This window comes from Triticum aestivum, chromosome 1B, assembly GCF_018294505.1.
Source record: "Triticum aestivum cultivar Chinese Spring chromosome 1B, IWGSC CS RefSeq v2.1, whole genome shotgun sequence".
Taxonomy (NCBI): Eukaryota; Viridiplantae; Streptophyta; class Magnoliopsida; order Poales; family Poaceae; genus Triticum; species Triticum aestivum.
The window spans coordinates 425,956,164-426,100,342 of NC_057795.1; positions in this window are offsets into that span (position 1 = coordinate 425,956,164).

The window sequence follows — 144,179 nt, forward strand, 5'->3', positions numbered from 1 at the left end:
TGCGATGGAAAGCGCTTGGAAAACCCAAGCAAAATCTTGGGATCCTCCGGCACTCACTAAACCCCTCGTCCGAACTAAAAGGGTGCACTCTTGCAAGTCACCCGATCCAATTACAAAGAAACCAAAGCCCACTATAGGGCATGGAGTCGTATTGGAGGAATGGCTCAATGGGCCATGCAAAATTCACACCACACCGGATACCTTACCAACACACATCCTTAGAGCATGTTGGATACTTCGGCAGGTGGCCAAGAGCGGCGAGGATCTCCTCATTAACGATACCGCAGAGCATCATCCCGCAGAAAACAACAATACAGTATTGACAGTCTTCGAGACTTTTGCCTCAAATAACAGGCGCAAGAGAGCACTCCGCAGCCTCACCGAAGTCTGCCACATTGCAACAATAAATCCATGGAATGACACGGCCATAACCTTCAATGCCAGTGACGAACCTCAATTCCAAACAGTCCGAGCACTAGCCGCTTTGGTCCTTAGTCCAATTGTGGACGGCTTCCGGCTTACTAAAGTGCTCATGGACGGTGGCAGCGGATTAAACCTCATCTACGAGGAAACTCTCAACAAAATGGAAATAGACAAGAGCCGCATTGAGCAAAGCAGCACGACCTTCAGAGGAATTATCCCTAGTCGGGAGGCATGATGTGCAGGAAAAATCACACTCGATGTGGTATTCGGCACGCCGGAGAATTACAGGTCCGAAGAAATAACATTCCAAGTGGCCCCATTCAGTAATGGATACCACGCCCTTTTAGGGCGGGATGCATTCGCGAGCTTCCAAGCAATACCCCATTACGGGTACATGAAGCTCAAGATGCCCGGGCCTAATGGAATCATCACTCTAGCCAGTGATTCGGATGTAGCACTCCGCGCTGAAAATAAAACCGCCGCCCTGGCCCTTGAGGCATTATCCGAAGCCCTCGCAGCCGAAGAACTAACTGCGCTGTGCTCCAAAGTGGACAGGGACGACGTGATACTCGACAAATGATCCAAATCCACCTCTTTTAAACTAGCGGACGAAATAGTCAAATTCCAAGTCCACCCAACGGACTCTACAAAAACAACATCCATCGGGGCACAGCTGAACCCTACAATAGATGCTGCACTGCGGGCGTTCTTGCACGAGAATTGGGACATCTTCGCTTGGCACCCTTCAGACATGCCAGGTATCCCACGCAGGCTGGCCGAGCATAGCCTAAACATACTAAAGGGATACAAGCCGGTCAAGCAGACTCTTCGGTGCTTTTTAGAACCTAAACGACAAGCCATAGGAGAGGAGCTAGCCAAGTTACTCAAAGCCAGATTCATCAGAGAAATAAAACACCCGGACTGGCTAGCAAACCTAGTGATGGTACCAAATAAGGACAAATCCTGGCGCCTATGCATCGATTTCAAGGACCTCAATAAGGCTTGCCCCAAGGATCCCTTCCCTCTCCCCCCGCATCGATCAAATCATTGACGCTACCGCAGGACACGACTCATTGTGCTTCCTCAACGCATACTCCGGATACCATCAAATCAAGATGGCGGAGTCTGATCAAGCTGCAACGGCATTCATCACTCCATACGGCCCCTTCTATTCTGACACCATGCCTTTCGGGCTCAAAAATGACGGTGCAACCTATCAACGCATGATTCAGACATGCCTGGAAAAACAAATCAGCAAAAAAGTTGAGGCATACGTAGATGACGTGGTCATCAAGACCAGACACGTCGAATCTTTAATAGACGACCCGAGGCTTATGCTTGATAATCTCCGAACATATGACATCGAGCTCAATCCGAAAAAAAATCATTTTTCGGCGTTCCTGCCGGAAAGCTCCTGGGTTTCATCGTTTCCAATAGAGGAATTGAAGCAAATCCGGCTAAAATCTGAGCTTTGTCACAGTTGGCTACCCCAACAGACCTCAAGCAAATTCAGAAATTAACTAGATGCATGGCTGCCTTAAGCCGCTTTATCTCCCGATTGGGAGAAAAGGCACTACTTCTCTATCGCCTTCTTCGACGCACCAGACACCTTTGAGTGGACGGATGCGGCTACGACCGGACTGGAAGAAATAAAGGCCCTCTTGGCCAGCAACCCAATCCTGGCCGCACCAAACATCGGTGAACCCATGCTGTTATATATAGCTGCAACACACCAAGTTGTAAGCGCAGTGCTCGTCGTCGAATGAGAGGAGGACGGACATAAGTTCCCACTTCAAAAGCCGGTATAGTACATATCCAGTGTCCTCACACCATGCAAGTCACGGTACCCACATTATCAAAAGATAGCATACACGGTCTTCATGGCATCCCGGAAACTACAACACTACTTTCAAGAGTGTTCAGTCACGGTGGCCTCCGAAGTACCACTCAACAATATAATAATTAACCGCGATGCCACGGGCCGGATTGCTAAGTGGTCCATCGAGCTCCTCCTGTTCGACATCATATATAAACCACGGCGAGCCATTAAGTCGCAAGTACTGGCTGACTTCATCGCCGAATGGACAGAACTCCCTAAAGAGTACGGCGCATACTCCAATTGGATCATGCACTTTGACGGCTCTAAGATGCTGGCTGGTCTGGGAGCAGGCGTTGTCCTGACATCCCCCACCGGAGATACAGTCCAATACGTACTCCAAATACAATATGCAGACTCCAACATGCAGCCGAATACGAGGCTCTGTTGCATGGTCTTCGAATGGCAGTCTCCATGGGCATCCAACGCCTAGAAGTGTGTGGGGATTCGAACCTCGCAATATCTCAAATAAATGGAGACTTTGACGCCAAGGACCCAAAAATGGTGGCTTACCGCAATGCCGTCCTCAAGATGTCAGCTCGGCTCGAGGGGCTCGAATTCCAGCATGTGGTCCAAGAAAACAATCAAGCGGCGGATATACTCGCCCGCATCAGCGCTAAGCGCGACCCCGTCCCACCTAATATCTTCTTGGAAAGGCTGTTCAAGCCATCCGTGGTGTGGCAAGGAGGCCAGCAATACTAGTCCGGATCTGACCACAACCCTAGATCCCGAACACACTGACATAATCGGAGGCGCCGCCACCGAAATAACACCTTCAGCCCACGTAATCATGGCTGTCATCGCCCCATGGTCAGAACCCTTCTTAGCCTACCTAAATAGGCAAGAACTCCCCGAGGACCAAAATGAGGCATGTTGCATCGTGCGGCGCTCTAAAGCCTACAAGGTCCACGAGGGAGAGCTTTATAAGAATAGGGCTACCGGAGTACTCCAAAGATGCATCTCTGAAGAGGAAGGGTGGCAGCTCTTGGTCAAAATTCATGCTGGACTCAGCGACCACCATGCCGCAGCTCAGGCCCTTGTAAGCAAGGCCTTCCGTACAGGTTTCTACTGGCCGATAGCCCGAGCAGAAGCACATGACCTCGTCCAACATTGCGTCGGTTGCCAGCATCTTTTAAACCAAAGCCATATGCCACCTACCGCTCTCCAAACAATCCCCATTACTTAGCCCTTTGCGGTCTGGGGGCTCGATATGGTCGGACCCCTTAAAGGAGGAAGCCATAAGAAAAAATACCTATTGGTCATGGTGGATAAATTCACCAAATGTATAGAGGCCAAACCAGTTAAAACGGCTGAATCCGGACTAGTGATAGACTTCATATCAGGGGTTGTACACCGTTACGGTGTCCCCCACAGCATCATCACCAATAATGGCTCCAACTTCACAGCCGACAAGGTGAAAACTTGGTGCGGCAACATGGGCATTAAGCTTGATTACGCCTCCGTCTATCACCCCCAAACAAACGGTCAAGTCGAACGAGCAAATGGTCTTATTATGAGCGGCATCAAACCCAGACTAGTGCGATCCTTGAAGGAATCAGATACGCACTGGGTCGAGGAGCTCGACTCCGTACTATGGGGACTGCGGACCACGCCGAATCACACTACCGGATACACACCATTCTTCATGGTGTACGGCGCAGAGGCGATATTGCCCTGCGATATCATTCATGACTCACCTCGAGTGCGCATGTATGAAGAGAGAGAAGCCAAGCTTGATCCGCAAGACAGTCTATATGCCCTGGAGGAGGAGCACGATATCGCAAAAGCTCGTTCCACATTCTATCATCAACATGCTCGAAGGTATCAAAGCAGAGAAGTACAGGCCAAAACTTATAAAGTTGGCGAACTCGTTCTACGCCTACCGGAGAAGAAAAAGGACAAGCTCAAGCCCAAGTGGGAGGGTCCCTTCATCATTGATAAAGTTCTCACCGGAGGAGCGTACCGCCTGCGTGATGCATCAGATAATCGACTCGAGCCGAACCCATGGAACGCGGCTAGACTCCAAAGATTCTACGCCTAGCGCCGAATTCTGTGCTGTCTGCTTACCTCCGCCTTTTTAAAATTATATCCTCTTTCTTTCTTTCTTTTTTATGGCCCTAAAAAGCTTCAAGTGTGACTCGACTACACAATCTTGACACGCTATGCGCGCTCACTATACTTGGGGGCTTCTTATACATAAGCTTAATATAATTATCTTCCGGGCTTCATGCCCACTACATATGTGTCACTTTTCCATATGTACCTTTTCTTCGCCATTATATGCATCGATATGAATTAAGTTTTGGCCTGTAAGTGCATCTAGTGCCCCTTAGTGATTTTGGTGTATTGAAGACTTATAGGTTAAGGGACTAATATGTTTGTGAGTGTACACATGCTCTATAAGTCAATGAGGAGTTTGATATTTACAGTTAAAGTCGACCCCTAAAACTGAATGTCTTTGGCTGAAGACTTTGGTTCTCCTGAAGACTTTGAAAGTGAATAAATTGGTGTGACCGTGAAGACTTCGATAATCATGCGAGGAATCTAAAGCGTGAAGACTTGTTTTCGTAGTTTCATTTTCTTCTTCTTGAGTCATAGGAAACACCGTACTGTTAAAGGGGGTCAAGGTAATACTAAGGAAACAGATTTCCAAGTGATGCTCATCTCAAAATCCTACACCTACCCAATCCTTCGAGTGAAGCCATTGGAAATCTCATATCAGTTCAGTCAATTTCTTTAGTGATAGAGACGAAGATCTTCTGGTCTCTGAGGAATTTGTTCTGACTGAGGAGTTGGGAATTCGCCAGTGCGGATTGCCTACATAGTGAGGAACATGATAGCCCTGAGGAATTCGAACCTCATATCCAACGGTTGCTGAGCCGCGCGCTAACCGTTGCTGGTCATATCATTGAAGGGCATTTATGTCTTATCATGTTGGGCTGCTCCCTAGGCTACAAATAGCCGCCCCCTACAACCACTAGCTGGTTGGCTGCTCCTAGAGAAACTAACACTTGCCATTTGAGAGCATCCCATCCTCCGAGGACTTTGAACGAAAATCATCAAGTGAGGAAAACCCCAAATCCCAAACCCAAACCTACAAACCACAAAGTGATTGAGCATCACGGAAGTGATTGTTCCTGTGTGGAACCGATGCTTGTTACCTTTGAGGACTGTGTATCCTCCAGATGGTTAGGCGTCATGGTCTGAGCATCCAAGAGGAATTGTGGATTGCCGAGTGACCTAGTCTGTGAAGGTTTGGAACTCACCTGTGAAGACTTACCACTATTGTTGGGCGAGATTTGCGTGATCTTAGCTCAAGGAGAATACGGTGAGGACTGTGCGTCCGAGACTGTGTGTCCTCGAGTTTAAATACCCAGCCGCTCCAACCAGATGTACAACTGTCACAGCAGTTGGAACTGGTCGAACAAATCATTGTCCACCGAGCCAACTGGTTCTATTTCCTCAACCCTTTCATTTCCTCAGTTATGTGTTGATGTACTTGATCATTACTGCTTGAAGACATTGACTGAAGACTTTCTTTATTTCCTCAATCCTAACTCTTGAGTCTGTTTGTCTTCATCCTGCTTATCCTGTGTTTACGCTTTCTGTACTCAGTGCTTGTTTTTCATTTCATCAAGATGACTATGTTGTTACTCTGTTTTGCTTATACCTGAGTACTTATTCCGTTGCAAGTAGTTCTTTGCTTAGGAATTTCCTCACCTTGAAATTTCTCAGTGAAGATTTCTTAAAAATCGCCTATTCACCCCCCTCTAGTCGACGTAACACACTTTCAATTGGTATCAGAGCAAGGTACTCCCTTGTTTTGTGTGATTTTGGTTTAACCGCCTGGAGTTTTAGTTATGTCGACTGCAGGTATGATCAAGGTATCGGCTGGGTGTCCTACCTTTGACGGGACGGACTACCCCTACTGGAAGAACAAGATGCGTATGCATCTTGAGGCAATTGATAACAACCTCTGGTACGTTGTGGAAAATGGCGTTCCCTCAGTCTATCCGTCTCTGAATGCTACCGCTGTGAAGAGATTCAAGCAACTCGATTCTCAAGCAAAGAATATCATTTGTGGCCATCTGAGCAAAGGTTAGTACGACAGAGTGGGTGCATTAGAAACTGCTAAGCTGATTTGGGACAGGCTGTCCAAGGTCAACGAAGGAGTTTCAACTCAACGTGACTCCAGAGTTGATGTTCTTCGCAATCTGTTCAACTGCTTCAAAAGACTCGACAACGAAAATGTTCAGCAAACCTTCGATCGCCTCACTGACATCTAAAATGAGCTTCAAGCACTTGGTGCCACTAATATCACCGATCATGAGGTGGTGAAGAAATTGCTGAGATCACTTGACACCTCATTTGATACCCTCGCACTGATGATTCAAGAATGAGCTGATTACAAGTCACTTGATCCCACTGATATCCTCGAGAGGCTAAATACTCATGAGTTCCAGCTTGCTGAAAAGAGAGATCTTTATGGATCGAGCTATGAAAGATCACGTGTACTGAAGGCCAAGGCAGTATCTGAGTCCGAAGCTGAGGATTCTGGTAGTAGCCTTGGTGATCCTGAAGAACTGAGCCAGGAGCTAGCAATTCTCGTAAGAAAATTCCAGAAGTTCTCTCGCCGTGGCCGTTTTGGAAAGTCTTCAAGAAATGACGATTCCTCATCCCGTGGCTACAAGAAGAGAACTTGCCACAAATGCAAGAAACCTGGTCACTACATGTCTGATTGTCCTCTCTGGGAAAAGGAATCAAAGAAGAAGAACTACAAAGATGATGACTCTGATGATTCAAAGAAGAAGAAGAAATCCTCAAAGTCTTCATCATCAAAATCCTCAAAGTCTTCATCTCACAAGAAGAGCAGGTCCCAGAAGGCCCGGACATTCATTGGCAAGGAAATGGACTCTGAAGCGGAATCTGAGGATAATGTGGAAGAGGAGGAATCTGAGGAATCTTACTCTGGTGTGGCTAGCCTAGTACTCACTACTGCATACGTTAGCAAGTCCATCTTTAACACTGAAGAAAATGACTTCTCCGGCTCTGCTGACAAGGGCAACGATGACTATGCTCCCACCTATTACTTCATGGCAAAAGGTGCCAAGGTACTCAAGCATTTCCCCTCTGACTCTAGTGAGGATGAATCTGATGACAATCTTAAGCCTAGCTATTCGAAACTTGCTAAAATTGCTGTTAAACAACAGAAGGCTTTAGAAAAGATTCAAAATCAACTAGACAGAAGCGATGACCTGTTGGGTGAGGAATTGAATCGAACTAAGACACTGACAAATAATCTTCAGAGACTTCAAACTCGGTTTGACAACCTTCAAATTCATCATAACACTCTCTTAACTGATCATGAGACACTTTCCTATGAATTTCTTTAGACAAAGCAAGATCTTGAGACGTTAAAAGTGAGTTATGAAGATCTTCAGAAGGAAAATGATGTATTGCTTGCTCAACAGATCAGTTCCACTCAGGAAGAAGTTGTTCCACCATTTCCTAAATGCATTGAGCGTGAATCTGCTAATTCATCACCTGAATGTTCAAATGCTTCTATTGCTGAAAATTCTTCAACTATCTCTGTGGTCACAAATTCCTCATCTGAGGATACCACATGTATCACTGACGATAATGCAGGGCTGAAGGAATTGTATGTGACAGGCATTCACAAAAGCCTCAAAGGGCATAAGACTCTTTGTGATGTGCTCAAAAAGCATATCTTGAACAGGAACCCTAGGAAAGGGGGTATTGCCTTTGAGAGGAAACTCAATGCTGATGGAACCTACTAGAAACCTGAGTAGTACCCCAAAACCTCATTGGTTGCTGCAAAAGGACCTCATGTAGATCCATGCAATTTATCTGGCTTTACCTCTGATTCTTCATATTCCTCTGATGAGTCATTTGACTCTAACTATAAACTGTTCAAGAATCAAAACAGTGAAGTATTTGCTTGATATGTTGGAATTAACTGCAGGAACGGTCCCCCTATGAAGAAAATCTGGGTTCCTAAAAGTTTCCTTGAAAATCTTCAGGTGAATGTCATCGTGACATCACCCATGAAGAATAGGAACCCCAGATCAAATTATTCATATGGACCAAACCCTTCATATGGATCCAAGTCCTCATATGGACCAAATTCTTCACGTGGATCAAATTCCTCACATGGATCAAAATCCTCATATGAACATCATCGTGCTAACACTTCTGTTTCGTAGGGAAAGTCTAAGGGCCATGAATATGTGCATTATTCTTCAAACCATTATGTTCATAAGTCCTCAAAGAATTTCTCTGCTTATTCATATGCTTACCCTAACCACTCTTCTATGAAACAAAGTGCACTGGCTTCTATGCCATCATTTTATTATGGAGCTCGCAGAATGATGAACCGTTTGCCACCCCTCCAGATGTGGGTGGTGAAGAAAAAGAACTAATCTCTTATGCAGGGTCAGGTCTCCAGAGGAACTTGATCGTCTGAAGAATTTGCTGGAGACCTGAATGTGCTTGATAGGATGCAAGCCAAACATGAAGAAATGAATCATTCATTTCTCACGTCCTCATATTGCTATATTTGTTACTATTGATGAAATTGATATCATATTCTTCACTGATGAAGTATATGGGTCTGTAAGTTGCACTAATTCATCTGCAGGATGAACAACCCAAAGCTACTGAGTGGGTCCTCGACAGTGGATGTACAAATCACATGACTGGTGACAGAAGCTTGTTGATGGACACTGATTTGTCACCATCTCATCTGAAGCATATCACCTACATTGACAAAGGCAAAAGCAAGGTATTTGGTCTAGGTAAGGTTGCAATCTCAAAGGATAAACACATGGACAAAGTCATGCTTGTTGAGTCCTTAGGATTCAATCTTATGCCAGTCTTAATGCTTTGTGATCTTGATATGGTTGTTGTCTTCAGCAAATTTCGCTACCTTGTGCTAATGGAATCTGACAACTCCAAAGTCTTCGAAGGCTTTAGGAAAGGAGACTTGTATATTGTTGATTTCTCTGCAGGACCACAACCTGCCACATGTCTACTCGCAAAAGCTTCAGAATGCTGGTTATGGCATCGACGACTTGGTCATGCTAGGATGAGGAACTTGCATACACTCGCAAAGAAGAAGCACGTCATTGGCATCGAGGGTGTCAAATTCCTCAAAGATCATCTTTGTGGGGCTTGTGAGGCTGGAAAGATCACCAGAGCCAAGCATCCCGCGAAGACTATCATGACTACTTCTCGGTCCTTTGAATTACTTCATATGGATCTATTTGGCCCTACTCATTATGCCACGTTCACTAGTTCTGCATCATTATATGGCTTCGTCATAGTTGAGGACTATTCTCGTTACACATGGGTGCATATCATCACTTACAAAAATGAAGTGCAGGAAGTCTTCAGAAGATTTTCCTCAAGGGATTCCACAAACTTTGTTGTGAAGATCAAGCATATCAGGAGTGATAACAGAACCGAGTTCAAGAACACTGGCCTCGATGAATATCTCAATATGCTTGGTGTTACTCACAAATTATCTGCTCCTTATACTCCTTAGTAGAATGACGTCATGGAGCGCAAGAACATGACTCTTGTCGAGATGGCTCGCACTATGCTTGATGAATACAAGACAGCTGAGCGCTTCTGGCCTGAAGCAACTGATAATGCGTGCCACATCATCAACAGGGTATATCTTCACAAATTCTTCAAAAAGACCTCATATGAACTCCTCACTGACAGGAAACCGAATGTAAGTTATTTCAAAGTCTTCGGTGCTAAATGCTGGATTAGAGATCCTCACCATCACTCTAAATTTGCACCGAAAGCACATGAGGGTTTTATGCTTAGTTACGGAAAGGACTCGCACACCTACAGAGTCTTCAGCACCGTTCACCACAAGGTTGTTGAAACTGTAGTTGTGCAGTTCGATGAAACTAATGGCTCACAAAGAGAGCACCTACCTCCTATGCTAGATGAAATGTCACCTAAGGAATCCATGAAGTTCAAAGCTACCGAGGATGTCATCCCTACCAAAGAAATTGCTGAAGAAATCATTCTTGGTCGTGAAGAAAATAATGCTGGTGTTGCTAAAGAAACTGGTCCTAAAGACTGTTGGGCCTAAGCAAAGTCATCAACCCGCGCATCCTTGCATTGCAAATGAAGTGCAAGTCGAGAAGATCATCGATGACATTCGTGCACCAGGTCCCCTCACGCGCTGAAATGCTTCACATTTATCTAACTTTTGTGGGCAGTTTGCTTTTGTCTCTATCAAAGAGCCCACTAAAGTAGATGAAGCATTCATGGAATCTGAGTGGATTCAAGCCATGCAAGATGAATTGCATAAATTCGAGCTCAACAATGTGTGGGAGCTTGTCAAGCGACCAGACCCATGCAAGCACAACATCATCGGTACCAAATGGATCTACAGCAACAAACAAGACAAAAATGGCCTCGTTGTGAGGAATAAGGCTCGTCTTGTAGCTCAAGGCTACACACAAGTTGAAGGAATTTATTTCGATGAAACTTTTGTACCTTTTGCTAGACTTGAGGCTATTCGCATATTGCTTGCTTATGCTAACCATCATAATATCATCTTATAACAAATGGATGTGAAAAGTGCATTCCTCAATGGTAAGCTTGAGGAAGAAGTATACGTTGCTCAACCACCAGGTTTTGAGGATCCAAAATTTCCAGATCATGTCTACAGACTCAACAAGGCCCTCTATGGCCTCAAGCAAGCACCTCGGGCGTGGTATGACACACTCAAGGAATTCCTCATGAAGAAAGGCTTCAAACCCGGTTCACCTGACCCAACTCTTTTCACCAAATCATATGATGATGAATTATTCGTGTGCCAAATATATGTTGATGATATTATCTTTGGCTGTACTAACCAACGTCACAGTGATGAATTTGCCTATATGATGAATGAAGAATATCAACTGTCTATGATGGGAGAATTGAAATTCTTATTAGGTCTTCAGATTCATCAACAATACAATGGCATATTCATATCTCAAGAGAAATACCTCAAGGATGTGTTGAGGAAGTTCGGCATGCAAGACTGCAAAGGCGTCAAAATTCCTATGCCCACAAATGGCCATCTCTGCACTGATGAAAATGGTAAAGACTTTGATCAAAAGGTATATCGCTCCATGATTGGTTCTTTATTGTACTTATGTGCATCTAGGCCGGATATTATGCTTAGTGTTTGCATGTGTGCCTGATTTCAAGCTAGACCGAAGGAATCACACCATAAGGCTGTGAAGCATATTCTTCGATATCTAGCTCACACACCAACACTTGGATTATGGTATCCCAAGGGCTCTTCCTTTGATCTCATTGGATATTCAAACTCTGACTATGCTAGCGATCGGGTGGACCGCAAGTCAATGTCAGGCACATGTCATTTCCTTGGACGATCCTTGGTATGTTGGTCCTCGAAGAAGCAGAACTACGTATCACTCTCCACTGCAGAAGCCGAGTACATTGCTGCTGGATCTTGATGTGCTCAATTACTATGGATGAAGCAAACACTCGAGGACTATGGCATCATCGTGAAGAATGTGCCTCTCTATTGCGACAATGAGAGCGCTATCAAGATTGCTCATAACCCAGTTCAACACTCGAAGACAAAGCACATCCAAATTCAACATCATTTTCTTCGTGATCATGTGTTGAAGGGCGACATCTCCATCGACCACGCAAGCACTGAAGACCAGCTGGCCGATATCTTCACTAATCCCTTGGATGAGAAGAGATTTAGCAAGTTGCGGTGTGAGCTAAATATCCTAGAATCTTCAAATGTTCTTTGAAAAGGACACACATCCTAACACTTATGCTGACTTGATGACTTAGATGTGCAACACATGAAGTAACGTTTTTATTCAGTCAATGAAGACTAACCCTCTAAGTGTGAAGAAATTAATGAAGAAATTGATTCTCAGAACCCTACGAGAATTGTACGCGGTGTCTGAAATCAGCTTTCTTATACGGTGGGTTACGCCACCAACCAAAGTTGAAAAATCTTCAATTTGAGTTTTTTTTGTTTTTGAAATTCCTCAGTTTTTCAAATTCTTCAACTTTGCATTGTCTTCACTCTTTCCGACGTTGTTCTTCATTTGACTATATATATATATGAGTTTATGTCCTCTGCAACATTCACTTATTGCTAATTCTTAAAGTTGACTTTTCTGCTAAGTGAATGTGATCAGACCCTTCCCCCTCTATGCTAAACTCAACCCAATCCGTTCACAAATTCTTCATGTGCGTTCTATTTGAAACTCGTTCAAATTCTTCATTGTGTCCTTGTCAGCTGAAGAAATTGTGAACGACACTTTAAATATTCTTATCTGAAATATTCGGCTTTTGTCGCTCAAGCCGCTACACATTCCACGGCACACTTATCTATTCACCCACGATCTCACACGATATCCACTTTACAGTACATGGGTGACACATGTCACACGAATGAGAAGGGTCAGGGGCACATTCATCCAAATTCTTCGGGCGAACAGTTATTCATCTCCGCTATAAATACCCCTTCCCTTCTGCATTTCACTTTTACTCCGCTCGATCTCACTCCCTCGCTCGAGCTTCTCAAACCCTAGCACCGCCGCAAACTCCATCGTCGCCGGTGAGGAAGAGCTTCACTGCCTCGACCTCGTCGCCGTTGTACTCGCGCCGACTGCGGAAATCTTCCCTCCGCCGCCGCCGTAGACGTCTTCCTCCGCCAAGTTAGGGCGTGGAAGATCCGAGCCGACGAACTTCCAAATCTACACTTCTAGTTTGTCGTGTTCTTCATCAAGGGTAATTAAAAGTTACTTTTATCGCATTTATTCTACTGATGATTTTCATCAAATCCTCAAAAGGTGTTTATTCTTCAATCTCAACACTCTAAACACCTAGCACAAATCTTCAGTTCTTGATTTGTTTCTCTAAGTGACGTTTTTCTTCATGATTCCTCAGTTGTGTGAAGCTAATGATCCTCACAACTCTGGAACCAAAGACAAAGAATGCTTAGTGAAATTCTTCAAGACACATCGGGTCAATTTCCTCAAACTTCATCAAAAAAAATTGATTGTGAACTGTGGGGCAAACCCCCACAGCATATCAAAACTTTATTAAGAATAGGCAACAATTACAACAACATTATTACAAGAGGTAACCAAGAAGAAAGGAAAAACTAAACAAAAACTAAACTTACGGGGGTAGAAAGGAGATCCATTTCAGCAAGTCATCCTTGTAAGCATATTTGATTCTGTGCTGCATAAGAGTCATATCATGCCTGAAAGCACATCTCTATTTATTGAAACTTGCCCTCTCACCTCTGAAAACCTTGGCATTTCTGATGATCCAGATATTACAGCAGGCAATGAACACCATTTCAGTGAAAAAAGGCTTATCAAAACTTCTCCTTGCGTGAATAACCAAGTCAGACATGGAGTTGCCAGCAGACCAATCAATCTGCAGATAATTCCAAACCCTAACACTGAAGTTGAAGTTAAAGAACAGATGGTCTCTGGATTCCCTAGTCTGCAAGGGGCAGAGCTTACAATGAACTCCATGTGCCAATGTCTCCTTTCAACCATATCCTTGGTGTTCAGTATATCCATGATAAGCATCCAAGCAAACACCTTGATCTTTAGAGTACAAGAGTATTTCCAAATCTAGCAAAGTAAAGGGTTGAAAGTTTCAGACACAAACGAATGGCAGTAAAATAGCTTGGGCTTGAAGATCTTTGAAGAACCCTACCATAACCACAAATCCTTGGAACTAGCTTCTCTACTGTGAGAGCCCATCATATCTTTGATCAAGCTTAACTCATCAAACGCTTGAGCAGACAGAGGAAGGTGGAAATGTTGGTACAAGTCCAGGGCATTGAAAAATTCCTTAACTGAAATCCAGGGATCCTTGGCAAAAGAGAATAATCTTGGAAATCTAGTCTGCATGCTAGAAACTTCATTGCCAAGATTCCAATTGTCAGACCAAAAAAGTGCAGTGTCTCCGGCATTAATCTGCACCCAGGAGCAATCCCTAAAATTCTGCATTACCTTGCAAATATCCCTCCACCAAAAGGAGCCACAATCATTTGTTCCCTGGGGCACTCTAGCATAATAATATGAATCCCAGATTAAGGACACCAAAGGAATATCTCTTCTGTTAAGGAAATTAATAGCATGCTTGAGAAGCAAGGCCACATTCTGAACTCCCAGGTTTAGAATACCAAGACCACCCTTATTTTTTGGTCTACAAATTAGTTCCCAAGTAGCAAGAGATGGGGCAGGCTCATCTCTATGTTTCCTCCACATGCATTGTATTTGGATTCTTTCTAACTGCTTAAGGATACCAGCAGGAACAGGCAGGCTACCCAGAAAGAAAATTGGCATGGAGGACAAAGCAGAGTTTAGGAACTGCAATCTTTCACCTTGATTAAGGAAGGAGGAGCTGGCAGTCATTCTCCTCTCCATACAGTCCACTAGGGGCATAAAGTCCACCATTTTTGGCCTTGTAGTTCCCACAGGCAAGCCAAGATATGTAAAAGGCATCTTACCAATTTGGCAGCCAAAAGCAGCAGCAAGGTCCACCATCACAAGATGGTCAACATTTATAGGAATAATGAAATATTTGTGGTAATTGACATCAAGACCTGTGGATTGAGAGAACACCTTCAGCATATCCTTCAGGGCCAGAAGCTGGGACCTGTCAGCAGGAAGGATGATCAATGTATCATCAGCATATTGTATCACAGGGTAGTCCTTATCATGGCAAGGAATAGGTAGATGAAGGATACCCTTCCTGAACATATCATTAATCACAGTTTGCAAGAGATCAGCAGCTATGACAAAAAGCAGAGGAGATACATGGCCACCCTGCTTAACTCCTTTTTTGCAAATAAACTTCCTCACAGGAACACCACTAAGAAGAACAGAAGAAGTACCAGTGGCAAGTAGCTATTTCATCCATAGGATCCACTTCTCATTAAAGCCTTTGTGCCTGAGAATTTGGAAGATAGCTTCATGATCCACAGAATCAAAAGCCTTCTCAAAATCCAACTTCAGGATCACAATTGGCCTCTTGGACTGACGGCATTGGTGTAAATATTCAAAGGTCCAACCAATACAATCCTGGATTGTTCTGTTGTCACATCCCTAGCTGCTGGTAGTGCTCTAGGCTAGCTCATGTGTGCATCATGTTTAAATTCTGAAAATTTGAACCGAGGAATTCAGAAGCCTCAAAACCCTAAATAAAAGAAGGGCAAAAACCCTAAAAATTTCCTCCATTGTTCCAAAATGCTCTTCTTAGATGTTTAATATTTTGGCAAGGGTTTTGATCCAAACCAAAAATAATGAACATTTTAAAAGGATTTATTTTGGGACTTTGAATTTAAATCAATACTACTTTGAATTTGAACTTATATCCAAATATTGCTGAATATATGTTCAAATAACTGAAACATTTTTATGTGCTTTGGTTTAATTCCATTGTGCTAAATAAAATGTTCAGGGGAATTTTGTCACTGTCTTTGAATTTGTTTTATTTCAAAACAGTGGCAAAAGAATTAAATAAAAGAAAACAGAACAAAAGTAAAAGAGAGAAGGCCACCTGGGCCACTTACCTGGCGCCACTTACCTGGCCCAGCTCCATCTGGCCGGCCCAGCCCACCTCCTCACCCCCCCCCCCTTGTCCTCTTCTTCCTCTGCCAGTAGGCAGAGGCGAGGCGTGGCGCGCGCCCGAAGAGCTCCGACCACCTCCTGCTTACCTGCTCGCCGCTGGAGGCACCCGAGGGAGCCACGCACTCCCCCCTCGTTCCCCACGACCTCTCTCACTCTCCCGTAGCTCTCCCTCGCTCCTCCCTCTCCTCTGCTCTCTCTCCCTCACGCGCCCGAGCGGAGCCCATCGCCGCCGACGCCGTTTACCGGGGCCACAGCCACCCCCTCGCTCCCACTATGCATCCCTGAGCTCCGCCCTGACCCCGTGGAGCTACACACGCGACGCACGCGACCAGAGGAGGCCGCAGTCGACCGGAGCGTCGTCGTCTTCATCTCCGGTGCCCGGAGATCGCCGTCGTCAATTCGCCGTTGCAGAGGCTTCCCCGAGCCCACCGAGCTTCTCTCCCGACCCCTCGTGAGCCCCTGTCCATTTCCCCTCTCTCCCCGTGCCCGTCCGTGCCTTCTAACCGCCCCGACTGTCGGAGCCGACAGTTCCTCGCCGCCGGCGATGTCGCAGACGGTGCTAGAGCCACCGTAGCTAACTTCCGAGCACGGCAACGTGCTCAGTACCCTTCCAGGAGCCGAGCGCGCCCACCCGTGCGACCTGCCGTGCCCCTAGCGCCAACCCGCACCAACCCCGAGCTCCGGCCGCCGCCGCGAGCTCGATTCCGGCGAGCCCGTTCGACCTCAGCCCCTCCCGCTTGCCTAGATGGATGCGGCTGAGCGCCAGCTACGCGTAGATGATCGCTGCCGCTGTTTTGGTCGCCGGAGGAGGATTTCCGACCCCCTCCGCCGTCTCTGGCTCCGCCGGCGACGAGCCGCGGGTCAACTCCGGCGAGTTGACCCGGGGTTTGACCCCCTGACGTGTGGGCCCAGGCGCCTGCTTGATTAGGGTCAGATTAGTTAGCGTTAATTAAATTAGCTAATTAGATAGGCCACTAACATGCGGGCCCGCCCGGCTAACTAAGTTAGTTAGGGCTAAACTAACTTGGTTAGTTGACTGGGTCACTGACCAGTGGACCCCACTGGTCAGGTTTGACCTGGTCGACGCCTTTGACCTGCTGACGTCACTGTGACGTGGTGCTGACGTCATATTCATTTCTGGATTTAATATTATTCAGGAAATTCCAGAAAACTGTATAAACTTCAAAAAATCATAGAAATTCAACCGTAACTCCAAATTAAATAAATTATATATGAAAAATTATCAGAAAAATTCAAGGAATCCATCTGTACCATTTTCATGCATGTTAGAACAACTTATAGCTGCTGTTTAGCACAAATCAATTAAAGGGCATTTAAATAATCACATATGGAGTTTGAATTTGAATCTTGTATTCAAACCAACTCCATTTAATCTGTTGCTAGTTGCATTAGCTCAAAACACATTCATTTTGCCATGTCATGATCATGCATCATATTGTGCATTGCATTGATTGTGTTCCCTTCTGTGTTGCCGGTATTTGTCCCCTCTCGATAGACGTGATACCGATGATGTGATCGTTGACACTGATGAAGACTCAATGTTATCTTCAGAAGTGCCAGGCAAGCAAAACCCCCTTGTTCATTCCGATACAATCCTACTCTCTCGCTCCTGCTCTCTTTTACTGCATTAGGACAACACCGATTCATCTGTTACTTGCTGCGGTAGCTGAACCCCTTTATCCTTTGCATGACCTGTCATTGCCACAGTAAATAGATGAAACCCACTAGCATGAGTAGGAGTTGTTTGAGCCCTGTTGTGCCTACTCATTCATGTTTGTTTGTCATGCCTGCTACTGCTTAGAGTTGAGTCAGGTCTGATTCATCGGGGATGAATCAGAGGCGTGTGAACATGTCCTACTGTGTGTGAGCTAAGTGTGTGAACACGATTTGGTAAAGGTAGCGGTGAGAGGCCATGTAGGAGTACATGGTGGGTTGTCTCATTGAAGCCGTCCTCAGGAACTGAGTTCTGTGTTTGTGATCCATGATTCAGCTACTACCATACATTGGGCCCTGAAATATGACCCCGCTCGACTTCTTATTCACCCTAGTCCTCTGTCCAGGAGTTGCAAGTAGTTTCTGGTGTTTGTAGCTTACTGGAGGCCGTGGACAGCGCTGACCGTAGGGGTGGGCTGTGATGCGGTAGGTACGTGGCACGGTGTACCGGATGCCCGTTTGGTATCTCGGGAACCCTGTTCACATCGTTTGGGGCTGTGAGCGAAACTCCGGCCGGATCTCCTCATGGATGGAACCCGAATAGGCGATAAACCTGGACTAGAGACTTGAGTGTTTAGGTAGGTCGTGGTCTACACCCACGTCGGCTTTCGCTTGAAGTCTGCCGAGCACATGTCGTGTGCAGACGCTAAGTGGTGGAAACATGTATGAAGAAGTACACCCCTGCAGGGTTAACATCATCTATTCGAATAGCCGTGTCCGCGGAAAAGGACTTCTGGGTTGCTTATATCAGTTCATAGACAAGTGAAAGTGGATACTCTAAAATACGCAAGATAAGCGTGAGTGCTATGGATGGCGTTCTCGTAGGGAGACGGGAGCGGATCCATAGTGGTGTATTGATATGGTGAATATGTGGACTCGTGTGCGCCACCTCAAAAGAGTTACTTGCAGTCGTAGTTTAGGATAGCCACCGAGTCAAAGCTGGCTTGCTGCAGTTAAACCCCACCATCCCCTTTGTTGATAATGATGCATATGTAGATAGTTCTGATGTAAGTCTTGCTGGGTACATTTGTACTCACGTTTGCCTATTTTATGTTTTGCAGAGAGACTTCAGTCTCACTAGTAGTTCCGCGTGGACTTCGACGTTTAGCTTGATACCTCAGCTACGATCTTGTGCCTCGGCAGGATCTGATAGATAGTCAGGCTTCTCAGCCTTTTTCATTTATAGATGTCTGTACTCAGACATGATAGCTTCCGCTTGTGCTTTGACTTGTATGCTCTGATTGTTGGGTCATGAGACCCATGTTTGTAATATCTCGCTCCTCGGAGCCTATTGAATAAATTACTTGAGTCGTAGAGTCATGTTGTGATGCCATGTTGTATTTGCACATATCGAGCATATTGTGCGTATGTTATTGAAATGCTTGGTATGTGTGGGATCTGACCATCTAGTTGTTTATCTTTAGTAGCCTCTCTTACCGGGAAATGTCTCCTAGTGTTTCCACCGAGCCATGGTAGCTTGCTACTGCTCCGGAACACTTAGGCTGGCCGGCATGTGTCCTTCTTCGTTCCTGTGTCTGTCCCTTCGGGGAAATGTCACGCGATGAATACCGGAGTCCTGTTAGCCCGCTACAGCCCGGTTCACCGGAGTCCTGCTAGCCCAGTGCTACAGCCTGGATTCACTCGCTGATGACCGACACGTTCGATGCTGGGTCATGGATGCCTGTCCCTGTAAGTCTGTGCCACTTTGGGTTTACGACTAGCCATGTCAGCCCGGGCTCCTTATCATATGGATGCTAGCGACACTGTCATATACGTGTGCCAAAAGGCGCAAACGGTCCCGGGCAAAGGTAAGGCGACACCCGTGGGAATACCGTGCGTGAGGCCGCAAAGTGATATGAGGTGTTACATGCTAGATCGATGTGGCATTGAGTCGGGGTCCTGACAGCGTTGGTATCAGAGCTTGACTGCCTGTAGGATTACCAAGCCAAACTGGTCGAAGTTGAGTCTAGAAATTCTTTAGTTATATAAGGGAATTGATTGTGGGATGGAACGTAAGGCTCTTTTTACTCCTTATACCTTATGCCTTCTGATCTGAGTCATCATCTTCTCTTCTACGGGGATTAAGAACTAGGCTATCTCTTCTTTCTATCAGGATCACATGTTACTAATCCGTAGACTTATAGATTGTTGGAATTAAGCCTCGCTTCAGTTCCTACTACTTCTGTATGTTAATTGTTGATCTCGAAACCTTGATATTGTGCTTCTGAGTGGTTATGCCACCATTTTTGTGAATGTCTCAAATCTTTTCTGAGCATTTACAGCCGTTATGCTGTCCGAGTCATTCCAGGTTTCTAAGTAGTCTGATGCATTTGCAAATCCTTTCTTCCCGCTTCAATGTTCCCATGGGCCAGATTAACCACACTAATCAGTGAGTTGAGGTACTCCGTTACCTTGACATATATGTTGGAGATACTATTATGACCCTAGGTATTTAGGGAGTCACCTAGTAATCTAGCAACGTTTTGTGTTCCCAGTGTGAGATTCTGGCCTTTATTCTCGAAAGCATTCATGATGGTACTTAGTAGTAGGTATTCTGTTCCTGGGTTCTTGAACCCGAGATTCACTCTACCCACTTCATGTTGATAGTAATTGCTAGTGCCTTTAGGATATTAGTAACCTTTGCGATAGTCCTTGAAGTCCGTGGTATCTTCTTCTTCCAAATACCATGAACTACTTATGGCAGAAGTTCCTCGTTGAACTGAAATATCACAACAGGATTATTCTTGAGGAGTTCTCCATTCATAAATCGTGACTCTGCCAGTTCTACCTTTCTGCATGGGTTATCCGGAAGAAATATGTTGAACTTGGTTCGACATACTAATCTATGCATCCACAACTCAGAAAATTATATGTTCCTTTGAGTTGTCCCTCTTTAGTTGCATTCTGAACTTCGTCTATCAATTGATAGTCAAGAGTATGCATGCATTCGTTTACCGATGCCTATTACCCTTATGGTCCGTCAAGCCATTCTGTCCTGAATGACTTGGAGAAACAAACTCCAGTACCTCATCCATATCTAGGATTGGGTCAAAGTAGTTGTATTCCGCAGATCAAATGCCAACCCAGCTTTTGGTTCTGTTCTACCTTGGAGTATTACCCCCTTTATGTTAGAATTGTCATGAGAACTGCACCAACTCTCATGAATTTTGACGTAGTGATACTTCTCACCATCATTACTCATTCCTCGGTTCTGTGTGGTTATAACCGGACTGTCGACAAGTGAATCGTGATGTGTGAAATCAATACTCCTAGCAACCTTGTTGCTTGGTAGTTAAATGGACAATAACCTCATTCTTAACGTGTTGGTTCTTGAATCATCATTCTAAGATTGATCGTGCTATCTTGTTCATCTTCCTGGTGCACATTTCGATTGATGAGTTAGGATCTTGTCAAGTCCTCACTCATTTGATCATATCGTCTTGCCCTCAAAAGCAAGATTGTTCTCGAGCCTTGTAACATATCGGTGGTTCGTGATTTTTCCGAAGATCTTCTCGGAAGTATTACCAGGTTGTCACCTGACCGCTGTGTTAAGCTCGTGATCAAGTTGGTTTCTTGTGAACCACCTTCTCTCCAAGAATCGGTGTTAGATATCCCTGAGCTAGTTGGTTAAGCTAGACAACAACTTGGAGAGTTGGAAGATAAAAGCTTGCCTGACTTAGTTCGTCCCAAAGGGATATTCTTGTGTAGTGTGTGTTGAAGAAAGATGATATCTTCATCGATTGGTCCCTGTGATCAGTTGTTGGACCTATTGTCTTATCAATCCTTTGATTTGAGTGTGGGCTATCGTCAAATCAAGTCAGAACCAACGATGTTCGTAATGTTGTCTTCCTCGTGGTTGATCCCTCGAGCATACACCATTATATCTTTTGGGTCTGACCAATGCTATCACCGTGTTCACATGATGGTGGAAGTCCAGTGATATGGAAATTCCGATGAGTTGTTGTTGAGCCCATTGACAACATCCTTATCTCCTCCATGATGTTGTTGAACATTAAGTTAGTGTTGGAAACTTTTGAAAGCATTTTCTTCATGCTAGCTCATGAAGTACTTGTTTGATGAAAGGAGTGACTTCCTTTGATTCACGTGCATTTTGATGTAAGTTGCCGTCGTGAATTCGAGAAAGTTTGTTTTTGCTCCTTTGGAATCATTCCCAAGTCGGTCATGCACGTGCGAAGAATTCTGTGGTCTGTTAGACTGATCATCTTCATTCCATATGTATATCCTAGCACACCAAGCCACTGATTGATTTGTTCAAGGAGAAGAAGTTCCTTCTTAAGAGTATACCTTATGCAAGGATTTTGATATCCTCGTTGATGGTTCCCCACCTGAACTCGGTAGTGTTTTATTATAAGACTACCACGTGGTCATGCTTGTCTGGGACAACGTGTTCACATGTTTGTAGCAGAACCAGCTCATGTTTTGGAGCTTACTATCGTAGTTCATTTCCCGAGAATCTCGCAACGTCATCTCGTCGATTTGTGTTGCAAACTTTCATTTTTCTTTCTAGACTTGATGAGTCTGGGATATCCTGACACCAACCAGATCTGAATCTCAGGCAGATGTGATGGTTGGAACATTTCCCAAGAATTATAATATTGGTCGCTCAATAACCGGCAAGGTGGATGTCGTGGCCAACACATCCATCCGGTAGACCTATTATTATAGTATCTTGATTGGAGAAGTTGGCCACCTCCCCATAGGAATTTCGTAGGATTTACTCCCTAGTTACCCCTATGGATTTCTGTGTTCCGAAGTCCGACCTTTTACTTGATGTTCTAGATATCAAACCATATCTATGAATGGGTTACACTAGCACATCAAGGAGAACATTAGAAGCGGAGTGCTAAATGTCTCTCGGTCGATCATCCAGATTTTATTTCCTTGGCCCCGCCAAGGGTGAAATCTGAGAAGGTGTTATCTTCCTTTGCATCTGCATCCTCCATCACCATTCATCATGGTAGTGAGTTGTGTTACCGGACCCTTGACACGGATGTTGGTAAAACCTTGATGATTGTGGAAATGCTCAAGTTCTTGAGAGCACGCACAAGCGCTACGTGTTATCGTCGGCACTAACCGGGTTTGCTCTCAGTTTCCTCGGCAATGCTATGATCTATTCAAACAGCGAATTCACTCCCTATTGTTGGGTTCTTCCCCAGTTACTAGAATCATTCCCAGCATTTGCATTTTGTTCCCAGCTTTCACCGCCAATGTGCCACTCTACCATGGGTCCCTTCCATTTCCGGTGATAAGCAAAAATCATCCATTGCGTTGTCTTCAACAAGGTAATCCACATCATCCAAGTCCGAGTATGCCATTCTACCGACCCCCGCCAATCGATTGCTGTGATTTGCCTTCGGCTGATATAGGGAGTCTCAACGATCTCTATATCAAAGGTAATTCCTTTTGCCACTTAAGATAATAATCTACGAATCACCCTCCTCCAGGATGTTCCGTCGTGGTATCATGGCAATTCAACTCCTCGCTACGTTGACAACCATTCACCACCCTCTTAGGTGTGGAATTGTGGTCTACCTAGTGAACCTTCGTCATCTGCTTCACTCCATTCCTATGGATGTGTGCTTCGCCCCTCAGCTCGAGAGTCATTGCTATGTCTCATTCTGTGAGTTAATCCTGAGTTGTTCGACCTTCGAGAAGACCGATCCTTCTAGAGTTTTCCTTTCCTCTTCTTGTCATGATTAGATGGAGTTCTCAGAGCAAGACGACAAGACAAAGATGGTGTTCAAATCAACGTTCATTTGAAGTGCAACCTGGATCGTGAAGATTGTGCTAGGTCGCGTTCCCCCTTCACCTTACCCTACGCTTGAATCTCGAGACGAGATTCTTGTTTAGTGGGGGTGAGTTGTCACATCCCTAGCTGCTGGTAGTGCTCTAGGCTAGCTCATGTGTGCATCATGTTTAAATTCTGAAAATTTGAACTGAGGAATTTCAGAAGCCTCAAAACCTAAATAAAAGAAGGGCAAAAACCCTAAAAATTTCATCCATTGTTCCAAAATGCTCTTCTTAGATGTTTAATATTTTTGGCAAGGGTTTTGATCCAAACCAAAAATAATGAACATTTTAAAAGGATTTATTTTGGGACTTTGAATTTAAATCAATACTACTTTGAATTTGAACTTATATCCAAATATTACTGAATATATGTTCAAATAACTGAAACATTTTTATGTGCTTTGGTATAATTCCATTGTGCTAAATAAAATGTTCAGGGGAATTTTGTCACTGTCTTTGAATTTGTTTTATTTCAAAACAGTGGCAAAAGAATTAAATAAAAGAAAACAGAACAAAAATAAAAGAGAGAAGGCCACCTGGGCCACTTACCTGGCGCCACTTACCTGGCCCAGCTCCATCTGGCCGGCCCAGCCCACCTCCTCCCCCCCCCTTGTCCTCTTCTTCCTCTGCCAGTAGGCAGAGGCGAGGCGTGGCGCGCGCCCGAAGAGCTCCGGCCACCTCCTGCTTACCTGCTCGCCGCTGGAGGCACCCGAGGGAGCCACGCACTCCCCCCCCTCGTTCCCCACGACCTCTCTCACTCTCCCATAGCTCTCCCTCGCTCCTCCCTCTCCTCTGCTCTCTCTCCCTCACGCGCCCGAGCGGAGCCCATCGCCGCCGACGCCGTTTACCGGGGCCACAGCCACCCCCTCGCTCCCACTATGCATCCCTGAGCTCCGCCCTGACCCCGTGGAGCTACACACGCGACGCACGCGACCAGAGGAGGCCGCAGTCGACCGGAGCGTCGTCGTCTTCATCTCCGGTGCCCGGAGATCGCCGTCGTCAATTCGCCGTTGCAGAGGCTTCCCCGAGCCCACCGAGCTTCTCTCCCGACCCCTCGTGAGCCCCTGTCCATTTCCCCTCTCTCCCCGTGCCCGTCCGTGCCTTCTAACCGCCCCGACTGTCGGAGCCGACAGTTCCTCGCCGCCGGCGATGTCGCAGACGGTGCTAGAGCCACCGTAGCTAACTCCCGAGCACGGCAACGTGCTCAGTACCCTTCCAGGAGCCGAGCGCGCCCACCCGTGCGACCTGCCGTGCCCCCTAGCGCCAACCCGCACCAACCCCGAGCTCCGGCCGCCGCCGCGAGCTCGATTCCGGCGAGCCCGTTCGACCTCAGCCCCTCCCGCTTGCCTAGATGGATGCGGCTGAGCGCCAGCTACGCGTAGATGATCGCTGCCGCTGTTTTGGTCGCCGGAGGAGGATTTCCGACCCCCTCCGCCGTCTCTGGCTCCGCCGGCGACGAGCCGCGGGTCAACTCCGGCGAGTTGACCCGGGGTTTGACCCCCTGACGTGTGGGCCCAGGCGCCTGCTTGATTAGGGTCAGATTAGTTAGCGTTAATTAAGTTAGCTAATTAGATAGGCCACTGACATGCGGGCCCCGCCCGGCTAACTAAGTTAGTTAGGGCTAAACTAACCTGGTTAGTTGACTGGGTCACTGACCAGTGGACCCCACTGGTCAGGTTTGACCTGGTCGACGCCTTTGACCTGCTGACGTCACTGTGACGTGGTGCTGACGCAATAAGTATTTCTGGATTTAAAATAATTCAGGAAATTCCAGAAAATGTATAAACTTCTAAAAATCATAGAAATTCAACCGTAACTCCAAATTAAATAATTTATATATGAAAAATTATCAGAAAAATTCAAGGAATCCATCTGTACCATTTTCATGCATGTTAGAACAACTTATAGCTGCTGTTTAGCACAAATCAATTAAAGGCATTTAAATAATCACATATGGAGTTTGAATTTGAATCTTGTATTCAAACCAACTTCATTTAATCTGTTGCTAGTTGCATTAGCTCAAAACACATTCATTTTGCCATGTCATGATCATGCATCATATTGTGCATTGCATTGATTGTGTTCCCTTCTGTGTTGCCGGTATTTGTCCCCTCTCGATAGACGTGATACCGATGATGTGATCGTTGACACTGATGAAGACTCAATGTTATCTTCAGAAGTGCCAGGCAAGCAAAACCCCCTTGTTCATTCCGATACAATCCCACTCTCTCGCTCCTGCTCTCTTTTACTGCATTAGGACAACACCGATTCATCTGTTACTTGCTGCGGTAGCTGAACCCCTTTATCCTTTGCATGACCTGTCATTGCCACAGTAAATAGATGAAACCCACTAGCATGAGTAGGAGTTGTTTGAGCCCTGTTGTGCCTACTCATTCATGTTTGTTTGTCATGCCTGCTACTGCTTAGAGTTGAGTCAGGTCTGATTCATCGGGGATGAATCAGAGGCGTGTGAACATGTCCTACTGTGTGTGAGCTAAGTGTGTGAACACGATTTGGTAAAGGTAGCGGTGAGAGGCCATGTAGGAGTACATGGTGGGTTGTCTCATTGAAGCCGTCCTCAGGAACTGAGTTCTGTGTTTGTGATCCATGATTCAGCTACTACCATACATTGGGCCCTGAAATATGACCCCGCTCGACTTCTTATTCACCCTAGTCCTCTGTCCAGGAGTTGCAAGTAGTTTCTGGTGTTTGTAGCTTACTGGAGGCCGTGGACAGCGCTGACCGTAGGGGTGGGCTGTGATGCGGTAGGTACGTGGCACGGTGTACCGGATGCCCGTTTGGTATCTCGGGAACCCTGTTCACATCGTTTGGGGCTGTGAGCGAAACTCCGGCCGGATCTCCTCATGGATGGAACCCGAATAGGCGATAAACCTGGACTAGAGACTTGAGTGTTTAGGTAGGTCGTGGTCTACACCCACGTCGGCTTTCGCTTGAAGTCTGCCGAGCACATGTCGTGTGCAGACGCTAAGTGGTGGAAACATGTATGAAGAAGTACACCCCTGCAGGGTTAACATCATCTATTCGAATAGCCGTGTCCGCGGAAAAGGACTTCTGGGTTGCTTATATCAGTTCATAGACAAGTGAAAGTGGATACTCTAAAATACGCAAGATAAGCGTGAGTGCTATGGATGGCGTTCTCGTAGGGAGACGGGAGCGGATCCATAGTGGTGTATTGATATGGTGAATATGTGGACTCGTGTGCGCCACCTCAAAAGAGTTACTTGCAGTCGTAGTTTAGGATAGCCACCGAGTCAAAGCTGGCTTGCTGCAGTTAAACCCCACCATCCCCTTTGTTGATAATGATGCATATGTAGATAGTTCTGATGTAAGTCTTGCTGGGTACATTTGTACTCACGTTTGCCTATTTTATGTTTTGCAGAGAGACTTCAGTCTCACTAGTAGTTCCGCGTGGACTTCGACGTTTAGCTTGATACCTCAGCTACGATCTTGTGCCCTCGGCAGGATCTGATAGATAGTCAGGCTTCTCAGCCTTTTTCATTTATAGATGTCTGTACTCAGACATGATAGCTTCCGCTTGTGCTTTGACTTGTATGCTCTGATTGTTGGGTCATGAGACCCATGTTTGTAATATCTCGCTCCTCGGAGCCTATTGAATAAATTACTTGAGTCGTAGAGTCATGTTGTGATGCCATGTTGTATTTGCACATATCGAGCATATTGTGTGTATGTTATTGAAATGCTTGGTATGTGTGGGATCTGACCATCTAGTTGTTTATCTTTAGTAGCCTCTCTTACCGGGAAATGTCTCCTAGTGTTTCCACCGAGCCATGGTAGCTTGCTACTGCTCCGGAACACTTAGGCTGGCCGGCATGTGTCCTTCTTCGTTCCTGTGTCTGTCCCTTCGGGGAAATGTCACGCGATGAATACCGGAGTCCTGTTAGCCTGCTACAGCCCGGTTCACCGGAGTCCTACTAGCCCAGTGCTACAGCCTGGATTCACTCGCTGATGACCGACACGTTCGATGCTGGGTCATGGATGCCTGTCCCTGTAAGTCTGTGCCACTTTGGGTTTACAACTAGCCATGTCAGCCCGGGCTCCTTATCATATGGATGCTAGCGACACTGTCATATACGTGTGCCAAAAGGCGCAAACGGTCCCGGGCAAAGGTAAGGCGACACCCGTGGGAATACCGTGCGTGAGGCCGCAAAGTGATATGAGGTGTTACATGCTAGATCGATGTGGCATTGAGTCGGGGTCCTGACATCTGCTCTTCATGAAACCATACTAGTTTTTGTGAATGCACTGCATGATCAGTTCCTGGAACCTATTGGCAGCCATTTTGGAAAGAAACTTCAACCCCATGCTAGTGAGAGAGATAGGCCTATAGTCCCCTACTTCCTCAGGTGAGAGTTTCTTGGGCACCAGGGTAATGAAAGAACTATTAATATTCTCCAGGACTGCAGTTCCCTCATGGAAAGCCTGTGCTAAATCATAGAAATCCTTTGAGATTATGTGCAAGCACTTCTTAAAGAACAGATAATTAAAACCATCAGGTCCAGGTGCTTTATCCACAGGCATATGCTTGACCACATTATCCATTTCTTCCTTTTCAAAAGGCTTAGTGAGCACCTCCAGGCCAGCCACTGGGGTGATTAGAGAAGCTAAGTAAAAGCCCATGACAATTCCTCTAGAAGTGCCCATTCTGTTCTTGAAGCAGCTCCAAATGACTCCAGCCATTTGAGAATGATCAGAGACCACAGAACCATCAGGTAGTTTAAGACTAGCTATGGAATTTCTCCCGTGTCTCTCAGTGTCCATGGCATGAAAAAATTTGGTGTTCTCTCCCCCAACCTTAATATACCTGATAGTGGACCTCCTTTTCCAATATCGGCACTCCAAGTGCAGGAGCTTTTCCAGGTGAGCCTTAACAATTCTTATGAAGTTGATTTCCTGCCTAAACCGGGGCCTCCACTCCTCCAACTCATCAAGAAGGAAGATAACATGATTGCATTTGCTGATCAATAATTTTAACTTGGAGACATTCATTTGCCATCTCTTAAGGCACATTCTCAAATGTTTTAACTTCATAAAATTTTACAAAACCTTCTGAGAACGCATATGACCTCTCCAAATTCTTCGCACCTATACTCTGTTCACAGGTACTCATGTTAGCTGCTGAATCACTAGGTTCTCATCAACTTAACTCATTTGCAGCATTCCTCGAAGAAAAGCTGCATACTTCTTCAGAGGACTCAATTGTGCAAATTCCTCAGCTGAAGAAAATGGCTGACGGTAAACGTCCTCAGAAAGGAGGAAAGAGGCTTGAAGTAAACACTGCCTTTGATATCCCTAAGGATATCTATGTAGGGTACTGCATGCCTGATGAGGCAAAACATGGCAAGGAAACGAAGATTGAGCGCAAAGTGCGCATTCAGAGGATTGAAAGGAGATGGGCTAGAGAGTGGAGGGAGTACAGATATGTTACTCCCAAGTACATGAAGAAATTCGCTCTCAATCCTCCATGATCAAGACCTCCTCCGGCACCTGGCCAGCTAGCTGATCCAACAAGCCTTAAACATGGTGAGGATTATGCTGATGAATGGGTTAGGCGGCAAGCAAAGTTGGCCAAGCAGGCCAAAGAAGCAGTGAAGAAATTCAATGAAGATTCTGCTGTTGCCGCTGCCACTGCTGAAGCTTCTTCAAGTAAGAAGGCCATGCCTAAGAAGCCAGCAAAGAAACCACCAAGTTCCTATGCAATGCCCTCATGTCCAAGTTCTTCTTCAATGCCCTCAAGGCCAATTTCCTCAGTGCCACCGAGGCAAATCCCTCAAGCTGCCCCTGTTCCTCAAGCTGCACCAAATTCCTCGGGCTTCAAAACCCTAAGCTCCTCCAGCAAAGTCCTCAGCACCCGTGCATCTCACCACGTGCCAACGGACCACAGGCATATATATTGCCTCAGGAGCTTCAGCGAGTTCTTCAGCTCACCCTTCTTCAACCGGTCCCACTCTGCTGAAGACCAAGGCCACTGCTGGTCGAGGCACTAGACCAAGTCCTCACAAGAAGCACGTGGTCTTTCAAACTCAACCTGATGATGATGAGGCTGATGATGATGAACTTGCCAATATCATCAAGGACAGACAGCAGTGGGCCGCTAGAGCCAAAGGGAATGATGTGCCCCTTCTAATCGATCCGAAGAAAATGCTCGATTTCATCGACCTATGGCACAAGGATCCAAATGTTCCAATGCCAGAGTTGGGCCTCACTCCTGGACAAAGTCACGTTTTGACTGTGTTCATCACTGAAGAAAAATGGAAGTTTGACCAAGCCAGGTCAATCAGGAAAGCGCAGTACAAGAAGTAGCACTACTTAAAGGACAATGTCCTCAATCTTTCGCCTGAGCAGCTCCTTGCACTGCAAGCTGAAATGAAGAAGCTCAGCGAAGATTTTGAAGCCTACAAGGCTGACTGGAAGGGCGCCAAGGTCAGATTCGTCAACCTGACGAAGACATTCACTTCAAGTATTGCTGCTCCTATGCGCATTGAAGTCACTTCGACTGAAGCATCTGCCCAAGCCACTGAAGGAATTGCCAGCACCACTGATGAATTTTAGGCTGTTGATGAAACTGCAAGCACCAGGGCTTCTGAAGAAATTCCAGCCTGCGAAGAAACTGCCAGGGCAACTACTAGTGTTGCGCCTGAAGAAATTGCCAGGCTAGCTGAAGACTCTGTCGTTGCGCCTGAAGAAACTGCTCAAGACAGGCTAACTGCATTAGTTGTGCCTGAAGAAATTAATCCCACTGCCACTTCTCCGCCTGCACCAACACCAAGTCTGATTCTTCCTTTTGCTCTAGAAGTAAAGAAAACCAAAGCTGCGGAGCGTGCTGCTTTGAAGAAGAGGAAGGCATCAGTTGTTTCAGAATCTTCGGCCCCCAAGAAGGCAAATATTTTGACAAGTTCACTGGAGAATCCCATTGATGTTGTTCCTCTCGCAAGCATGCCATCCAAGGAACTTGTTCCCCATGGAGAAGAATATCATATTCCTGAAGAATCTGCAGAAGAAGATCCCTCTGCTGCTTCCACAGAGCAAATGGATGAAGAAATTGAGGTTTAAGCTTTCACCTCAACCCCTCAGGTATCATCGCCAATGCCTTAGTTCACTACTGAAGAGGCCGGCGTTGAAGAAATGGAAGTGCATGAGGATGTGGACCTTGGCCGCACCACTCCCGTGATGACTGATGATTTCTAGGAGAGTCAGCACCCCAACTCGCCTCTGTTCACACCAATCCAACAAATTCCTCAGTCCCGGCTCCAACTGAAGTTCAAATGGGTTCTGAAGAAATTCATGCCACCCCTTCCATTCCTGAAGAGATTCCAGCCACTAGTGCTAATGAACATGTTGCTTAAGAAATGGAGGCTTAGGCTGCAACTAAAGCAGAAGCAGAAATTCCTCAGCCTGCGGCTCCTGAAATTGAAGTTCCAGAAGTTATTCTTCAGATCACCGATACTCCTCAGCCACAGCCAAAGAATCCATTCTCCAAGACTCCCAAGTTCAAGGCTGATGCATTCTTCAACGAGCATGTATTCTTCAGGGGTGTTAGTCCTCATCTTTCGTCCCTTTTGGTTATTTGATGACAAAGGGGGAGAAATTTGAGTTAGTCTTCAAGCGGGTCTATATTTATGGGCATTTGTTTTGTTAAGTTGCAACTCTCGCTCTTCTGAAGCTTTTGTTGATCGAGTTGTAAACTTATGTCCGATGGTGACCTGATACTTTTGCTTTGTTTTGTGCATGCTATTTCCTCATTAATCCTATGCACGCATCCTGAATTACATCAGTCACCATATTTCATCATGCATTTCAAATTCTTCATTCTATATGTTAATTACGTGTATGAATTACAAGATATAGGGGGAGATCTCCATGTTTCTACTCTTCAAGTGTGCATTGCTTCAAAAGCAAATACCTCACTATGCACATCTTCAGGGGGAGTTCTATATCTTGCAATCAAATTCCTCAATATTGAGTACTTTCAATTCATATGTTTATCCCCGTTGAAAACTTAACCTATATTCTCATCAATCACCAAAAAGTGGGAGATTGTAAGTACATCTAGTGCCCCTTAGTGATTTTGGTGTATTGAAGACTTATAGGTAAAGGGACTAATATTTTTGTGAGTGTACACAGGCTCTATAAGTCAATGAGGAGTTTGATATTTACAGTGAAAGTCGAACCCTAAAACTGAATGTCTTCGGCTGAAGACTTTGGTTCTCCTGAAAACTTTGAAAGTGAAGAAATTGGTGTGACCGTGAAGACTTCGATAATCATGCGAGGAATCTGAAGCATGAAGACTTGTTTTCGTAGTTTCATTTTCTTCTTCTTGAGTCATAGGAAATACCATACTGTTAAAGGGGGTCGAGGTAATACTAACGAAACAAATTTCCAAGTGATGCTCATCTCAAAATCCTACACCTACCCAATCCTTCGAGTGAAGCCATTGGAAATCTCATATCAGTTCAGTCAATTTCTTCAGTGACAGAGACGAAGATCTTCTGGTCTCTGAGGAATTTGTTCTAACTGAGGAGTTAGGAATTCGCCAGTGCGGATTGCCTACACAGTGAGGAACATGATAGCCCTGAGGAATTCGAACCTCATATCAAACCATTGCTGAGCCACGCGCTAGCCGTTACAAAATATCTACCACCTAACGGTCATATCATTAAAGGGCATTTATGTCTTATCATGTCGAGCTGCTCCCTAGGCTATAAATAGCCACCCCCTACAACAACTAGCTGGTTGGCTGCTCCGAGAGAAACTGAAACTTGTCATTTGAGAGCATCCCATCCTCCAAGGACTTTGAGTGAAAATCATCAAGTGAGGAAAACCCCAAACCCCAAACCCAAACCTACAAACCCCAAAGGGATTGAGCATCACTGAAGAGGTTGTTCCTGTGTGGAATCAACGCTTGTTACCTTTGAGGACTATGTATCCTCCAGACGGTTAGGCGTCATGGTCTGAGCATCCAAGAGGAATTGTGGATTGCCGAGTGACCTAGTCTGTGAAGGTTTGGAAGTCACCAGTGAAGACTTACCACTACTGTTGGGCGAGATTTGCATGATCTTAGCTCAAGGAGAATACAGTGAGGACTGTGTGTCCGGGACTGTGTGTCCTCGAGTTTAAATACTCAGCCGCTCCAACCAGACGTACAACTGTCACAGCAGTTGGAACTGGTCAAACAAATCATTGTCTTCACCGAGCCAACATGTTCTATTTCCTCAACCCTTTCATTTCCTCAGTTATGTGTTGATGTACCTGATCATTACTGCTTGAAGACATTATTTGAAGACTTTCTCTATTTCCATAATCCTAATTCTTCAGTCAGTTTGTCTTCATCTTGCTTATCCTGTGCTTACGCTTTCTGTACTCAGTGCTTGTATTTCATTTCATCATGATGACTATGTTGTTACTCTGTTTTGCTTATACCTAAGTACTTATTCCGCTGCAAGTAGTTCTTTGCTTAGGAATTTCCTCACCTTGAAATTCCTCGGTGAAGATTTCTTAAAAATCGCCTATTCACCCCCTCTAGTCGATGTAACGCACTTTCATGGCCAACCTGGGTTTCCTGGCTCCTGTGTTTATGCCCTACGTTCCTGTTAGTTCGGCTAGGGCATAAGGGGAGCACCTCTACGATTGTTACTGCCGGGTCCGCCGGACGTGTACCTCAGACTGGGTGAAGCCGAAAGCTAGCGTTCTTAAGGGAATATTCGGTCGGTGAACAAAAGATGTTTCTTACCTATTGCAATATAAACCCCCAGATGTTTCATATCCTGCATCTCTGTTTGCAGTTCAGACATGCACATTAATGCATGCGTACCCAGGGAAAGGAACCCTTAACGGAACTATTCTCCCTGGAAGATGTTTCTTACTATCCATGTAATATAACATAGCTAGTTGGGTACTTGCCTGTTCAAGCACTTATGACCCCTACGCCTGGTTTCCACGCGTACCCCGATTTACATAACTGAGCGGGTATTCGGATACACTCCAGACTGTCAGGTCCAGAGGTTGAAGCGAAAAGGTCTGCCATGACAAATGATTTACAATCCGGCTAGGGAAAAAATATGTCAATTGAAGTTAGAGCTGGAATTCGAGCTGAGTCGAGCCAGCTCGGCTCGACTCGCTAAAGCTCGTTTCGTTAACGAGCTAGCTCGACTCGACTCGTTACTATAACGAGCTCAAATCCAAGATTGGCTCGACTTGTATAACTCGCGAGCTGGCTCGTTTAGCTTGTTAAGCTCATTAAGGATATGATCATAAAACCTTACGAATAAGGTAAAAATGAACATTGTTTGTGAACATTGTACATGTTTAATATGTACCCTTTGCATTCGCAAGTAATAATTTTTTTCATATTCATAAGGTGCCTTGCATGGTTCGGCCTTGTGTTGTGTGCCTAGGATGCAGGGTGCTTGGCTGATCTCTTGTAACGAGCCTAATGAGTTACATGAGTACTCGTGAGATTGACTCGTTTAACTTGGTCTATAAACAATCTTAAACTAAAGCTCGACTCGACTCCTTATTCTTCGAGTTCGAGTTGATTCGAGCCGAGTCACGAGTTACTCGTTTAGCTCACGAGCTTCAAGCTTTTTTTCCAGCCCTAATTGAAGTACACAGTCACTTAGACTGGCTAAATTCTTCTTCTATACCATCCAACAAGCTGTCTAGCCTACAATCCTGTTAGGAATACTTTGCGGCTAACCCTACCTGGTCATATACCAGACTAACGGGAATCTCTTTCCCATCTGAGCCTAAAGGTCCGACCAGGGCCATATGATTCGGATCAACCTTGGTGTACCGCATTTTTACCATGGCACAGGCTTCCCTTGCACCTTGTCGGCAGGTCGATATCTTTCATAATTGGAAGCGCCGCCACACTCCCTTGAGCAGCTTTACAAGCTCCCCCATGCTTCCTGGCAGGGAGGCGGATGGCCACAAGGCCTAGGAAATACCCTGCATCACCTGCCGAACTTGTTTGTGCAGTTGTGAAAGCTCTTGCAGAAGATCGCCTGCGGATCCGGGCATCTCCTCTTCGGGACGACCTGTCAGTATACCTACAGAAATAACTCTGTTAGCCCGTTTCTTCGCCGAACTGTATAAAGGTTCGATTGAGTACATACTAAAAATGCCGCGTCGAAGCGTCTTATTCTCCTTCATGAAGTCAGCAAGCTGGGCCCGAACATCTCCCAATTCAACACCTAGCTGGGTATTGGTATCCTGGAGATTGTTTTTCTATCGCCTAACCCGTGTAAGAACGCGCTCGCCAGCCTATAGCTGTCGTTGAGCTCATTGCTCATCCTCTTGTACGATCTCCGAATTCACTCCGGGATTGTCTGCAAAATCTATTGTTAGATTTGCAAGCATGTCGAATACTAACTGGTACACGACAAGTATTACCAGATGAGGCCTTCTTGGATTCCTCCATTCCAGCAACTGCGGCCCTTAGTTGGGCTTTGCACTCCTCCAGCTCTTGAGACAAATGGGTGTTCTTTTCTGTAAGAACCTATTCATACAATGATCCTTAAATCAGTTGTGCCAACTATTTTAAGTCTCAGGGGCTACTGATATACATAATTATCAGATTTTTCTTACCCGTATATCCTTTAATTACTGGTCTGTGGCTCTAGCAAGCCCATCTTGAGCAGCTCGGATGTACGCGTCTCCCGAGTTAAAGGCATTGAACGCCTCTTCGGAGAAGTTAGGGTCGCGGAGTACGGCCTGTCGACGCCGGTGATTCATAGCGCTCTCCACTTCGGAATTCGTAGTGGATATTCTATCCGCATCCTCTATAGGAGGATCGTCTGACGTTGTCCCCATGTTAGCCTCCACCCTTGAGGCCGGTTCTAGAGTCCAGCTGGTGGAGGCATGGCCGACAGGATCTCCGAACACAGTCCGGCGAGTACTCTTTCTACCAGGGCACAATGGACATTGTTATATTTCAAATACGATAATCACGGAGCATGTTTTAAATCATACCTCTGCAATGATGTCTCGGTGCTGACCGCCTTCCTTTTAAGCCTACCCGGCTTGGGCGCCCCTTGTTGGTGAGCTGCCGTGGGTTCGGCACATCACCCTGATGGCCTTCCCTATAAAGCGCAATACGTGTGCAGTGGGTTAGGCGTAAAGAAGGGATCCTTCTCGGAAGTTAGGACTCCAGTTTTACTTACATATGATGCAGGGAGTAGGCTAGGATAGTCGGCAATGATGGCCACCAAGGCGCCATCACAACTTGCCTGGTAAAACATCTTGTCGATGAGCTCCACAAATATGTCCGGATCTTCTTCAAGTACGGGGTCGAGGGCCCGGTTGTGGTCCTCTCGCTGTGGAGGCGGGCTGTGGACCTCCCTCACAGCCTTTTGCAGTTCCTGCTATGAACTAGCAAGGTAAATATTTGTGATGAAAGACTGCAGGAATGAATAGAGTTGAGTAAAAGGTAGCAGCTCACCCAGCTAGGGGGGTTGTACATGGAAAATCCATCCCGTGGCTTAATGCGGACGAACTCCTCTTCTTCTCCTTTATACAAATTGGATAATATTTTCGCCAGGGCGGTGGCGGAGTCCGGACCTTTCCGACCGCAGCGGGTGGCATCGTCCTCTCCATTGAAGTGCCACATCGGACGCCCCCAATACTGGAGTGGCTGCACCCCCCACATTATGCATATTGACATAACCTCGATTATTGTCAATCCAGCTTTGGCCAGCATTTTTATCCTGCCCATCAGATAAAGGACCTCTCTGATATCTTCCTCCTGGGGGCTCCGGGGGCGCTAGCTGCGGCGTTTCTTCAATGGGGCATTGGTAAACTCAGGAAGACCCATCCGGATAGGGTCCGGAAGGGGGACGTCCTCTATATAAAACCACTCCGAAGGCCAGTCTTCGGATGTCTTCTTCGGAGTGCTGGACAGGCATCCGGTCCCGGCGATGCGCCATATTTTGGCTCCGCCCACTTGATATATTGATCCCTCCTGATTGCGAGGGACGAGGCAGAACAACCTCTTCCATAGCTCGAAATGAGCTTCGCAGCCCAGAAATAGCTCACAAAGGGCGACATAACCTGCGATGTGCAGTATGGAGGTAGGAGTGAAGTTATGCAGCTGGAGGCCGTAATACTCCAGGAGCCCGCGGAGGAACAGATGGATTGGAAATCCGAGGCCCCTCAGCAAGTAAGGGACAAGGCATACTCGCTCCCCCTGGATGGGTTGGTGAAGCTCTCTGCTTGCTCCCCGTCATCATAAGTGGCTAATCCGGCTCGAACGGGGACAAGATATGCAGGCGGGAGGAACCCCTGGGTCTGCAACTCCACCAACTGGTCGTAGGATACGGTGCACTTCACCCAATCCCCTGGCTTAGCGCTATGGGAGCAAGAGGAGGAGCTGCGGTGGCCGGCCATGATGGGATGGTTTTTTTGGGCGCGCTCTGATGAATCCTCGTTTGGGGGAAGATGGTGTGATTTGGATCTGAGGATCCCCATCTCTTTAATAGACGATTTACTTACATGGTCAGGGTGGCAAATGTAGAAATGCCCTGACTTCTCGCATTCGCTCGACACGTGGAGACTGCCATTATTAAAGTACAGAAGCTGAGGAGTGCAACATTAATGGGAAGCCGGACACTACTCGTTACAACTGGCATTCAGGGATTTGGAGAAGAACCCACCTTGCAATGCCGAAGACAATTTGCGCGCCGTACTCATCATCATTGAAGCCTAGTTCAGGGGCTACTGAGGGAGTCCGGGATTAGGGGGTCCTCGGACAGCCGGACTATGTACTTGTGTCGGACTGTTGGACTATGAAGATACAAGACTGAAGACTTCGTCCCGTGTCTGGGTGGGACTCTCCTTTGCGTGGAAGGCAAGCTTGGCAATTCAGATATGTAGATTTCCTTCTCTGTAACTGACTCTGTGTAACCCTAGCCCCCTCCGATGTCTATATAAACCAGAGGGTTTAGTCTGTAGGAAAACAACAATCAAAATCATAGGCTAGCTCCTAGGGTTTAGCCTCTACAATCTCGTGGTAGATTTGTCAGCGTTCTGGGAACGGGGGTCCCTAGACTTGCCTGCCTGCGGCCTGCGGCATGGCTCAAGTGGTGGCCTAGTATGGCCCATCTTCATCAACTCAAGCTCAAGACCCTCGCGAGGGGCGAAGCCTCGCGGGGCGGACGACGTAAGGCTTCCTCAGGAGCGGCCTCACCAGACAAGCTTGCGGGGAGGCGGAGAGATCAAGGCAGGGGTACCTCATGAGGTGCTCGTGACGCAAACCATGATGACCAAGACCAGGCGGGCGCCAGGCGGGCGTCGACCTGCGCAGTGTCCTTGTTTCCTCTTTGGTGCAAAGGGGGCAAGCACAGGCGCAGAGTACCAAGGCATTAGGCAAAGGTTACCATTTTGGTGCAACGAGACCAAGACCAGCAGAGCGGTAGGATGGAGGTCACCATGGAGCCCAAGACGGCGTAATCACCAGTGCCTTTGGCAGTTGAAGACCAACTTTAGTCAGAATAACTTGTACTAGATGTTCCCCTTCAAAATGGCCGTTGTTGGCGCCCTTCCCGCTTAATATTTGGGAAGAGGACCAGGGCCTCTATAAATAGAGATAGCCACCACAGTAGAAAGGGGGTCGATCCACATTCCACCATAAGAGCACCTCTTCTCGTGAGGCTGTTCTTCCCTTGAACTGTTCATCATCAGCCCCTGAGGCAATCCACCACACCACACACTGGAGTAGGGTATTACACCACAGCGGTGTCCGACCAGTATAAATCTTGTGTCCCTCGTGTTGTTCATCGCGCGGCCCCTGGACGAGACCCACCACGTCCAGTGCCCACGTGGCAAGACAGGAGCTACCAAGAAATCCCTCGTCCCCAAGAAGGTGCTCGCGTGCTCCCTGCACCGGCGCGCCATGACCGCATCCTTGCGCCACCTCGTCAAGACCCCGCGCTGCCCCTGGCACAGCGCACGGGAATCCTCAGGAGCAAGCCCGGCATCAGCAAAGAGCTCCAGTGGCCACCGCAGGCTGTTGCGCCTTCACCGCCGAGCTACACAGTGTCGCCTGGCCGGACAAGTTCAAGCCGGATCTGCCTCCTTGCTACGACAGCACTGCCGACCCCACAGAGTTCCTGCAGCTCTACGAGCTGGGCATCGAAGCGGCCAACGGAGACAAAAAGGTCATGGCGAATTGGTTTGCCATGGCACTTAAGGACGGTTCCCGCACGTGGCTCCTAAATCTGCCTCCCGGCATGATCTCCTCTTGGGGTGAGATGCGCACCCGCTTCATCGCCAACTTCGAGGGCACTCGCGACCGTCCTCCAGTCATGGGTGACTTGCACCGCATCAAGCAGCAACCCGGAGAGACCCTGCAGAAGTACATCCAGCGCTTCAACAGCGCTCGCCTCAAGATTCCCAAGGTGACCGAGGAGGCCATCATCTCAGCGTTCTCTGACGGCGTCCGCGACGTCAAGATGAAGGAGGAGCTGGCTATCCATGAGGACGTGTGCACATCTTTGGAGCTGTTCAACCCGGCGACCAAGTGCGCAAGGGCTGAGGAGGGGCGTCTCTCCCTTCTCGAGCTCCCAACCGCTGATCCTGAAGAGAAGAAAGCCAAGGCCAAGGACGTGAAGCGCAAAGGAGTAGCTGTGCTCGCAGCAGAGCCAGATACGAAGCGCGACAGGGACCAGCCGGAGTCGTCCAAGGGCAGACGGTACTGCGTGTACCACGACCTCCACACCCACAACAACAACGAATACCAAAGCTCAGGCCCGTGCAAGAAGGCGTGTCGGTCGACGCCCCGAGCGTAACGATCGGGGCTATGGCCGAGGAGTATGAAGAGGTGGAGGATGATGGGACGACCGTGGCCCTCGGCAAGGGTGGCGTGACCAACCTCACAAGGGGGCTTGGAGGGATCAGCCTCGTGAGGACCGCCCGCAAGGCAACACAGGCCTTCCTCCTATGCCACCACCACCAAGAAGGAATGATGACCATCATCAGGACGAGGGGGCTGGGGGCTTCCAGGAGCCACGTGCTATCGCTTGTATCTTGGGCGGTGCCCAAGCCCCAGCCTCTCAGCGCATCTTCAAGCAATTTGCTCGCGAGGTGAATGCATTCCTCCCCAAGCTCGAGGCCACGCGCCCTCTCAGGTGGTCCACGTGTGCCATCACGTTCAGCTCAGTGGATCAGCTCAAGTGTGCGGCAACAGCCGGTGTCCTCCCAATGCTTTGTTCCCCAGTCATCAGCAATGTGCAAGTCACTGATACGTCTCCAACGTATCTATAATTTTTTATTGTTCCATGCTATTATATTACCCCTTTTTGGATGTTTATGGGCTTTATTTTACATATTTATATCATTTTTGGGACTAACCTACTAACCGGAGGCCCAGCCCGTATTGTTGTTTTTTTGCCTATTTCAGTATTTCGAAGAAAAGGAATATCAAACGGAGTCCAAACGGAATGAAACCTTCGGGAGCGTGATTTTTGGAACGAACAAGATCCATAGGACTTGGAGTGCAAGTCAAGAAGCAATCGAGGCGGCCAGGAGATAGGAGGGCGCGCCCACCCCTCCTGGGCGCGCCCCCTGTCTCCTGGGCCCCACGAGCGGCCACCGACATACTTCTTCCTCCTATATATACCTACGTACCCCGAAAACATCCAGGGAGCCAACAAAAACAATTTCCACCACCGTAACCTTCTGTATCCGCGAGATCCCATCTTGGAGCCTTCGTCGATGCTCCGCCGAAGGGGGAATCGACCATGGAGGGCTTCTACATGAACACTATAGCCCCTCCGATGAGTTGTGAGTAGTTTACCACAGACCTTCGGGTCCATAGTTATTAGCTAGATGGCTTCTTCTCTCTTTTTGGATCTCAATACAATGTTCTCCCCCTCTCTTGTGGAGATCTATTCGATGTAAACTCTTTTTGCGGTGTGTTTGTCGAGATCCGATGAATTGTGGGTTTATGATCAAGTTTATCTATGAGAAATATTTGAATCTTCTCTGAATTCTTTTATGTATGACCGAGTTATCTTTGCAAGTCTCTTCGAATTATCAGTTTGGTTTGGCCTACTAGATTGATCTTTCTTGCCATGGGAGAAGTGCTTAGCTTTGGGTTCAATCTTGCGGTGTCCTTACCCAGTGACAGAAAGGGTTGCAAGGCACGTATTGTATTGTTGCCATCGAGGGTAAAAAGATGGGGTTTATATCATATTGCTCGAGTTTATCCCTCTACATCATGTCATCTTTCTTAATGTGTTACTCTATTCTTATGAACTTAATACTCTAGATGCATGCTGGATAGCGGTCGATGTGTGGAGTAATAGTAGTAGATGCAGGCAGGAGTCGGTCTACTTGTCACAGACGTGATGCCTATATACATGATCATGCCTAGATAATCTCATAATTATTCGCTTTTCTATCAATTGCTCGACAGTAATTTGTTCACCCACCGTAATACTTATGCTATCTTGAGAGAAGCCACTAGTGAAACCTATGGCCCCCGGATCTATATTTTATCATATAAGCTTTCAATCTACTTTTATTTGCATCTTTACTTTTTGCATCTATATTATGAAATACCAAAAATATATTTATCTTATCATACTATCTCTATCAGATCTCACTTTCGCAAGTGGCCGTGAAGGGATTGACAACCCCTTTATTGCGTTGGTTGCGAGTTCTTTGTTTGTTTGTGTAGGTGTGTGGGACTTTTGAGGAGCCTCCTACTAGATTGATACCTTGGATCTCAAAAACTAAGGGAAATACTTACACTACTATGGCTACATCACCCTTTCCTCTTCAAGGAAAACCAACGCAAGCTCAAGACGTAGCAAGAAGGATTTCTGGCGCCGTTGCCGGGGAGGTCTTCGCTCAAGTCAAGACATACCAAGTACCCATCACAAACTCATCTCCCTCGCATTTACATTATTTTCCATTTTCCTCTCGTTCCCCCCCCCCCCCCACTTCACCCTTGCCGTTTTATTTGCCCTCTCTTTCCCAATATTCTCCTCTATTTTTCGCTTGCCTTTTTTTGGTTGCTTGTGTGTTGGATTACTTGTTGCCATGGCACAAGATAATACCAAATTGTGTGATTTCGCCAATACCAATAATAATGATTTCCTTAGTACTCTGATTGCTCCTCTTAATGATGTTGAGTCTTGTGAAATCAATACTACTTTGCTGAATCTTGGTATGAAAGATCAATTCGTCGGCCTTCCTAGTGAAGATTCCGCTACTCATCTAAACAACATTGTTGATTTGTGTGATATGCAAAAGAAGAAAGATACCGATAATGATATTGTTAAATTGAAGTTATTTCCGTTTTCGCTTAGAGATCGTGCTAAAGTTTGGTTTTTGTCTTTGCCTAAAAATAGTGTTGATTCTTGGAACAAGTGCAAAGATGCTTTTATCTCTAAGTATTTTCCTCCCGCTAAGATTATCACTCTTAGGAATGATATTATGAATTTTAAACAACTTGATCATGAGCATGTTGCCCAATCTTGGGAAAGAATGAAATTGATGATTCGCAATTGCCCTACTCATGGTTTGAATTTATGGATGATCATACAAAAATTTTATGCCGGTTTGAACTTTGCTTCTAGAAATATTTTAGATTCAGCCGCAGGAGGCACGTTTATGGAAATCACTTTAGGAGATGCTACAAAACTTCTTGATAATATTATGGCTAATTATCCTCAATGGCACACCGAAAGATCTTCTAGTAAAAAAGTGCATGTTATAGAAGAAATCAATGTTTTGAGTGGAAAGATGGATGAACTTATGAAATTATTTGCTACTAAAAATACTCCTCTTGATCCCAATGATATGCCTTTGTCTACTTTGATTGAGAATAATAATGAATCTATGAATGTGAATTTTGTTGGTAGGAATAGTTTTGGAAACAATGCTTATAGAGGAAACTTTAATTCTAGACCATTCCGTAGTAATTCCTCTAATAATTATGGAAATTCCTAAAATAATTCTTATGGTAATTTTAATAAGATGCCCTCTGATTTTGAGAATAGTGTGAAATAATTTATGATCTCTCAAAAGAATTTTAATGCTTTGCTTGAAGAAAAATTGCGCAAAGTTGATGATTTGGCTAGGAACATTGATAGACTTTCGCTTGATGTTGATTCTCTTAAACTTAGATCTACTCCTCCTAAGCATGATATCAATGAGTCTCTCAAAGCAATGAGAATTTCCATTGATGAGTGCAAGGAAAGAACCGCTAGATTGCATGCTAAGAAAGATTACTTTGTAAAGGCGTGTTCTTCTAGTTTCAATGAAAATAATGATGAAGATCTTAAAGTTATTGATGTGACTCCTATTAGATCTTTGTTTTGCAATATGAATTTTGATAATAATGGGACTGGAGATGAGTCAACTTTATTTAGAAGGCGTCCCAATAATTTGAGTTTTTAGATCTTGATGCTAAATTTGGTAAAAGTGGGATTGGAGAGGTCATGACTTTAAATAGTATTGAATCCACTATCTTGGATTTCAAGGAATTTGATTATGATAATTGTTCTTTAGAAGGTTGTATTTCCTTGTTGCAATCCATTGTTAATTCTCCTCATGCTTATAGTCAAAATAAAGCTTTTACCAAACATATCATTGATGCCTTTATGCAATCTTATGATGAAAAACTTAATTTGGAAGTTTCTATACCTAGAAAACTTAATGATGAGTGGGAACCTACTATAAAGATTAGAGTTAAAGATCATGAGTGTTTTGCTTTGTGTGATTTGGGTGCTAGTGTTTCCACGATTCCGAAAACTTTATGTGATATTCTAGGTTTCCATGATCTTGACGATTGCTCTTTAAATTTGCACCTTGCGGATTCCACCATTAAAAAGCCAATGGGAAGGATCAATGATGTTCTCATTGTTGCAAATAGAAATTTGGTGTCCGTAGATTTTATCGTTTTTGATATAGATTGCAATCTTTCTTGCCCTATTATTCTTGGTAGACCTTTCCTTAGAACGATTGGCGCGATTATTGATATGAAGGAAGGGAATATTCACTACAAAAAAAGACACATCCGTGACATTTTGGGCCGAACGAATTTTTTTCTGTCATACATATGACACTTCTATGATGATAATTGTGACAAAACCCGGTATCATCATAGATGTGGTGGGCTCCTACTTCTATGGCAAAAAATCATGACAGAAAATGGGCTTTTCGTCCTGGGCAGGCCAGAGACACAGTTGCATGACATTCTTTGGGCCGTCCATGACGGAAAAAACCGTGGTAGAAGCGAGGGGGAGGAAAATTTTGGGGAGTTGCCGGTTACGGTGGGAGGTCGGGGGCCAAGCGATGCGCGTTTCTCTCGTACACGTACGCACGTGTGTGCGAGGCGTTGGCTCTAACTGAACCCGAGCGAGGCGTTGAGCTCTAACTGAACCCGAGTGATTGCACTACAGGCTACGCGTTACTGAACCCGATCGATCGATCGATGGCTGATAACTAAACCCGATGGAGCGATTCCTTCACTACTGCTGCTAACTAAAGCCGATCGATTGGATGAACAGTGAGCGTTGCAGGGGGGGGGGGGGGGTTGGATGAACAATGAGCAGTGGCGTTGCCTCTGGATGAACATGACCCCGTGGTGTGGAGGGGTGGATGAACAGTAGACAATGGAGGGGTGGCCGTGGAGGGGTGGTTGAACAGGACCCCGTGGTGTGGAGGGCTGGATGAACAGTAGATGGTGGAGGGCTGGATGAACAGTAGACGGTGGAGGGGTGGTTGAACAGTAGCCAGTGGAGTAGTGCGTGGTGGAGGATGGATGAATAGGAGCCCATGGAGGCCAGAGGAGGTCGACGGTAGCCCGTGGAGGCTGGAGGAGGTCGACGGTGGAGATGAACAGTATCCCGTGGAGTCCCGTTTTGCGGTACGCCACACCCCTCCCGATGAACAGGACCCCCGTTTCGACCGTAGCGCTCCAACACAAGTCCGTTTCATCCGTTTTGCGGTACGCCACACCCCTCCCGATCAACAGGACCCCCGTTTCGACCGTAGGAGGTCCGTTTCATCCGTTTTGCGATATGCCACACCCCTCCCGATCAACAGGACCCCCATTTTGACTGTAGGAGGTCTGTTTCCTCTGTTTTGCGGTACGCCACACCCCTCCCGATCAACAGGACCCCCATTTCGACCGTAGGAGGTCTGTTTTCCTCCATTTTGTGGTACGCCACACCCCTCCCAATCAATAGGACCCCGTTCCGAACGTGGCCGGTCGAACACAAGGCCATTTCCTCCGTTCTGCGGTATGCCAGGCCTCGTTTCCATTGCCTGTTCCATCCAAGCCGGTTGGCTCCCATGCGTTCCGTTGCCTCCCGATGAACATGACGCATTCCGTTGCCTCCCCATGAACACGACGCATTCCGTTGCCTCCCCATGAACACGACGACGACTCTGTTTCTCTGTTCCGACCCAGCCATGTACGTATGCACGAGTAGGCGTTCGAGACCCTGCCCATATGTACGTACGTGGCCGTATTTTCTTTCTTGCACCCTCGCCATTGTACGTACATGTACATGCTACGTGCGCGCCTCTACTACGACACGTGCGCGCCTCTACTACGACACGTGCGTGCCTCTACATCGACTAGTATGTACGTACACGTTCACGACCAGAATGACAATGCTACGTACGCTTCAACCAGGTGGGTCCCGACTGTCATGCACTTCCTTGCCTGCGAAGATGTAGCTGGTGGGTCCCAGCAGTCAGGGGGGCGAATCATTTTTTTCGGACGCACTTCCTTGTGTGCGAAGATGTAGCTGGTGGGTCCCAGTAGTCAGGGGGGCGAATCATTTTTTTTTCGGACGCACTTCCTTGCGTGCGAAGATGTAGCTGGTGGGTCCCAGCTGAAAGATCGTGGATGTCGCCTAGAGGGGGGGGTAGGCGCTTTAAAATAATTACGGTTTAGGCTTGAACAAATGCGGAATAAACCTAGCAGTTAATTTGACAAGCACAAAACCTACAACAACTAGGCTCACCTATGTGCACCAACAACTTATGCTAAGCAAGATAAGCAACTATGTGATAGCAAGATATATGACAAAGAACAATATGGCTATCACAAAGTAAAGTGCATAAGTAAAGGGGCTCAGGTAAGAGATAACCGAGGCACGTGGAGACGACGATGTATCCCGAAGTTCACACCCTTGCGGATGCTAATCTCCATTTGGAGCGGTGTGGGGGCACAATGCTCCCCAAGAAGCCACTAGGGCCACCGTAATCTCCTCATGCCCTCGCACAATGCAAGATGCCGTGAATCCACTAAGGGACCCTTGAGGGCGGTCATCGAACCCGTACAAATGGCAACCCTTGGGGGCGGTCACCGAACCCGACAAATTGCTCGGGGCGATCTCCACAACCTAATTGGAGACCCCGACACTTGCCCGGAGCTTTACACCACAATGATTGAGCTCCAAGCACCACCAACCGACTAGGGCACCAAAGCACCCAAGAGGAAGAAGCTCAAGGGCACCAAGCACCCAAGAGTAATAAGCTTCTCAACTTGAAACTTCCACATATCACCGTGGAGAACTCAAACCGATGCACCAAATGCAATGGCAAGGGCACACAGAGTGCCCAAGTCCTTCTCTCCCAAATCCCACCGAAGCAACTAATGCTAGGGAGGAAAATGAGAGGAAGAACAAGAAGGAGAACACCAAGAACTCCAAGATCTAGATCCAAGGGATTCCCCTCACCTAGAGGAGAAAGTGATTGGTGGAAATGTGGATCTAGATCTCCTCTCTCTTTTCCCCCCAAAACTAGCAAGAATCCATGGAGGGATTGAGAGATAGCAAGCTCGGAGAAGGTCAACAATGGGGGAAGAACACGAGCTCAAAGGATTAGGTTCATTTGGGAAGAAGACCCCTTTATATAGTGGGGGAACCAATCTAACCGTTACCCCACTGAACAGCCACGCACAGAGCGGTACTACCGCTTGGGCAGGGCGGTACTACCGCCGAGGGCGGTACTACCGCTCTCACCCAGCGGTACTGCCGCGCTGACGAGGAGGTCAGGGCCCTGGCCCTAGAGCGGTACTACCGTGGGAGTAGGCGCAGTACTACCGCTTGGAGCGGTACTACTGCCACTACTACCGCACTTAGTACCATAAAACCCGACACGAAAAACGACGGTCTCAAATCAAGGCGGTAGTAGCTCGGAACCACTGCGGTACTACGGCCGAAGACCACAAGCGGTACTACCGCTCGGAGAGCGGTACTACCGCTTGGGGAGTGGTACTACCGCTCTGAGAGCGGTACTACCGCTTGAGTGCTTCGGTGGTACTAACACTATGGACCGCGGTACTACCGCTGGCGCCATCCTTAAGCCACAACCGCGAAAACAAAGAATACTCCAAGGAAACCAGAACTGCCATAACTTCTGCAAATGAGCTCCGAATTGAGCAACTCAAGCTTGTTTGAAACAAGACAACGAAGGAGTGACACCTCCAACAGAGAAGAACCGGCATACCCTCCAACATCGAAAACATCATAGAAAGATGCATGTGAACTCCGTTTTCGATGAACTCGAGCTTGTCATGAAAATGACCAAAAGCTCCAAATCTCACAAGGAGAAGAACCAAACAAGAACCAATAAAGATGATGCAAGGATGCAATGGTTTGAGCTCTCTACGAACAATACGATCAAGCAACTCATCGAGAGCCCCCCTTGATAGTACGGCAAACGATCCTATAACCCGGTCTCCCACAACTACCATGAGACTGGTAAAATAGAAAACCTATCAAGGGCAAACCTTTGCCTTGCACATGGTCCACTTGAGCTAGATGATGACGATCTTGACTCCCTCACGTTGGATCACCTTTCTTGATTGCGTTGGCTCGATGAAGACTAGTTGATTGCTCCCCCATACTCCACTGTGGGTGAGCCTCTCTTCCGCACATCTTCACAAGTCCATTGTCACCACAATGGACGGCAAGCTTGAAGCATTTGATCTCTTCATGATGCTTCACTTGAACTTGCACACCACAACCTAACCCCACAAAGAACTCTCACGAAGATCATGGGTTAGTACACAAAGTGTAATTGACAGTGCTTACCATACCATGGGGTCGCTTGATCCCTCTTGGTACATATTCTATGCTTTGTGTGTTGATCAACTTGATTTACTCTTTGAGTTAGTCTTGATCAACCTTGAATCTTTCCAACTCTCTTCATTTGGATGATGTCTTGAAGGTAAACATGAATGATCACACAACCTTCTTCTTCAAGACATGCTTGCAATAAGCTCAGCACTCACATGACCATTCTTTGGATAATTCCTTAATAGCACCTTGGTCAACTGATAAACTCCTTGAAACCACACATGGACTTCAAGAAAAGCCTATGGACAGATCCTTCAAATATAACTCAAGACAACCATTAGTCCATAGAGATTGTCATCAATTACCAAAACCAAACATGGGGGCACCGCATGTTCTTTCACCAGCAGTCAGGAGGAAACTTTTTTTTCGCAAAATACGGTGGCCCGTCCGGTGGGTCCCCGCTGTCAGGTGGAGGAATCATTATTTTCCGCGTAATAAGGAGGCACTTCCTTGCTGCGGCCGTGGACCCAACTGCTAGTCTCTCCACGTACAGTCCACGTCCGATGGAAGTCGTTCCTTGACCACGTTGACCATGCTGCACCGAGAGCACCACGGCGGTGGACGACAGCGAGGCCTAGGAAGGGGATGACTCGGAGCCGGAGAAGACGTAGCAGTGGATACCCACGCGAAGAGGAGTACGAGGGTTCACTGGTTCGGCTGCGGTGTGAGTCTGCTGTCGCCACAAAATAACAGGGGGTGTGGGTGAGTAGAGGGATGGCCTGGCCAGCGGTGGGAGTAGTAGGGGGCGGTGAGGCCTCCGCGGCATCACAGCCAGCCACGGGAGGCAGGAGCACGCGACACGACCGGCGCTGGTCTGGGCAGCTGGAGCAAGAAGACCAGAGGTTGAAAAAGAACTACAACCGTTGGATGAACATTGTATGGTAACAGGAGCTAGAATTGTTCATATTGACTAAGTTGACTGAGCCCTCCGTCCCTGTCAACTTGGTAGGCCCACAAGTCAGCCTCCCAGTATGCTGGGTTCCAGCTGGCAGGGGGAGTATTCATTTTTTTGTGCGTAATAAGGGGGCACTTCCTTGCATGCGAAGATAGCTGGTGGGTCCGACAAGTCAGCAGGGGGCACGTTTTTTTCGCGAAATACAGAGGCCCTTCCGGTGGGTCCCAGATGTCAGGTGGAGGAATCATTATTTTGCGCGTAATAAGGAGGCATTTCCTTGTGTGCGGCCGTGGACCCAGCTGTCAGCCTCTCCACACACAGTCTACTTCCGATGGTGTCGTTCGTTGACCACGTTGACCACGCCACGCCGAGCGCATCCAAGGTGGTGGACGACGGCGAGGCCCCGGACAGCAACGAGCCGGAGATGGGAAGACACGGGAGTAGAGTCACAGACGGAGAGGTGTACGAGGGTTAACTGGTTCTAGTGCGGTGTGGTTCAATAGTTGGTGGAGAAGAACAGGAGGTGTGGAGGGGTGGAGGGATGGCCTGGCCAACGGTGGAGTAGCGCTTCATAGCGAAGCGTGCTAAGCAGAGCTGCTAGCAGCACGAGGCGGGAGGTGGTCCCGGCGGCGTTTGAGGAAGAAGACGAGAGATTGAAGATGGATGCCGGTCGTTGGATGTAAATCCAACGGCTAACATGTCAGAATCATTTGTTGACTAAATTGACAACGACTTGCGTTGGCTTCGACCTATTGGCCCACATTTCAGCCTCCAAAAATGTGGCACGTATTCAACCCATCTTTTCAGAATTTATAGTCTTTTTTTTGCGCGTTAGAATTTACAGTCAATTTGATCTTTTTTTTGAATTACAGCCATTAGCTAGGCTAAGTGAACAATTAATGTAGCGTCCATGCGGCCCATTTATTTTATTTCCTAAAAAATTATAGGCCATTTGCACTTTATCTAGATACACGATTTTGCTGGGCTGATTCTAACTATAATGTTGGGTTGGGCCAACAATTTTATCAAAAAATAAAAAAGGGCTGAGCATTTTGTTATAAATATATTTAAATAATAAGTGATATTATTACATTCGTCCTTAAATCTAACCAAGCTTTTGTACATAATCACTAGGATTTTCGTGCCAAAACAATCCAGGATTTTATTTGTTAAGAAATTATTTTTATAAGTTAATAAGATGTGGGATATTGTTTTCTTACATATGTAAGTATCTGTTAAATATATGATGACAATAAAAATAATATATAATAACATATAAAGTAATTTAAATATATATAATATAGTTAGAAGGGAAACATAAGTTGTACCTGGCGTTCCTATTCTTATATAGAAAAATAGAACAGACCTCTGCGTTTTCTTCAAAAAAATACATAAATTGGGATGCCAAAAATAAAACCTCGGATGGGAGGTCCATAGGCCAGTTGATACATGACGGCCCTAAGAAAATACAAACAGGCCCTCCCATCCGAGGTCGTGGGTTGCACATGTTAAAAATGAAAGCCTAGACGGGGAAGCCCAAAACCACATCCAACACTTGCCAAAACTTTGTCCCTCGTTTTCTCTGTGTTTCGCACACTCGACATTGTGTGGGCATTTTGACTGTGCATCATATGAAGATGTGCTATGCATGAATGTTGATCAGCATGATGTTAATGTTGGAAATATGCCCTAGAGGCAATAATAAAATGGTTATTATTATATTTCCTTGTTTATGATAATTGTTTATTATCCATGCTAGAATTGTATTGATAGGAAACTCAGATACATGTGTGGATACATAGACAACACCATGTCCCTAGTAAGCCTCTAGTTGACTAGCTCATTGATCAATAGATGGTTACGGTTTCCTGACCATGGACATTGGATGTTGTTGATAATGGGATCACATCATTAGGAGAATGATGTGATGGACAAGACCCAATCCTAAGCATAGCACAAGATCGTGTAGTTCGTATGCTAAAGCTTTTCTAAATGTCAAGTATATTTTCCATAGACCATGAGATTTTGCAACTCCCAGACATTGTAGGAATGCTTTGGGTGGGCCAAAAGTCACAACGTAACTGGGTGGCTATAAAGGTGCACTACGGGTATCTCTGAAAGTGTCTGTTGGGTTGGCACGAATCGAGATTGGGATTTGTCACTCCGTGTGATGGAGAGGTATCTCTGGGCCCACTCGGTAGGACATCATCATAATGTGCACAATGTGATCAAGGAGTTGATCGAGGGATGATGTGTTACGGAACGAGTAAAGAGACTTGCCAGTAACGAGATTGAACAAGGTATCGGGATACTGACGATCGAATCTCGGGCAAGTACTATACCGCTAGACAAAGGGAATTGTATACGGGATTGATTGAATCCTTGACATCGTGGTTCATCTAATGAGATCATCGTGGAACATGTGGGAGCCAACATGGGTATCCAGATCCCGCTGTTGGTTATTGATCGGAGAACGTCTTAGTCATGTCTGCATGGTTCCCGAACCCGTAGGGTCTACACACTTAAGGTTCGATGACGCTAGGGTTATAGGGAATAGATATACATGGTTACCGAATGTTGTTTGGAGTCCCGGATGAGATCCCGGACGTCACGAGGAGTTCCGTAATGATCCGGAGGTAAAGATTTATATATGGGAAGTCCTGTTTTGGTCACTGGAAAAGTTTCGGGTGCTATCGGTAACGTATCGGGACCACCGGGAGGGTCCCGGGGGTCCACCAGGTGGGGCCACCAGCGACAGAGGGCTGCATGGGCCAAGTGTTGGAGGGGACCAGCCCCAGGTGGGCTGGTGCTCCCCCCATCAGCGCCCAAGGCACCTAGGGTTTGGGGAGGGGGCGCCTCCACCTTGCTTGGGGGGCAAGTTTCCCCATCTCCCCCCCCTTGGCCGCACCCTAGATGGGTTTTGGGGCTGCCGCCACCCCTAGGGAGGGAACCCTAGATGTGGGTGCAGCCCCTCCCCTTCCCCTATATATACTTGAGGTATTGGGGGCTGCAAACACACGAGTTAATCCTCTCCCTGGCGCAGCCCTACCTCTCTCCCTCCTCATCTCTCGTGGTGCTTTGTGAAGCCCTGCTGGAATGCCACGCTCCTCCATCACCACCACGCCGTTGTGCTGCTGCTGGAGGGAGTCTTCCCCAACCTCTTCCTCTCTCCTTGCTGGATCAAGGCGTGGGAAACATCACCGGGCTGCACGTGTGTTGAACGCGGAGGTGCCGTCCGTTCGGCATTAGGATCTCCGGTGATTTCGATCACGACGAGTACGACTCCCTCAACCCCGTTCTCTTGAACGCTTCCGCTTAGCGATCTACAAGGGTATGTAGATGCACTCCCCTCTCTCTCGTTGCTAGTCTCTCCATAGATAGATCTTGATGACTCGTAGGAAAATTTTGAATTTCTGCTATGTTCCCCAACAGTGGCATCATGAGCTAGGTCTATTGCGTTGATTCTATGCACGAGTAGAACACAAGTTGTTGTGGGCGTTGATTTTGTTCAATATGCTTATCGTTACTAGTCCTATCTTGTTTCGATGATATTGTGGGATGAAGCGGCCCGGACCGACCTTACACATACACTTACGTGAGACAGGTTCCACCGACTGACATGCACTTGTTGCATAAGGTGGCTAGCAGGTGCCAGTCTCTCCCACTTTAGTCGGATCAGATTCAATGAAAAGGGTCCTTATGAAGGGTAAATAGCAATTGGCATATCACATTGTGGCTTTTGCGTAGGTAAGAAACATTCTTGCTAGAAACCCATAGCAGCCACGTAAAACATGCAAACAACAATTATAGGACGTCTAACTTGTTTTTGCAGGGTATGCTATGTGATGTGATATGGACAAAAGAATGTGATGAATGATATGTGATGTATGAGATTGATCATGTTCTTGTAATAGGAATCACGACTTGCATGTCGATGAGTATGAAAACCGGCAGGAGCCATAGGAGTTGTCTTTATTTATTGTATGACCTGCGTCTCACTGAATAACGCCATGTAATTACTTTACTTCATTGCTAAACCATTAGCCATAGTAGTAGAAGTAATAGTTGGCAAGACAACTTCATGGAGACACGATGATGGAGATCATGATGATGGAGATCATGGTGGCATGCCGGTGACGATGATGATCATGGAGCCCCGAAGATGGAGATAAAAAGGAGCAAAGTGATATTGGCCATATCATGTCACTATTTGATTGCATGTGATATTTATCATGTTTATGCATCTTATTTGCTTAGAACGACGGTAGTAAATAAGATGATCACTCATAATAATTTCAAGAAAGTGTTCCCCCTAACTGTGCACCGTTGCGAAAGTTCATTGTTTCGAAGCACCACGTGATGATCAGGTGTGATAGATTCTAACGTTCACATACAACGGGTGTAAGCCAGATTTACACACGTGAAACACTTAGGTTGACTTGACGAGCCTAGCATGTACAGACATGGCCTTGGAACACAAGAGACCGAAATGTCGAACATGAGTCGTATAGTGGATACAATCAACATGACGATGTTCATCGATGATGACTAGTTCGTCTCACATGATGATTGGACACGACCTAGTTGACTCGGATCATGTATCACTTAGATGACTAGAGGGATGTCTATCTGAGTGGGAGTTCATAAGATGAACTTAATTATCCTGGACATAGTCAAAAGGTCTTTGCAAATATGTCATAGCTCGCGTTTTAGTTCTACTATTTTAGATATGTTCCTAGAGAAAATTTAGTTGAAAGTTAATAGTAGCAATTATGCGGACTAGGTCCGTAAACTGAGGATTGTCCTCATTGTTGCGCAGAAGGCTTATGTCCTTAATGCACCGCTCGATGTGCTGAACCTCGAACGTCGTCTGTGGATGTTGCGAACATCTGACATACACGTTTTGATAACTACGTGATAGTTCAGAAATGTTAAACAGTTTAGAATTGAGGCACCGAAGACGACTTCGTAACGTCGCGGAACATATGAGATGTTTCGAGGGCTGAAATTTGGATTTCAGGCTCGTGCCCACATCAAGAGATATAAGACCTCTGACGAGTTTCTTAGCCTAGAAACTAAGGGAGAAAAGGTCAATCGTTGAGCTTGTGCTCAGATTGTCTGAGTACAACAATCACTTGAATCGAGTGGGAGTTAATCTTCTAGATGAGATAGTGATGCTTCTCCAAAGTCATTGCCACCAAGATGCTAGAGCTTCGGGATGAACTATAACATATCAGGGATAGATATGATGATCCTTGAAATATTCGCGATGTTTGACACCGCGAAAGTAAAAATCAAGAAGGAGCATCAATTGTTGATGGTTAGTGAAACCACTAGTTTCAAGAAGGGCAAGGGTAAGAAGGGATACTTCATGAAATGGCAAATCAGTAGCTGCCCTAGTGAAGAAACCCAAGGTTGAACCCAAACCTGAGACTACGTGCTTCTGTAATAAGGGGAACGGTCACTGGAGCAGAATTACCCTAGATACTTGGTAGATAAGAAGGCAGGCAAGGTCGACAAAAGTATATTGGATATACATTCTATTAATGTATACTCTACTAGTACTCCTAGTAGCACCATGGTAATAGATACCGGTTCGGTTGCTAAGTGTTAGTAACTCGAAATAAAAGAGCTACGGAATAAATGGAGACTAGCTAAAGGTGAGATGACGATGTGTGTTGGAAGTGTTTCAAAGGTTGATGTGATCAAGCATCGCTTGCTCCGTCTACCATCGAGATTGGTGTTAAACCTAAATAATTGTTATTTGGTGTTTGCGTTGAGCATAGACATGATTGGATTATTTCTATCGCAATACGGTTATTCATTTAAGGAGAATAATGGTTACTCTGTTTATTTGAATAATACCTTCAATGGTCTTGCACCTAAAATGAAAGGTTTATTGAATCTCGATCGTAGTGATACACATGTTCATGCCAAAAGATATAAGATAGTAATGATAGTACCACCTACTTGTGGCACTGCCATGTAAGTCATATTGGTATAAAATGCATGAAGAAGCTCCATGTTGATGGATCTTTGGACTCACTCGTTTTTGAAAAGTTTGAGACATGCAAACCATGTCTATTAGTATGTATGCATGAAGAAACTCCATGCAGATGGATCATTTGGACTCACTTGATTTTGAATCACTTGAGACATGCAAATCATACCACATGGGCAAGATGACTGAAAAGCCTCGTTTTCAGTAAGATGGAACAAGAAAGCAACTTGTTGGAAGTAACACATTTTGATGTGTGAAGTCCAATGAGTGCTGAGGCCCGCTGTGGATATCATTATGTTCTTACTTCACAGATGATTTGAGTAGATGCTGAGTATATTTACTTGATGAAACACAAGTCTGAATTATTGAAAGGTTTAAGTAATTTCAGAGTGAAGTTGAAGATCTTCGTGACAAGAGGATAAAATTTCTATGATATGATCATAGAGATGAATATCTGAGTTGCGAGTTTGGTACACAATTAAGAAATTGTGGAAATTGTTTCATAGCTAACACCGCCTGGAACACCATAGTGTGATGGTGTGTCCGAACATCATAACTGCACCCTATTGGATATGGTGCATGCCATGATGTCTCTTATCAAATTACCACTATCGTTTATGGGTCAAGCATTAGAGACAACCACATTCACTTTAAATAGGGCACCACGTAATTCCGTTGAGATGGCAGCGTATGAACTATGGTTTAGAGAAACCTAAGCTGTCGTTTCTTAAAAGTTTGGGGATGCGACGCTTATGTGAAAAGGTTTCAGCCAGATAAGCTCGAACCCAAAGCGGATAAATACATCTTCATAGGACACCCAAAAATAGTTGGGTATACCTCCTATTTCAGATCCGGAAGCAAAAGTGATTGTTTCTAGAAACGGGTCCTTTCTCGAGGAAAAGTTTCTCTCAAAAGAATTGAGTGGGAGGATGGTAGAGACTTGATAAGGTTATTGAACCATCACTTCAATGAGTGTGTAGCAGGGCACAGGAAGTTGTTCCTGTGGCGCCTACACCAGTTGAAGTGGAAGCTGATGATAGAGATCATGAAACTTCGGATCAAGTCACTACCAAACCTCGTAGGTCGACAAGAATGCGTACTACTTCAGAGTGGTACGGCAATCCTGTCTTGGAGGTCATGTTGCTAGACAACAATGAACCTACGAGCTATGGAGAAGCGATGGTGGGCCCGGATTCCGACGAATGGCTCGAGGCCATAAAATCCGAGAGAGGATCCATGTATGAAAACAAAGTGTAGACTTTGGAAGAACTACTTGATGGTCCTAAGGCTGTTGGGTATAGGTGGATTTTAAAAGAAAGACGGACAATGATGGTAAGTATCACCATTAAGAAAGCTCGACTTGTCGTTTAGATGTTTTCCGACAAGTTCAAGGAGTTGACTGCGATGAGCCTTTCTCATTCGCAGCTCTGCTAAGAGTCTGTTGGAATTATATTAGCAGTTACTGCATTATTTATGAAATCTTGCAGATAGGATGTCAAAACATTGTTTCCTCGACGATTTTCTTGAGGAAAGGTTGTATGTGATACAACCAGAAGGTTTTGTCAATCCTATAAGATGCTAACAAGTGTGCAAAGCTCCAGCAATCCTTCTAGGGACTGGAGTTAGCATCTTGGAGTTGGAATATATGCTTTGATGAGATGATCAAAGATTTTGGGTTTATACAAAGTTTATGAGAAACTTGTATTTCCAAAGAAGTGAGTGGGAGCACTATAGCATTTTTGATGAGTATATGTTGTTGACATATTGTTGATCAAAAATGATGTAGAATTTCTGGAGGGCATATAGGGTTGTTTGAAAAGTGTTTTTCAATGGAAAACCTGGATTAAGCTACTTGAACATTGAGCATCAAGATCTATAAGGATAGATCAAAACACTTAATAGTACTTTCAAATGAATACATACCGTGACAATATTTTGAAGGAGTTCAAAATAGATCAGCAAAGAAGGAGTTCTTGGCTGTGTTATATGGTGTGAGTATTGAGTAAGACTCAAGACATGACCACGGCAGAAGAGATAGAAAGGTTGAAGGTCGGCCCCTATGCTTCAGACGTAGGCTCTATAGTATGCTATGCTGTGTACCGCACCAGAAGTGTGCCTTGCCATGAGTCAGTCAAGGGGTACAAGAGTGATCTAGGAATGGATCATAGGACAGCGGTCAAACTTATCCTTAGTAACTAGTGGACTAAGGAATTTTCTCGATTATGGACGTGGTAAAAGAGTTCATCGTAAAGGGTTACGCCGATGCAAACTTTGACACTAATCCGGATTATTCTGAGTAGTAAACCGGATTCGTATAGTAGAACAATTATTTGGAATAGCTCCAAATAGCGCGTGGTAGCTGCATCTACAAGATGACATAGAGATTTGTAAAGCACACACGGATCTGAAAGCTTCAGACCCATTGACTAATAACCTCTCTCAAAAGCGAGATATGATCAAACCCCATGGGTGTCGATTCATTACAATCACATAGTGATGTGAACTAGATTATTGACTCTAGTGCAAGTGGGAGACTGTTGGAAATATGCCCTAGAGGCAATAATAAAATGGTTATTATTATATTTCCTTGTTTATGATAATTGTTTATTATCCATGCTAGAATTGTATTGATAGGAAACTCAGATACATGTGTGGATACATAAACAACACCATGTCCCTAGTAAGCCTCTAGTTGACTAGCTCGTTGATCAATAGATGGTTACGGTTTCCTGACCATGGACATTGGATGTTGTTGATAATGGGATCACATCATTAGGAGAATGATGTGATGGACAAGACCCAATCCTAAGCATAGCACAAGATCGTGTAGTTCGTATGCTAAAGCTTTTCTAAATGTCAAGTATATTTTCCTTAGACCATGAGATTGTGCAACTCCCAGACATTGTAGGAATGCTTTGGGTGTGCCAAACATCACAACGTAACTGGGTGGCTATAAAGGTGCACTACAGGTATCTCCGAAAGTGTCTATTGGGTTGGCACAAATCGAGATTGGGATTTGTCACTCCGTGTGACGGAGAGGTATCTCTGGGCCCACTCGGTAGGACATCATCATAATGTGCACAATGTTATCAAGGAGTTGATCGCGGGATGATGTGTTATGGAACGAGTAAATAGACTTGTCGGTAACGAGATTGAACAAGGTATCGGGATACCGACGATCGAATCTCGGGCAAGTACTATACCGCTAGACAAAGGGAATTGTATACGGGATTGATTGAATCCTTGACATCGTGGTTCATCTGATGAGATCATCGTGGAACATGTGGGAGCCAACATGGGCATCCAGATCCCGTTGTTGGTTATTGACCGGAGAACGTCTCGGTCAGGTGTGCATGGTTCCTGAACCCGTAGGGTCTACACACTTAAGGTTCGATGACGCTAGGGTTATAGGGAATAGATATACGTGGTTACCGAATGTTTTTCGGAGTCCCGGATGAGATCCCGAACGTCACGAGGAGTTCCAAAATGATCCGGAGGTAAAGATTTATATATGGTAAGTCCTGTTTTGGTCACCGGAAAAGTTTCGGGTGCTATCGGTAACGTACCGGGACCACCGGGAGGGTCCCGGGGGTCCACCAGGTGGGGCCACCGGCCCCAGAGGGCTGCATGGGCCAAGTGTGGGAGGGGACCAGCCCCAGGTGGGCTGGTGCGCCCCCCCCCCCCACCAGGGCCCAAGGCGCCTAGGGTTTTTGGAGGGGGCGCCTCCACCTTGCTTGGGGGGCAAGTTTCCCCTTCTCCCCCCTTGGCCGCACCCTAGATGGGTTTTGGGCTGCCGCCACCCCTAGGGAGGGAACCCTAGATGGGGGTGCAGCCCCTACCCTTCCCCTATATATACTTGAGGTATTGGGGGCTGCAAACACACGAGTTAATCCTCTCCCTGGCGCAGCCCTACCTCTCTCCCTCCTCATCTCTCGCGGTGCTTTGTGAAGCCCTGCTGGAATGCCACGCTCCTCCATCACCACCACACCGTTGTGCTGCTGCTGGACGGAGTCTTCCCCAACCTCTCCCTCTCTCCTTGCTGGATCAAGGCGTGGGAGACATCACCAGGTTGCACGTGTGTTGAACGCGGAGGTGCCGTCCGTTCGGTACTAGGATCTCCGGTGATTTGGATCATGACGAGTACGACTCCCTCAACCCCGTTCTCTTGAATGCTTCCGCTTAGAGATCTACAAGGGTATGTAGATGCACTCCCCTCTCTCTCGTTGCTAGTCTCTCCATAGATAGATCTTGGTGACTCGTAGGAAAATTTTGATTTTCTGCTACGTTCCCCAACAGTTAACTGGCTGGCAGTTCCATTTTCGACCATGAATAAAACTTCCAAAATGATGCTAACCCTGTTTGAAAAGGCCGTGTTAATATAATTGCTCTGCCTCTGAAAGTTGCAGTTTCTTATCTGAAACTGAACATGCAGTTTCTTATCTGAAACTAAAACTTGCAGTTTCTTCTTGTCTGCACTTTTATACTCCTATGAAACTACATTTTTTAAGTGCTAAAAATAGATCTCTAGAATTCATAAAATTCTTCATATTCTCAATACTGCAAATCTGGAATTCAAAAGACATTCATATCTGAAAGTACTCTCAAAATACACAACACAAAACACAATTCACAACCTGCAAATACTGACAACCCTAAGCTCCTCCTGACAATTCACAACCTGCCCGACTATTGGGCTGGGGGGTGTGGGGCAGCCCCCTCCTATTCCTCGGCGGCAGACAGACGCCCCGTGAGACGATGTGAACGGCGAGGGAGATGATGGTGGGGAAGCATCGTCGGGCCAACTGCTTTTCTCCTCTTGCAGTTGGGTTCGGTTGACGAAGACTCCACCAGCTCGCTCTGACAGGACACCCTCACAAACGTCACCCTGTAGATGCTTGATCCTTCAATCTCTGGTGGATTCTCCATCTGGGATCGATACTCCCACCACTGCTCCCTCACGATCGGATTCGATGAATCTGTTTGCTCCATGGCCCAGAGGAGCAGCTCTATGTACTCCGGCACGATTCCCTCTGGGAGTATCGCCGCCTTTTCGCTCTGTTGCAGATATTTGGCCATGGATGTCGCCGTCGCCACTAGTTGGTCCTTGTTGTCAAACCAAGACTGTATCTCAAACATCCTAGCTAGCTTCACAGGGTCGCCGTCTGCGATCCTCACGTATCGGTTGTACTCCTCCATCGATCTACTTCTCCACAACACCTTCACTCGCCGGCGGTGGTTTTTGAATGGAAGAGGAGAGGAGCAGCGCTGGTGTTGGATTAGAACGGGAGAGGTGCGACGCTGGTTTTGGACTGGAATAGGAGAGAAGGGGCGGTGGTTTTGAAATGGAAGAGGAGAGGAGCGATGCTGGATTTAGATTGGAACAGGAGAGGAGCGGCGGTGGTTTAAGAGGAGAAGAGCGGAAGATCGGCGCTGGTCTTGGAAGTATTTTTTGTTGTTTTGCGTATTTTGGGTCAAAGTTTGACCACGTACTATATGTGACAAGCAAAATGTGAATGCATGTCACCAAAAATTGTATCGTTTGGTTCATATCTGAATGTACTTTCAAATTATATTATTTTTGCAACGTATAACATATATTTTATGTGTGACAATCATGGTCAATTATGACCCAGAATAAAAGGGAGACTAGTTAATGTGGGGTCGCTTTCTTAATTGAAGGGTAAATTGATTTTGATTTTGATCCAGCCACAGCGCGTCGGCCCTCTCGCCCAATCCTAAATCGCTGCCGCACGCTCCTCTCCCTCTTCTCCATTGCAAAACCACCTCCTCTCCTCTCCATCATCTCCATTCCAAAACCACCGTCTCGCCTCTCCCTCTTCTGATCTTCTCCATTCCAAAACCACCTCCTCTCCTCTCCATCATCTCCATTCCAAAACCACCTCCTCTCCTCTCCATCATCTCCATTCCAAAACCACCATCTCGCCTCTCCCTCTTCTGGTCTTCTCTCCATTGCAAAACCACCTCCTCTCCTCTCCATCATCTCCATTCCAAAACCACCTCCTCTCCTCTCCCTCTTCTCTATTGCAAGACCACCGTCTCTCCTCCCATCTTCCAAAGCTAGCACCGGACCACTCAGAATGACATCTATGGAGAGGATGCAGCAGCGAATCAGGCTGATCGCCGGCGGCGACCAGGCAAAGTTAGCCAGGTTGAAGGAGATCCTTAGTTGGTTTGACAATGAGTGGGAGATTTCAAGGACGATGCAGGCCATGTGGCAATGTATGCGAAAGAGCGAGACGACGGCGATGAGGGTGGCAATGTACATGTACTCCTCGGCGGCAGTCACGCTGCAGTCCTCCGAGTTCATCGAGTATCTCCTATGGGCGATGGAGCTGACAGATTTGCCCGAGGCGACAGTCAGGCGGAGGTGCTGGGCGTACAGGTCGAAGGTCGAGCACCCAGAGGATAACGAATCGATCGAGTATGGTGTGCCGTTCGTGAGGGTGCAGAGCCAGCCGGAACCACAGGAGTATTCGTTCTCCCACCGCAAGATGAGGCCGAATGGCGCGATGTCGCTTCCCCGCCATTCTCCATGGTTCCCTCGATGCTCGCCTCGTTTCAATGGCGACTGTAGGGTTTAAGGTAAGCTTCGCACTAACCTAATCTTCCACCTGCTCATGCTTACAATCAGTGTGACAACTAATGAAAATCATGCTTACAATCAGTCTCCGAGTACTATGCCAATCACCCTAAAATAGCTCTAGACCTTTGGGTCAAAGTTGTGACAGTGTACAAATAAAGAAAAATAGATTGGTGCTTCTTTCAGAAAAGAGTACTCCCTAGAAAACTGCCAATATAAGCTAGAGAGCGCCACACATCCCACTGGTGGTGGTGGATGCCAATGCGTGCATGCAGCATGGTTGGTGTCGGTAATTTTTACTTGGCACACCTCGCACTCTGCATATATGCTGGTTCCATATGTACATTTGTGCAGTTCCACCAAAATGCAGCTGAATAACCCTGTTTGCACAGATAATGAAAAAGCGTGATTACATTAATAGTGGCACTAGTTGATGAAACACACAAAATAAATAGAAGAAAATATTGTGATAGTATCATAGTATGCGATGCTGCGAGGGCGAGATGGGCCCTGCGACGCCTCATACGGTACGCCTCATACTGGACATCTTCCAAGTCTCCCAGATACACCTTCTACCAGTGATGAACATTAGTGTACAGCAGTAGTACAAGGAGGCGCCTTGAGACATTCAAATCTCTATTTTGTACATATCAACTAAAATTAAGCACCCCAGTTTGCAGAAACGCTAAAACATTAACAATGGGACTAGTTGATGAAACATACTTTAACAAAGAGAAGCACTTTCTTTATCTACATTGGAAATGAAATGATAGAGATGACACTCGCTCTATTTTAACTGTATTATTACTTCATTTTATCAGTGACACTAGGGTCGAGCAGGTGGCAAACGAGGTGTACCGTGCGTCGCAAGGATGGAGGCCGGGGGTGCTTAGACTGGGATGCTGAAGCTGTCTCTTTCAGTCACCAACATGGATGATTCAATTCATGGGACCTTTTGGTGTAGTTCACCTAAAATGAACCAATGTCCCGTGAGCTAGCAGCTTCTTCTTCAAATTTTTTTAAGAAAAGGGCTCCAGCCCCGGTTCCATTTCCATCAGAAAATGAAACCCACAGAGCTTCTTCTTCATTAGTTGCAATAAAATTGAGCAACACCAAGGTTGGTTGTGAAGCTCCTGGAATGCTCAACTATAATTTGGATATCATTTGTGCAGTTCAACTAAGATCGAGCGTGAAATGTATATCTCTGTTTGCACAAAAAAGGTGGAAAGGAGGGTGAGTAACAAGTGATGAAACATGCATCAAATGAAAAGAAGCATGTTCCTTATCTGAATGGCAATCCTACAAGAACAGTAGCAATTTCTAAAGCAGTGGCATTGCTAGATATTAGTGTGGGCATTAGGATTAACTATGACAACCGTTAAATACGACATTACTTTGGGCACGGGAGAGTAGGCGGACCAGGACAGTTGCATTTCTAACGAAAAGAACCAACTTATCTTAATGGGAAATTTTAGCAGGACATGTAAAGAAGTGCCATTGATTCATATTACTGGAGGCATTACATTGAAAACAACATTGGTTTAACGTGTCCTTACTTTTAACAGTGCGACTGCTACATTTTACCAGTGGCATTACATAAGAGTGGCTTGGGGCAACAAACATTAGAACAGGATATCTGGGTTGGTCCCATTTTTGTTCGGTATAGCCACCTTATACTGTGTGAGGCTAGCAAATCTAGTGCTGGACTTACTCTGTTGACTTGTCCCCCAGTCCCCACTTTCTTTCCTTTTTCAACCAATATATCGGGTTTATATTGAGTTTGTACTGCGTTTCCCTTTATTTTCCTATTAGACCTAGAGACCAGTTGAATAGCCAGTCTCTGCTACTTTTTGCCCTCATTATTTCCTCTTTCGACCAAGTCCTAGATTCAGGTAACAAATCCTCCCCCACCCCCACCCCCTTTCTTCCTTGTTTGAACCAAGTAGTACTAGATTCGAGTGCATGAACTAGTTTTACCTCTTAGACGTAAAAAAAATTAGGTGGTTTTCGAACAGCCGATTGATCCTATCTACGAGGGGCCCTGAGAAATAGTAAAAGTTACAAATGCAGCGACGTCAGGAGCTCGGGAAGTAGAGCAAGGCCGGTTTCGAAGGAAGTTATACCTGATGGTCGCCGGGATGTCGCTAGGTGGGCGGCGGGAGGCCGGATCTGCCCACACTACGGCAGCAAGGAAGAAGGGGTCGGAGGCCCTCCCTCGCCAGCGGTGCATGGGAGAGAATGGCAAGGCAGGCTGATCGGGACGCGCCCACCAGTGGGTAAGAGCTGTCGCTGAGGACGACCGCGTGAACATTGCACCTTCTCACCTTCCCCGGCGGAGAGGATCCGGCTGGATCTGTGACCAGCGGTGAGCAGAGAGAGAGAGAGAGTGTGTGTGTGTGGCCACCGATGTCGTGTTTAGATCTGGAGAGGCCGAGACAGTGTGAAGAGAGCAACACTAGCAAGCAAGCTCGGGGGCTCCTGCCTATATAGTGGAGTAGTACTTAGTTTTCTTTTGTCTACCGGAGCCGTCTTGACCTCGTCAATGACTGTTGAGAAGTCTTCATGCACATGGCCCGGAGGCGCAGTTGTCGTCATTTTGATCTGAAGCGCCGGATTATAACATATAACACGAAAAAATGCCACATGACAAGAAATCATAACCTCACTGTGAAGGAAATATGCCCTAGAGGCAATAATCAAGTTATTATTTATTTCCTTATATCATGATAAATGTTTATTATTCATGCTAGAATTGTATTAACCAGAAAAACGATACATGTGTGAATACATAGACAAACATAGTGTCACTAGTATGCCTCTACTTGACTAGCTCGTTTATCAAAGATGGTTATGTTTCCTAGCCATGGACAAAAGAGTTGTCATTTGATTAACGGGATCACATCATTAGGAGAATGATGTGATTGACTTGACCCATTCCGTTAGCTTAGCACTTGATCGTATAGTATGTTGCTATTGCTTTCTTCACGACTTATACATGTTCCTATGACTATGAGATTATGCAACTCCTGTTTATCGGAGGAACACTTTGAGTGCTACCAAACATCACAACGTAACTGGGTGATTATAAAGGAGCTCTACAGGTGTCTCCAAAGGTACATGTTGGGTTGGCGTATTTCGAGATTAGGATTTGTCACTCCGATTGTCGGAGAGGTATCTCTGGGCCCTCTCGGTAATGCACATCACTATAAGCCTTGAAAGCAATGTAGCTAATGGGTTAGTTACAGAATGATGCATTACGTAACGAGTAAAGAGACTTGCCGGTAACGAGATTGAACTAGGTATTGGATATCGACGATCGAATCTCGGGCAAGTAACATACCGATGACAAAGGGAACAACGTATGTTGTTATGCGGTCTGACTGATAAAGATCTTCGTAGAATACGTGGGAGCCAATATGAGCATCCAGGTTCCTCTATTGGTTATTGACTGAGAATAGTTCTAGGTCATGTCTACATAGTTCTCGAACCCGTAGGGTCCGCACGCTTAACGTTACGATGACAGTTTTATTATGAGTTTATAAGTTTTGATGTACCGAAGTTTGTTCGGAGTCCCGGATGTGATCACGGACATGATGAGGAGTCTCGAAATGGTCAAGACATAAAGATTGATATATTGGAAGCCTATGTTTGGACATCGGAAGTGTTCCAGGTGAAATCGACATTTTACCAGAGTACCAGGAGGTTACCGGAACCCCCTGGTGACCTAATGGGCCTTATTGGGCCTAGTGGAGGAAGAGGAGAGGAGGCCTAGGGGCAGCCGCGCGCCCCTCCCCCCCAAGTCCGAATAGGACAAGGAGGGGGGCGCCCCCCCTTTCCTTTCCCCCCTCTCCTCCTCCCCCCAAGTCCTAGTCCAACTAGGGAAAGGGGGGAGTCCTACTCCCGGTGGGAGTAGGACTCCTCCGGCGCGCCTCCTCCTAGGGCCGGCCGCACCCCCCCTTGCTCCTTTGTATATGGGGGCAAGGGGCACCCTAGAACACACAAGTTGATCTTCGTGATCGTTCCTTAGCCGTGTGCGGTGCCCCCCTCCACCATATTACACCTCGGTCATATCGTTGTGGTGCTTAGGCGAAGCCCTATGTCGGTAGAACATCATCATCGTCACCACGCCGTCGTGCTGACGGAACTCATCCCCGACACCCTGCTGGATCGGAGTCCGGGGATCGTCATCGAGCTGAACGTGTGCTGAACTCGGAGGTGCCGTACGTTCGGTGTTTGGATCAGTCGGATCGTGAAGACGTACGACTACATCAACCGCGTTGTCATAACGCTTCCGCTTACGGTCTATGAGGGTATGTGGACAACACTCTCCCCTCTCGTTGCTATGCATCACCATGGTCTTGCGTGTGCGTAGGAAATTTTTTGAAATTACTACGTTCCCCAACAGTGACATCCGAGCCGGGTTTTATGCGTTGATGTTATATGCACGAGTAGAACACAAGTGAGTTGTGGGCGATACAAGTCATACTGCTTACCAGCATGCCATACTTTGGTTCAGCGGTATTGTTGGATGAAGCGGCCCGGACCGACATTACGCGTACGCTTACGTGAGACTGGTTTTACCACCGTGCTTCGCACACAGGTGACTAGCGGGTGTCTGTTTCTCCAACTTTAGTTGAACCGAGTGTGGCTACACCCGGTCCTTGTGAAGATTAAAACAACACCAACTTGACAAACTATCGTTGTGGTTTTGATGCGTAGGTAAGAACGGTTCTTGCTCAGCCCGTAGCAGCCACGTAAAATTTGCAACAACAAAGTAGAGGACGTCTAACTTGTTTTTGCAGGGCATGTTGTGATGTGATATGGTCAAGACGTGATGCTATATTTTATTGTATGAGATGATCATGTTTTGTAACCGAAGTTATCGGCAACTGGCAGGAGCCATATGGTTGTCGCTTTATTGTATGAAAGGCAAATGCCCTGTAATTGCTTTACTTTATCACTAAGCGGTAGCGATAGTCGTAGAAGCAATAGATGACGTAACGACAACGATGCTACGATGGAGATCAAGGTGTCGCGCCAGTGACGATGGTGATCTCGATGGTGCTTCGGAGATGGAGATCACAAGCACAAGATGATGATGGCCATATCATATCACTTATATTGATTGCATGTGATGTTTATCCTTTATGCATCTTATCTTGCTTTGATTGACGGTAGCATTTTAAGATGATCTCTCACTAAAAATTATCAAGAAGTGTTCTCCCTGAGTATGCACCGTTGCAAAATTTCTTCGTGCTGAGACACCACGTGATGATCGGGTGTGATAGGCTCTACGTTCAAATACAACGGGTGCAAAACAGTTGCACACGCAGAATACTCAGGTTAAACTTGACGAGCCTAGCATATAACATATATGGCCTCGAAACACGGAGACCGAAAGGTCGAACGTGAATCATATAGTAGATATGATCAACATAGTGATGTTCACCATTGAAACTACTACATCTCACGTGATGATCGGACATGGTTTAGTTGATTTGGATCATGTGATCACTTAGATGACTAGAGAGATGTCTGTCTAAGTGGGAGTTCTTAAGTAATATGATTAATTGAACTTTAATTTATCATGAACTTAGTCCTGGTAGTATTTTGCAAATTATGTTGTAGATCAATAGCTTGCGTTGTTGCTTCCCTATGTTTTTGCTTCCCTATGTTTTTATATGTGTTCCTAGAGAAAACTAAGTTTAAAAATGTTAGTAGCAATGATGCAGACTTGGTCCATGATCTGAGGATTATCCTCATTGCTGCATAGAAGAATTATGTCCTTGATGCACCGCTAGGTGATGGACCTATTGCAGGAGCAGATGCAGACGTTATGAACGTTTGGCTAGCTCAATATGATGACTACTTGATAGTTTTGTGCACCATGCTTTATGGCTTAGAACCGGGGCTACAAAAATGTTTTTGAAACGTCATGGAACATATAAGATGTTTCAAGAGATGAAATTGATATTTCAGACTCATGCCCGTGTCAAGAGGTATGAGACCTCTGACAAATACTTCGCCTAAAAGATGGAGGAGAATTGCTCAACTAGTGAGCAAGTACTTAGATTGTCTGAGTACTACAATCACTTGAATCAAATGGGAGTTAATCTTCCAGATAAGATAGTGATTGGTAGAGTTCTCTAGTCACCATCACCAAGTTACTGGAACTTCGTGATGAACTATAATGCAAGGGATGACGAAAATGATTCCCGAGCTCTTCATGATGCTGAAATCAACGAAGGTAGAAATCAACAAAAGAGCATCAAGTGTTGATGATTAACAAGATCACTAGTTTCAAGAAAAGGACAAAGGAAAAGAAAGGGAACTTCAAGTAGAATGGCAAGCAAGTTGTCACTCCCGCGAAGAAGCCCAAAGCTGGACCAAAGCCTGAAACTGAGTGATTATACTGCAAAGGAGATGGTCACTAGAAGCGGAAATACCCTGAATATTTGGTGGATAAGAAGGATGGCAAAGTGAACAAGGGTATATTGGATATACAGGTTATGGATGTGTACCTTACTAGTGTTTATAGTAGCCCCTGAGTATTTGATACTTGTTCGGTTGCTAAGATTAGTAACTCGAAACAGGAGTTACAGAATAAACAGAGACTAGTTGAGGGTGAAGTAACGATGTGCATTGGAAGTGGTTCCAAAATTGATATGATCATCATCGTACACTCCCTATATTTTTGAGATTAGTGTTGAACCTAAATAATTGTTATTTTGTGTTTGCGTTGAGCATAAATATGATTAGATCATGTTTATTGCGATACGATTATTCATCTAAAACAGAGAATAAATTGTTATTCTGTTTACATGAATAAAACCTTCGATGGTCATACACCCAATAAAAATAGTTTGTTGGCTCTCGATCATAATAATACACATATTAACAATATTGATGCCAAAAGATGCAAAGTTAATAATGATAGTGCAATTTATTTGTGACACTGCCGTTTGGGTCATATCGGTGTAAAGCGCATGAAGAAACTCCATAAAGATGGATATTCGGAATCACTTGGTTATGAATCATTTGATGCTTGCGAACCGTGCCTTTTGGGCAAGATGACTAAAACTCCGTTTTCCGGAACAATGGAACGAGCTACTGACTTGTTGGAAATAATACATACCGATGTATGCGATCCAATGAGTGTTGATGCTTGTGGCAAGTATCGTTATTTTTCTGACCTTCACAAGATGATTTGAGCAGATATGAGTATATCTACTTAATGAAACACAAGTCTGAAACATTTGAAAAGTTCAAAGAATTTCAGAGTGAAGTGGAGAATCATCGTAACAAGAAAATAAAGTTTCTACAATCTGATCGTGGAGAAGAATATTTGAGTTACGAGTTTGGCCTTCATATAAAACAATGTGGAATAGTTTCACAGCTCACGCCACATGGAACACCACAGCGTTATGGTGTGTCCGAACGTCATAACCGTACTTTATTGGATATAGTGCAGCCTATGATGTCTCTTACCGATTTACCACTATCGTTTTGGGGTTATGCATTAGAGACAGCTGCATTCACTTTAAATAGGGCACCATCAAAATCCGTTGAGACGACGCCTTATGAACTGTGGTTTGGCGAGAAACCAAAGTTGTCGTTTCTTAAAGTTTGGGGCTGCGATGCTTATGTGAAAAAGTTTTCACCTGATAAGCTCGAACCCAAATCGGAGAAGTGTGTCTTCATAGAATACCCAAAGGTAACTATTGGGTACACCTTCTATCACAGATCCGAAGGCAAGTTATTCATTGCTAAGATGGATCCTTTCTAGAGAAGGAGTTTCTCTCGAAAGAAGTGAGTGGGAGGAAAGTAGAACTTGATGAGGTAACTGTACCTGCTCCCTTATTGGAAAGTAGTTCATCACAAGAACTGGTTCCTGTGACAACTACACCAATCAGTGAGGAAGCTAATGATATTGATCATGAAACTTCAGATCAAGTTGCTACCAAACCTCGTAGGTCTTCCAGAGTAAGATCCGCACCAAAGTGGTACGGTAATCCTGTTCTAGAAGTCATGTTACTAGACCATGATGAACCTACGAACTATGAGGAAGCGATGATGAGCCCAGATTCCACGAAAAGGCTTGAGGCCATAAAATCTGAGATATGATCCATGTATGAGAACAGAGTATGGACTTTGGTTGACTTGCTCGATGATCAGCAAGTCAAGTTAAATAAATGGATCTTCAAGAGGAAGACGGACACTGATAGTAGTGTTACTATCTACAAAGCTCGACTTGTTGCAAAAGTTTTTTCGACAAGTTCAAGGTGTTGAATACGATGAGATTTTCTCACTCATAACGATGTTTAAGTCTGTCCGAATCATGTTAGCAATTGCCACATTTTATGAAATCTGGCAAATGGATGTCAAAACTGCATTCCTCAATGGATTCTTTAAAGAAGAGTTGTATATGATGCAACCAGAAGGTTTTGTCAATCCTAAAGGTGCTAACAAAATGTGCAAGCTCCAGCGATCCATCAATGGACTGGTGCAAGCATCTCGGAGTTGGAATATACGCCTTGATGAGTTGATCAAAGCATATGGTTTTATACAGACGTTTGGAAAGGCCTGTATATACAAGAAAGTGAGTGGGAGCTCTGTAGCATTTCTGATAAATATATGTGAGTAACATATTGTTGATCAGAAATGATGTAGAATTTTTCTGGAAAGCATAAAGGAGTAATTGAAAGGAGTTCTTTGAAAGAAAGACCTCAGTAAAACTACTTACATATTGAGCATCAAGATCTATTGAGATAGATCAAGACGCTTGATAAGTTTTTTCAATAAGTACATACCTTGTCAAGATTTTGAAGTAGTTCAAAATAGAACAATCAAAGAAAAAAAATCTTGCCTATGTTGCAAAGGTGTGAAATTGAGTAAGACTCAAATCCCGACCACGGCAGAAAATAGAAAAGAGAATGAAAGTCATTCCCTATGCCTCAGTCATAGGTTCTATATAGTATGCTATGCTATGTACCAGACCTATTGTATACCTTGCTCTGAATTTGGCAAGGGAGTACAATAGTGATCTAGGAGTAGATCACTGGACATTGGTCAAGAACATCCTTGGTAAGGACTAAAGGAAATATTTCTCGATTATGGAGGTGATAAAAGATCCCATCGTAAAGAGTTACATCGATGCAAGCTTTTTACACCGATCCATATGACTCTAAGTCTCAATCTGGATACATATTGAAAGTGGGAGCAATTAGCTAGAGTAGCTCCGTGCAGAGCATTGTAGACATAGAATATTTGCAAAATACATACGGCTCTGAATGTGACAGACCCGTTGACGAAGCTTCTCTCATGGGCAAAACATGATCATACCTTAGTACTCTTTGGGCGTTAATCACATAGCGATGTGAACTAGATTATTGACTCTAGTAAACCTTTTGGGTGTTGGTCACATAACGATGTGAACTATGGGTGTTAATCACATACAGATGTGAATATTGGTGTTGAATCACATGATGATGTGAACTAGATTATTGACTCTAGTGCAAGTGGGAGACTGAAGGAAATATGCCCTAGAGGCAATAATCAAGTTATTATTTATTTCCTTATATCATGATAAATGTTTATTATTCATGCTAGAATTGTATTAACCGGAAACATAATACATGTGTGAATACATAGACAAACATAGTGTCACTAGTATGCCTCTACTTGACTAGCTCATTTATCAAAGATGGTTATGTTTCCTAGCCATGGACAAAAGAGTTGTCATTTTATTAACGTGATCACATCATTAGGAGAATGATGTGATTGACTTGACCCATTCCGTTAGCTTAGCACTTGATCGTATAGTATGTTGCTATTGCTTTCTTCACGACTTATACATGTTCCTATGACTATGAGATTATGCAACTCCCGTTTATCGGAGGAACACTTTGAGTGCTACCAAATGTCACAACGTAACTGGGTGATTATAAAGGAGCTCTACAGGTGTCTCCAAAGGTACATGTTGGGTTGGCGTATTTCGAGATTAGGATTTGTCACTCCGATTGTCGGAGAGGTATCTCTGGGCCCTCTCGGTAATGCACATCACTATAAGCCTTGCAAGCAATGTAGCTAATGGGTTAGTTACAGAATGATGCATTACGGAACGAGTAAAGAGACTTGCCGGTAACGAGATTGAACTAGGTATTGGATACCGATGATCGAATCTCGGGCAAGTAACATACCAATGACAAAGGGAACAACGTATGTTGTTATGCGGTCTGACCGATAAAGATCTTCGTAGAATATGTGGGAGCCAATATGAGCATCCAGGTTCCGCTATTGGTTATTGACTGAGAATAGTTCTAGGTCACGTCTACATAGTTCTCGAACCCGTAGGGTCCGCACGCTTAATGTTATGATGACAGTTTTATTATGAGTTTATAAGTTTTGATGTACCGATGTTTGTTCGGAGTCCCAGATGTGATCACGGACATGACGAGGAGTCTCGAAATGGTCGAGACATAAAGATTGATATATTGGAAGCCTATGTTTGGACATCGGAAGTGTTTCGGGTGAAATCGGCATTTTACCAGAGTACCGGGAGGTTACCGGAACCCCCCGGTGACCTAATGGGCCTTATTGGGCCCAGTGGAGGAAAAGGAGAGGAGGCCTAGGGGAAGCCGCGCGCCCCTCCCCCCCAAGTCCGAATAGGACAAGGAGGGGGGCGGCGCCCCCCCCTTTCCTTTCCCCCCTCTCCTCCTTCCCCCAAGTCCTAGTCCAACTAGGGAAAGGGGGGAGTCCTACTCCCGGTGGGAGTAGGACTCCTCCGGCGCGCCTCCTCCTAGGGCCGGCCGCACCCCCCCCCCCCTTGATCCTTTATATACGGGGGCAAGGGGGCACCCTAGAACACACAAGTTGATCTTCGTGATCGTTCCTTAGCCGTGTGCGGTGCCCCCTCCACCATATTCCACCTTGGTCATATCGTTGTGGTGCTTAGGCGAAGCCCTGCGTCGGTAGAACATCATCATCGTAACCACTCCGTCGTGCTGACGAAACTCATCCCCGACACCTTGCTGGCTCGGAGTCCGGGGATCATCATCGAGCTGAACGTGTGCTGAACTCGGAGGTGCCGTACGTTCGGTGCTTGGATCGGTCGGATCGTGAAGACGTACGACTACATCAACCGCATTGTCATAACGCTTCCGCTTACGGTCTACGAGGGTACGTGGACAACCCTCTCCCCTCTCGTTGCTATGCATCACCATGGTCTTGCGTGTGCATAGGAATTTTTTTGAAATTACTGCGTTCCCCAACACACTGCCCAAAGGAGACAACATGAATCCCGACGGATAAACTAGACGAGGAACAAAGCTCAAATTAAAGATAAACTCGTAGAAAAGGGGTCCGTCTATGGATGTCCTAATTAACATAGCCGGCTTGACCTAGATGGCAGCCGAGTAGTCATTGTTCGTGCATGTGCCCCCAATGACTAGCCCAACTCATTTGTCGCTGTTTAACCCTCGCAGTGATCCGGAGCACATGACACATAATTTTGCGAGATGACAAGAAACCTTTGTTTAGATTTCTCACCACAACTACAGCCATGTACAACATAGCCTGCATGATATGTAGACGATAGCCAATTCAGGCGTGTCTGCTGGAGTCTGGTCACATGCATGGACGAACTGATCTTCCGTGTCTTGCAGGGATCGTCCAGGCACCAACGTAGTACAACACTTCTCTAGTACTATCGCTCGTCTCCCTCTTCTATTAAGTCACCCGACTTGCGGGGCTGGGGAGTGTGCCTATGGTCGGTTCTCAATTGCCGTCCCACATGTGTGTGCGAACGCAATATGACATGTGTTCCATTCAGAGAGCAGCGTGCCAGACCGACCGACCGTCTGGGGTGCGACGCGAACGCGACGGGCGTGCTGTATACTCCGTACATGTGTACCACCGTTTTCTAGACGCTTTGCTCCATGGCACGGGCGCAATCCATGGATACAAAATTAGTATTTGTATACTATTTAAAAGTCGAGGGAGGGGCTTTTCCTGCCCAGTAGGTGGCGGGACAGTTCTGCCTAGTCGGTTCGACAAAGACGCGAGAAGATGAAGGAGTAGGATGCTGCAAACATAGGGCTGTGTGATTTGATAGCGAGTTACTGCTGGACAGGTGGGGCCCCGTGATTTGACTTGCCATTATCATTTTAACTGCGGCACTACAACCGGCGTGAGTCTCCCAATTCCTGACCGCCTCCATACAGGTGCCTCTCCCAATGCTCCACCATGTAGTAGTAGAGGCTGGCTCTTGCATGAGAGCCCACTTCTCCACTTTTTCCTTGCCTCTCTTTCCTCCACATATGCAAAAATGCCATGTAAAGCGCACTATTGTACTTACTTGCTCCTACAGGTGCTTAAGCTTGCCACATAGGTATAACGTCTGATGTGGCAAGTTAATCAAGAAGAGAGAGACTAGTTTGGTGACCCAAGGAAGAAATGGTGCTAAGAGCGTGTACCTACGTGAAAAGACAATTTTGAGTCTATAGCTAATTAAATGAAGCAAACTTAGCAACACCATTTCATTGGAAGAGGTCACTCCTTGGCAAATGCAATAAATACTAGTACTCCCTGTGTCCCATAATATAAGAATGTTTTTGGCACTACACTAGTGTCGAAAATGTTCTTATATTATGGGACGGAGGGAGTACGAAGAAAGAGATAGAGAGGAGTAAAGAAATACACTTATAGCCAACCTTATAGCCAACCTTGTTGTAGTATGAGTGACTAAGTGATGACTATGTATGACATGCCAACATCAGATAGCCTAACGCACCGTGTTAAATCTCCAAGGGTGAGACCGCGCGAGCGACGCGACGGTCGTGGTAGGCGCGACCATGATACGGGCTGCTGGCAGCCCTTGGATATGAGATCAAATAGTCGCATGCTAAGTTGCTGAAAATTTTAAGAATAACCCTCTAGGATAGGATATTCACCCATTGGTCTAGAATCATGCGATGCAACCGTTCAATCTCGGATCCAAGGGCTCTCGGAAGCCCGTATCACGGGAGAATGGAAATCCACTACCCTGCCGTTCGCACGCTGGCAGTTTGCTCCTACTCGTCCCTACACGTCCTTTAATACTACGACGGTTCGCTCCTAGTCGTCCCGTCCATTCACATTACGGCAGTTCCACTAATCCTAACCCTCCTCCCAAATCCATGGCGTCCCAAATCTCCCTGATCAGCGGTGAGTACAAGGTTAGAACCATCACCGGTGATGAGTTCGACGTCATCTACACCCGTTCTTCCGCGACGGTGAAAGGATGCCTTTCTCACTTCAGACGCATGTTCGAAGACTCAAATGATGAATCGGTCGCTGGGCTAGATGTTGAGTACACCACAGTCGTGGGACGAGAGAAGGATCTAAAGGACGAAGAGATGAAGAAGCCTGCCATGATCCAGGTTTGCGTGCATGACTTATGCTTGGTCTACCACATATGCCATGCCGACGCTGAGTGCCAGGATTTTAAGGACTTCCTCGAGAGCAACCTAGTCAAATTCGTTACTATATACTTTGGTAACGACAAAGAAGTCCTGCGTCGGACAGGCCTCGTTGTAGGCAACACCTTCGACCTCCAAAAGAATCGGCTGGTGTCCTCTCGTCAGCCTTCAATGCTGACCCTGGCAGGAGCCATGGTTCATCCTTCGTACAGTAAACTGGAGAAACCTCCATACACGTTTCATCATCATGCATGGCAGCGAAATATACTAGATATAGACCACATCCAGTATGCTGCAATGGATGGCTACCTTTGTTTCAATATCTACAAGGGTTGGATGAAGAGCAACAGCCAAGTTGGCGGTTCAAGCAAAGAAGTATCGGCCAAGAGGAAGAGGGACAAGGACGAAGTTGAGGACGTGGACGAGGACTCCGGGTAAGGTGGCAGTGCCGTTGCTCATGGTGGTTCTAATGCATTGTCTACCGGAATAGTTGCAACGTTTAATTTCAGGTGTGCTTAATTTACTTTGAGGGGTGTGTTGTGCTGAGCCCCCAGCAGAACTATGTTATGTTTCTTCTTGTTACTTTAACTCTTCAGTAAGTACATACTAGTATTTCTTACATTTCATCTTTTAGTTGGTATAGTACTACCACTCGTTTATTCACATTATATACGTACAATATATATGGCCAACATCATATAGCCAGCAGGTTAGTTGTCAAAGAATTTCATGGTGCTTAGTTTTGTCAAAGAATTCCAGGGTGCTTAGTTTTATTTTTGAGGGGTGGGTTGTGCTGGACACCATTATTGTGACTAGCCTTTTTAATAGTACTATATGCATAATTTGGCGACGAGCGCTCTCTATATGTACCACCTTTTTTTAATTTCAAGTTTTGCTCCATGGCGCAATCCATCGATACTACTACTGTACAAAAGTATACATTTTTTAAAAGGCTAGAGGGCGGGGCAGTCTAGCTTGGCCGGTTTCACGAGAGGCGAGGGCCTTTGTGATTTGACGGCTCATTACTGCTGGAAGGTGGGGCCTTGTGATTTGACTGCTCGTATAAATGCGCCGACGACCTGATCGAGGAGGAGCAAAGAACCGTGCGGTATACTCAAGTTTTCCACTGGAGTAGTACTGCGACGGAGGAGCACGAAACACGGCAGCCCAGTGCCATATGGCGATAAAAAATGATCTAATTTGCTAGTCATCTCATTGTTAGCATTGTTCTATTCATTCCCTCAAAAAACAAAAACCATTGTTCTATTCATGCATCGTAGAGAACGTGACACGTGCGGCGAAACACCCGAAGCAAAAGATGAAACACAGCAGCAAGAAAAGAAGGAAGATTATCACCCCAAATGATCTAATTCGCCGCGGAGTCGTAACTGCTTCTTCATCGCCTCCACGACCTCCATCTCCTTGCACGTCTCCTCCGCCATCTTCTTCATTCTGTCCATGACGCGGGATTTCTCGACGCGAGCCTTCATCATCTGTTCCACGGCCGCATTACATACCTTGACAGCAGCCGGGTGCTCGATGCGGAGCTTCGCCAACTCCTCCTTCTGTTCCATGACGAGGGCCTGCAACATCTTCATCGAGGAACTACTATTCTCATGCAGCTTCTTCCAGCCGGCATTCTTCTCCTTCAACAGGTCGATCTCGTGGCAGAGCTTCGCCTTGTCCTCCTGAAGTCGCAGGATTTCGCATGTCGCGTTTTTCTCCGAGGCAATGCTCTTCTTCAGCAGCATCACCAAGCCGGCGGTCAACTTCACCTGCTGATTGAGCTCAGCGGGCATGTCATCGAGGCTCTCCTTCAGCAACTCCGTCTAGCCTTGGATGAACTCCTTCTGCTTATTGCGGTGCTTATTGAGCTGATCGGGCATGCCGTCGAGGGATAACGACTCCAGCTCCACCGGCTCGGCATGTTTGCCTCCACGGCTAGGGCGCTCCTGGGAGCCATCGCCTGCCCGTGAGAGATCTTTCGAGGTCTCTGCGTGGCGGAGAGCCCTCTCTTTTTTTCCACAGCCTTGGTTGCCGCTCCCTTTTTACGAGTAGTTCTCAACCTAGAGCTCTGCTCACCGGACATGGCAACGACGGACGAAGAAGAAGCACTTATGAGGAGGAAAGGTAGAGTAATTTTCGGTTAGGTAGTTCCCCTTTTTATAACCTAAGTACTTGCACTAGTAGTACTAATACCTGCATAGTGGGAACATGTTCAGGTTTGGTACGTAGTACTAGTAGGTGTGAGCAGGCTTTCAAATGTGATGGGAACAAGGTAAAGATTAATTGATGGTTTTGGTTTCGAGGCCCGAAACGGCTCCCGATGAGTTTAGCGGAACATAAATTTCAAGTACTACACTGCTCAAATGCGTAAATATTATGTTACTGTCAAAAATTGGCACAAAATATGAAGGAGACCAATGGAAGTACTACTAACAACCCACAATTCAACTACTCGCATGCGCGCAGTGGAGTAATAATGTCTTTCTTCCGCCCTCACGTCCACTCAATTTGCATGCGCTGTATTAATTGACCATCAATGAAGTGAACGACTTTACACGCGTCAAATTATCACATGGGGTGGATCTTGGTACAAAATTGCGTCCTCCCATGTACCCGCATGTGCGTGAGAGGGAATGAGTGCGTGTGTGGCGTGCGTGCACATCTTCGCTTCGTGCATGTACCGCCAGTATGGCTCAGGGAGGACGAGTACATTCTTCTAGAACTAGCAGCACATCACTGTGATCAATCCACGCAAGGAGGTCGCGACAATGCCTCCACATGTGCCACGTGGCTTCATGAACTGTAAGAGAGACACTATGTAGCGTGCCATTGGTATTCTAATTTACGTGTTTTGCACATACTCAAAGCACTAGTAATTTACACGTGCATTGCACGCATCAGATTTTGCAACCAAATTATGAATAAATACCAAACTATAGCATGTAAGCTCTTAGTCATATATGCGTCATGTAGCCCTTCGTTTAATTCTTATAGTTCATCTCATTCAAAATCAAATTAGTTTTTATAAAAAAGCTAAGAACGCGTGAATAGGAAAAACATGGGATTATAGTGGAATGTCGTCTTGAATCCTACAGGATTGTACGGGTGTTTGATTGTGCATAGAAAAAACGCAGAATTCTTTCAAAGAGGTTTGAGTGGATGGGATGTTTCCTATGAAATCTAGTGGAAATGAATCATATGGAAAAATTCCTGTGGTTTACAATCCTACGAATCAAACAACCAAGATAGGAAAAATTCCTAATGATTAGAATCCTCCAAAATTCCTTTGAGAATCCTTTGAATCAAAGAAGCCCTTAATCTATTTTATGATTCATGGAATTGTGCGTTGTAAAGCATAAAGTAAAAACAAATAATGGCAATTCAACTAGAAAAAAGTTTGGGCAGTTATGATACGGAAGATTCTAGAACAAAAGAGAACCACTATTGTTTTGTGGTTTATGCATTATGCTTAAGTTCAACCATGGAGTCTGCTAGATTGTACATGTGGCAAAATCCGGTGGGGGGCTAGAAGATGGTGCGAGGGGCCGAGTGGAGGGAGACTATGAAGGAATGCACAAGTGCGAGATCGATATTTAGAGAGAGGGGGCGAACACGTGCGCTGTTGCACGCAGTGGCGGAGCCATGAAAAATAAATGAGCTAGGGGGCCAAGAATTGCTAATCCTTTACAAGGAGGGTCAATTCATGAAATTAACCTTTTTTATCAGCAATTCTCTAATGATCACATTCATATTAGCATTGATATATAGTGATGTTAGGGGGGGGGCAGGGCCCTTATTGCCCCCTGTCTTCGCCATTGTACACGCATCTGAGAGATGAAGCGGAAGGGATGGATGATGAGAGGGGACGTTGGATACATAATTAATGTGGGTGTATTAGCTATTTATGTTAATCCTATATAGAGAGGTATAGATTGATCGATGTGGACGTGGGAGAGGTATAGATTGATCGATGTGGATGTAGGAAAGAGGGTAAGACCTCACTGGATATATCGATTGATCAGTTTGTGCGGAAAACTATGAAAGACCTAGCTTTATAGACACATACATAGAGGAACATCGATCATTGCGCATGCACGCGTGAGTGATAAAGAATGCCCGGTATGATGGAGAGGGGGATGTGTGTGGGTGTGTGCCTTCATGGGAGACCGACTTGAAGAAAAAGATTGCATGCGTGCGATAGATAATGCCGACTGGTAGTGTGTGTGCATGCATGCATGAGAGAAAGTTAGTGGTACAATTATAAAGAGAAGACTACTGTGTGGGTGTAAAAGAATAGGTGAGGTCATAATCAATGTAAAGTTGAATTCAAATATTTGAATAAGAGATCCTGATGTTTGAAACCCATGAATGCATGAATATAACGGAGATCTGCGCGGTGTGGTTTGGAAACGAGCATGTTATAATGTATACACATTGAACAAGGTCAGACTGATTTGAATTTGAGATACCGATGGCAGACATCATTTGCCCATGTCGCATCCGTGCATGTAATTGGAGATGATGGGCGGCTTTCGCATCACATATCTATATCTATACCCCTATATATATTATATTATATATTTTTTTATATTGTGTGCAGGTAACTTTAACTTTGAAAGATGGTCGTTGGATGAGGCGAATCCGATGGTCCAAAGATGGCAAATTTGAGCACTATTGGCCGTTGGATATCATCTAGATTCCACCAGATTTCGCCACATGTATAATCTAGAAGACTCCATGGTTGAACTTAAGCATAATGCACAAACATCAAAACACAAGTACTTCTTATTTGTTCTAGAATCTTCCGTATCAGAATTGCCCAAATGTTTTTCTACATGATTTGCCATTATTTGTTTTTACTTTATGTCTTACAACGCACAATTCCATGAATCTTAAAATAGATTAGCTTTCTTATGAAAACTAGATGATTTTGAATGAAATGAACTATAAGAATTAAACGAACATCTACATCATGCATATATGACTCAAAGTTTGCATGCTATAATGTGGTATTTATTCATAATTTGGTTGCCAAATCTCATGCGTGCAATGCACGTGTACCTTACTCTAGTCTAAATGGTGTTTGTGTGTGTGTTGTGCGTGTTGAGGTGCAAATTGTTTTTTTTGGGTACACGTTAAGCTTGTTCTTTCGAAATTTCAAGCCGCGCCTTGTTATGCTGAAAATTGAAGCTCACGTCTCTGTCTATCGTGCTGCGAAACTCCCGCCTCTTCAACCCGCGCCTTGTTAGCCCGAAATATTTAAGATATATCTCTGTCTCGTTGTGCTCCGACAACTCCCTCCATCTCAACCCCCGCCTTGCTATTCCGAAATTACAACGCGCGCGAAAACTCCCACCTCCTGTGAAATCCTGACACGCGAAATGCCCGTGGTACCCCTGAATCGAAAGAACCGCCTCAAATCGGTGGGGGGTACTTTCGTAACTTACCCCACATTTTGGAAAAGCACATCTCTAAGCCATGGTTCCCCACTGCCATCCCGTCCGCCCACCCATTCGTACACCGAGGCCGCGAAAACCCGCGACGAAACCCCACACCCTGCTCCGTCCGCCACCCAGCCGGAGCCTCTTCCCCGACGACGTCGTCCACAACAACACCTCGACGTCCCTCATCCACCATACCGGATGAGGATCCGCCGTCGATCTCATCATCTCGCCGGTTCAGCCACCCCGTCGTCCACCTCCAAGGAGCTGCCCCATGTTCCCCTCCTCTTTCGCGCCACCTCCATTCCCACACCACCGTCTTCACCTACACCACCAGCAGAGCATCATCATCACCATTTCCTCAGATGAAGCTGCGGCCTAATCGGCGCCACCAAAGAGGTTGTACACTAATCGCCACATTTTCTTCTTGATTCGATCTCACGGTGCTGTCGGCGCTCGGTCCCGAGCCGTCACAGCGCGACTCCATCCACGGCGGCGTCGCCGGCCACTTCCTCCATCATGTCGCTCCCTCAGTGGCGACGTCCACATCAGTAGGACCTGCTGCTGCTTTAGCTCTCGCTCACGCTACTGCTCTACTCTTGCTCTTGGTCCCTGCCTGGTCTGCTCTTGCTATTGCTCTTGCTCGCGCTGCTGCTCTCGGTCTTGCTCTTGCTTGCGATGCTGCTCCGATTTGGCTACAATTCAGTCGACTGAATCGACTTTCAGGTTAGTCAATTTTAAAGGGGTGGGCTCGCCAGGGTGAAGGAAGAACCAGCCACAGCGGGGAGGGGGGCTCGCCAGAGAGGTACCCCACTATCTATCTTAGGGTTCAAGATGGGGGCGATGGTCGCCGGTGGTGGCGGGGCGTTGGCGTGGGGATCGCCGGAGAAAAAGCTCAGCACAGGGAGGCCGCGAGGAATGGCTGGGGCGATGGCGGACCGGCGGTGGGGAGTGTTTTCAGGGAGGGAGGGGCGGCGCACCACCAGCTGCGGGAGGTGGGGGCTACTGTTTGGCCGATGGTGGCTGGCGGCTCAGGGGGGTGGAGGTTGAAGATGAACCGCAGGCCCTTGATTTCGTATCCAACGGCTGCAAAATCGACTGACCAGAGATGAAAAATTCAGTCGACCAACGTGTAGCCTCACCTTGCTAGTGCGTTTAGTTTCAACAACAAAATTCAGTTTCGACAGCAAAATTCAGTTTCGACAGTTAGGTTCGGTTTCGACAGTTAAGTTCAGAGATGAGCAGCTGATGTATTTTACATCTAGCACTTTGTGGTTATGTATTTTACGTCATGTATTGGAGATGCTATTAGAATTCCACTTAGGTTAGCGTTGTTGGTTGTCTCTCTTGTCCTGCTTCAGCTTCGGCGTCGTACAACCTACCGGAGCTACTCCAATGTCGAAACCCTCCATCACAGCGGAGCAGTACATCGGGCTCCATCTCCACACGCCTAAGATCTTCTTCCCCTCCTCCGACAGCAAAGTCAGCCGAAGCATCCTCACCGGCCAACCCAATCACGCTGAGATCAACATGGCTTCGCCAAAGAGGTTCTACACTTGTTGCATCTCTTTTTTACTCTACATGTTATATATATTGTCCACTAAGCACTCGTAGTAACAGGAAATACGATTATTTTATCCTACTATATGACAAGTAGTGAGGTACTAGGCAACTTAGCTATCCGTGATGGACTCTATTGAACGCCATCATTATTTATCTCTGCGCGTTTGAGCTGTGCATTTGTCGATGGGCCTGGGAGTTGAGCTAGTATGGCAGTGGCCTGGGTCCAAAGTAATAGAGGTAGCACAAAAACATTTTTTTAGTGTAGGAATTTCCTTGCTCAAGCCTGCCTACTAGAATCGCCAGTGCTTGAAAGGAAAAGTGAATGAAAAACATAGGAATTGGAAAGTTTCCTATGGTACTACTTTTCATGAATTTGGTGCAAAGGAATGGGCAAAGGAAAACTGTAGGATTTGTTCCTTTAGTGTCTCCTTGAAATAAAAACCGTAGGAATTCTAATTTCCACTTCTCCTCCTTTTCATATTCCTATTCATCAAGCACAAGACTAAGAGATAGTAGCATAATAGCATTATAACCGTACATTTTCTTGTGGTTTGACTTAATCTCACCATGCTTTTTTGCATCCTGTGATCTTCCAATTGTTGTGAATCAAACACCCAGATTGGCAGAAATCCTGTGTTTTTAAATTCTCTGTTTTGCACGTGCATTCCTATCCTATTCCTGTCTATTTCCTATCCCTGCATTGTTAGAATCCTCAAATTCAAACAAGCCCTTACTCAATTACTTCTGTTACAGATATGTGTCAAAGAAAACCTTGTGTGGTTTGTCCTGCTCCTGCGGCGCTGTGTTCCACCCCAGCTCAGCTGCTCCAACGACGGAAGGGTTCACCACAGCAGGGATCCGCTCTCCAGACTGTCTTTCCCGCCTCAGATCTTCTTCCCCGCCACCGGCAGCCACGACAACTACATTACCATCATCAACTGAGCAGATGACCTTGAGGACTACACGGGTCCGCAAGAGAGGTCGCACTCTTCCATGTCTGCTTACGTTATGCATCGCTTAATATGATGACATGCTACATTATCGTCGTGTTCACCTATTAGACTCCGAGTCAGGTCCAAACTAATGCTGAAACTTGAGTTTTTAAATGGTTGTGGGGTACATATTGGGGCAGCAATCAGTACTATCTGTCTACTATCTGGTTAATCTCCGGTGTCTACTATGAGTTTCATGTTGGGTGCAAACAAACATTAAAGGAGCCATTATCTGTATTTTTTAACTAAAGCTATTATCTGCCTGCTATCATTGGTTTTGGGTCTATCCACAGTTTGCTACCATCACTCTGGATTTGTGCATGCACTCCTTACATAATCTCACTATGTTTTATTCCTATGCATGCCAGTTATTGTACACAATGGAACTGATCATGTAGAGCAAAAGAGACGAGCCTTGCGTGGCAATAAAATTTCATGCAGACGTCGTTCCATGGTGGGCGCAAAGGCAGCCCCCCTCCACCCATTTCGGATCGTAATCAAGAGGAAGATAACTGTTCTGAGGGGGATTCAGAAGGAGAAGACCACTCCTATTTACCCCATGAGGTCTTCGCTCTAACTTGGCATGCTGATGTTGGTAATATCATGCATATGGTGCCTTGCATTGCTTACTGTATACATTAAAGATGTCATCTGCTTAGTTTAGACATGCTTTGTGTCAATGCCATCTGTTTAGTTTCTTTATCGTATATGTGAATCATGCAATGCCATCTTGTCTAGCCAGGCATCATATATGTGAATTTTGCAATGCCACCCTGGTTAGCCAGTCATCTTATATGTGAATTATATCATGCCATCATTTTTTTATTATGTGTTAAATTTGTCAACAATTTTAGTACATTCAATTACTCTTCCTGTGCATCAGCCATTCGGCACGGTCATGGAAAAATCTGGAGTGGAAACAAGGTCTTCAGAGCAGACAATGCTATCTGACGAAGCGCATGTCTTGCTGGTTACCGATAGCTCCTCAGAGGAGGATTCAGAGACAGATGACCAGTCATATTTCCCCCCTGAGGTGCATGCCCTAACTTAACAGGGTTATGTTACTCATATCGTGCGTATGGTATCTTGCATTGCTATGTCATTTGCTTAGTTTAGACATGCTTTGTGTGAATGCCACCTGTTTAGTGTCATGCAATGTTATCTTGTTGCAAGGCATTATGTATGTGAATTATGCAATGCCATCTTGTTGCAAGACATTATATATGTGAATTATGCAATGTTATCTTGTTGCAAGGCATTATGTATGTGAATTATGCAATGCCATGCTGTTTAGGCAAGCGTCATATATGTGAATTATATCATGTCGTCCTTTTTTTGTATTTCTCATTGCTTTTGTCGACAATGTTTGTATATTCAACTGCTCTTCCTGTCCATCAGCCATCTGAATTGGTGATGGAGAAATCTGGAGTGAAAACAAGGTCTTCAGAGCAGACAATGCTACCTGCTGAAGCAGATATCTTGCTGGTTACAGATAGCTCTTCAGAGGAGGATTCAGAGGCAGATGACCAGTCCTATTATCCCCCTGAGGTGTATGCTCAAACTTGGCAGGGTTATATTACTCATATAATGCATATGTTGTATTGCAATGCTTATTTTTACATCATATACACAATATTGAATGCCATCTCCTTAGTTGACACATCATATATGCAATTGCCCTCTGCTCACTTCCTTAGTATATAAATCATATATTTGAATTATGTCATGCCATGATGTTTACATAGACAGCATGTATCTGAATTATGGCATGCCAACCCATTTTCTAAAGACATAATATAGTTATATCATCTCATCCTGTTTACATAGTCATCATATTTTAAATTATGTCATTCTATCCGTGAATTATATCATGCCATCATGTTTCCATCGACGGCATGTTTGTGATTTATGGCATGCCAACCACTTTAATAGACACATCGTATAGTTATATCATGTCATCCTGTTTACATAGTCATCATATTTTGAAGTATGTCATTCTATCCTGTTTAGTTAGCCATCATACATGTGAAATTGTGTCATGCTATCCTGTTTAATTAGCCATCATATATGTGAAATTATGTCCTGCTATTCTGTTTGCTTAGACAACATAAATGTGAATTATTTCATGCCCTGTTTTCTTCCCTTACTATCCATTGCACCTGTCTATCTTACAATGTCTGTACATTCAATTACTTTTCTTGTTTATCAGCCATTTCAATTGGAGGGAGTGATGGCAGTATCTGTGGGAGTAAAAACACGGTCTTCAGAAAAGATCGTGCTACCTGTCGATGCAGATAGAACCACGGTTGTACTTGCCCAAGAATCAGCCCCACCACACATAACCCACACTCATGCAGATTGTACCCCTACCCAGTTGGACAGAGAACCAGCTACACCCCTTCTAACCCCAACCCCAGCAGATAGACACCCAGTTCCCGTTGACACAGCACCGTCTCCACCACAGAGCACCCAAACACGAGCAGTTAGTAAGGCAACTGCAGTGCCCAAATCACGAGGACCACCACTCCGAACCCGAAGTCAACGCTTAAAGCAGAAGAAGAATTGTTCTCAGGTCAGGTTCCGTAGCTATGGTTCATACTACTTTGCTCTTGCATCACTGTATTTACTGATACCAACCAATTTCAAATTTGAAGGATGCAATTGAAACTCCAATGGCGCAACAGGTATGTTTTAAACCTGTTTCTTCAACGTGTTTGGCTGTTTGCTGTTGTAACTTGCTCTATGTTGATTTCAGTTTCAATTGAATAAACAGTTATGTTCTCATGCCATGCACATTACAAGTGTTGTTATTGCTGTGTAGTTTCCCACACTTATATTCTGTCTATGCTGCTTTGTCTTAAATAGATATGATTCGAACTGTATCTATCTTGATTTGGCAACATAAACTAGAATGATATAGACCATACAGTGACCATACTACATAGATATATGTTTGTTTCATGCTGTTATCCTGTCCACCTTACTACTGAACTGGTTTACCAAAATGAGTTTCATATACTACATTGTAAACCTGAGATGTGTTTGTTTGTTTCTCTTTTAGAACGCGGATAAAATATTGGAGAAGAGTACCCTGTTATGCAATGGTAAAGGAAGTAATGCAGATAAGGTTCAAGATAGTGAGACATCCCTGTTGGTCTCCAAGAAAGCTGATAAAAACTATATTGAGGACACTGAGACAACCCCAAAGTCCTGTCTTGATGTAGTGTTCGAGTTACTGGCTACCACTGCTGGCACCAGCTCTTCGAACTCGTTGCCTGAATCAGTTCGGCTTCTTGAGTCTCAACTTCAAGTTGAAAGACATCGATCAGATGTTATGCGACAGGAAGCCGAAGGACTGAGGAAGTCCCTGCAGAATTCAGATGCATACTTTCTGGTGCAACAGCAAGCGCTGGAGGACTTAAGCGCCAAACAAGAGAAAGTTAATAAGCTTGCTAAGCATCTTGCCAGCATTATGGGTACCCAGGATATTGTTTCTTGAGCTCTTCTGAAGTGGTTTCAGTTCTGGACTTGTTTTGCTGCGGCGTTTATATGCTGCTGTGTTCCCTATATTTGCACTGGTGGCGAACTTTGATGCCCAGTGGATGTAATATGTGTAATAGCCGTGATAGCCTAGTGTAAGTTGCTTGCTTATTTATTTCCTTGTTGTCTTGTTTATTTGTTTGCTTGTAGTCAGTGCAGTTCTTTTTCTGCGGTTTGCTAGTGGCTGCAATAACCTATTTTTTAAAACTAGGCCACAATAACCATGGGCTAATATTTACTGTAGTGACACTGGACCTACGGGCCGTAGAAACAGTGGGCCTTCTACGGGCCGTATAAACAGTGGGCCTTCCACGGGCCGTAGAAACAATGGGCCTTCTATGGGCCGCAGAAACAATGGGCCTTCTACGGGCCGTATCATCAATGGGCCTTATACGGGCAGTATGATCGATTGGCCAAACATGGGCCAATAACAGGCCGCATTATGGCCGTAAACGGGCTAGAGTTGGAATCGTCCGTTCATGGGCCGACCATAACGGGCCATCGTTAATAGGCCGTATTTCATGACGCTATGAAAACGGCCCAACGTGTTAACGGACCACAAACGGGCCGACTGTAACCACGGGCTGAATTTGGCCCATAAGCAGAAAATGACAGTAACGGGCCATAAGTAAACGAATGTTGGAAATGAGCCCAAGAATAAATGGGCTCTGAGAAGGCCGAAAGATAACATGGGCTGGAAATGGCCCAACGGAATAACGGGCCCTTAATGGGTATAAAGTGATACACTGTTCATTACAGGCTAGTTTCACCACGGGCCGTTAATGGGTGTAAAGTAATACACTGTTCATTACTGGCCAATTTCACCACGGGCCATTAATAGGCCAAGAGTTACATAGGGCCTCATATGGGCCGAAAGACGTCATGGGCCATACATGGGCCAGAAGTGAAAACGGGCTGGAATCATATTGGGTGGCCCAAATGACGCTATTGGGCCTAATTCGGATAGGGTGTAACGGGCCTTGGGTTAGCGGGTTGTAAATGGGCTATATGCGAACATGCCGTTAACAGGCTTTACATGGGCCGGCTCGCCACCTTTTGACCAAGTCAAATGGGCCGGCCTTTTCACAGGAATGGGCCTCTGTTGGGCCGTGCCACGTGTCGACGTATCATAGGCGCCTTCTGTCCAATGAGTGGATGACATCTGTCCCAACGGTGAGCCGACACGTGTTTCCTCCAGCCAATGATGATTTTACACGTGGAAAATCCCCATTGGTCGGGGCTGACGGGTTATCGGATCCAAAACCCGACCTGATAGCTTAACGGCGTTCCGTTACGGTGGATGACACGTGTCGGTCACCCTTGACGAAAACACTTCTGTGACGCGCGATTTATCGTCATGGAAGTGGACACTTCCGTGATGATAATTTTGGTAATGTCATGGAACACTTCTACGATAACACAGGTATGACTATCATGATTCAGTCATAAATTTGTCATGGATGTACATGCATGACAAAAAACGCGACCTACTGTGACAAACACGTATCATCACGAAAGTGTATTTTTTTTGTAGTGATTAGATTCCAATTTCCATTAAAGAAAGGCATGGAACACTTTCCAAGAAAGAAATTTAAATTACCTTATGAATCTATCATGCGAGCTACTTATGAATTGAGTGCCAAATATGGCACTACTTAGATCTATCTTCGCTTTTATGCCTAGCTAGGGGCGTTAAACGATAGCGCTAGTTGGGAGGCAACCCAATTTTATTTGTGTTTTTTGTTTTTGTTTCTGTTTAGTAATAAATTTTGCATCTACCTTCTGTTTAGATGTGTTTTTAAGTTTAAATTAGTGTTTGTGCCAAGTAGAACCTATAGGATAACCTATGGTGATAGTTAATTTGATTCTGCTGAAAAACAGAAACTTTGCAAGCACGAAACTAGTTTTGTTAAATCACAGAAATGTTCTTTTGCGTTGATTCTTTTTGCTGCCGATCAATAGACAAATTTTCCAGGATTTACTATTTTTGTAGGATTTTTAGAGTTCCAGAAGTTTGCGTTAGTTACATATTGCTACATACTGTTCTGTTTTTGATAGATTCTATTTTTTCGTGTGTTGTTTGCTTATTTTGATGCATCTATGGCTAGTATTAAGTGGTATAAACCATAGAGAACTTGGAATACAGTAGGTTTAACACCAAAATAAATAAATAATGAGTTCATTACAGTACCTTATGTGGTGGTTTTGTTTTCTTTCACTAACGGAGCTTATAAGATTTCCTGTTGAGTTTTGTGTTGTGAAGTTTTCAAGTTTTGGGTAAAGCTTTGATGGACTATGGAATAAGGAGTGGCAAAAGCCTAAACTTTGGGATGCCCATGGCACCCCAATATATTCAAGAATAGCCAAAATCCTAAGCTTGGGGATGCCCCGGGAAGGCATCCCCTCTTTCGTCTTCGTTCATTGGTAACTTTACTTGGAGCTATATTTTTATTCGCCACATGATATGTGTTTTGCTTGGAGCATCGTGTATTATATTAGTCTTTGCTTTTTAGTTTACCACAATCATCCTTGCTATACAAATCTTTTGGGAGAATCCTACTTGATTGACTTTATTAGAATACTCTATGTGCTTCACTTATATCTTTTGAGCTTGATAGTTTTTGCTCTAGTGCTTCACTTATATCTTTTAGAGCACGGCGGTGGCTTAATTTTGTAGAAATTGCTAGTCTCTCGTGCTTCACTTATATTATTTTGAGAGTCTTTCAGAACAGCATGGTATTTTCTATGGTTATAAATTGGTCCTAGAATAGTAGGCATCCAAGTTGGGTATAATAAAAACTATCATAGGAAGTGAATTGGATACTATGATCAATTTGATACTTGATAATTGTTTTGAGATATGGAGGTAGTGATATTAAAGTCATGCTAGTTGGGTGATTATGAATTTAAAGAATGCTTGTGTTGAAGTTAGCAAGTCCCGTAGCATGCACGTATGGTTAAAGTTGTGTAACAAATTTGAAACATGAAGTGTACCTGGCTTGTGCATCCTTTTGAGTGGCGGTCGGGGACGAGCGATGGTCTTTTCCTACCAATCTATCCCTCTAGAAGCATGCGCGTAGTGCTTGATTTTTTATGACTTCTAAATTTTTGCAATAAGTATATGAGTTCTTATGACAAATGTTGAGTCCATGGATTATATGCACTTTTACCTTTCCACCATTGCTAGCCTCTTCGGTACCGTGCATTGCCCTTTCTCACCTTGAGAGTTGGTGCAAACTTCGCCGGTACATCCAAACCCCGTGATATGATACGCTCTATCACACATAAACCTCCTTATATCTTCCTCAAAACAGCCACCATGCCTACCTATTATGGCATTTCCATAGCCATTCCGAGATATATTGCCATGCAACTTTCCACCGTTCCGTTCATCATCATCATGACATACATTACTTTTGTCATATTGCCATTGCATGATCATGTAGTTGACATCGTATTTGTGGCAAAGGCACCATGCATAATTTTTCATACACGTCACTCTTGATTCATTGCACCATCCCGGTACACCACCAGAGGCATTCATATAGAGTCATATCTTGTTCTAGTTTCGAGTTGTAATTCATATGTTGTAATCAATAGAAGTGTGATGATCATCATTATTAGAACATTGTCCAAAGAAAAAAAAGGAAGAAAGGCAAAAAAAGGCCCAAGAAAAAAAAGAAAAAAAAAGAAAAAAAGAAAAAAAGGAAAATAAATAAAAGGGGCAATGCTACTATCTCTTTTTCCACACTTGTGCTTCAAAGTAGCACCTTGTTCTTCATGTAGTGAGTCTCATATATTGTGCTTCAAAGTAGCACCATGTTTTTCATATAGTGAGTCTCATAAGTTGTCTTTTTCATACTAGTGGGAATTTTTCATTATAGAACTTGGCTTGTATATTCCTACGATGGGCTTCCTCAAATGCCCTAGGTCTTCGTGAGCAAGCAAGTTGGATGCACACCCACTAGTTTTCTTTTGTTGAGCATTCATTTATAGCTCTAGTGCATCCGTTGCATGGCAATCCCTACTCCTCATGTTGACATCAATTGATGGGCATCTTCATATCCCGTTGATTATCCTCGTCAATGTGAGACTTTCTCTCTTTTTGTCTTCTCCACACAATCCCCATCATCATATTCTATTCCACCTATAGTGCTATATCCATGGCTCACACTCATGTATTGCGTGAAGGTTGAAAAAGTTTGAGATTATTTAAGTATGAAACAATTGCTTGGCTTGTCATCGGGGGTATAGAAGTTGGGAACATCTTTGTTTGATGAAAATGAAGCATAGCCTAACTATATGATTTTGTAGGGATGAACTTTCTTTTGCCATGTTATTTTGAGAAGACATGATTACTTTGACTAGTTTGCTTGAAGTGTTACTATTTCTTTTATCAATACGAACTTTTATTTTGAATCATTTGGATCTGAACATTCATGGCACGATAAAGAAAATTACATTGAGAATTATGCTAGGTAGCACTCCACATCAAAAATTCTGTTTTTATCATTTACCTACTCGAGGACGAGCAGGAATTAAGCTTGGGGATGCTTGATACGTCTCCAACGTATCTATAATTTTTGATTGTTCCATGCTATTATATTACCCATTTTTGGATGTTTATGGGCTTTATTTTACATATTTATATCATTTTTGGGACTAACCTACTAACCGGAGGCCCAGCCCGTATTGCTGTTTTTTTGCCTATTTCAGTATTTCGAAGAAAAGGAATATCAAACGGAGTCCAAACGGAATGAAACCTTCGGGGGCGTGATTTTTGGAACGAACGTGATCCAGAGGACTTGGAGTGCAAGTCAAGAAGCAATCGAGGCGGCCAGGAGATAGGAGGGCACGCCCACCCCTCCTAGGCGCGCCCCCTGTCTCCTGGGCCCCACAAGCAGCCACTGACGTACTTCTTCCTCCTATATATACCTACGTACCCCGAAAACATCCAAGGAGCCAACGAAAAACAATTTCCACCGTCGTAACCTTCTGTATCCGCGAGATCCCATCTTGGAGCCTTCGCCGGTGCTCCGCCGGAGGGGGAATCGACCACGGAGGGCTTCTACATCAACACCATAGCCCCTCCGATGAGTTGTGAGTAGTTTACCATAGACCTTCGGTCCATAGTTATTAGCTAGATGGCTTCTTCTCTCTTTTTGGATCTCAATACAATGTTCTCCCCCTCTCTTGTGGAGATCTATTCGATGTAAACTCTTTTTGCGGTGTGTTTGTCGAGATCCGATGAATTGTGGGTTTATGGTCAAGTTTATCTATGAGAAATATTTGAATCTTCTCTGAATTCTTTTATGTATGATTGAGTTATCTTTGCAAGTATCTTCGAATTATCAGTTTGGTTTGGCCTACTAGATTGATCTTTCTTGCCATGGGAGAAGTGCTTAGCTTTGGGTTCAATCTTGCGGTGTCCTTACCCAGTGACAGAAAGGGTTGGAAGGCACACATTGTATTGTTGCCATCGAGGATAAAAATATGGGGTTTATATCATATTGCTTGAGTTTATCCCTCTACATCATGTCATCTTTCTTAATGCGTTACTCTGTTCTTATGAACTTAATACTCTAGATGCATGCTGGATAGCGGTCGATGTGTGGAGTAATAGTAGTAGATGCAGGCAGGAGTCGGTCTACTTGTCATGGATGTGATGCCTATATACATGATCATGCCTAGATAATCTCATAATTATTCGCTTTTCTATCAATTGCTCGACAGTAATTTGTTCACCCACCGTAATACTTATGCAAACTTGAGAGAAGCCACTAGTGAAACCTATGGCCCTTGGGTCTATATTTTATCATATAAGCTTTCAATCTACTTTTATTTGCATCTTTACTTTTTGCATCTATATTATAAAATACCAAAAATATATTTATCTTATCATACTATCTCTATTAGATCTCACTTTCGCAAGTGGCCGTGAAGGGATTGACAACCCCTTTATTGCGTTGGTTGCGAGTTCTTTGTTTGTTTGTGTAGGTGCGTGGGACTTTTGAGGAGCCTCCTACTGGATTGATACCTTGGTTCTCAAAAACTGAGGGAAATACTTACGCTACTATTGCTGCATCACCCTTTCCTCTTCAAGGAAAACCAACGCAAGCTCAAGACGTAGCAGTCACCAGGACCCTCATCGATGGCGGCACAGGACTCAACGTTCTGTCTGTCGAGACGTTCAACAATCTCCAAGTGCCATATAATCAGCTTCAGCCAACCAAGCCTTTCTCAGGAGTCACTGATCGTTCCACCACCCCGATAGGGCAGGTCCGCCTCCCTGTCACCTTTGGACAGATCAAGAACTACCATATCGAGCTCATCGACTTCGACATTGCCCACATTCGCTTGCCATACAATGCCATCCTCGGGTATCCAGCCCTGACCAAGTTCATGGCAGTGACTCACCATGGTTACAATGTCCTCAAGATGCCGGGAAGCGGCGGAGTCATCACAGTCCCCTGTGAAGAGAAGGATATGGTGTGCTCTCTCGAGCGTGCCTTCCAAGCCGCATCAATCGAGGATCCAGACAGCAAGAGTGGGAACCCTCCCCCCCTGAGGCAGCTCGCAATAAGAATAAGACATCACCCATCTCAAGGCCTCAGAAGGCAGGCACCTCCAGTGGCACCGCGCCAGGATCCGCGCCCGTCCAAGGGGCGCCTCCCTCTGTCGCATAGGAAGGCATGCCCAGCGCCCTCCTCGGGCAAGGCTCGGGGGCTCTCTCCTGGAGGGCCACTGACTTTGCCAAGATCATGAGGGAGGCACTCAGGCACCGCTTGGAGGCGTGCTTCGCGACATGTTTCCCTCAGGAAGGCATGAGGCAAGGAGGGCCCAACCCTTATGAGTTCATCGCCAAGGTCACTCAGGAACTGCAGGAGTCAAGAGTCATGCGCGGCAGCCGCCGCCTACCCGGCGTAGCTCCCCATACATGCAAGGATCGCAGGCTGTGCGTCTGCATCGACTACCCAGGGCTCAATCGAGTCGCGTCTCAGGAGCGCTTCTAGCCTTCGCACGTGGGACGTTGCAAGGGTCCACCTCATAGCTACGTTCGCATGCCTTTCGGCCTGCCGAACGCGGCTGCTGCTCATCAGCGCCTAATGAGGAGCATTCTGGAGGCTCAGGTGGCCAGGCACCGCACGTTCTTGGAGGAGATGGAGATGGACCTTGAGGAGCCGCCCGGACCTCCAGAGCCTCCCGAGGCTCGGGGCTCCGAAGGCTCGTGAGGATTAGCTTCTTCGCCGCGCGTCGTCAGCTACTCCAACACTCGCTCTGCAATGATATCAGGTGAAATCTTTTGAGTTTCATTTCAGCTGGGAGCGCCCTCAGGGCTGCATAATTCCCAGTTTGCGTGGGTCTGTCCCCGCGGCATGTATCCGTTTTGCTCATGTCTTTAGCTTACCTTGTTGGGGGCGCCCCTCGGGCTGCATCATCCCCAAGCCGCTCGGGCCTGACCCAGTGGCATGTGACTTTCCTGCATCTATCTAAGTTGGTTTGCTTTTTCACACTCAACTTTCCTATGATTATCATCTCTCGCCCATTGCGGCCCCTTTCTTCTCCTTCATGCAAACCGCTTGCACGTTAAAAGGGGGCGCCTAAGCATCATGACTCATGGGCTCTTACTAGCTCTTGAGCCCTCACCCCTGGCCTTGTCCACAGCATCGCGACCTAGCATACCAGCGGCGGCTGAGCTAGCTCGAGGGCCGGGACCTGAGGACGTAGAGCGTTTGCATCTAACCGCCTTGCAGGAACACTCAGCCGCCCAAGGCTCAAGATCAGGTGCAACCCGCCTTGAGGTAGGGCCTCGTGAGTCCCGTGCTGGCTCAGAGTGCCCAGATACACCTTATCTAGCCCTACCGTGCCGGCCACATGTCAGGGCGTGGCTGTACACGCCCCAGGGGTCCTCCCAGAGGGGGGGCCCCTCCCACGTACTAGTGGAAGCACCATGCTCCATGCTGGCTGACGACACTGCCGAGGAGCGGCTATGCCCGTACACATACGGAAGTGCTATGCTCCGCGCTGGTGATAAACAACTGAGGGCAGCCCACGGCTGTATCAACCTCAGGGAGCCCAGAGCTCAATGTCTGGCCTTATCACAACGCCTCCCCTCGGGAGCGCCGCATGAGGGGGCTAGACACGGGGGCTGTGCCCGGGTCACGCCTAAGTGAACGCCACCTAGCCAGGTCCCTCGGACCTGGTCGTTGCTCCCCGAGCGGAGCCAAGGTATGAAGACCATTTGAGCGTCAAGGGGGACTCCTGAGCATCGCAACTCAGGAGCCTAACTGGTCATGTAGCCCCTCACTCCTTAGTTCCGAAAGGCTAACGGCGGTTGAGGTATGTGCGGGGCCAGTCTCTGCCGATGTAGAACAACAGATCCACTCCTACACCCCTTCTCTATTTGCTGTTTGCGCGTCAAGGGGGACTCCTGAGCATCGCGACTCAGGAGCCTAACTTGCCATGTAGCCCCTCACTCCTTAGTCCGTCTTGGTGATCTGGTCGGGGCTAACAGCGGCTGAGGTATGCGCGGGGCCGAGCCCTGCCGACGTAGAACACAAAGCAAATAGGAAGGAAAACGCAAAATCTCGGAAATTCTGAAGCAAATATTACAGACCATAAATTGTTCTCACGATACCAAACACAAGTTTAAACGCCTCCACGAGGCACGGTACATGTTGCAGGAACTGGAGCAGGAAAGAAGCCGCGAGAAGATCACCCTTGGGCAGCACCGATGCTCGTGGTGGAGTTGCGCTTGTCAGCTCCACCCCCCGAGGCCGCAGAGCCAGCAGCACCTCACTTGGGCACTATGTTGAAGGCGCGGAACTTCGCCAGCAAGGCCTCTACTCGGCCCTTCACGGCCTCAGCAGCAGCGGCGGAGCGCTCGGCACCCAAAGGCTCCAGCAAGTCGTCAAGGTTGGCGTCGGGGTTGCGGAGGTAGAGTGGCTGAGGATCCGCGTCAGCGCTGCTGAGGAAAGGACGCGAGCTTCAACCTCGTCCATGGGGCCGATACCGGTCATGTCCTCCTCAAGTGCCTCGGCCAGGAAGGGAAGCAGCTTGGCGGGGCCTTCCATGGCTCCGACCAGCGGCTTCTCCAGACCCTCGTCATAAAGCGTCTTCAGCGCCTTGCGAGACCTCACCTCATAGTCCATGAAGGCCGCGCGGTCCTCGGTCAAGACTTTAGCCTTGGCGTCCAGCTCAACCCTCTCCGCCTTCAGCGTCTGCTCCAGTGTCTTTAGCCGGCCGCGATCAGCTGAGAGTTCGGTGTCGCGGTCCCTGACGGCAGCCTACCGGGCCTTCATCTCCTCCTCCTTCGCCTGACGGTCGCGAACCTCCTTAGCGAGCTCATCATGCAAACCTTGCAGATCGTCCTCCAGCGCCTTGCAGTGGCCCCGGACAGTTGAAGCATCCTTCAATGCTGCGTCGCGAGCGGCTTTGGCCTGGGAGGTGACTTGCTTCTCCTCCTTGGTAGTCGTCACAACCTGGCTCAGCGCCGCCCGGACGGATGCGTCAGAGCGAACCCAGCCAGAGACCAACTCCAGGCGCCCGGCCACCAGGCGGGGGTTGGCGCCCTGAAGATCTTCTTGCAGCCGGCTCAGCTCATCAGCAGCACGGTCCAAGGCGGCGGAAGAGGCAGAAGAGACGGGAGCCGGTGGAGTAGGAGGAGAAGACGGCAGCATGATCATGGCTTGAGAGGCCGGGACCTCCTGAGCCTTGGCCACCTTGGTGACAGCATCAAGCGTGGGCGCCTCCAGAGTCAGCGGGGCCATGGGGGTTGGCTCCCCACCAGAGCGTCCCTCCTGGCCTCGCAAGGACGATCGGGCAGGCAAGGTGCGAGCCCCGCTGCCTCCCTTTCCCGCAGATGAAGGCACGGCCACAACAGACGAGCTTGCCCTGAGTGGGGCCGTCAATTCCCCCTTCAGCCTCTTCTCCGCAGGCGGCAGCCTAACCAAAAATGGAGGATGTCAAGCCTTGACGGAAAAACAAGAGAAAAGCAGAGTTCAAGTACTTACTGGTCGGCTTCCGCGGGTTCCAACGGCCTCCGGCCGAGCTTGAAGCCTGAAAGCCTCCTACGGGGCTCAGCCTTGAGAGGTCCGGAAGCAGAGGAATGCGCACCAGAGGGGCTGGAGCTGGCTTCGGGCAGCACCAGGGCTGGAGTAGACCCTCGGGAGATCAGCCCCGACCTGTCCCTCTTCGGGATCAAGGGCGGGCCTTCTTCCCCTCGCCTGGCGCCGGCTTCGTCGTCGTCCGGCATGGAGCGGAGGGCGCTGGACCTGCACCAAGGGGAAGTCTCCCCCATCCCCTCGGTAGTCGCCTCCGAGTCGTGCTCCTCCTCCTCATCATCATCTTCCTCATCTCCCCCACCGGAATCATCGGAGGACAAGTCCACCGTCGCCGTCGCCGCCTGGCCCTTAGGAGCCTCCGTCGGCACCAAACCGTCCCCGTCAAAGGTGGGCATGGCGTCCACCTGTTGGAAATATGCCCTATAGACAATAATAAAATGATTATTATTATATTTCCTTGTTCATGATAATTGTCTTTTATTCATGCTATAATTGTATTATCCAGAAATCGTAATACACGTGTGAGTACTAAGACCAAAACATGTCCCTAGTGAGCCTTTAGTTGACTAGCTCGTTAATCAACAGATAGTCATGGTTTCCTGACTATGGACATTGGATGTCGTTGATAACGGGATCACGTCATTAGGAGAATGATGTGATGGACAAGACCCAATCCTAGGCATAGCACAAGATCGTGTAGTTCATTTTGCTAGAGCTTTTCCAAATGTCAAGTATCTTTCCTTAGACCATGAGATCGTGTAACTCCCGGATACCGTAGGAGTGCTTTGGGTGTACCAAACGTTACAACGTAACTGGGTGACTATAAAGGTGCACTACAGGTATCTCTGAAAGTGTCTGTTGGGTTGACACGGATCGAGACTGGGATTTGTCACTCCGTATTACGGAGAGGTATCACTGGGCCCACTCGGTAGTGCATCATCATAATGAGCTCAAAGTGACCAAGTGTCTGGTCATGGAATCATGCATTACGGTACGAGTAAAGTGACTTGCCGGCAACGAGATTGAATGAGGTATTGGGATACCGACGATCGAATCTCGGGCAAGTAACATACCGTCTGACAAAGGGAATTGCATACGGGGTTGCTTGAATCCTCGACATCATGGTTCATCTGATGAGATCATCGAGGAGTATGTGGGAACCAACATGGGTATCCAGATCCAGCTGTTGGTTATTGACCGGAGAGTAGTCTCGGTCATGTCTGCATGTCTCCCGAACCCGTAGGGTCTACACACTTAAGGTTCGGTGACGCTAGGGTTGTATGAATATGAGTATGCAGTATACCAAAAGTTGTTCGGAGTCCTGGATGAGATCCCGGACGTCATGAGGAGTTCCGGAATGGTCCGAAGGTAAAGAATTGTATATAGGAAGTGCTGTTTCGGCCATCGGGAAAGTTTCGGGGTCACCCGGTATTGTACCGGGACCACCGGAAGGGTCTCAGGGGTCCACCAGGTGGGGCCACATATCCCGGAGGGCCCCGTGGGCTGAAGTGGGAGGGAACCAGCCCCTGGTGGGCTGGTGCGCCTCCCCCATGGGCCCCCCTGCGCCTAGGGTTGGAAACCCTAGGTGGGGGGGGGGCGCACCACTTGCCTTGGGGGGCACTCCACCCCCCTGGCCGCCCCCCCTTGGAGATCTGATCTCCAGGGCCGGCGGCCCCCTCCTGGGGGCCTATATAAAGGAGGGGGGAGGGAGGGCAGCCGCAACCTGAGCCTTGGCGCCTCCCTCCCCCTGCTACACCTCTTCCTCCTCCCGCAGTTGCTTGGCGAAGCCCTGCCGGAGTCCTGCTGCATCCACCACCACGCCGTCGTGCTGCTGGATCTTCATCAACCTCTCCTTCCCCCTTGCTGGTTCAAGACAGAGGATACGTCACACTGACCGTACGTGTGTTGAACGCGGAGGTGCCGTCCGTTTGGCGCTAGGATCTCTGGTGATAGGATCACGACGAGAACGACTACCTCAACCCCGTTCACTTGAACGCTTCCGCTTGCGATCTACAAAGGTATGTAGATGCATTAATATCACTCGTTGCTAGATGAACTCATAGATGGATCTTGGTGAAACCGTAGGAAATTTTTTATTTTCTGCAACGTTCTCCAACAGTGGCATCATGAGCTAGGTCTATGCGTAGTTCTCTATTGCACGAGTAGAACACAAATCAGTTGTGGGCGTAGATCTTGTCAACTTGCTTGCCACTACTAGTCTTTTCTTGCTTCAGCGGTATTGTGGGATGAAGCGGCCCAGACCGACCTTACACATACGCTTACGTGAGACAGGTTCCACCGACTTACATGCACTAGTTGCATAAGGTGGCTAGTGGGTGTCTGTCTCTCCTACTTTAGTTGGAGCGGATTCGATGAAAAGGGTCCTTATCAAGGGTAAATAGAAGTTGAAAAAATCACGTTGTGGTTATTCGTAGGTAAGAAAACGTTCTTGCTAGAACCCAATTGCAGCCACGTAAAAGATGCAACAACAATTAGAGGACGTCTAACTTGTTTTTGCAGCGATTGTCATGTGATGTGATATGGCCAGAAGTTGTGATGAATGATGAATGATATATTGTGATGTATGAGATCATGTTCTTGTAATAGGAATCACGACTTGCATGTCGATGAGTATGACAACCGGCAGGAGCCATAGGAGTTGTCTTAATTATTGTATGACCTGCGTGTCAATGATTTAACGCCATGTAATTACTTTACTTTATTGCTAAACCGTTAGCTATAGTAGTAGAAGTAATAGTTGGCGAGCAACTTCATGGAGGCACGATGATGGAGATCATGATGATGGAGATCATGGTGTCATGCCGGTGACGAAGATGATCATGGAGCCCCGAAGATGTAGATCGAAGGAGCTATATGATACTGGCCATATCATGTCACTACTTTATATAATTGCATGTGATGTTTATTATGTTTTGTACATCTTGTTTACTTAGAACGGCGGTAGTAAATAAGATGACCCCTTATAATAATTTCAAGAAAGTGTTCCCCCTAACTGTGCACCGTTGCTAAAGTTCGTCGTTTCGAAGCACCACGTGATGATCGGGTGTGATAGATCCTTACGTTCACATACAACGGGTGTAAGACAGTTTTACACATGCAAAACACTTAGGGTTAACTTGACGAGCCTAGCATGTACAGACATGGCCTCGGAACACAAGAGATCGAAAGGTCGAACATGAGTCGTATGGAAGATACGATCAACATGGAGATGTTCACCGATGATGACTAGTCCGTCTCACGTGATGATCGGACACGGCCTAGTCGACTCGGATCGTGTAACACTTAGATGACTAGAGGGATGTCAATCTGAGTGGGAGTTCATTAAATAATTTGATTAGATGAACTTAATTATCATGAACTTAGTCTAAAATCTTTGCAAAATATGTCTTGTAGATCAAATGGCCAACGCTCATGTCAACATGAACTTCAACGCGTTCCTAGAGAAAACCAAGCTGAAAGATTATGGCAGCAACTATTCAAACTGGGTCCGGAACCTGAGGATCATCCTCATAGCAGCCAAGAAAGAATATGTCCTAGAAGGACCGCTAGGTGAAGCACCCATCCCAAAGAACCAAGACGTTATGAACGCTTGGCAGTCACGTGCTGATGATTACTCCCTCGTTCAGTGCGGCATGCTTTACAGCTTAGAACCGGGGCTCCAAAAGCGTTTTGAGCGACACGGAGCATATGAGATGTTCGAGGAGCTGAAAATGGTTTTTCAAGCTCATGCCCGGGTCGAGAGATATGAAGTCTCCGACAAATTCTATAGTTGTAAGATGGAGGAAAATAGTTCTGTCAGTGAGCACATACTCAAAATGTCTGGGTTGCACAACCGCCTGTCCCAGCTGGAGATCAACCTCCCGGACGAGGCGGTCATTGACAGAATCCTTCAGTCACTCCCACCGAGCTACAAGAGCTTTGTGCTGAACTACAATATGCAGGGGATGGTGAAGACCATTCCTGAAGTATTTTTCAATGCTGAAGTCAGCAGAGGTTGAAATCAAGAAAGAACATCAAGTGTTGATGGTCAATAAAACCACTAAGTTCAAGAAGGGCAAGGGTAAGAAGAACTTCAAGAAGGACGGCAAAGATGTTGCCGCGCCCGGTAAGCCAGTTGCCAGGAAGAAGTCAAAGAATGGACCCAAGCCTGAGACTGAGTGCTTTTATTGCAAAGGGAAGGGTCACTGGAAGCGGAACTGCCCCAAATACTTAGCGGACAAGAAGGCCGGCAACACTAAAGGTATATGTGATATACATGTAATTGATGTGTACCTTACCAGTACTCATAGTAACTCCTGGGTATTTGATATCGGTGCCGTTGCTCATATTTGTAACTCACAGCAGGAGCTGCGGAATAAGCGGAGACTGGCAAAGGACGAGGTGACGATGCGCGTCGGGAATGGTTCCAAGGTCGATGTGATCGCCGTTGGCACGCTACCTCTACATTTACCCACAACATTAGTTATGAACCTTAATAATTGTTATTTAGTGCCAAGTTTGAGCATAAACATTGTATCTGGATCTCGTTTAATACGAGATGGCTACTCATTTAAATCTGAGAATAATGGTTGTTCTATTTATATGAGAGATATGTTTTATGGTCATGCCCCGATGGTCAATGGTTTATTCTTAATGAATCTCGAACGTAATGTTACACATATTCATAGTGTGAATACCAAAAGATGTAAAGTTGATAACGATAGTCCCACGTACTTGTGGCACTGCCGCCTTGATCACATTGGTGTCAAGCGCATGAAGAAGCTCCATGCTGATGGACTTTTAGAGTCTCTCGATTATGAATCATTTGACACATGTGAACCATGCCTCATGGGCAAAATGACCAAGACTCCGTTCTCCGGAACATGGAGCAAGCAACCAACTTATTGGAAATCATACATACTGATGTGTGTGGTCCAATGAGCGTTGAGGCTCGCAGAGGATATCGTTATGTTCTCACTCTCACTGATGACTTAAGTAGATATGGGTATGTCTACTTGATGAAACACAAGTCTGAGACCTTTGAAAAGTTCAAGGAACTTTAGAATGAAGTAGAGAATCAATGTGACCGAAAGATAAAATTCTTACGATCGGATCGTGGAGGTGAATATTTAAGTCACGAATTTGGTACGCACTTAAGAAAATGTGGAATCATTTCACAACTCACGCCGCCTGGAACACCTCAGCGTAACAGTGTGTCCGAACATCGTAATCGCACTCTATTGGATACGGTGTGATCTATGATGTCTCTTACCGATTTACCGCTATCATTTTGGGGATACGCTCTAGAGACAGCTACATTCACTTTAAATAGGGCACCGTCTAAATCCGTTGAGACGACACCATATGAATTATGGTTTGGGAAGAAACCTAAGCTGGCGTTTCTAAAAGTTTGGGGATGTGATGCTTATGTCAAGAAACTTCAACCTGAAAAGCTCGAACCCAAGTCGGAAAAATGCGTCTTCATAGTATACCCTAAGGAAACCGTTGGGTATACCTTCTACCTTAGATCCGAAGGCAAGATCTTTGTTGCCAAGAATGGATCCTTTCTGGAAAAAGAGTTTCTCTCGAAAGGAGTAAGTGGGAGGAAAGTAGAACTCGATGAAGTACTACCTCTTAAACCGGAAAGTAGTGCAGCTCAGGAAAATGTTCCTGTGGTGCCTACACCGACTGGAGAGGAAATTAATGATGATGATCAAGGTACTTCGGATCAAGTTGCTACTGAACTTCGTAGGTCCACAAGGACACGTTCCACACTAGAGTGGTATGGCAACCCTGTCCTAGAAATCATGTTGTTAGACAACGGTGAACCTTCAAACTATGAAGAAGCGATGGTGGGCCCAGATTCCAACAGATGGCTTGAAGCCATGCAACCCGAGATAGAATCCATGTATGAAAACAAAGTATGGACTTTGACAGACTTGCCGGATGATCGGCGAGCGATAGAAAACAAATGGATCTTTAAGAAGAAGACGGACGCGGATGGTAATGTTACTATCTATAAGGCTCAACTTGTCGCTAAGGGTTATCGGCAAGTTCAAGGGATTGACTACGATGAGACTTTCTCTCCCGTAGAGAAGCTTAAGTCTGTCCGAATCATGTTAGCAATTGCCGCATACTATGATTATGAGATATGGCATATGGACGTCAAAACGGCATTCCTCAACGGTTATCTTAAGGAAAAGCTGTATATGATGCAACCGGAAGGTTTTGTCGATCCTAAGAATGCTAACAAAGTATGCAAGCTCCAGCGATCCATTTATGGGCTGGTGCAAGCATCTCGGAGTTGGAACATTCGCTTTGATGAGATGATCAAAGCGTTTGGGTTTATGCAGACTTATGGAGAAGCCTGCGTTTACAAGAAAGTGAGTGGGAGCTCTGTAGCATTTCTCATATTATATGTGGATGACATACTTTTGATGGGAAATGATATAGAATTCTTGGATAGCATTAAGGCCTACTTGAATAAGTGTTTTTCAATGAAGGACCTTGGAGAAGCTGCTTACATATTAGGCATCAAGATCTATAGGGATAGATCGAGACGCCTCATAGGTCTTTCACAAAGCACATACCTTGATAAGATTTTGAAGAAGTTCAAAATGGATCAGTCCAAGAAGGGGTTCTTGCCTGTATTGCAAGGTGTGAGATTGAGCTCGGCTCAATGCCCGACCACGGCAAAAGATAAAGAAGAGATGAGTGTCATCCCCTATGCCTCAGCCATAGGATCTATTATGTATGCCATGCTGTGTACCAGACCTGATGTAAACCTTGCCGTAAGTTTGGTAGGAAGGTACCAAAGTAATCCCGGCAAGGAACACTGGACAGTGGTCAAGAATATCCTGAAGTACCTGAAAAGGACAAAGGACATGTTTCTCGTTTATGGAGGTGATGAAGAGCTCATCGTAAAGGGTTACGTCGACGCTAGCTTCGACACAGATCTGGATGACTCAAATTCACAAACCGGATACGTGTATATGTTGAATGGTGGAGCAGTAAGCTGGTGCAGCTGCAAGCAGAGCGTCGTGGCGGGATCTACATGTGAAGCGGAGTACATGGCAGCCTCGGAGGCAACGCATGAAGCAATTTGGGTGAAGGAGTTCATCACCGACCTAGGAGTCATACCCAATGCGTCGGGGCCGATCAAACTCTTCTGTGACAACACTGGAGCTATTGCACTTGCCAAGGAGCCCAGGTTTCAAAAGAAGACCAGGCACATCAAGCGTCGCTTCAACTCCATTCGTGAAAATGTTCAAGATGGAGACATAGAAATTTGCAAAGTGCATACGGATCTGAATGTCGCAGATCCGTTGACTAAACCTCTTCCGCGAGCAAAACATGATCAGCACCAGAACTCTATGGGTGTTCGATTCATCACAATGTAACTGGATTATTGACTCTAGTGCAAGTGGGATACTGTTGGAAATATGCCCTAGAGGCAATAATAAAATGATTATTATTATATTTCCTTGTTCATGATAATTGTCTTTTATTCATGCTATAATTGTATTATCCGGAAATCGTAATACACGTGTGAATACTAAGACCAAAACATGTCCCTAGTGAGCCTCTAGTTGACTAGCTCGTTAATCAACAGATAGTCATGGTTTCCTGACTATGGACATTGGATGTCGTTGATAACGGGATCACATCATTAGGAGAATGATGTGATGGACAAGACCCAATCCTAAGCATAGCACAAGATCGTGTAGTTCGTTTTGCTAGAGCTTTTCCAAATGTCAAGTATCTTTCCTTAGACCATGAGATCGTGTAACTCCCAGATACCGTAGGAGTGCTTTGGGTGTACCAAACGTTACAACGTAACTGGGTGACTATAAAGGTGCACTACAGGTATCTCTGAAAGTGTCTGTTGGGTTGACACGGATCGAGACTGGGATTTGTCACTTCGTATTACGGAGAGGTATCACTGGGCCCACTCGATAGTGCATCATCATAATGAGCTCAAAGTGACCAAGTGTCTGGTCACGGGATCATGCATTACGATATGACTAAAGTGACTTGCCGGCAACGAGATTGAACGAGGTATTGGGATACCGACGATCGAATCTCGGGCAAGTAACATACCATCTGACAAAGGGAATTGCATACGGGGTTGCTTGAATCCTCGACATCGTGGTTCATCCGATGAGATCATCGAGGAGTATGTGGGAACCAACATGGGTATCCAGATCCCGCTATTGGTTATTGACGGAGTGCAGTCTCGGTCATGTCTGCATGTCTCCCGAACCCGTAGGGTCTACACACTTAAGGTTTGGTGACGCTAGGGTTGTATGAATATGAGTATGCAGTATACTGAAAGTTGTTCGGAGTCCCGGATGAGATCCCGGACGTCACGAGGAGTTCTGGAATGGTCTGGAGGTAAAGAATTGTATATAGGAAGTGCTGTTTCGGCCATCGGGAAAGTTTCGGGGTCACCAAGTATTGTACCGGGACCACCGGAAGGGTCCCGGGGGTCCACCGGGTGGGGCCACCTATCCCGGAGGGGCCTGTGGGCTGAAGTGGAGAGGGAACCAGCCCCTGGTGGGCTGGTGCGCCTCCCCCTTGGGGCCCCCCTGCGCCTAGGGTTGGAAACCCTAGGTGGGGGCGCACCACTTGCCTTGGGGGCACTCCACCCCCCCTGGCTGCCGCCCCCCTTGGAGATCTGATCTCCAGGGCCGGCGCCCCCCCCCCCCAGGGGGCCTATATAAAGGAGGGGGGAGGGAGGGCAGCCGCACCCTGAGTCTTGGTGCCTCCTTCCCCCTGCTACACCTCTTCCTCCTCCCGCAGTTGCTTGGCGAAGCCCTGCCGGAGTCCTGCTGCATCCACCACCACGCCGTCGTGCTGCTGGATCTTCATCAACCTCTCCTTCCCCCTTGCTGGATAAAGACGGAGGAGACATCATGCTGACTGTACGTGTGTTGAACGCGGAGGTGCCGTCCATTTGGTGCTAGGATCTCCGGTGATAGGATCACGACGAGAACGACTACCTCAACCCCGTTCACTTGAACGCTTCCGCTCGCGATCTACAAAGGTATGTAGATGCATTAATATGTTTCCGCCCGCTTGGTGAAACCATAGGAAAATTTTTATTTTCTACAACGTTCTCCAACACCACCACCCGCTCCTAATCGTCACGGAGGAACAAGGGGACCGGAGCGCCCTCCGGGCTTGCCACGTCCTCTCCGACCAGGAAGCGGAGAGATGCGGTCAGATCCTCGTCAGCCAGAGCCTCTGAGCTCAGGTGGAGGACAGCATCCGCATCCTCGAGCCTCCACAGCAGGCGCGAGTGCGCCTGAAGTGGAGCCACCCAGTACGCCAAGAATTCCCTCAGGAGCATGGCCCCGGTCAGCTTTGCCGCCCTCAGGTTGCCCGGCCTCAGGTCAGCATTCATCTTCTCTAGCACCAGCTTCGCCCACCGATCGTCAAGCTTCTCCCAAGACCACGCCTCGATGGTCTGGGGCTGCCCCGTGAGCAGCGCCAGCCGGGAGTTGATGCATCTGGCATCCATCATGACCCACTTGCTCCGAAAGTCGTCGACCCTCTTCTCGGCCTTCGAGATGGCATTGGCTTTGGAGTACGCAACAAAGCCTACACATGCCGAGATATTGGCGCCAGTGACTCAGAGGGAGAAGAAGTGGCACAGCAAGGCCACGGAGGGCATCACCCGGACGTATGCCTCACAATAGTAGGCGAAAATCGATAGGAGGAGAACAGAGTTGGGGTGGAGATGCAGAGCATGCAGATTATACTGGCGGAGGACAGCAAAGAAGAACTCAGAGAAAGGAGGCACCAGACCAGCAATGACGGCGCTCATCAAGAAGGGGTAGAAGGTGCTCCCCTTGCCCTCCGGCTGGGCGGAGTCGGGCCGGAGCGCAGTCTCCCCCATCTCGCTGCCTTGTGCCGCCGTCATCAGGCGCGTGAGGGCGAGATTGTTCTCCGACACATTTGGAGGATCCAGAGTCGGTGAGTACTAGGCCGGTGGAGCCCCGGTCACGGTCTTGCGGGGTGCCATTGCTCACTGGAGGTGAAAGGTTGAGGCGGATCTGGAGATTTCGGAAGCAAGAGGGCGAAGAGCAAGAAAGGGGATCTGAAGCAAGGCGAAAGAGAGTAATGAAAGTAAGCCTAACACAAGCCCGACTTTTGTCAGACGGGTAGTTGCCGATGCAGCATGGGGAAGCAGAGACGCCCACGTCCAATCAAATGCCACGCGGCGACCAAGGCCGCAGGCTGTTGGGCCCCGCGGTGCTCCGCACTTGCCCCTTCGCTTCTCTGCTAAGCCAAGCCCGAGCGCGCCTTGGGCCCGGGGGCTACTGTCGGTGTTCTGGGAACGGGGGTCCCCAGACTTGCCTACCTGTGGCCTGCGGCGTGGCTCAAGTGGTGGCCCAGTACGGCCCATCTTCATCAACTCAAGCTCAAGACCCTCGCGAGGGGCCAAGCCTCGCAGGGCGGACGACACAAGGCTTCCTCAGGAGCAGCCTCACCAGGCAGGCTCGCGAGGAGGCGGAGAGATCAAGGCAGGGGTACCTCGCGAGGTGCTCGTGATGCAATCCATGATGACCAAAACCAGGCGGGCCCGGCCTGCGCAGTGTCCTTGTTTCCTCTTTGGTGCAAAGGGGGAGAGTAGAGGCGCGGAGTACCGAGGCATCAAGCAAAGTTACCATTTTGGTGCAACGAGACCAAGACCAGCAGAGCGGCAGGACGGAGGTCACCATGGAGCCCAAGACAGCGTCATCGCTAGTGCCTTTGGCAGTCGAAGACCAAATTTAGTCAGGATAACTTGTACTAGATGTTCCCCTTCAAAATGGCCGTTATTGGCGCCCTTCCTGCTCAATATTTGGGAAGAGAACCAGGGCCTCTATAAATAGAGATAGCCACCACAGTAGAAAGGGGGTCGATCAACATTCCACCACAAGAGCACCTCTTCTCGCGAGGCTGTTCTTCCCTTGTACTGTTCATCATCAGCCCCTAAGGCAATCCACCACACCACATACTGGAGTAGGGTATTACACCACAACGGTGGCCCGAACCAGTATAAACCTTGTCTCCCTCGTGTTGTTCATCATTTTAGCTTAGATTCTCAGCGAGGCGTTAGAACGTGGATCGGTAGGGGGAAGATCTTCGCGCGCACCCCAGAGTTTGAACCTTAAGGGTTTTGCCGGAACCCGATATCCGACAAGATCAACTCTTGTAATACTCATATCATCAAGATCAATCAAGCAGGAAGTAGGGTATTACCTCCATAGAGAGGGCCCGAACCTGGGAAAACATTGTGTCCCCTGCCTCCTGTTACCATTAGCCTTAGACGCATAGCTCGGGACCCCCTACCCGAGATCCGCCAGTTTTGACACCGACAATCATCAGCAAGGCCTTGGGCAACGACTCCTACTACCTAGTCGATGCACAGAAGCCCAGGGCACGCAAGAGGGACGACTCCGGCAAGGAATCAGAACGCCCATGGAACGCGAATCTCGTTCGAAGATTTTATAGTTGTTGCACTCGCAGAGTGGTTGTCCGACTAGCACGAGTCAAAGGCAGGAAACGATGCCCACATGAAAAATGGCTAAGGACCAAAAGCACTTACATAAGATATGCCGACTTCCTGCCTCGTCGACCGGCTGCTGAGCAGCCGGCCGACCGGCTTCTCACTTACCTTGCTACGTCCTAGGCGACCGAAGTACTTGTCCTCCCAAATGGCTAAGAACTTGGCCTAGCCATAGTCCACAGAGCGGCCGCCTGGTTGGCAAGGCGACAACCAAGGGAGGGCGGCAAAAGAAAAAGGCAAAAAAAGGCAAGACAAGTTGGAATTGAGCACAAGCATAGCACGTGCATAATAATATTTACATAAACAAGGCTTTCAAGCCAGAATTCAACAAAGTTTGAATACACCCCCAGTGGGTGGAACTGCGCAAATTTAACAAGTATTGTTCAAAAGACTACTAGGCAGGAAAAATTAAAGATAATATGGCCGCCTAGGCCAAGGGCACAATAGGTGAGTCTGGCAGCTAGTTGGTGGAGTCGGTGGCGCCGCCTGGTGGAGTGGTCGGCTGGCAAGTCTCGGCTGAGTCGTCCCCAGCAGCAGTTAGCGCGCTCATGCGCGGCTCGTTGCTGGAGGCACGGTCGAGTGGAGGCTGGCCATCCGCTCCGTCCTCCGGCATGGCGTCTTCACCATCCTTGCTCTCCTCGTCTTCGCCCTCTTCACTGGAGGAGATCTCCTCCGCTGAGTCCTCGCCATCTTCCGAGTTCAGCCCGAACAAGTCTGGTGGCAGCTCGGCACCCTCTTCGTTCAGCTCAGGAACGAAGATGCTGGTGTCGGTATAGTCAGCGATCGCCTTGGCACGATGAACAAGAGCAGGCCTCACAGCCACCAGATCTTCATTGGCCTCCTGCCGGAACATGGTCAACTGGGCTAGATCTAGCCCAGGGTATCATGCCCTGACAAACTCCAAGGCCTGCCTTGCGCCGGCCCGGGCCGAGGAGGCCTTCCACGCCTCGAAGCGACCGACTGCCACGTCCAGCCAACCGACAGACTGACTGGGGGTGCGCGGAGCTTGGACGCCGGGCCAGAGGGTAGAGATCACCTAGGCCCTGACACGCCACAGCCGGCGAAGCATCCGATGAGCCGGCTGGAGACGAGCCTGGATGGCAAGGAGCTTCTCGTCGAGCGGCCAATAGGTGTTCGGCGCAATCTCCGCACCAGCCTGTCTCCGCTCTTCGCGGTGAGCTTCAATGGCTTGGCTGGCGACGACGATGTAGCCAGGGAAGTACTCTACATAAGATGAAAAAAGAAATATGAAGTCAGAAGCCAGAACATATAACAGTCAGCGGTCGAAGGAAAGAAGAAAGCAACTCACCATCGACCATGTCCTAGATCCGGCTGTAGCCATCATTCAGTGCCCTCTCTGCATCAGCCCATTTCGAGCATAGAGTCTCAAACTCGGCTTCGAGAGCATCCTCGATGTCCTTCGCCGCTTGAAGGGCCGCCTTGTGAAGCTCCTCCTTGTCAGCCAGCTTCTTGGCCAGGCGGTCGCGCTCCTGGGACACCTTGCTGCACTCCTCCTCCTAGGCATGCAACGCGGTTTGGGCCTCGCCCAACTATTGCTACAATGCGGCGTTGGCCTCTACAAAGATAGCAAAGAAGGACGGTCAACAAGCAAGAAAGAAAGAAGTACCAAGAGAGATCCAGCCCGACTGCTTAGCAGTCGGCCCAGATCTCGGGGACTACACCCAGCGGGTGCGCTGACGCGCCCCCGCAAGAGAGAAGGTGGAGTGCTTACTCTGGCTCTCGGACAAGTCAGCAGTCTTCTGAGCTAGCTCCCAGACCTGGCAGTTGAAGGTGGCTGCACGGAGATTATGATAGTCCTGCAACAAAGACAACAGACAGGAAAGCAAGTCAACACTCAAGCCTACTTGGAAGTTCTAGGCCGCCTGCTCAGCAGCCGGCCTGGAACTCGGGGACTACACCCAGTGGGTGCGCTGACGTGCCCCCACAGAAGAATACAAGAATCAAAGACAAAAATCATATACGAATGGCCATTCGTGACGCTAGGAACTCCTGGTTGTAGTGATGGAGGGCGGTGGCCTAAGCCTGGAGCCGAGCCGGGACGTACTGTGCTGCTACGTCCAGCAAGGCTGTCTCAGCCCCAGGCATCCACTCCGGCGAGCCGATGCTAGTGGCCTCCACCTCCAGGGCCGACGAGCTTGCAGCCCCGGCCTCCTATGGCCGTGGCGCCGAAGCCGCCTTCGCCGCATGCCGGCGTGCCAGGGAGCGGACTGCGGAGTCCACCCCCGCCACCAGTTCGCCGCCAGCCGGCGACACCGGTGGTGCGTTAGGCTGCCACCTTGCTCCTTGACGGTCGGCGCCGGTGGAGGCTCCTCCGCCCCCAGGGCGATGCCGACGCCCCCCTCTCTCTCCATGGCTTGCTGGTCGCCGCCGGCTCCTTCGGGCGGCACCGAGACTTCAAGTGCAGGTGGCACGGCGGAGGGGGATGATGAGTTGCGGGGTTTGGCCGCGTGCGGCCTCTTCCGCCCACGCCTTGGCCGCGGCGTCTGCCTGGGCCTTGGTAGCAGCGTCGGCTTGCGCCTTTGTGGCCTCGTTCACCTCCTCCTGCGCCGCCTTGGCTACCCCCTCCTTCTGCCGCTCTGCCTCCTCCTGCTCCTCGCGCGCCTCCTGCATGTTCCTCTCCGTCGCCGACTGAAGCTCGGCGCGTGGGTCCACTCGGCGGGTGTTGGCGGAGCCATCAGCTGCTCCAACCACGGAGGCGGCGCAAGACCGCTCAAGAGAGAGCGGGGCCCTGATCAAGCAGAACGGAAAAGAGTTCAAAATGACGTTTGCAAGAAAAAATAAGAAGGGACACGGGAAACAATCGAATACTTACACAGATACCGTCGGGGGCTGCTTCACGAACTTCCGAAAGCGGTTCGCCTTAGCGGCGGCCTCCTCCCGCTTGGTCGCTGCCGCCGAGCTCTTGGGCTTCTTTGGCCGGCTGCCGTACATCGACGGCGTGGCCCGGCGCTTCAATGCGCCGCCTAGAGCAGCCGGAGCGGCTGAAGAGCTCGCGCCCGCCCGGTCGATGGCCGGCTGGCGGCGCGGGCATGTTCTCCTTGTTGTCATCATCTGACCAGTCATCGAGGCCGCCTGCTCCACCACCACCGCCCGTGGCGTCGTCTTCTTCCAGGGCGACCGCCCCCAAGTCAGGGTCGTCCACGTTACTCACCGATTGGTCCGGAAGATATTCGTGGCCCTGCTCCGCGGCGCCGGCTGCCGACTGGATGGCCGACTGTTCAGGCAACAAAAGAGAACTCGGTTACTAAAAGAAAAGAGAAGGAGTTGAAGACTTACAGCAGACAGCGGGTGCGCGCGCGAGTATGGATCCATGTCGAACAGCCACTCCTCCTCCGGGAGCTTGCAGTTCGAGATGTAGTTCACCAGATGAGCCACCTCCACGCGTGGCATCTCCTTGGTACACATCCGGCACGAGTCTTGGTGCCCGCTCATTTGGCTGATCATATGAGGTCGTCCTTAAAGGGGGAGAACCTGGCGCGCCACAAAGGTGGTCGGTAGGTCCGATCCCGTGAGGCCTTCCATCTTTGTCATCACCTTGAGCTGCGCGACGGTGGCTGCGGAGGTGGCCGACAATGTCTTCGATCGGTACACCCAGTTGGCGCAGGGTTCAGCCGGCGGGCCGGCTACATAAGCCGGCAGGTTGACGAAGTCGGCCACCGGGTGGACGTTCTTGACGTAGAAGTAGGATTGTTGCCATAGCTTAACTGACTGTGTCAAGCTGATGGACGGGAAGGGGTTGTCGGCAGCCGGACGCCGCACCCCGACGAAGGCGCCGCATTGTGCCGCCTTCCCCTTGGCGTAGGTGTCGAGCTTGGTGTAGAAGAACCCCCTCCCCTCCCTCCCGGAGCTCGAGGGTGGGGAAGATGCCGAGGTAGCCCTCGCAGAGTGTCACGAAGGCCGACAACAACAACACCGTGTTTGTCGTGTGGTGGTGCGGCTGGAGGCCGTAGAACTGGAGGAAGGAGCGGATAAATCCGCTTGCTAGCAGGCCGAAGCCGCGGAGGCAGTGCGACCGGAATATGACGCGTTTGCCCTCCCCCAGCGCCGGCGAAATCTCCCTTTCAGGCAGCAAGCGTACCTCCACGAAGCCCATGCCAGGCAGCCGCCGCGTTTGGCGGAGGAAAGCAAGGTGATCCTCGTGGACATTGGATCCGTCCCATGCTCCGGAGCGCGCCATGAGTACTTGGAGCTTGACGGAGGAGGGGTGCAGTGGCGAGCGCGCGAACCCACGGCGGAGCAGCAGCGCAGCGGGGTGGCTGGAGACAGCGGCGGCGAACTGCGGTAGCAGCGGAGAAGAAGAGGAAGATGACGAAGGAGGAGGAGGGTGCGCGTTCGTCTGCCGCTCCCCTCCTCCCCCTACTTATAGCCATATGCGGCGGAGCCGAGGGGGTGGGGCTTTTGGGTCGTGGGATTAATTGCGGCCACGTCCCTATGACTGCGCGTTTATCGCGCCATAATGGCGTGCATTTACCGTGCCCGGAACACCAACTGTCTGCCTCGATCGTAGCGGATCCACGCGTGGGCCGAGGTGCGATACTGGCGGGCCCCTGTTGGTGAACGTAGCAGAAATTCAAAATTTTCCTACGAATCACCAAGATCTATCTATGGAGAAACCAGCAACGAGGGAAAGGAGAGTGCATCTACATACCCTTGTAGATCGCTAAGCGGAAGCGTTCAAGAGAACGGGGTTGAAGGAGTCGTACTCGTCGTGATCCAAATCACCGGAGATCGTAGTGCCGAACGGACGGCACCTCCGCGTTCAACACACGTATAGCCCGGTGACGTCTCCCACGCCTTGATCCAGCAAGGAGAGAGGGAGAGGTTGAGGAAGACTCCGTCTAGCAGCAGCACAACGGCGTGGTGGTGGTGGAGGAGCGTGGCAATCCTGCAGGGCTTCGCCAAGCACCGCGGGAGAGGAGAAGGGAGAGAGGTAGGGCTGCGCCTGGGAGAGGTCAAACTCATGTGTTGGCAGCCCCAAAACCCTCAAGTATATATAGGGGAGAGGGAGGGGGTGCGCCCCCTCTAGGGTTTCCACCCCAAGGGGTGCGGCAGCCCCAATCCCATCTAAGGGTGGCAGCCAAGGGGGGAGAGGGGGGAAACTTGCCCCCCAAGTTAGGTGGAAGCACCCCCTCCCCAAACCCTAGGCGCCTTGGGCCCTTGTGGGGGGGCGCACCAGCCCACCTGGGGCTGGTCCCCTCCCACACTTGGCCCATGCAGCCCTCCGGTGCCGGTGGCCCCATTTGGTGGACCCCCGGGACCCTCCCGGTGGTCCCGGTACGTTACCGATAAAACCCGAAACTTTTCCGGTGACCAAAACAGGAAATCCCATATATAAATCTTTACCTCCGGGCCATTCCGGAACTCCTCATGACGTCCGGGATCTCATCCGGGACTCCGAACAACATTCGGTAACCACATATGAACTTCCTTTATAACCCTAGCATCATCGAACCTTAAGTGTGTAGACCCTACGGGTTCGGGAACCATGCAGACATGACCGAGACGTTCTCCGGTCAATAACCAACAGCGGGATCTGGATACCCATGTTGGCTCCCACATGTTCAACTATGATCTCATCGGATGAACCACGATGTCAAGGACTCAATCGATCCCGTATACAATTCCCTTTGTCTAATGGTATAGTACTTGCCCGAGATTCGATCGTCGATATACCGATACCTTGTTCAATCTCGTTACTGGCAAGTCTCTTTACTCGTTCCGTAACACATCATCCCGTGATCAACCCCTTGTTCACATTGTGCACATTATGATAATGTCCTACCGAGTGGGCCCAGAGATACCTCTCCGTTTACACGGAGTGACAAATCCCAGTCTCGATTCGTGCCAACCCAACAGACACTTTCGGAGATACCTGTAGTGCACCTTTATAGCCACCCAGTTACATTGTGACGTTTGGTACACCCAAAGCATTCCTATGGTATCCGGGAGTTGCATAATCTCATGGTCTAAGGAAATGATACTTGACATTAGAAAAGCTTTAGCATACGAACTACGATCTTTGTGCTAGGCTTAGGATTGGGTCTTGTCCATCACATCATTCTTCTAATGATGTGATCCTGTTATCAACGACATCGAATGTCCATGGTCAGGAAACTGTAACCAACTGTTGATCAACGAGCTAGTCAACTAGAGGCTTACTAGGGACATGGTGTTGTCTATGTACCCACACATGTATCTGAGTTTCCTATCAATACAATTATAGCATGGATAATAAACGATTATCATGAACAAGGAAATATAATAATAACTAATTTATTATTTCCTCTAGGGCATATTTCCAACAGTCTCCCACTTGCACTAGAGTCAATAATCTAGTTCACATCACCATGTGATCAACACTGATAGGTCACATCACCATGTGATTAAGTCTCAATGAGTTCTTGGGTTTGATCATGTTTTGCTTGTAAGAGAAGTTTTAGTCAACGGGTCTGCAACATTGAGATCCGTATGTACTTCGCAAATCTCTAGGTCATTCTATAAATGCTGCTTTCATGCTCCACTTGGAGCTATTCCAAATGGTTGCTCCACTATACGTATCCGGTTTGCTACATAGAGTCATTCGGATAGGTGTTAAAGCTTGCATCGATGTAACTCTTTATGTCGAACTCTTTATCACCTCCATAACCGAGAAACATATCCTTATTCCTCTAAGGATAATTTTGACCGCCATCTGGTGATCCAATCCTTGATCACCTTTTGTACCCTCTTGCCAGACATGTGGCAAGGCACACATTAGGTGCGGTACTCAGCATAGCATACTGTAGAGCCTATGTCTAAAGCATAGGGGGCGACCTTCGTCCTTTCTCTCTTTTCTGCCGTGGTCGAGCTTTAAGTCTTAACTTCGTACCTTACATCTCAGGCAAGAACTCCTTCTTTGACTGATCCATCTTGAACACCTTCAAGATCATGTCAAGGTATATGCTCATTTGAAAGTATCATTAAGCGTTTTTGATCTATCCTCATAGATCTTGATGCTTAATGTTCAAGTAGCCTAATCAAGGTTTTCCATTGAAAAACACTTTTCAAATAACCCTATATGCTTTACAGAAAATTCTACATCATTTCTGATCATAAATATGTCAACAACATATACTCATCAGAAATTCTATAGTGCTCCCACTCACTTCTTTGGAAATACAAGTTTCTCACAAACTTTGTATAAACCCAAAATCTTTGATCATCTCATCAAAGCGTACATTCCAACTCCGAGATGCTTACTCCAGTCCTTAGAAGGATTGCTGGAGCTTTGCATATTTGTTAGCGTCTTTCAGGATTGTCAAAGACCTTCTGGTTGTATCACATACAACCTTTCCTCAAGAAAACTGTCAATGAAACAATGTTTTGACATCCTATATGCAATATTTCATAAATAATGCAGTAACTGCTAATCCAATTCCAACAGACTCTTAGCATCGCTACGAGTGAGAAAGCCTCACCGTAGTCAACTCCTTGAACTTGTCGGAAAACATCTTAACGACAAGTCGAGCTTTTTAATGGTGATTCTTACCATCATTGTCTGTCTTCCTTTTAAAATCCATCTGTACCCAATGGCCTTACGACCATCAAGTATTTCTTCCAAAGTCATGGATCCTTTCTCGGTTTTTATGGCCTCGAGCCATTCGTCGGAATCCGGGCCCACCATCGCTTCTCCATAGCTCGTAGGTTCATTGTTGTCTAGCAACATGACCTCTAAGACAGGATTGCGTACCACTCTAAAGCAGTACGCGTCCTTGTCGTCCTACGAGGTTCGATAGTGACTTGATTCGAAACTTCATGATCACTATCATAAGCTTCCACTTCAATTGGTGTAGGTGCCACAGGAACAACTTCCTGTGCCCTGCTACACACTTGTTGAAGTGACGATTCAATAACCTCATCAAGTCTCCACCATCCTCCCACTCAATTCTTTCGAGAGAAACCTTTCCTCGAGAAAGGACCTGATTCGAGAAACAATCCCTATTGCTTTCGGATCTGAATTAGGAGGTATACCCGACCATTTTGGGTATCCTATGAAGATGTATTTATCTGTTTTGGGTTCGAGCTTATCATGATGAAACTTTTCCACATAAGCGTCGCATCCCCAAATTTTTTTAAGAAACGACAACTTAGGTTTCTCCAAACCATAGTTCAAACGGTGTCATCTCAACGGAATTACGTGGTGCCCTATTAAAGTGAGTGTGGTTGTCTCTAATGCCTAACCCATGAACGATAGTGGTAATTCGATAAGAGACATCATGGTACGCACCATATCCAATAGGGTGCAACTATGATGTTCGGACACACCATCACACTATGGTGTTCTAGGCGGTATTAATTGTGAAACAATTTCCACAATGTCTTAATTGTGTGCCAAAGCTCGTAACTCAGATACTCATCTCTATGACCATATCATAAACATTTTATCCTCTTGTCACAATGACCTTCAACTTCAATCTGAAATTACTTGAACCATTCAATAATTCAGACTTGCGTTTCATCAAGTAAATATACAGTATCTACTTAAATCAAGTAAAACATAACGATATTCACTGCATGCCTCATCACTCATTGGACTGCACACATCAAAAATGTGTTACTTCCAACAAGTTGCTATCTTGTTCCATCTTACTGAAAACGAGGCTTTTCAGTCATCTTGCCCATGTGGTATGATTTGCATATCTCAAGTGATTCAAAATCAAGTGAGTCCAAACGATACATCTGCATGGAGTTTCTTCATGCGTATATACCAATAGACATGGTTCACATGTCTCAATCTTTTCAAAAACGAGTGAGTCCAAAGATCCATCAACATGGAGCTTCTTCATGCGTTTTATACCAATATGACTTACATGGCAGTGCCACAAGTAAGTGGTACTATCATTACTATCTTATATCTTTTGGCATGAAAATGTGTATCACTACGATCAAGATTCAATAAACCATTCCTTTAGGTGCAAGACCATTGAAGGTATTATTCAAATAAGTAGAGTAACCATTATTCTCCTTCAACGAATAACCGTATTGCGATAGACATAATCCAATCATGTCTATGCTCAACGCAAACACCAAATTACAATTATTTAGGTTTAATACTAATCTTGATGGTAGAGGGAGCGTGCGATGTTTGATCACATCAAACTTGGAAACACTTCCAACACATATCGTCAGCTCACCTTTAGCTAGTCTCCGTTTATTCCGTAGCTCTTTTATTTCGAGTTACCAACACTTAGCAACCGAACCGGTATCTAATACCCTGGTGCTACTAGGAGTACTAGTAAAGTACACATTAACATAATGTATATCCAATATACTTCTATCGACCTTGCCAGCCTTCTTATCTACCAAGTATCTAGGGTAATTCTGCTCCAGTGGCTGTTCCCCTTATTACAGAAGCACTTAGTCTCGGGTTTGGGTTCAACCTTGGGTTTCTTCACTGGAGCAGCAACTGATTTGCCGTTTCATGAAGTGTCCCTTCTTACCCTTGCCCTTCTTGAAACTAGTGGTTTCACCAACCATCAACAATTGATGCTCCTTCTTGATTTCTACTCTCGCGGTGTCAAACATCGTGAATACTTCAAGGATCATCATATCTATCCCTGATATGTTATAGTTCATCACGAAGCTCTAGCAGCTCGGTGGCAATGACTTTGGAGAAACATCACTATCTCATTTGGAAGATCAACTCCCACTCGATTCAAGTGATTGTTGCACTCAGACAATCTGAGCACAAGCTCAACGATTGAGCTTTTCTCCCTTAGTTTGTAGGCTAAGAGAATCGTCGGAGGTCTTATACCTCTTGACGTGAGCACGAGCCTGAAATCCCAATTTCATCCCTCGAAACATGTCATATGTTCCGCGACGTTTCAAAAACGTCTTTGGTGCCTCAACTCTAAACCGTTTAACTGAACTATCACGTAGTTATCAAAACGTGTATGTCCGATGTTCGCAACATCCACAGACGACGTTTGGGGTTCTACACACTGAGCGGTGCATTAAGGACATAAGCTTTCTATTGTCCGCATAATCGCTACTGTCAACTTTCAACTATATTTTCTCTAGGAACATATCTAAACAGTGGAACTAAAGCGCGAGCTATGACATAATTTGCAAAGGTCTTTTGACTATGTTCAGGATAATTAAGTTCATCTAATGAACTCCCACTCAGATAGACATCCCTCTAGTCATCTAAGTGATTACATGATTCGAGTCAACTAGGCCGTGTCCAATCATCACGTGAGACGGACTAGTCATCATCGGTGAACATCTTCATGTTGATCGTATCTACTATACGACTCATGCTCGACCTTTCGGTCTCTTGTGTTCCGAGGCCATGTCTGTACATGCTAGGCTCGTCAAGTTAACCTAAGTGTTTCGCGTGTGTAAATCTGGCTTACACCCGTTGTATATGAACGTAAGAATCTATCACACCCGATCATCACGTGGTGCTTCGAAACGACGAACTTTCGCAACGGTGCACAGCTAGGGGGAACACTTTCTTGAAATTTTAATGAGGGATCGTCTTATTTACTATCGTCGTTCTAAGCAAATAAGATGCATAAACATGATAAACATCACATGCAATCAAATAGTGACATGATATGGCCAATATCATTTTGCTCCTTTTGATCTCCATCTTCGGGGCTCCATGATCATCATCGTCACCGGCATGACACCATGATCTCCATCATCATGATCTCCATCATCGTGCCTCCATGAAGTTGTCTCGCCAACTTATTACTTCTACTACTATGGCTACCGGTTAGCAATAAAGTAAAGTAATTACACGGCATTGTTCAATGACACGCAGGTCATACAATAAATAAAGACAACTCCTATGGCTCCTGCCGGTTGTCATACTCATCGACATGCAAGTCGTGATTCCTATTACAAGAACATGATCAATCTCATTCATCACATATCATTCATCACATTCTTCTTGGCCATATCACATCACATAGCATACCCTGCAAAAACAAGTTAGACGTCCTCTAATTGTTGTTTGCATGTTTTACGTGGCTGCTATGGGTTTCTTGCAAGAACGTTTCTTACCTACGCAAAAATCACAACGTGATATGCCAATTGCTATTTACCCTTCATAAGGACCCTTTTCATCGAATCCGTTCCGACTAAAGTGGGAGAGACTGGCACCCGCTAGCCACCTTATGCACCAAGTGCATGTCAGTCGGTGGAACCTGTCTCACGTAAGTGTACGTGTAAGGTCGGTCCGGGCCGCTTCATCCCACAATACCGCCGAAACAAGATTGGACTAGTAACAGTAAGCATATTGAACAACATCAACGCCCACAACTACTTTGTGTTCTACTCGTGCAAAGAATCTACGCAATAGACCTAGCTCGTGATGCCACTGTTGGTGAACGTAGCAGAAATTCAAAATTTTCCTACGAATCACCAAGATCTATCTATGGAGAAACCAGCAACGAGGGAAAGGAGAGTGCATCTACATACCCTTGTAGATCACTAAGCGGAAGCGTTCAAGAGAACGGGCTAGAAGGAGTCGTACTCGTCGTGATCCAAATCACCGGAGATCGTAGTGCCGAACAGACGGCACCTCCGCGTTCAACACACGTACAGCCCGGTGACGTCTCCCACGCCTTGATCCAGCAAGGAGAGAGGGAGAGGTTGAGGAAGACTCCGTCCAGCAGTAGCACAACGGCGTGGTGGTGGTGGAGGAGCGTGGCAATCCTGCAGGGCTTCGCCAAGCACCGCGGGAGAGGAGAAGGGAGAGAGGTAGGGTTGCGCCTGGGAGAGGTCAAACTCGTGTGTTGGCAGCCCCAAAACCCTCAAGTATATATAGGGGAGAGGGAGGGGGTGTGCCCCATCTAGGGTTTCCAGCCCAAGGGGTGCGGCAGCCTCAATCCCATCTAAGGGTGGCGGCCAAGGGGGGAGAGGGGGGAAACTTGCCCCCCAGGTTAGGTGGAAGCACCTCCTCCCCAAACCCTAGGCGCCTTGGGCCCTTGTGGGGGGCGCACCAGCCCACCTGGGGCTGGTCCCCTCCCACACTTGGCCCATGCAGCCCTCCAGGGCCGGTGGCCCCACTTGGTGGACCCCCGGGACCCTCCCGGTGGTCCCGGTACATTACCGATAAAACCCGAAACTTTTCCGGTGACCAAAACAGGACTTCCTATATATAAATCTTTACCTCCGGACCATTCTGGAACTCCTCGTGATGTCCGGGATCTCATCCGGGACTCCGAACAACATTCAGTAACCACATATGAACTTCCTTTATAACCCTAGCGTCATCGAACCTTAAGTGTGTAGACCCTACGGGTTCGGGAACCATGCAGACATGACCGAGACGTTCTCCGGTAAATAACCAACAGTGGGATCTGGATACCCATGTTGGCTCCCACATGTTCAACGATGATCTCATCAGATGAACCACGATGTCAAGGACTCAATCGATCCCGTATACAATTCCCTTTGTCTAACGGTATAGTACTTGCCCGAGATTCGATCATCGGTATACCGATACCTTGTTCAATCTCGTTACTGGCAAGTCTCTTTACTCGTTCCGTAACACATCATCCCGTGATCAACCCCTTGATCACATTGTGCACATTATGATGATGTCCTACCGAGTGGGCCCAGAGATACCTCTCCGTTTACACGGAGTGACAAATCCCAGTCTCGATTCGTGCCAACCCAACAGACACTTTCGGAGATACCTATAGTGCACCTTTATAGCCACCCAGTTACGTTGTGATGTTTGGTACACCCAAAGCACTCCTACGGTATCCAGGAGTTGCACAATCTCATGGTCTAAGGAAATGATACTTGACATTAGAAAAGCTTTAGCATACGAACTACGATCTTTGTGCTAGGCTTAGGATTGGGTCTTGTCCATCACATCATTCTTCTAATGATGTGATCCCGTTATCAACGACATCCAATGTCCATGGTCAGGACACCATAACCATCTGTTGATCAACGAGCTAGTCAACTAGAGGCTTACTAGGGACATGGTGTTGTCTATGTACCCACACATGTATCTGAGTTTCCTATCAACACAATTATAGCATGGATAATAAACGATTATCATGAACAAGGAAATATAATAATAACTAATTTATTATTGTCTCTAGGGCATATTTCCAACAGCCCCACCCTGCGGCGATGTCCCATCACGCGCGTGGGCTGGTAGGCTAGCTCCAGCCGGCTGGCGCCGCGTGGCGCGCGGACCGCAGGCGGGCGGCTCGACGCCCGGCGAGCGCGCCACCTTGCTCCAGCCTTCATGTTTACAAATCATCAAGACAACGTGCCTTGTCGTGGCCAACTCCTGGTAGCCGGCTCTTCAGAGTGGGAAGCTGCTGAGGCCTCTCGCCTTTTTCGCTGCGATGCCCCACCAGCTTCGGGGACTACTGTCGAAGTAAATGACCACGGGTAGCCTCATCTGCTCCCCATGACGTTTCAAAACATCGGGGCCGGCTGCGCCCCTCAAGCATCAAAGTCAAGGGGCCGCCTTCTCGTGGCCGGCTGGTCCAAGCGGCCGGCTGCTAGAAGGCCGCAAGGCCCAAAGAGCGGCCCTAGAGTGGGCCGACTCCTAGAAGACGGCCACCAGAGTGGCCGACTCCTAGCAGGCGGCCCACCCTTGCACCCTCAAAGTTTGCACCCACGTAATGGCGATAGGACAGGGCGTGGCTACAGTGCAACCTGCCACCCCTGAATCCCGGAACGGGCGTTGTCGGTGTACTAGAGTAGGGGTACCCAAGTACCCTGAACTTGTGCACGGGCAGTTGCAGCGCCCCGTGGCAAGGGCTTGCCGGGTGACCGCCAGGGTCCTCCGTGGTCCCTTTGAAGCCATTCAAGAACAAAGTATTCAGGCCAAGAAGACAAGGCCCCGGCAAGAGGAGCTTGCCGGGAAGGCCAACCGAGGCATCTCAAGGAACTTGCCGCGACGCACCACGCGTCCCGGCAAGGCCCGGTGAGCGACAAGCTTCCGGGCGCGACAAGACAACGACCACGGCAAGACGCTTGTCGCGGCAAGCGGCCACTCTGTGCCCACGCTCCAGCGCATCCACCAACGTGTCGCCCTGGGGGCCTTTCTAGGCACGCGTGGCGGGAGGCTGTGCAGCCAGCGGTGCGCGGTGGCATGCGATGCTGACAAGATCGCCATCGTGGCAAGCGGTGGCGCCCCTGACGGTCCTTTTCTGCACTGTTTGGGTGACACAGACGGGCATTTAATGCCCTTGTCCCCTGCCATCAGGGTTAGGTAGGATACACTGTACAGGTAGCTGTACCAACCACCTCTCTTTTTACGTTTTTACCCTTGTTTGCGTTGCCACCTGTCGGTGACCCCTTGAGCATATAAAAGGAGGCCCATGCGCAACGTAAAAGGGGGTTCGGCTCAGTTCGGAAGCCAGAAACACAATCACGCTCGGTCTCGTTAGCAGCTTGTGTGTACTGTAGCACTCAGCACTCTCGAGCAAGAACACAATACAATCAGACAAGCAGCAGTAGGAGTATTATCTCTCCGGAGAGCTCCGAAGCTGGGTAAACTGCTCGTGTGCTTCGCCTCCATCTGCTCTTCGTGCGACCTCCGCCCCCCGCCGAACCGAAAGGGGCTCGGTCCGCCGGTCCCATAGGTGTTCGTGGATCAGTTTCCCTGACATCTTTGGCGCGCCAGGTAGGGGGCGTCGAGATTGTGTGAACCTGATCCGGCGTTCACACGAGCTAGATCTTCATTTTCTTCATCGACATGCCACCGAAGAAGAAGGCTTCAGAGGCAGCTGCTCCGTCCGCATCGATCCCACCGCCACCGGAGCAAACGGGTGGTGGGGTAGACGCCGGCGGAAGAACGGACATCGACGAGGGAGCTCACGACGCTGCCAGGTCCAAGGGCAAGGTGGCGCAGACCTCGACATCCGTGCATATTCCGTGCCCATCTCAGGAGGCGCAGGACCGACAGTGTCATGGTATTTGCAGTACCATACGTTTGTTGGACCAAGATCACCCGGGGCGCTCAAGACCAGCATGCACGTCAACGTGCCGGCACGAGCGAGACATGGTCGCCTGGACGGGATACTGCTCCTTCTAACATAGTTAGAAGTCCGAGCATATCCCGCTCCTCGCGTCGTCCGCCACTGCCGCCCACCACTCCAGCAGAAGCTTTGGCGCGAGCTCAACTGCTCCTGGATTACCCTCCGACATCGGACAAGATCGACGAATGGAGGGCCACCATTCAGAGTCTCATCGGCTACGCCAACGGCGACACTCCGCGGCAGCTGAATACATCGCTGCCGCGGCAGGACTGCTAGGCACGAGCCGGTGGCGACGAAACTGGTGGGGGTGCAACCACCATGCACTCTACACCCCGAAGGCCAAGATCGCCGACTCGCCGGATCCACCTCGACAGCGACTCCACCGCATCGTCGGATCCCCGAGCTCGTCGCGATCAGCGCCAAGTTCTTCACGATCGACAGCAAGAAGACGCTCGAACTCGCATCGAGCGATGAAGAGAAGCGTGGCGTCAATCCGACCAGCGCGCTGGGCCTTCTGTCGACATGCATGCGCCAGGGGAACCAGGTGACTTGCCGTACGCGGTAGGTTGCCCTGCGTTCACTCGTGAGCTGCGGCAAGTCCAGTGGCCCAGTAAGAAAAATTTCAAGCCAGATGTACCAGAGAAGTACGACGGCAAGACGCATCCGTCGGAGTTCCTCAGCATCTACACCATCGCGGTGCAAGCTGCCGAGGGGCGAGACGACAAGATCCTTGCCAACTACTTCCCGCTGGTACTCAAACCTAATGTCAGATCCTAGCTCATGCACTTGCCGGATAACTACATATCTTCTTGGGCGGATCTATGCCATCAGTTTGTCGGCGCCTTTACAGGTGGCCACAAGCCTCATGGCCAAGAAAGCGACCTTCATCTGCTCGCCCAGAAGGAAGGAGATCCCATGTGCAAGTACATTCAGAGATTCAGCAACGTACAGCACAACATCCCAGATGTCCACCCTGCCGCGGTAATCAGCGCGTTCCATCAGAACGTGCGGAACCGCAGGATGCGGGAGGAGATGGCGATGTGCAAGATCAGAGACGTCAGTGAGCTATATGCCCTGGCCGACAAGTGTGCACATGCTGAGGAAGGGAGGAGACTCCCCGGAGAGAATATAGGAGCAGGAGGATCTGACAGTGAGGATACTGCCCCGGCAAGGAAAAACCGGCGGCGGAATAACAGGAAGAAGAAAGGCAAAGAGGTGCTAGTTGTTGAGCAGTCCGGCAACGGAGGTGGCGCCAAGAAAGCCAAAGCTGGTGGCTCCGGCAAGGAGATTGCCGCAGAGGCTGTGGCGGTCGCCGACAAGCAGGACGGCACCAACAAGCAGTACTGCAAGATCCACCGCACCAAGGGCCATGACCTCCAGAGCTGCAAGAAAGTCGAGCAGCTTGTCGAGCAGCAAAAGGCTGAATACGAGCGGCGCGACAAGGAGAAAGCCCAGGAAGGTACTGGAGGATCCGGCAAGAAACGTCCCGGCCGAGGAGGACGCCGCGGCAAGGCCAAGCAGCGGCAAGGAGACAGACCTCCCCGCGGCCGCGACAAGGATGAAGATGACGACGACGACGAAGACATGGATGATGACGAGACCGATGAGCAGGAGTTCCAGAAAGCCACAGAGGTCCTGTGCGTTGACGGCGGTGCTTCTCTGCATACTTCACACCGCCAGCTCAAACAATGGGTGCGGGAAGTCAATGCGGCAGAACCACCCGTCGAGTCACGCAGGCCTCTGAAATGGTCCAGCACGCCTATCATCTTTGATATTGAGGACCACCCTGATCGCATAACTGCGGTCGGGTGCTTGCCGATGTTGGTTTCACCAACTATCCGCAACCTCAAGGTCACTAAGATGCTAGTTGACGGCGGGGCCGGCTTGAACCTGATCTCCTCCGCGGTGCTCCAGAAACTCCAGATCCCTGACAGCGAGCTCGAAGAGACCGGCACATTCCAAGGAATCAATCCGGGAAGGAGCAAGCCGAAGGGAAAGATCACGTTGCCGGTAACATTTGGCAGCGAGTTGAACTTCAGGACTGAGAGGGTCACTTTTGACGTTGCTGACTTTCCATTGCCTTACAATGGGATACTCGGCCGTCCAGCACTCGCCAAATTCATGGCAGCCTCTCACTATGCATACAACATGCTGAAGATGCCAGGCCCGATAAGTGTCATCTCTGTCCCTGGCGACAAGAAGGATGCTCTTATCTGCGCCGACAAGATCTACCGGGAAGCAGCAGCCGCAACAGATCGCAAGTCACTTGCCGTTGAAGCTCCCGGGGGGAAGAGAAGACCAAGTCCGGCAAGAGCTCTGATGCCCACTCCGGCAAGCGCACCTCTTCGGAGTGCTGCGCTACCGTCGAGGACGCACCATCGAGCTCCACCGGCAAGTGTAAGAAGGCAATGGCAGCTCCACCTGAGACCAAGAAGGTGTCCGCCAAGGAGGACGGCACTGGTGGTACTTTCACCATGAGTGCCACTCTCGACCCTAAATAGGAAAGCGCGCTCGTTACTTTCCTGCGGGCGAACGTCGACGTGTTTGCGTGGCAACCGTCTGACATCCCCGGTGTTCCCAGGAAAGTAATTGAGCACCACCTGGCCGTCTGTCCTCATGCGCGGCCCGTCAAGCAGAAAGTCAGGAAACAGGCAGTGGAGCGCCAAGAATTCATCGCAGAAGAAATCAAGAAATTGGAAGCAGCAGGCCTTGTCAGAGGAGTGCTCCATCCTACATGGTTGGCCAATCCTGTTGTCGTGCGCAAGGCTAATGGGAAATGGAGGCTTTGTATCGACTTTACCGATGTCAATAAAGCTTGTCCCAAAGACCCATTTCCCTTGCCGCGCATTGACCAGATTGTTGACTCCACGGCCGGATGTGACTTGCTTTCATTTCTTGATGCATACTCAGGATACCATCAGATCTTCATGGCAGAAGAGGATGAGGAGAAGACCGCATTCATCACCCCATGTGGCACGTACTGTTTCGTACGGATGCCTTTCGGTTTAAAGAATGCTGGTTCAACATTTGCAAGGGTAGTCCATCATGCTTTTGAGCCGCAAATGCACAGAAATGTGGAAGCCTACATGGATGACATAGTGGTCAAGAGCAAGGACAGGGCAACCCTGATTCAAGATTTAGACGAAACATTTGCAAATCTGCGCAAGATCAACCTCAAGCTGAACCCCGAGAAGTGTGTGTTTGGAGTTCCCTCCGGCAAGCTTCTCGGGTTCTTCGTGTCTCAGCGGGGAATTGAAGCCAATCCCGACAAGATCAAGGCCATTGAGCAGATTGAAGCACCAAAGCGCGTCAAGGATGTACGAAGACTTGCCGGTTGCGTGGCTGCTCTCAGCAGGTTTATCTCAAGATCTGCTGAGCGCGCCCTGCCATTTTTCAAAATATTGAAAAAGGCAGGTCCAATGAAATGGACTCCGGAAGCGGAGGCTGCGCTGCAGGACTTAAAGAGATACCTGTCCTCCACTCCAACACTTGTCGCACCTAAGCCACAAGAGAAGTTGCTGTTATATATAGCGCAACTAATCAAGTGGTTAGTGCTGCGTTAGTAGCGGAGAGGGAGGCGGATGATGAGCCAGCAACCACGGCAGATGCATCCAGCGACAAGCAGGGGGCTTCGCCGGCAAGCTCTGGTCCCGACAAAGATGAATCTGCGCAGACACATGAGAAGATGCAGAAGAGAATGGTGCAGCGCCCAGTTTACTTTGTCAGTTCCCTTTTGCAGGGGGCTAGGTCAAGGTACTCTGGTGTGCAGAAGTTGCTTTTCGGCCTTCTCATGGCCTCGAGAAAGTTGCGCCACTACTTCCAAGCACATGAGATCACAGTCGTTACTCGTTTTCCGCTGAAGAGGATACTGCAAAATCCACAAGCAACAGACAGGATTGTCGAGTGGGCACTGGAACTGCCAAGCTTTGGCCTCAAGTTTGAGAGCACTTCAACTATCCAAAGCAGAGCATTGGCAGAGTTCATAGCAGAATGGACGCCAACGCCAGATGAAGAAATACCAGAAACGAGCATCCCCGTCAAGGAGACAAGCAAAGAGTGGCTAATGTACTTTGATGGTGCCTTCTCGCTGCAAGGCGCCCATGCGGGCGTGCTGCTTGTCGCACCCACCGGAGAGCACCTCAAGTACGTAGTCCAGATGCACTTTCCCAAGGAGCAAGCAACGAACAATACTATAGAGTATGAAGGCTTGCTTGCCGGTCTCAGGATCGCGGCAGACCTTGGGATCAAGAAGCTCATTGTCAGGGGTGACTCACAGCTTGTCGTCCGCCGAGTGAACAAGAATTATCAGAGTCCGTTGATGGAAGCTTATGTTGATGAAGTGAGAAAGCTAGAAGAGCACTTTGACGGCCTACAGATGGAACATGTTCCAAGAGCTCAGAATGACATTGCTGATAGCCTGTCAAAGTGCGCCGCACTTAAGTTACCTATGGAACCAGGGATCTTTGTGCTCAAGCTGACTCAACCGTCTGTAACACCATCAACTGGACAGAGCAAGAAGAGGAAGTTGATTTCTGGTGACTATTTTCCGGCAGAGCTCCCCGAAGCCGCCGCCAAGAAGGTCCCCAAGATCAACACCAAGAGTGCTGAGGAGCAGTCTGCTCCGGCAAGCCTTAGGGTTTGTTCCGTTGAAGCAGACGCTCCCGACAAGTTTTGCTCCGGCAAGCTTGCCGGGGGACATCAAGTTCCGGCTGGGCCACAGGTTCTTGCCGTAGAAGCGGATGTTCCCGCAGCAGCAGATGTGCCTTTAGTCCTTGTTGTCGAGCCGCAAGCTCCAGCATGGGCACAGCAGATTGTCCATTTCCTTCAGACAGGAGAACTTCCCGAAGAGCAAGAAGAAGCGGAAAAAGTAGTCCGGCAGTCAAGTATGTACCAGTTTGTCGACAGCACACTGTACAGAAGAAGACTCAACGGTGTGAAATTGAAGTGTATTCACCGGGAAGATGGACAAAAGCTGTTGGCAGAGATACATGGAGGCATATGTGGTCACCACATTGGCGCAAGAGCACTTGCCGGCAAAGCTTTCCGGCAAGGTTTCTTTTGGCCGATAGCCCTCCAGGATGCAACTGCACAAGTAACCAAGTGTGAAGCGTGCCAGTTCCATTCCAAGCAGATACACCAGCCAGCTCAAGCTCTCCAGACGATCCCTTTATCCTGGCCATTTTCGGTCTGGGGGCTCGACATCCTCGGCCCCTTTCCCCGAGCTGTCGGGGGCTTTGAGTACTTGTACGTTGCAATCGACAAGTTCACAAAGTGGCCGGAAGTGGAACCAGTGAGGAAGGTGACAGCACAGTCAGCAGTCAAGTTCTTCAGGTCGATTGTTTGCCGTTTCGGGATCCCTAACAGGATCATCACCGACAACGGCACGCAATTCACGAGCCGCACCTTCATGCAGTACGTCCAAGATCTTGGCGCCAAGGTCTGCTTCGCTTCTGTTGCTCATCCGAGAAGCAACGGTCAAGCGGAGAGGGCAAATGCTGAAGTGCTGCGCGGGCTCAAGACCAGGACTTTCGACAGGCTGCGCAAGTGCGGAAGAAACTGGATTGAGGAGCTGCCGGTGGTTCTTTGGTCGATCAGGACGACGCCAAATCGAGCCACTGGCCAGACACCTTTCGCTCTAGTCTATGGAGCAGAGGCAGTTCTCCCCACGGAACTCGTATACGGGTCACCTCGAGTGCTCGCTTATGATGAGCTTGAGCAAGAGCAGCTGCGACAAGATGACGCGCTGCTCCTTGAGGAGGACCGTCTTCAGGCTGCTGTACGAGCTGCTCGATACCAGCAAGCTTTGCGCCGCTACCATAGCCGCAAAGTTAATGCCAGAAGTTTCGAGGAAGGCGACCTTGTTCTTCGGCGCGTTCAGTCCGCCAAGAATTCCAACAAGTTGACGCCGAAGTGGGAAGGCCCTTACCGGGTGAAACGAGTCACTAGGCCCGGCGCTGTCCGCCTTGAGACCGAAGATGGCATTCCGGTGAGCAACTCCTGGAACATTGAGCATCTTCGTAAGTTTTACCCGTAGGGCGCGGTTGTCGGAACCTGTTCCGGCAACCACCTTTTGTACAAGTCTTGCCGATGTTGCATGTAATCCTTTGTACAAAGCCGGGCGCAGATCCCGTGCATAAGTAAAGCTCATGTGCTCCGCACATCTTGTCAATTTCATGCATTATATTCTTTCTTGCATGCGTTATCTGACACTTTGTGCAGCACCTACCCCCGGTAAGCAATAACGAGCCGAAAGGCTCCATATCTTTATTTTTTCTTCTTTCTTTTTCTCAACAAAGGAAAGGAAGGCTCCCTCGCACACAAGTTTGCCGGGGGGGAAAGGAGAAGATAATGATGTGGACCAGGCATCATTCAAGGAAGTTTCGCCTTACCGGGAAGGAAACGACAGAAAAGCTAAGTTGCCAAAGTTTGAGCAATTAGTTTTAATTTTTAAGTTATCTTCCTCGAACGACCGTGCTTTGTATGGAAAACCTGTGCGCGGAGGAACCAACTCATAGCTAGTTGCGCCCTTACTTTGTTTCGAGTCCGCTCAACAACTTAAGTGTGCTGCAACTAGTCGCGACAAGGTTTCTTGTCGGAAGCGGCACCGCCAGCAGGCTGCTGACGTCCCGCACTCAGCGCTCGCGGCTCGGGTGCCTGCACTGACAAGTTCCCTAAAAGCGTAGGGTAAAAACATACAAAGGAAGGAATCTAGTAAAGGAAAAAACGTAGCAATCGATACCAGAAATAGAGTTATATTACAAGATAAATTGTCGCAGCTCTAACAGATTGATCTCATAATATGGCCAGCAGCGACAAGGAGAAAGAGAAAACAGGCGGCCTAGTCTACACGATCGCCCTCAACCCTCTTGATCTCGCTCACCTTGTCCACAATGGGTGCGACAAGGGCCTTGAGCGCTTCCAGATCAGCGTCAGGCGGCAAGGACCTGAGGACGTTGGTGAGGTTGAGGCCTGGGTTGCGGAAGGCCACCTTCACCAGCACCTTCTGAAGAACTCCCGCGCAGATCTTGCGCGACTCATCGGCCAGCTGCTTTGGGATCTTCTCCCGGAGCCGTTGGAGGGTCGTCGCCATGCCTTTGAAGAACAAGCTGAGCTTGGCGCTGGGTTGGAGATGCTCGTCGGAAGAATATCCGAAGTCCTCCATCCCCAGCTGTGCCAGCTCCCCGTCGATGACTGCGGCGATATTCACCAGACCCTCGGTCCAGTGCTCCATAGTCTCCCTAAATGAGTTCTGGGTGATGGCAATACTCGCCAGCAACGCCTCGTCAGCCTTGATCTTCTCTGACAAGGTCACCTCTCGCTCCCTAGCGCCGTCCAGCGTCTGAGTCAACATGGCCAGCTTCAGCTCGAGATCTTCGTTGGAGTCCTTGGCGGCGCTGAGCTCCTTGCTCCTCGCAGCAAGAAGGCCCTACAGCTCACCATGAGCGGCAGCGTCCTTCTCGCGCTCACGCTTGAGCGCGGCAAGCTCCTCGCCGCTCGCCCTGAGATCGGTTTCCAGCTGCGCCACCTTCGTCTCCAGCTCCTTCTTGGCGGCCTCGGCAGCTGCGGCAGCGTCCTTTGCTTCCTTGAGCACCCCGCCAATTGCTTGCTCGCGCTCGGCAAGCTCCTCTTCGTGGCTGTCAAGGTTGACCTTGCGCTGCGCCAACTCTCCCTCTTGCGCAAATAGATTTTCGGCGACAAGCCGCTGCTTCTCTTTGACCTCAGCCTTCTCGAGGAGGAAGGCTTTCCGCTCCTCGAGAAGTTGCTCCCGCTCCTCCGCCAAGGACTGGAGAGTTTCCTGCCTGAGGCCCCGGAGCTCCTCCGCGCGCTTCTCAATGTCAACTCCCGCCCTCGCGACAAGCGCTTCTCGGGAAGCCAGCTTGGCTTGTCGGGCACGGTAGAGCGACATCAGCTTCCACAGCAGCTACTCCTCCTCAGGCTCGTCGCTGCTGCTGCTTGGCGCGTCGACCAGCGTCAGCCCAGCGGAGGCGAGCACTTCAACATCCAGGATTTCTCCTTCGATCGACGCCCTAGAGCTTGACGCCTAGGGAAGCTTGATGAAGATGCCGTCGCCGACTTCAAGTAGGCGCCGGGCTGGGGCTCTTCGGAGCCTGGCGCTGCAGCAGCGGCGGAGGGATCGGCGGTCGGTGTAGCGCATGTCGCTCCTACAGCCTCGGGGCCGTCAGTATGATCGCCGGGTCCCTCGCCAGCTTCTGCGGCGGCTGCCTTGGCGGCCTCTTTGCCGGCGGGTTCATTAGCGCCGGCCTCTCCTTTGGTGGCAACGGCGTCGTCGGCGTTGCTGCGCGCGTTCTCCTCGCCGGCGGCCTCGGTTTCCATCGGCTCTGTGGCAGATGGATCTGACGAACGGAAAAAGGAGAAGAGTCGAGCAAATACTCAAAGAGAAAAATCAGAAAAAGAAGAACCCAAGGGATGTTTTCAGGCAAGAGGGTTACCTGTGCTAGGATCTGCGGTCGCGGTCTCAACCACCGGAGGATCACTGGCGCTGTCCCTTGCCGGAGAACTGCCCCTTGCCGGAGAATGCTCCCTTGCCGGGGGATCCTCCCTTGGCGGTGTAGTCGAAGCAGATGGCACTTCGGGAGTGGCTTCCGGGCCCTCCTGGTGAGGCTGCTCTGCTCCTACACAAATCCAACAGTCTAGATTTCAGCAAAGAAAGAGTAACCATGAGCGTCTGTCAGCAAGGAGTAAACCATGTACTTACGCTGGGGGCTGCGCTGGGGGCTGCTTTGGGGAGTAGCTGCCGGGTCCGTCAAGGTGGTCTCGGACACACCCCCTGCTGACACAGTGGGATCGTCCTCGATGACAATCACTAGGGCCTTGGCTCTCTTCGCCGCTCTCTGGGCCAGCGTCCTGAAAAGGAATGGGTTCAGAGTGAAGCAAGTCAGATGCAAGACAAAACAACAAGATTGAAGAACTACAAGAACACCAAAGAATCTTACTCTTCTTCTTCCTCGTCGGAGCTGAGCGCGGAGAGATCGAAGTCCGGCTCGCCTCCGGTGCGACGAGGCGGAGGGGTAGGTTCCCTTGCCCGCTTGGCAGGGGCGGTGGCGGTGGGCCGGGAAGATCCCACTCCAGTTGCCGCAGCAGCGTGAGGCGCTCCCGCGGCAACAGTGCTTGCCGCGGTAGAGCGTGTCGCACGGCTTGGCGGCTGTTGGCTCGTTTGCCGCCCCGCTACGTCCCCGGCCCTGCGGAGACGCCTTCTTGGTGCAGCCGGGGGCTCCACTTGCGGCAAGCTGTTTGAAGGTTCGGGCCCGACAAGATCTCCCTCGCCAGGCTCGCTCGGCTCGTCTTCAGGCCCGGCAGGCTCTTCCTCGCCGGCAAACTCCTCGCGCTCGGCAAGGCTTGCCGCCTCTGCTGCCTCCGCCTCCTCCACGGTGAACCCGAACTCGCCCACGGCAGCTGCTGCCGCAGCCTCTTCCGTCCTAGTGGCGATGCGCTGCAGCTCCGCGTCGGTGGTGTCGCAGGTGAGGCTCTTCTGTTCATCAGCGCGGACCGGCACTTCTACCAAGTCGTCGAAGAACGCCCGCACGACGTCATTCGCAGGCTCTTGCCAAGTTGGGGCGATTCCGTGCGAATCACACAATGGCATCATCACGCGGATCCAGTCGAGCGAAGAATTGTTGCACAATGGAACAACGCTCCTCGGCAACGTGAATGGATGCTGAGGATCGCGTTTGAACAGCTCCAGGAGCATCGCATCCAGCTCCAGGACGGTGAAGTTGAAATTGAGGCCCGGGTGCAACCTCATGATATCCGCCGAGTTCTTAAACTCCCAGGCGGGTCTCCCCCTCTCCTGCAGGGGAGCGATGCGGTGACGAAGGAAATCTGCGCCAACGGCGCCTACAGTGAGCCCGGCAAGCCTGAGGCGAAGGATTCGGGTGACAGCGATCTTCAGCCTGTCCTCTTCCGGGGCCATGTTGCTCCAATCGTTACCACGCACTATTGGGGCTTGGCACACGGCAGTAAATGGCTGCGGGTTCTCCTTGATGATCCAGCACCATTCCGCTCTCCACTCCTCCCATTTGCTGCGAAGCTCTCCCTCTAGATAAGCTTCTTTCTTGCCGACTCTCGAGATCCAGGCGATTCCGCCGGCAAGGGGCTCTCCTCTCTCGACTCGGGGCATAAAGAAATGGCGGAAGAGAGCTACATTTGGGTGGACTCCGACAAAGTTTTCGCACAGATGTGCGAAAACTGCCATGGTCAGAACAGCGTTGGGGGTGAAGTCAAGGAGGCGGAGCCTGTAGGTGTTCATGATGTCGCAGAAGAATTCCGAGAAGGGCGGGCAGAGCCCGCAATAGAAGAACAGCGCGAAGAAGGGGTACCGTTTGGAGCCAGTTCCGAAGTGGCGGCCGGGAGTACCCTCGTACGCGGATGCGCTCGCGTCTCCGTCGACCAGAAGAGGTAGTAGTACTCCCTCAGCTCCTTCGCGCCGAGCTGGGGGGAGAAGATCGCCCGCTCCTTCCGCAGCGCCGCGAGCCACTGCGCCTCGGCCGACTTCACACCCTTCCCCTTGTCGGCTTTTGGAGCCATGGCGGAGGTGGTGGGGGAGATCGACAGCGTTTGGTGGTGCTAGTGGCAATGGGGGGCGGAGCACTGCTCTCTCTCAGCTTCGAGAAGAAGGAAGAGGGGAGCGGCGGAGATTTGTGAAAATGGAGAAGCAACTGGCGAGATGGGCGAATTGCCCCTGTTTCCCCTGCTTATAAAGAGGGAGGGGGCGGACGTTTCGCCCTTCCGAGTAAAGAATCCACCCACGATCTCTCCCACGACGCCGCATTCGACGCGTGCCGTTGGGGAGGGCGCGGTGGATACTGAGTAAGATACGGCGTAGCCCAGGCCGCGTGTGCCCGTGCCCTGTTTTGGGCCTGGCCCAACAGTGCTCGGCACCATGTGTGGCCCAAACCCGGGGGCTCCTGTCGGTGTACTAGAGTAGGGGTACCCTAGTACCCCGAACTTGTGCACGGGCAGTTGCAGCGCCCCGCGGCAAGGGCTTGCCGGGTGACCGCCAGGGTCCTCCGTGGTCCCTTTGAAGCCATTCAAGAACAAAGTATTCAGGCCAAGAAGACAAGGCCCCGGCAAGAGGAGCTTGCCGGGAAGGCCAATCGAGGCATCTCAAGGAACTTGCCGCGACGCACCACGCGTCCCGGCAAGGCCCGGTGAGCGACAAGCTTCCGGGTGCGACAAGCTTCCGGGCGCGACAAGACAACGACCGCGGCAAGACGCTTGCCGCGGCAAGCAGCCACTCTGTGCCAACGCTCCAGCGCATCCACCAACGTGTCGCCCTGGGGGCCTTTCCAGGCACGCGTGGCGGGAGGCTGTGCAGCCAGTGGTGCGTGGTGGCATGCGATGCTGACAAGATCGCCATCGTGGCAAGCGGTGGCTCCCCTAACGGTCCTTTTCTGCACTGTTTGGGTGACACAGACGGGCATTTAATGCCCTTGTCCCCTGCCATCAGGGTTAGGTAGGATACACTGTACAGGTAGCTGTACCAACCACCTCTCTTTTTACGTTTTTACCCTTGTTTGCATTGCCACCTGTCGGTGACCCCTTGAGCATATAAAAGGAGGCCCATGCGCAACGTAAAAGGGGGTTCGGCTCAGTTCGGAAGCCAGAAACACAATCACGCTCGGTCTCGTTAGCAGCTCGTGTGTACTGTAGCACTCAGCGCTCTTGAGCAAGAACACAATATAATCAGACAAGCAGCAGTAGGAGTATTATCTCTCCGGAGAGCTCCGAAGCTGGGTAAACTGCTCGTGTGCTTCGCCTCGATCTGCTCTTCGTGCGACCTCCGCCCCCTGCCGAACCGAAAGGGGCTCGGTCCGCCGGTCCCATAGGTGTTCGTGGATCAGTTTCCCCGACAGGCGTGGCCACAGTGCAGCGTACCGGGCGGCCATCCCTAGACCGGCGCAGCACTGTTGCCACATTGACCATGACATCACCCATGGCAGAGGAGCCATGCTCCCATGATGGGCTGTCGGTACGGCCCGCAGGCGGCCGGCCCTACCTGTCTGTGAGATACCAGAAGACGGCATGCCTGGACCAGTCGGCATAGGGGGAGGCCGACTCCCAACAGCCGCCCCTCCCCTTCCCTAGAAGTTTTTGCGCCATTAACCAGATAAGACGAGGTGTGGCTACAGTGAATGCCCACTAGGCGGTGGTACTATAGCCACGCTCTCCCCGACCAAGCCATCGTCATCATAGGGAGGGCTATAGTAACGAGCAGCCGACAGGGCCCACGGGCAGTGGGTCCAACCTGTCGGCCAAGAGCCCAGCAGCCGGCGGAACCCACCAGGCGGTGGGCCCCATTAGCCGGCGGAGAAGCTAGCGACCATAGACACTGACGGTCTGGGCCTACACCCGGCCGGATTACCATTGTACCCTGGGGGCAGGCCTATATAACCCCCCCAGGACACCAATGCAAAGGGTTCAACCCTTTAGATTACACAACCCACGTAGAGAGAGGAGCAGAGCTAGCCTTGCATTTCTTCCTCCTCTAGCCGAACTGTTCAAGGAGCAACCTTGTAGCCTTTGTTGATCTAGTGATCATGCGGAGACCCCGCAGAGCAGGACTAGGGGTGTTATCTCCTAGGAGAGCCCCGAACCTGGGTAAGATGCGTCGGAGTGCATGTTTACGCCTTATCCCGTTTCCAGGCACTGGCGACGTCTTACTAGCTCCCACAATGATTAGCCATCCTTTGGCATATGTTGCACCAACCACCCGACATAGGCATCACGTCCGTGTCAAGTAGACCGAAACGATTCTGCATCTACTACTATTACTCCACACATCGACCGCTATCCAGCATACATCTAGAGTATTAAGTTCATAAAGAACGGAGTAACGCATTAAGTAAGATGACATGATGTAGAGGAATTAACTCAAGCAATATGATGAAAACCCCATCTTCTTATCCTCGATGGCAACAATACAATATGTGCCTTGTTGCCCCTACTGTCACTAGGAAAAGACACGGCAAGATTGAACCCAAATCTAAGCACTTCTCTCATTGCAAGAAAAACCAATCTAGTAGGCCAAACTAAACTGATAATTCGAAGAGACTTGCAAAGATATCAAATCATGCGTATAAGAATTCAGAGAAGACTCAAATAATATTCATACATAATCTGATCGTAAATCCACAATTCATCGGATCTCGACAAACACACCGCAAAAGAGTATTACATCAAATAGATCTCCAAGAACATCGAGGAGAACATGGTATTGATAATCAAAGAGAGAGAAGAAGCCATCTAGCTACTAGCTATGGACCCGTAGGTCTGTGGTAAACTACTCACGCTTCATCAGAAGGGTAATGGTGTTGATGTAGAAGCCCTCCGTGATCGAATCCCCCTCCGACAGGACACCGGAAAAGGCCCCTAGATGGGATCTCATGAGTACAGAAGGTTGCGGCGGTGGAAAAGTGGTTTCGTGGCTCTCCTGGAAGTTTTTGGGGTATAAGAGTATATGTAGGCGAAGGAACTAGGTCAGGAGACCCACGAGGCAGGGGCGCACCCTACCCCCGGGGGCGCCCTCCACCCTCGTGGTCGCCTCGTTGCGTCTTCGACTTCATCTCCAAGTCTCCTGGTTTGCTTCTGGTCCAAGAAAGATCATCGCGAAAGTTTCATTCCGTTTGGTATTCCTTTTCTGCGAAACTCTAAAACATGCAAAAGAAAACAGAAACTGACACTGGGCTCTCGGTTAATAGGTTAGTCCCAAAAATAATATAAAATTTCATATTAATGCATATAAAACATCCAAAACATATAGTATAATAGCATGGAACGATAAAAAATTATAGATATGTTGGAGACGTATCAAACATCAGCTCGAGTTAGTTTCACCCAAATCATGATAATTAGAGGGAAAAACAAGAGCAGAAGTGTTTGAAAAAATAGATACGATGGTGACATATCACCACCACGTGTGTGTGTGCGCGCGCCCTAGACGCTTCTTCTAGATTTCGGTTTTTTATTTTCTCTATGCGTTTTCGGGATTTCAATTTTTTTGGGGTTTTGATTTTCGCCTCGTTTTTCCTAGGTTTTGGAGATTATTTTTGCGAATTACAAATGTGCTTCTTGAAAAAGAAAAAGTAAATATGTGCTTCCATGAGAAAAGAAAATATGTGCTTCCATGAGAAGTGTGCTAATTGAAAAAGAAATATGTGCTTCTCGTAAAGAAAAGAAAATACGTGCTTCCATGAGAAGCACGCACAGCTCACATGGCAACAATACAATTTGCGAATTACAATTACTTTGTGCTTCTCGTAAAGAAAAAAAAAATACGTGCTTCCATGAGAAGCATGCACAGCTCAGGGAAAAAATGTGTGCTTTCACAAGAAGCATAAATTTGCTTCTTGTGGAAGAATAGACTTGCTTCCGTGAAAAGTGTGCTTTTAAGGGGGAAATATGTGCTTCCACAAGAAACACATGTTTGCTTCTTGTGGAAGCATAGACTTGCTTCCGTGAGAAGTGTGCTAATTGAAAAAGCTTGCCAAAACCTATTAACATGCGTTATGATGAAAATGGTTCGGGATTTGGACCACGGTTCAAGAGATCAAATGTTTTGAATAAACAAATATACTAAAGAAAAAGAAAAACTCGTAGGTTGTGATAAGTGGTGCACATGCAATGTGTCACTTGTCAGCCTAGAAGATGGGGATGATCTTTGCAAGGGGTAACATTTAGCTAGTGATTTCATTGTTTGTTTTGTTTTTAGAAAGTATTTTTTAGAAGATTTTGTTTTGAGAAAGTAAGGGGGAGCTCCTATACGGCGCACATTCGATCTCGTGCCGTTCAGTTACGACGCAGCGTGCCTAACCAATACATCTACTACAAGCTAGTGATTCATTACAGCGCGAGAAATTTAACAACAACACTAACCGCACTATTTATGGTACAAACAATTTAGAAAGACGTAATTTTTTTGAAAAGAAAAAAAAATCTCAAATAAGTTTAAAAAAATCGCGAATTAGAAAAAAGTTCATGTATTAAAAAACTTTCACCAAATTTTATAAAAGATCACCGTGTATTACATAAAATTTCATTGTATTAAGAAAAATGTTCATTGTATATTATGAAAATTGTTCACCTTTGCATATAAAAATGTTCGTCGTGTATCAGAAAAATGTTCATCATATATTATGAAATTTTTCAACGTTTTTACTAAATGTTGAATGCGTATTCAAAAATTGTTTGACACATATATTCATATTGTTTCAAAAATGTTCATCATGTATTATTTAAAGTGTTCAATGGATATAAAAATGTTCAGGATATATATTTATTTTTTGATTTTTTCTATTTTGGTTTTGGTTATTCAATGAGTATACAATTGTTCACTATGTTTCTTAATTTTGTTCAGTATATATTACACAAAGTTCAATGTGTATTCGCAAAATGTTCAACGTATTTTCACAAAATGTTCAGCACGTGTCCGAAAATTCTATGTATGGTGAACAATATTCAAATACATGTAGAACATTTTTTTTAAATACGATGAACTCCTTTTGAATGCATGCTGAACAAAATTTCTATACATGATGAACATTTTTTATACACACTGAACATTTTTCAAAGTTCATCAAATTTGACAATAGTTCATCAATTTTGAAAATGTTCATCAATTTTGAAAGAAAGTTCATTGATATGAAATAAAGTTACAAAATTCAAAAAAAAATCCCGCGCTTAGCAGAAAAGAAGAAAGAAAGAAAAACAAAAGAAAAACAGAAAAAAAACTTTTTCCATGAAAAGAGGAAATAGAAAAAGGTTAAAAGCCTGTCAGTTAACACGAACTGGTAGATTAGCCGAGTGGTTTGGCTAGAAAGTTTTTTGCGTTTGGCAAGCGCGCCTGTAGTCGTGAGATCCCTGGTTCGAAACATGGTTCTCGCTAGAAAGTTTTTTGCGTTTTCAAAAAAAAAAAAGAAGTGGGCCGGCCCAGTGCGGCGGGAGGGTGTGCGCCCGATTGCATCTATGCCTAAAACGGGCGCTTAAGGCGGGCGCTTAAGGCGCCGTTTAGGATTTGCCAAAGTAAGGTGTTGTTCGCAGTGAAGGGCCGCTTCCAACCGTGAGGGGTGTGCGACGTGTTTGACGTCAACTGCGGTCGGACCGTGGCGTGCGGGCGCATGGCAGTTCCACCGCACGCCTCTTAGTGGCAACCGCTGACCGCGGGATGGCAACTACCGTGCGGCGAACCCACTCGCACACCGCACACTAGAATCGTCCAACATGGCGCCGAAAACCAGCCCTTTTGCTCCAAGATTCGTGCAAAACGAAACCAACGGCGATGCTTGCGTGTGGACGGAGTGGTGAACGCCCACACGTGTGGGCGTTAACATTTCCGAAAAATATTGCCAGCGCAACGTTGTCATGGCGGACTTTATTTGCCTGCGTCGTGGCAGGGTTTAAGCCCACAAACACCCCCCTGTCACACCTAACCAGCTGTTAGTGTGCCTTAGAGCTGGCTGGTGGGCCCAGCCAGCTGGCCAGCCAAGTGGCGTGCGAGGGTGATGATAAAGGGTGTCCGCGTGTGGCCGTGAGAGTCATGCGTGCGTGAACATTTCCTGTACCTAATCATTCCTCTGCAATCGCATCCTGCTTCTTCCTTGCCAAGTCTTCTCTCTCGCTCATCCTCCCCCTCTCAATCCCTTTCCTCTCTGGGGTGTTACAGTTGGTATTCAGAGCCTAAATTTTTCTCCCTTAAGCTTGATCGAGGGTCGGTAACATCCACCGTGCCGGTGTGGTTTGCTCCGATGAGCCGCACGAAATCCGTCGCGGGGTTCGACCCCCTTTCAGAGCAAAGCAACGGCTCCTCCCAAGGCCTCGGCGGCGATGCGGCAAGTCCTCGCCGCCATGGACGAAGGGAACACCAGCATCACCAAGATGCTCGAGGCGCTACTCGCCAAGGTCGACGACCAGAAGGTGGCTCATGAGAAACAGATCGAGCTCCAGGCCGCCTTCAACGCCTAGATCTCGCAGGAGGTGCGCGGTCTCTCGCGACAGATCAATCTGACCCAAGCGGACCTCGATCTCACGCGCAAGACGGTGGAAGGATCGGCCTCTCCGACGGGGTCGATCACCACGCACCTTCACCAGCCCGTCCACCCGCAGCAGCAACCTCCACCGCCTCCTCCTCCTCCGTCTCTGCGCCCCGTACCGGATCCAAGGTGCCCGTCTTCGTCGCACGCGCGCCTGGGCGACCACCGGCCGTCGCTCCTACCTGTGCCGCCGCAGGGCGGATTCGTCGCCGCGGCGACCCCGTCTCCGACTGGCTACCACACCAACGAGTACCATAAGCCGCCGAAGCACGATTTCCCCAAATTCGACGGCACGACGCCGTATTTGTGGCTGGATCGCTGCCTCGCCTACTTCGAACTCTAAAAGGTAGCCGCCCACCACTGGGTCGCCACCCGCGGTGCTCTACATCGACGGCCAGGTCGTGCATTGGTGTGACGCCCGGGTAGTTAAGCTACAGTAAACCTCTGTTAATGTTGCCACGTCACGATGGTTACAGTTGCTAATCTCGCGCTAGTTCGAAACCGGTTCAAATTCAAATTCAACATCAAGCAAACAATAAAAGTTTTCAAATATTAAAACTAAAATGTTCGGAGTGAGCCAAATAATGCATAGGTAATTATAGTAAAGAAACCACGATCATAAAATGTTTAGATGCTTAAATGTGACTGAAACAACAACATAACCAATATAATAAATGCCTTTTATTACTTATAAAATGTTAAAGTATTTTATTTAGGGGATTAAACTTTTGTAACAAAGATATAATTAGTAATACTGATTTTGGTACAACTTTTATGTTTTTATAAAACTTAAATAAGATGAGACTAAGAGTAAAACAGTAAAAGGAAAAATAAATAAATAAATAAAGACAAAAAAAACAAGAAAAAGGTAGCCCCCCCCCACTGGGCCAACCGGCCCAGCTAGTCAGCCGGCCGGCCAGCCCACTACCCTTGGCCTATATCCCCATAACCCCACTAAACCGAAACCCTAACCCCCACTCGCCCCACTCCCTCCCCCGAATCCCTTGGATCGGGATCGATCCCCCCACTCTCCCCACACGCCTCGCTCCCCCCACTTCTCGATCCCCTTCTAGATCGGGGCAACAACCTCGGCGCCGGCGCCCCGCTGCTTACCCCGCCGTCCCCCGTCGCTAGGCGCTCGTCGGACCCCGTCGGCGCCGTCCTGTCGTCTCTCCCTCGCCCTTCCCCTTGCTCAAGATCGTGCCCGAAGGCTGCAGACGCTGCGGCCACCGCCGCCCCGCTTGTACCTCGCCGGACGCCATCGCCGGACTGCCTCCCCGTCATCCTCTCCGTCGCCTACTCGTCGTCGTCTTCCTCCTCAACGGCTCCAACGAGCCTCGCCGCCCCAGATCCCCTGCAACGGGGGTGAGCAACGACCCCCCTCTCCTTCTCCCCCCTGCTCCTGGCTGCGCCCTGGCCGCTCACATGACGGCGCGTGTGCCCGCCCCCCTCACCTCTGACCGAGCCCGCACTTCGTCGGAGCACACCGACACCCGCGCCCCGCTAGCTCCTCGAGCTGCGGCTGTGTCGTCCGCGAGCGCGCCATCGAACCTCCCCGTTGCTCGCCCTGCCCGACCACCGCTCCCCGCGCCCACCTCCACAACCGGCTCCTGCCCCGCGCCCCGGCACAACCCCGCCGTGGCCTTGCCACTGCCGCCAACGACGGCTGGATTCGCTGCGCCTGTGGCCGGCGCCCCCCCTGTCGATCTGGGCGTATGCCCAGTCGGGCTGGGCACCAGCGCCCGTAACGCCCGACCCAGTATGGCCCTCTGGGCCACTGCCAACGGGGCCCACGCCCCAGAACATTTTAATAAAAAAAGGAAAATAAAATAAAAATAAATTATTAATTAATTAATTAATTATTGGATTAATTAAGTTAATTAATCATGTTTAATTAATCTAATTAACTAGTTAGTTTACTTAAACAGTAATTACTTTAACCTAAACCCTAATCAACCTAACAGTGTATGACAGGTGGGTCCCACTGGGCCCACACGTCAGTTTGACCAGTCAACACCTCTGTTGACTGCTGATGTCATGCTGATGTCATGATGACGTCAGCAAACACTGTTATGGATAATGTTGAATTAAATTAAATTAACTCTGTTATTCTAGAAAATGATTAAATCCTTTTTAAAATTAATATAAAATAAACCGTAGCTCGGATGGAAAAACTTTGTACATGAAAGTTGCTCAGAACGACGAGACGAATCCGGATACGCAGCCCGTTCGTCCGCCACACACCCCTAACATATCAAACTTGCAACTTTCCCCCTCCGGCTCCTCTGCCCGAAAACACGGAACACCGGGAATACTTTCCCGGATGTTTTCCCCCTTCGCCGGCATCACCTCATACTGCGTTAGGACACACCTAGCACCGCTCTTTGTCATGTCTTGCGTCGTCTTGCTTATGTTTGCACTGTATTTATTGTTTCTTCCCCCTCTTCTCTTCGGTAGACTACGAGACCGACGCTGCTGCTGCCCAGTTCGACTACGGAGTTGACGACCCCTCTCTCTTGCCAGAGCAACCAGGCAAGCCCCCCCCCCTTGATCACCAGATATCGCCTATTCTTCTCTATACTGCTTGCATTAGAGTAGTGTAGCATGTTACTGCTTTCTGTTAATCCTATTCTGATGCATAGCCTAACATTGTTGCTACATTTGTTGATACCTTACCTGCAATCCTAAATACTTAGTATAGGATGCTAGTTTATCATCATTGGCCCTACATTCTTGTCAGTCTGCCTTGCTATACATTTGGGCCGTGATCACTCGGGAGGTGATCACGGGTATATACTATACATACATACATACTATACAGATGGTGACTAAAGACGGGTCAGCTCGATGAGTACCCGCAAGTGATTCTGATGAGGGGGCTGAAAGGATAGGTGGCTCCATCCCGGTAGTGGTGGGCCTGGGTTCCCGACGGCCCCCGACTGTTACTTTGTGGCGGAGCAACAGGGCAGGTTGAGACCACCTAGGAGACAGGTGGGCCTGGCCCTGTTCGGCGTTCGCGGATACTTAACACGCTTAACGAGATCTTGGTATTTGATCTGAGTTGGCTACGAGCTTATACGCACTAACCATCTACACGGGAGTAGTTATGGGTATCCCGACGTCGTGGTATCAGCCGAAGCACATCAGACGTCAGCGACGGAGCGGCGCGCGCCGGATTGGAACGTAAGCCTGCTCTTGTATTAAGGGGGCTAGTTCTGCTTCCGGCCGCCCTCGCAACATGCAGGTGTGCTATGGGCCATGGGCCCAGACCCCTGTGCGCTTAGGTTTAGACCGGCGTGTTGGCCTCTCTGTTTTGCCTAGGTGGGGCTGCGACGTGTTGATCTTCCGAGGCCGGGCATGACCCAGGAAAGTGTGTCCGGCTAAATGGGATCGAGCGTGTTGGGTAAGTTGGTGCACCCCTGCAGGGAAGTTAATCTATTCGAATAGCCGTGATCTTCGGTAACAGGACGACTTGGAGTTGTACCTTGACCTTATGACAACTAGAACCGGATACTTAATAAAACACACCCTTCCAAGTTCCACAGACAACCCGGTGATTGCTTTTCTATAGGGCGACGAGGGGAGGATCGCCGGGTAGGATTATGCTATGCGATGCTACTGGAGATGCTACTTGGAGATGCTACTTGGAGGACTTCAATCTACTCTCTTCTACATGCTGCAAGACGGAGGCTGCCCGAAGCGTAGTCTTCGATAGGACTAGCTATCCCCCTCTTATTCTGTCATTCTGCAGTTCAGTCCATCGATATTGCCTCTTTACACATATACCCATGCATATGTAGTGTAGTTCCTTGCTTGCGAGTACTTTGGATGAGTACTCACGGTTGCTTTCTCCCCCTTTTTTCCCCTTTCTTTTCTTTCTGATTGTCGCAACCAGATGTTGGAGTCCAGGAGCCAGACGCCACCGTCGACGACGACCCCTACTACACTGAAGGTGCCTACTGCTACGTGCAGCCCGCTGGCGACGACCAGGAGTAGTTAGGAGGATCCCAGGCAGGAGGCCTGCGCCTCTTTCGATCTGTATCCCAGTTTGTGCTAGCCTTCTTAAGGCAAACTTGTTTAACTTATGTCTGTACTCAGATGTTGTTGCTTCCGCTGACCCGTCTATGATCGAGCACTTGTATTCGAGCCCTCGAGGCCCCTGGCTTGTATTATGATGCTTGTATGACTTATTTATGTTTTAGAGTTGTGTTGTGATATCTTCCCGTGAGTCCCTGATCTTGATCGTACACATTTGCGTGCATGATTAGTGTACGATTGAATCGGGGGCGTCACAAGTTGGTATCAGAGCCGACTGCCTGTAAGAATCC